This window comes from Babylonia areolata, chromosome 35 (genome assembly GCF_041734735.1).
Source record: "Babylonia areolata isolate BAREFJ2019XMU chromosome 35, ASM4173473v1, whole genome shotgun sequence".
Classification (NCBI taxonomy): Eukaryota; Metazoa; Mollusca; class Gastropoda; order Neogastropoda; family Buccinidae; genus Babylonia; species Babylonia areolata.
Window position 1 is genome coordinate 19198867 of NC_134910.1, and position 132525 is coordinate 19331391.

At 43.0% G+C, this 132525-nt stretch overlaps 4 protein-coding genes across 14 annotated transcripts in view; 2 read left to right on the top strand and 2 right to left on the bottom strand.

Moving 5' to 3' along the window:
* Positions 1-13209: 13209 nt before the first annotated feature.
* On the bottom strand, positions 13210-46086 carry LOC143277838 (uncharacterized). Of its 3 annotated transcripts, none has more exons than XM_076582752.1 (21): positions 46027-46086; positions 42632-42809; positions 41838-42054; positions 40623-40796; positions 39340-39443; positions 38611-38653; positions 37294-37431; positions 36423-36514; positions 34740-34910; positions 34246-34425; positions 32735-32966; positions 31799-32024; positions 30154-30338; positions 29092-29175; positions 28348-28431; positions 26322-26378; positions 24919-24989; positions 21793-23937; positions 20727-20866; positions 18741-18857; positions 13210-17940 (listed from the first exon to the last, which is right to left on the bottom strand). In XM_076582752.1, the coding sequence occupies exons 2-21, from the start codon at positions 42773-42775 to the stop codon at positions 17775-17777; spliced, it is 4770 nt and encodes a 1589-aa protein (XP_076438867.1). In that variant the 5' UTR covers positions 42776-42809; positions 46027-46086; the 3' UTR covers positions 13210-17774. The 3 variants fall into 3 exon arrangements, with proteins under 3 accessions (XP_076438867.1, XP_076438866.1, XP_076438865.1); XM_076582751.1 differs by having other exon boundaries at positions 21793-23934; positions 36423-36526; XM_076582750.1 differs by having other exon boundaries at positions 36423-36526.
* Positions 46087-46345: 259 nt separating this feature from the next.
* On the top strand, positions 46346-105235 carry LOC143277745 (carnitine O-palmitoyltransferase 1, liver isoform-like). Its single transcript, XM_076582648.1, has 17 exons — positions 46346-46596; positions 58027-58184; positions 65526-65648; positions 72526-72641; positions 74154-74341; positions 75654-75758; positions 77129-77260; positions 80523-80577; positions 81581-81710; positions 83035-83174; positions 83596-83801; positions 85411-85561; positions 87764-87835; positions 88994-89154; positions 92454-92610; positions 93006-93122; positions 93842-105235. Exons 1-17 carry the CDS (start codon positions 46451-46453, stop codon positions 94064-94066), a joined length of 2382 nt encoding a protein of 793 aa, XP_076438763.1. The 5' UTR covers positions 46346-46450; the 3' UTR covers positions 94067-105235.
* A 454-nt stretch (positions 105236-105689) lies between these two features.
* On the top strand, positions 105690-118184 carry LOC143277920 (uncharacterized). 5 transcript variants are annotated; one of them, XM_076582890.1, is made up of 8 exons: positions 105690-105877; positions 107900-108088; positions 111560-111676; positions 112596-112647; positions 113410-113445; positions 114773-114933; positions 116700-116940; positions 117813-118182. In XM_076582890.1, exons 2-8 carry the CDS (start codon positions 107909-107911, stop codon positions 118052-118054), a joined length of 1029 nt encoding a protein of 342 aa, XP_076439005.1. In that variant the 5' UTR covers positions 105690-105877; positions 107900-107908; the 3' UTR covers positions 118055-118182. The 5 variants fall into 5 exon arrangements, with proteins under 5 accessions (XP_076439005.1, XP_076439008.1, XP_076439007.1 ...); XM_076582893.1 differs by lacking the exon at positions 105690-105877 and adding an exon at positions 106460-106518; XM_076582892.1 differs by lacking the exon at positions 105690-105877 and adding an exon at positions 106502-106581.
* A 5054-nt stretch (positions 118185-123238) lies between these two features.
* The window catches only part of LOC143278072 (uncharacterized), a 50937-nt gene continuing 41650 nt past the window's right edge, over positions 123239-132525 (bottom strand). For all 5 annotated transcript variants that reach the window (XM_076583103.1, XM_076583100.1, XM_076583102.1 and 2 more), the window contains 5 exons: positions 130672-130731; positions 129463-129823; positions 126354-126484; positions 125342-125370; positions 123239-124540 (listed from right to left, as the gene is read on the bottom strand). In XM_076583103.1, coding sequence (XP_076439218.1) covers positions 125357-125370; positions 126354-126484; positions 129463-129823; positions 130672-130731 — 566 coding nt within the window. In that variant the 3' untranslated portion in view covers positions 123239-124540; positions 125342-125356. The remainder of the gene's footprint in view (positions 124541-125341; positions 125371-126353; positions 126485-129462; positions 129824-130671; positions 130732-132525) is intronic.

The window sequence follows — 132525 nt, forward strand, 5'->3', positions numbered from 1 at the left end:
GCGAACGCACTCGACGCGATCCGCATTTTCTCGGCCCTGCCAGTCGGCAGTGTACGAGTCGATCTCCTCTATCCCTTTACCCATACGCACAGTTGCATCAATGGAATGTGCCACAACCCCTTTGGGGGGAAAAAAAGGCAGCTTGTTTTGGATCCGCACGTTAGACTGGGCCCTATGTGCGATGCGTCCGTGGTGGCGGCCGTGACATCGGATCACACGACCCCCCACGCGGCATGCCTTGACCATCTCGGATCCAGTGGCGACCGAGGCGCGTAGGGATGCCCTCCCCTGGTGTAGGGAGGAAAGTGGACCACTAGGGGACACGCTTGCCCATACACATGCACCCCCCAACTTGTCAGGATCACCCGATCCAAGGGAGGCAACCCCTGCTTCGGCACCCTTGCCGGTGACCGCCGCAGTTATTTCCCTTGCACCGACACTGCTCCTCGCCTTCAGTGCGAGTGCGTGCACAGTCCCACCAAGCTATGCGGTGATGACCCCATCTGTCACACTGCCGAGTGTTGCTGTTTCCCATGCACTAATGGTGTCTCAGCAAGCTACTCAACCAAACAATCAGCAACTCATCGCTAACTTGCTGCAGCAATTATGCACCACTCTGCCTCCCGGTGCCACACCTTGCGCCTGCACCGCCCCTCGCCCACAGAGCAGGTACATGCATGCCCCATTGGAACTTCGGCAGTGCTGGATTCTCCTGCCCCATTGCCTAACCCAGACTAATATCGGCACTTCCACGTTGGAGTACCTCTTAACTCGATCCTGCCTCTCGGCAGTGCTTGGGCCAATCTTGTCTATCCCTTTATCCGTCAACACACAACAACTGAATGTCGGTCCTCTCGCAGGAGCTATTCGCGAGATTGGACCGCCGTTCAGCAACAGGGGGATGCACATCCCACGGCAAGCCGACGGACTTGTCACCCCCTCGTCCACGACGCCCATAACACTGGATTACGGCGCCGTCATGCCACATGCCCCAACCGTCTCGCGTCCGATGGCAACCGATTCAGGTTGGGATGCCCACGGCACTAAGGGACATTATAATTATTCCCCTTGCGGTTGTTGTCACCTGTGTCGGTTATGGTGACATCAAACCACGGACTCTCACACACATCATGACACTCCTCCCTCTACAGCGAGGACACGTCGCACCAGGGGATATGTGCTCTAAAGACACCATCCTTTTCGACGATTTTCGGCGCCAAGGGAGGCAACTCCGCATTTATAACCTAGGCGCTTGAAGCTGTAGTTACTTTCGCCGACACAGCACTTCACTCCTGCCCCCCGTGCTGTCCACCAACGATGTTTTCTTTCGGTTTCTCATTGGGTCCTCATGCCCAGTCATGGACTTTACACATCTTTGCATAGCAACTGCACTTTTTTTGCTGTTTCTCAGGCTGTTGGCCACAGGAAATAAATCACCGTATTTCCCCTTCTATCCTTTTGATTTATTATCACAATCAACAATCACGAAATATATATGTATATACACAAAAAAAATAAAATAAAATATATATATATATATATATATACACACACACACACACACATATGCATATACATCTACGAGATATCTTGCTACATTCATACACATTTCTGCTTTCACTTATAGATGTGTACTTATCCCTCAGTATACACGTGTGTGTGCTTATGGGATAGGTTCAGACGACTTTCATATTAACATGTACAATTATATTTCTATCTCTATTCATTGACATCTATTCATTGAGATTCCCTACATAGCAATATAGGCACACTTGCATTTGCGGCCTTCTGTTCACAATGCCCAGAACTCTCTGCCTCTACGTACTGGCACTTTATTCATATGTGTATGTACATCTCATATATAGGAGCATAGACAGATTCCTTTCCATTGATGATTATGCACACTTACCCATTTACTTGGGTATATCTGTGCTCGCTACACTGATGCTTATACAGCCGCTTATTTCTTGTGTCTCGATCTCTTGTCATTGGCATATTTCTGACATCACTTGAGTTGATGGAAGTTTATAATCCCTTTGCACATATATGTATTCATTTTCATAAATTCATCCCTACCTTGCTTTCAGAGGATGACTGCACTCACAAAAACAAAAAACAAACAAACAAAACAAAAACAAACAAAAACAAACAAAAAAGCCTCATTCACGCCTGAATGTATGCTCCTTCACATTTCAGTAGTGGCTGGTCCTTAGGGACCCACACACACACCCTTCACACCCACAGGGCTAAGAATGCCCTCTCTTGGTGCAAGGACGGACAAGGCAGCCCAACTCATTTGCCTGCAACAATCACCCATAAGGCTGCAGATGCAAAAGGAGGGATGAGGCAGTCCAACTTAGAGGTGCCACTCCGGACATCATCATCTTCTTCGTTCGTGGGCTGCAACTCCCACGTTCACTCGTATGTACACTACATCGTTGGTGGACAGCACGGGGGGCAGGAGTGAGTGTGAAGTGCTGTGTCGGCGAAAGTAACTACAGCTTCAAGTATATGCAGTTGGCCATACTAAAAACGTATGTCAGATCAGTGCTTTGATGTAAATAGCCAGTACAACACATCTTGAGCCACTTACCTCCCTGCCCCGCCCCACTCCATCCCAGACTCAGTGCGCACCACACACAGCCAGAGGCCTGTCATGGATCTGGTCCCCTTTCTCACTAAAGAACCTTCAGCAAAAATTTTCCCCATGGAAACCCTCTTCTATTTGGGAATTCCACCACAGAATGAGACTCAGTGACCTGTGGGCACATGAAATGCACTTCCACAGCCTGATCCAACCCAGCCATTGACTGCCGACAACTTTCTGCAGGTTGCTCCAACATGCCACACTCAGGTAGAGAAGCCACCAAGCCTTCCGTATGCCCCTTCGTGATGGTACCTACCTGGGCAATTACACAACCCTGTCCCAGAGACACCAGGGACATTGTCTTTTGTTGCCAAATGTCTGCCATTCTATGCATAGGCAACATACCAGTGCTGTCATTTTTTTTGGCAACGACAAAAAAGTGGGGGGTGGGGGGGAGTGCCCATCGCCTGTCAGCTCACATGGAGGAGCTCTACAGATCTGGCTGTCATGCCTAAGGCAAGCCCAACACGCCGACCTACCTATGTCTCGTGCCACAGTTTCCTTCAAACACAAAAATCACTTCCATTATCGGCCCACATCCGTTGTGGAATCATCAGATCAAACCACATGCGCACCTCCTTGCATTGACACTCAACCGCGCTCAAATGAGACAACCCTATAAGAGTACGTGTTTCCTTCCCTTCGTTTGATTCGAAGGGCTCTCAGTAAAGTGTGGATTCAACCCACCGACCCGATTTTCTTTGCGCTACATTTATCAGCGCAGCTGTGGTCCACAGACCTCCCCCACAATACAGCTGCAGACCTCTGTCTTCTTTGCCCGTACCAATATCCTTAGGCCACACAGTACACTCTACTTTCGTCGAATTCTACTTGAGGGACACCTATCGTTTTAGGGATGATGGCTCATCGACTTCTACCAGAGAGATGTCGCATGCCTGCGGGATGATGGCGCAAGAGGCATCGCTTCTGTGGTAGTTGCACAACAGGCCATCACAGCACACAGACAGTAGAACAGGCAAGCCCTCCACCTTGTCGCGCTATTCTGCACTAGTTGGGTCACGGTTAAGTATGTGTAATTAAAAAGAAATTTTCTATCTAAAATTACATTTAAATAACATACTTACCGTGACCCAAATTTAAGACCCTCCCGTCCTCCCCGCTTCCTGTTCTCCCTGCTCGCTGCGCTGGTGATGGCATATTGCCATCAAAAGAGGGCGCTAGCCAGCGGGACAAAGGGGAGGTTACCTACTTCCGGGAGGTTATCGGCCATAGTTTCGTTTTCTCCGCATAGGCGGATAGTAGTTTGCACAGGACAGGAATGTCAGACCCCTGCCGGAGTCTGCACTAGTTGGGTCACGGTAAGTATGTTATTTAAACGTAATTTTAGATAGAAAATTTCCGATTATACTCCATGTTTGGCGATACATATACTTAACATGTCAAACTCAAATGCCCGCCTGTCCGTCCCCACATCTTTGCAGTGGTTCTCATGGGGCATTTTTCTCGATGGCCACGGAATGATTCAGCGCTTGTACCTTTTAGAGGCGTTTGATTGGCTGAGAGCGAAATTTGGCCAAGCAGAGCAAACCAATAGACCTAGTTTGCATCAGTTTGACATGATAAGTATATGTATCACCAAAAATGGAGTATAATACAAACTACTCCTATTGACGGATTCTGATTTTGTAGTCACTGTTTTATGTAATATAGCTGTTGAATATTCAAATTCTCTGGACGTTGGTGTATTAAAAATTGGTTTAAGCTGTATTGTCAGGACTTGAAATAACACCAAGTTTTGTCAGACCAGTTCATGGAAGATGTACAGTCTTCACAGATCCCTCTTGGCAGAATCAGGCACTGTGCTTCTGATCCACTGTTCCAGTCTCAGCAATGTGTTGTTGGTGTTGTGTCCTTTGGGAAGGGCACTTTACTCCAATTTTCGTCACTCCACGTAGGCGTGAATGGATGTCTGACTCGGGTCAAGGAAGGTTAGAGCAGAAAAAGGGGAGAACTGGGCCCCCCTTCGTACACCAAGCCACCCCCGAAAACGGAGTATGGCTGCCTGCATGGTGGGGTAAAAACAGTCATGCACATAAAAGCCCACTTGTGCATGTACAAGTGAACATAGGAGCTGCAGCCCAGGAACAAACAAGTAGAAGAAGAATACACCAAGCCATAAACACAGTGGGTGTTCATTCATTGTCCCTATGGCCAAAAATATATATTGGACCTTTGACCCTCTTTTTTTTTCTTTTTTTTTTTTTATATAAAGTCTTCATTAGACTATTTTCTTCATTTCTTCTCATGAAAATGGATTTTTCAACAGAATGTTACCAGAGACAGGTCTCTTGTTGCTGTGGGTTATTTTACCTGCACAAACACTGACTGGAACCCCCCTTTTTCTGTTTTTGTTTTTTGTTGTTGTTTTTTATTAATCAGATTTGGTGTACCATGTAAGAATCAGTCCATATGCTTTGACACCTCCCTGAAACAGACATGAGCAAATCTCTCCTTCAAGTCAGAGCCTTCTTTTTCTTTATAGTTTTTTTTTTTTTTTTTTTTGTATGATTTATTTTCCTGCATAGTTTGCAAAACATAAAAGATGTCTTAAGGTAACTTAGCTTATGTGTGTGAGTGTAATGTATGTTTACCCAGACATTTACACAGTCTGGAAGGGTTCACTTCCACTGAAGTGGTTTGGTCATGTCACACGCTCCTCTGGTCTTGCTAAAACAATCTTACAAGGCACAGTGAGGGGAGGAAGAAGAAGAGGCAGACAAAGGAAGAGATGAGAGGACAACATCCGAGAGTGGACAGGCATGGAGCTGAGAGACACCCTGAGAGCGGCCGAGAGACGCGAGGACTGGAGAAAGGTGGTTGACAAAGCTTCAAAGGCGCCCCAAAGGATTCGGAATCTGAGGGATCGGTGACGGTGACGGAAGGGTTACTAAAGAAAAGTGGCTGCCACATACTTGTATGTAAGGCTGGTTGGTTATCTTTTTTTTTTTTCTTTTTTTTTTTCTTTTTCGTATTGTCCAAAACAAAAACAAAAAATCATGGCTGCCCTACCTAGCATGAATGTGGAATGTGTACAGCAAGTTGTACTGATTTTTATATGACAAGTACAGGACTTTGCCTTTGAGACTGTGTTACTTCATGGCCAATTAAAAAAAAGTATGAAACATTAATGCATTGGTGTGATCTTATTGAATTAAAGTTTTCTTTCCTCTTCCTTTAACAAAAATAATTTGGATGGAAATATTTGACTCCATACACACACGCCGCGCGCGCACTGACACGCCAAAACACACACTAATCCACACTCACATTGAAGCACACACACATATGAACGCGCGCATGCGCTCACACACACACACACACACACACAGGCATCCATATTGTGTGTGTGTGTGACTGAATGAAATAAAGGATGGTGAAGGGTCCAGAGAGGGAAGGTGTAGTGGTGCAGACAGCTGTGCTATCTACGTGGAGGTTGCTCAGCGACGGGGGTTTCCACAATGCCCTTTGATATGTGTCGGTCCCCTCAGCATTGCTGGACTTTGACCCCCAACACCCCTTCCACTCTGGCTCCATCCTTTCTGCCATCCCCAGACCTTGTAAAAGGAGGGGTGGGTTAAGTAGCAAGTTTACGATACAGGAGGTGGTATTGGTGGAGGGGAGAAAGAGAAAGTGAGTGAGAGGGTACGAACGAATAAGAGGGGGGGGGCGGGGGAAGGAGGGGGGGTGAGGAGGATTGTGGAGGTCATGTTTGTGTTGACTTGGCATTAGCTGAAAAGCTCTGGTGACAGTAAATACTAATCAGAACAAAATGGTGCAAAAACAGATGAAATGGAACAGGAAAAAACCCAACAACCCCCCGCCCCCCCCCCCCCCCAAAAAAAACAACAACAACAACAACAAACAAACAAAAAAACCCAGAACTGAAACAACACAAACTAATAAGAGATATGCGACACTTTGGCACTTTGTCATTAGCTTAAGAGTACATGTGACAGGGGGGTAATTTGCCTTTTTTTTCACTGAGTCGTTCGTCTCCAAGGTTTGAACAGCACACAGAAAGCAAAGTACAGATAATAATAAATATTTACGCATGTAACATCGACACACATCATATCAATACAAACACATACTAAATTACATATAAATCATGTAATAAATATTTACGCATGTAACATCAAAACCCATCATATTTCAGTTTCAGTAGCTCAAGAAGGCGTCACTGCGTTCGGACAAAACCATATACGCTACACCACATCTGCCAAGCAGATGCCTGACCAGCAGCGTAACCCAACGCGCTTAGTCAGGCCTTGAGAAAAAAAAAACACACACACAAAAAAAACGGGGGAATAAATAATAGATAAGCTTACATAAATAAATAAATAAATAATTATTATAATATAGAAAAAGGTAGTAGTAATAATAATAATAATAATAAAATGATAATAATAGAAATAAATAAATAAGACAACAATGGTGATAAACAAGCAAATAAATGTAAAACATGAAGACACACATTCACACATACACCCACACATTCATGACAGATATGCACCAAACATGCAGTTTCACAGATATGAAAGCACAGTCAAATACATATAAACGTACATGAGCTCACACACACACACACACACACACACACCACACATTACCTTGTACCTCCTCTACCCCCCTCCTCCACACACTCATTTCTAGTCTACGTATCGCAGTTTCCACGGCACACACACACACACACACACACTCACAGAGATGAACACTTACTTGTACAAGCACACACACATACGCCCATATCTCCCACCCCCTACCCCACACACATATATACAAAGATATATATATATATATATACGTTCCAATATCCTGTTTCTCCCACAGTGTAGGCTTGCATACATTCACATACCTCATCCTCTACCCCCCCTCCCCCCCCGCACCCCCTCCCCCCTCCCCTCACACACACACACACGCACACACACACACACACACACACACAGAGAGAACTCTCTTGACACTTGTGTACACTTACACTCTCACGCATGCACAAATGCACTCAAAAGCACAGACCCACACATACACACAAACACACACATACACACACGCACAGAGGCTGCCACTGATTGGCCGCAAGAGGGATGGGAAAAGATCTCTGATGCCAAGAACGTGGCGTCTAGTGTGTTGCTCAGTCTATTGTATTTGGAAAAGCCCACAGAGACTCTGTTCCGTTTTGAAGAAATTTGCGCAATGTTGGTTTGGAAATGATGCCGATATTTGTTTGATTTGCAAAGCATCGTGCTCTACCTTTCATGTTAGACTTGCGGCCACTCCCTCTCTCTGCTTTTATTTCTTTGAGGCGATCGATGGTGTGATGGCCTTGTACCTGTTCTTTTTGATATTCTTTGACTTTTCTGAGGATTTCCGATTTTCCTAGATGTAGGCCGCTCGTTGGTGTTGCGTTACCAGCAAGTCTGTCAGCTCGCTCATTTCCCTTAACACCTGCATGTCCCGGGCAGTATGACCATGTGAGTTTTTTTAATCTGAAAGTTGCGCATTGCCTTATGCCACTCTGGGCTTCCCATTCCGTTTTCAATTTTCTGTATGCGATTCATTGAGTCGGTTAGAATCATGGCATGTTGGTTTCCGGGCGTATGGATGGACGATAGCCACTGGAGGGCATGTGTCGCAGCTTCAGCTTCCATCGTTAGGCAGCATTCTCTTCCCAAATTGTTTTTCCATTTTGTTTCGCAGTGAATCCCCAACCAGACTGGTCTTTGGTGACTGAGCCATCTGTGTATATGATAATGTCCTCTTCTTTACTGTTTTCTTCTATGAGTAGCTTCACTTCCGCATCAGTTTTGCCCTCTGGCCATTCCCGACAGTGTCTTCCTAGAGTGGGTGAAATGGCTGTGTTGAATAGATGGTTGAGGTTTTCGGGGTTTTTCTCCCATTCTTTTGTTTCTTTCAGGTCTTGTAGTCGGCATACTAGCTCGATTGTGTCTTCTGCTTGCCCCATCCATGATCTTCCTCGTCCTAGACGGCTGCCTTTTGGTTCTTTGACTGCAGTTTTCTAATGCTTTGAAGTAGGTCTTGACCTGTTCTAACTTGTATCTGGCCTGCACTGAAGGAAGGTCAAGCAGGTATCGCATGTTTTCTGTGGGCGTGTCTTTTGTTGTTCCAAGGATCAGCCTCATAGCTTCATTTTGTACTCTTTCTAATTTTAGGAGGTTGCTTTGAGACGGTGTTGTTAGCCCAAGTCCGTAGTCGATCACACTGAGGACGAGTGATTGGTATAGCAGGAAGAGGTGGCGTTGTTCAATACCTTTGGTTGCCATTGCTTTTAAGACTGAAAGGCCCTTTTTGCATTTGAGAACAGTATTTTCTGTATGTTTTCTGAAGGTCAGCATCCTGTCGAAGTGTATTCCTAGGTAGCGTAGGCATTCAGTTTTCTCGATTTGAATCCCATCGAATGACACAGAAGGTGGTGATTTGCTCGCGGTTTTGTTGTTGAGGGTACACAGCAAAGTTTGGGCTTTCGCTGGATTGATGGAAGATCCTGTGTCTTTGCACCACTGAGCAATATTGTTTAGTTGTTTCTGGACGGCTTTAATTCTTTCCTGAGCATCTTTCGAAGTTTTGAAGACCAGGCCATCATCCGCAAGGGTAAGCACCCGAGCTATTCCATTGTTGTTTAAGTCTGCAAGGCCCTTCGTGTAGACATTGTAGAGGACAGGAGAGAGCGGAGACCCTTGTGGCAGTCCCATGGATAGTTTAGAAGGTGCAGACATCCAATCTCCGAGGCGTAGGACGACGGTTCTTTCCTGAAGCACTGCTGCTATCCATCTTGTCAGTGTCAAACTTACTCCATACCTTAGTAGCAGCTCCATGAGGTGCGCAAACTGGACTTTATTGTAGGCATCTTCAAGGTCGATTGCTACTGCCAGTGTTTCTTCTTTTCTTTGAAATCCTTCATACACCTCATATGCAAAAGCAGCTGCATTTTCCCATGTGGACTTGCCTGTTCTGTAACCACCTTGATTTGAAGGGAGAATGTGCCTGTGTTCAAGATCCCTTGCAAGTTTCCTGGCTATCATGCGTTCCATGAGCTTTCCGGCAATGTTTTGCATGGTTAGGATCCGGCAGCCGCTTACCTGACGATGGTCCTTTCCTGGTTTTGGTATGGGTTTTAAGAAGCTGTGTGTCCAGTCCTCCGGCACATGTCCATTGTGGAAACTGTTTTGATATAGATTGAAAAGTTTGCTTCTGTCTTCTTCCGATAGCTCCTTGATGTCTGAGTAACGAACTTTGTCTGGGCCAGGAGCCGATTCTTTCTTGCATTTAGCTATTGCCTCGTTTAGATCATCTATTGTTAAGTCATTATCAGGTCCAGTTTGCATAAGGGTTTGGTTTAACACCTCAACATATTTCTTTTTCTCATCTAAGTTTCTTTGATTGCTCTGTTGTATGAAACGTTTGAGCGGGGCAGATCCTTTTTCTTCGTTTGTCTTAAGCTTGGTTCCGTCAGTGTCTAACATGTCTGGGGTTGTTGTTGTGCACGTTTTCCCTTCCATGCGACAATAAAATTGCCAGAACTCTGTCAATGTTGTGTCACAACTGAGTGCCTCGCAAAACTGTTTCCATTTGTCAAGTTTGGCCTCTTGAGCAATGACGTCAAACTGGTTAGTTTTTTCTTTCATTTTTGTTTCAGTATCTTTGTCTGGAGATGGTTTTGTTTTTTCTTTTTGCCAAAGTTTGACAGCCGCATGTTTTTCTATCCAGGCTCTCTGTGTGCCGGTATTCCACCATGGGGGCTGAATAGTTTGCATCCTGTTCAGTGCCACTCTTTTGTTTCTTCTGCGTCTTAATTTTTCGATGACGGTTGTCTCTTTGGTTTCATACTGAAATGGATCACGCAGTTTCATACAGGGTTTATCTGACAGTTTCTGTAGACTGAAAGCTACCGGGAGGTGGTCGCTGCCTTGGTATGGAAGCGTCTCTGCATTCATTACTGCTCTGAATTTTGGAGATGTTAGAGCGATGTCGATCACACTGTCACTGTCCCCTTGTCTTGTTCCAAGGCGAGTTGGGAATGTGGTTGTTAAAGGGCTAAGAAGAATTTCCCCTATCATTCCTTCAAGTGCGAGTCCTTGTGGGTTGGTGTTCCGCTGGTCCCATAACTTCGATCTTGCATTAAGGTCTCCACAGATAATGACTGAGACTCCAAGTTCGTTCTCTATTTCCTCTAAAAAGGCCCAATCCTCTTTTGTTGTGCAGGTTGATGATCGCGATGCTTTTGTGAACTCCGTCAGCTTTTTCAAGACGCTCCCCTACTAATTCACATGAGTTGCTACACCATTTCTCTAGATTTATGGTGGAAACTTTGTTTTTTAGGTTTTTGTTCAGTATGATTGCTACAGTATGATTGCTACCCCTCTTCCTTCATTCCTTTGAAAGACTGTGAAATTCTCAAAATGTATTGGTCTGTCTGCACTTGTCCTGGTCTCTTGGAGACATAGAATGTCAAAATCATATGCCAATTTCTCAATAGTTGAGATTCTCATTCTTGCGCTGGAACAATTCCAACTGCCGATTCTAAAGAATTTCTTTGACAGCCGCTCTGCTTTTGTCATTCTGCTACCTAAGCACAATCTTTTCCCACGCCTGTTTTGGGGTTTTGGGGATCTGAATTTATGTCTCGTGCTATGCAGCTGATCCCTGAGGTGCACGCGAGACAGGGTTTTTTTTTTGTATCCATTGAAGGGTGTTCTATGTGGTGAGGGAAAATATTCGGTTGCCCCGACAGAGCCTCTTATCAGGGAAGGGCAATGGATGTCCATCTGTGTGGAGTCCGTCATGCTGGTGTCGCCCTAAGGCCAGACTGCATACAGTTAGTGACTGTTTAATCCAACAGCCATTCATCCCATTGGTACTGTATGAAATTGAAAGCCGTGGGATTGGGGATTTTTGTCCGGTTGTCTCCTCTTAATCAGTGGAAGGGTGCATCTGGGTATTGTTGCGTAGCTGATTCTATTTTGCAGAAAAATAAAGGTTCTTCTGAAATATTCTTCTTTGATAACCCCACTGCCAATTCATTGATGAAAAAGGAAAACAGCTGTGGGCTTAGCATACAACCTTGTTTAACCCCTCTTGGACACTGAAAAAAGTCTGAGAAATACCTTTGTCACTAACACATACAAGTACAGAATCGTAGATGCTTTTAACAGCCGTGTAAAACTTCCCATGTACCACACACTTTCTTAGAGTACTCCACAGGATGTTTCTGTTCACAGGATCAAATGCTTTTTTGAAGTCTACAATGCTACGTATAACTTAGTCTAACGTAAAAGATGCTTTTGAACTAAAGCGTACATGGCAAATATATGGTCGACAGTACTATATAACCTGTTCTAAAGCCCACCTGTTTCTGAATGTTTTTTTTCTTCAAATTCTGACCATTTTAAAAAAAATCTTTGATTTAAGATGTGTGTATACACCTTCCGAAATGTACTTGTCAAGGCTACTCTGTAATTGTTCGGGTTGTTTGTGTCTCCCTTTTTATGTATATGCACAATAATGGATTTTGCCCAGTCCAACGGAAATGTTCCACTTTAAAATAATTTGTTAAATTGAGTGACTAGGAATTTCATAACATTACTGTTTGCATTTTTTAGCATTTCGACGATAATATGTAATCTGGGCCTTCACTTTGTGGGTTTTTATACTCGTTACGATTTCCTGTTCTGAAATTGGGTCATTGAATAGAGGTTCTTCTTCCACATCTGCTGAGATGAGAGAGAGAGATCACGGTTGATGCACTGGATGGGAGGGAGGATGGTGAAGGGACATCGCGGAAGTGATGTTGACTGCTAGTGGAAGGGTGGGGGTGGGGGGTGGGGTTGCCCTTGGTGACTGACTGCAGACAGGCCTCAATGGCTGTTATGTAACACTTTCGTCCAGAGAACCTGTCACCACACGAGCAGCGTGAAAACTCTCCACTGTGTTTTTGTGGACCAGTTGTTGTTTTTTCTTTCCTCAAAAGTCGCATTGAAATCTATGTTAGCGTACTGGCGCGCTCAAAGTCAAAATGGTGTACAAATTACGTCAAACTTGTACTGGTAAACAAGTCTCATGTCACCCTGGTACTGAATGTCACCCCAACACAAAATGTCACTCTAATCCAGAATGTTCGTCATCCTGGAACTGTAGTTCAGAAAAGAAAAAATAATTCAATTTCTTTCTTTTTTGAAAAAAAGAGGGCAAAGGGACCAGCAAGGCAAACAAGAAAGGAAGAGATGGCAGAAAATGAAGGACAAGGCCAGGAACAAAGAGAGGAAGAGATGGCAGAAAATGAAGGACAAAGCCAGAAACAAAGAGATTCTCTGAGGTCTGCTAGTACTGTTGTCAATGAACCTGGGTATGACTGTAAAGAGAACTCTGAATGAGCGGCACAGCTGACAGGAGTAACGCCAGATGATGGGGCAACAAAAAACAAACAAATAAATGACGAAAAAATGGACAACAAACAAACCAATAAGGTCAGGTTCCATTCATCTTCAACACAGGCAACAAAGTACAACTGCCCCTGATGTTCATAAGCTTCTTCCAACATTGCAAAATGTTTATTATATTAAAAGTGTACAAAGGCCAGGGGTGTCCAATTCTCCAGTCACAAAATCATACAAGACAGCCCTTCAGTTTTTAAAATGAATCAATCATGGCACAGTTCAGCCGACAAAACTATGACTCAACACATACAACGCTCATGTTTTATTGGATCTCTTCACAAAAAACAACAAAAAGTCAACCACCTCACATATCTATCACTCTCCTCTTTTATTTATTTATTGAGGATTGTATTCACAAACATGCTCTCAGAATTACTCATTGATTCCAGTCTATTCAAACAAAAGTGACAAAAAAAGAAAGAAACTATGTACATGTAAAGCATGCATATATATATATATATATATATATACATGTAAATATGATGCAATGGATGGTAAAACCCATCTAGTACTGTGACAAACAGACGACAGCTCTGTGACCAGTTACATGACCCGACGAATCATAGTGTTGGTTCACAGGATACTCCTGCTGTCTTGGAGAGGGTTGCATAATCCTTCTGCTGTTGGTTTCAACCACTCAAGCTGCCATTCAAGACAACTGTGTCCATGTGTGTGTGGGGAAATCGTTGTACTGGTTCATGACTGTCAGTGTAGACAGATGTACAGTGTAAGTGTTCTCCATGTGTGTGTGTGATGGTGTGGTGTTTGTGTTTAAGAGCATGTGTACTCATATGTGCGTATGCATGTGTACTTGTGTGCACATGTAATGAAAGGACATGTGCATGTGTAAGTATGTGTGCACGCTCATAAAAGCATGTGTGCATGCTTAAGTGTGTGTTTGATTTGATGATCACACATGTGTGTGGGCCCTAGATTACACCTGTCAACTGCATGATCATGTTCATTCTACAAAAACACACAAACATATACATATAAAACGGCTGTAAGAATGTGCACTTTAAAACTTGGACAATATAGATCTACCTTCTGGTTCATTAAAAAAAAGGAAAAAAAAGAAGAAGAAAGAAATCTTTAATGTTTTAATTCTTTTTTTTCCCCAGATCACAGAGTTCAATTTTACAATAAACTGGCTTGGGTTTTATAAGCGGGGCACTTAAACATGATCGTTTGTGTAAATAATCCCTTTTCACAAAAAGACATACATTCATACACACAGATGCAGAGACAGTGGGGAGAAAGACAGGATCTCTTTCACAAAGAAACCTTTAGAGGCAGAGACACATAATGACAAGGTTCAATCACAGAGTTCCCGCAGATGTGACGAAAATTCCTTTCTTTTCTGGAGAACGTTTCCAGACAAGACCGAGAATTTTCCATACACACACCTAACTACCCACTAAGAAGTCTTCAGTAGTTTTCAATCCCACAAATGTCCATTTTCAGCAGTTTTAGGACTTCTATCAGTAGTACTTAACTTGAAACTACTGTGGTCAATGCACTGACACACACGCACTGCATGAGACAGTGAAAAGAGAAGGAGAGAGAATTCATAATCTAACTGCAAGGCCATCAACCTATATGCAAGAGGTCAAGAACAAAAAATCAATTTTGTCAGCAACTGTGAATGGAAGGTTTATTTTGCCAGGAGCTTCATTTTTAACTGAAGGCTCACGATCTGCTTTCTTTTTTGCCTGGGCTGACTTTGGTACAGTTGCTGCACTGATGTGCTGTCGGTTGTCATGAGTCCACCATGTGCAACACTAAAATCACACCTGCAAATCATACAGAGTATATAAACTCTGTGTGTTTCCCGCTCACTTTGAGGACAGTATATGTCTCTAATTACTTAGAAGTTTTGTCCAGACTTCTTCTTCTTGAAAGACAAATGCATTTTCCTGTTTTCACTGTCATTTGTCTTTACTATCAGTCTCATGTATGCACTTTGTTTTCTTGGTTGCCATCTTGAGTGCCAGAAGTGAATGTTTTTGTAACCATGGTTATACACAGAGCAGCTGTGCAAAAGACCATTATTCGTAAATATTTTCCATGAAATGAAAACCGTATTTTTAAATCTGTGACTGTAGTCCTGTAATTATTATTATTTTTTTTTTTAAATCACCAATTTTTATATAAATTATGGAAAAATTGTAATGGTAGGCAGGTCTGCATTCACAGCTAAACTGAAACTAAATTTGTATGCAACACCACTGACAAAAGAGATTGGTGGATATCCTGGTATCCATGTTCAATTTTCAAAATTTGTTTTTTCAACAACAACAACAAAAAAATGCATCAAGCTCTTTGCTGGATGGTACTTGTCAAGAGGTATTAATGAAACTTCCAGACCCTGAAGAGCATAACATATTTCCCCCAGACTTTTTCAGCCCTAGAAATGGTTCTCTCGTTTTTCCAAAACTTTTCCAGACTTCCGTGATTGTACAAACCCTTCTCTAGAACAGAGACACACATAAAAACACATACAGTCACAGAGCATTTAGCATCACTTGTTCCCCCTGTACAACCCAGCTTATATAAAAAAATTCCAGGTAATTTGTGTCATAACCACAATGTTACAACATACATGCCACCACTGATAATAATTAATAATGTCCTCACAATTATTTTGTTTCTTATGCCAACACCGAAAATAATGAGCAATGTTCTCACAATTATTATTATTTTTTATTGTGCCAGCTAGATGACCAAGAAGGCTTAACATAAGCATTCTGTGCAGAACAAAACAAAAACCATACAGACTTCACAAAAAGTTAAGGAAAAAAAAAAAAGAAAAAAAAAAAAGAAAAAAAAAGAAAAAGCATGATTATTTTCACACACACAAAAAAAAAAAAAAAAAAAAAAAGAAAAAGAAAAAAAGAAAAAAAAAAAGAAAGAAAAAACTGAGACATGATCTATATCCTGCAGGCTGTATATGGTATACTCCTGGCCTATCACTGAAAACACAAATGGCTGTTTCAGGCAAATGTGCAGAATGAACAGCTTAAAAATGTGCTTAAAACGTTTCAGCCAAACGTTAGGGCAGGCAGGCCTAATTGCGAACAATCCAGTCGAAGCGGCCAGCTCAACATGTGTATTGTACAGATATCAGGTCATACATCATTGAAAGCTCTTCTGTTTTTGAAGGCTTTCCTTGATTGCTGCACCAGGAAAAGTTCATCTACTCCTTCTTTTCAAAGTTTTTTCAATGGTTGAAAAAGCAGGGGTACTTGAAGGTAAATGCAAATGGGCAAGTCTAATTGTGAGCGGTGGGTCTAGGTACATGTGGACAATTAAACCAGAAGCCGGTCTTGAACACACTGGACACAAGATATCACTGGAACATCGCACCGGACTGTTGTATTGTTCGTTCTCATCACACATGCACACACAAACACAAACACACATTTTTAAAAAGACACACCCCACACACAAACAAACCCTTTTGAAAGCACTCAGAAACTGTGCAGCATCATTCACAAATAGATGCAGTCAAAATATCCTATGGTCCACTAGCAAGCGACACTATTTGGAAGATACCTGTCAAAACTGACATGCTGATCTGTCATTAATGTGATTTCTTAAATTCTCCCAGCACTGGTAATGCACAATGCATTCAATGTATCCAATCCAATCAGCTATTTTAGACTGTGTCAGAATTCAAGTCATACTACTTGCTTCCCTTGATTTTTAGGATTTTGAGAGCACGTTTGTGAACTTGGTCAGCAGTGGCACACAAAGAGAAGAGCGAGCATGGAAATATCCAAAAATAGCTGATGTTTGACTGGTTCTTGGAAATCGATACTTATTAGAGTTTCAGAACGAGGGTGAAACAGACGCTAAATTGAGGAATGTTTGCAGTGAAAACCCTTCAAGTGGAGTGGCATATGAACCGTACCGATTACACACTGTTCGCAATAAGGCATACCTACCCTACCACAGTTCAGTGGCTTATAAAAGGTAGCTGTGTTTTCCCATTGTAAAAAACAGAAGCGCATGTGCAAGAAAGCATCTCTAGTTATGAGCAGTGCTCATTACACTGGCTGCTGTTTTCCGGAAATGAAGCATCGTTTCACCATGCCCCTAAGAAGACAACAGTGGTCCTTAACATTTTATGAACCCTGTATGATCATCCCTAACGACAACAATCAATATACATCACAAGAATGTATCGTCTCTGACCACCCATTTCATCACAAATCAGCCAAAAAACAAATCTCTCCTTTCTCTCTCATTCCTGTGACAGTTACTCAGTGAAGATTGGATCCTCTGTGTCTCTCAATCATATGAACAGTTATTCTCCATGTAAACAGTCACTCCCAGTCACGTTCTAGGAATGGAACCTGTTTTCCCATCCACATCTGCTGCACCAAAAGCTGCTGCTTTCCCATTTATGCCAGTCACACAGGTCTGTTAGGTTGACTGGGCTTCCCATCAAGTCCTGGGTTTGATTCCAAGCATCGGTGCCTGGTGGTCTGAACTGATTTTTCCCCAAACCCTCAGGTCAACACATGTTCAGACCTCAATCCCTTTCTGAGCTTTCACACATGCAAAAGATCAGCCACACAGACCATGAACAAAGATTCCTTTTCCTGTTCACACCATCACAACCTACTGCCTGCCCCTCTGATGCAGGCGAATTAATAGTAACCCCTGTAGTAGTTGCGGTCGTTGTAGCCATGGCGGTTCTGTCCCCCCCGGTTCCCTTGCCGGTTCTGGTTGTAGTAGCGGTCCTGTGAGTTGTATCCCCCCTGCTGGTAACTGCCCTGTTGGTACCGCCCGTGCTGTCCATGCTGGTTGTCATACCTGTACACACACACACACCACGAATGTACTACAGGATACATAACCAGGATCTCTGAAATCAAATGAATATAGGTTCTTGTTGTTTATAGTCCAGCCAACCGCATAGGGCCATATCAGGACTGTCAAACCAGACAAACGCTCAACCGCATCATCACAAAACTGTCACATCTACACAAAAAAACAACAACCATGAAGACAAGGCCACAAAACACAGTTCATGACACTGTATCCCAATCATTTAGTTTCTTAGGGCAAATCAGATGAGGCCATGCTGAGGATGCAAGCCATTCTGTTTAATTTATCATCCCCAGATTACAAAAAATCGTAAAAAAGGAAAAAAACAATACTTCAAAGCCAAACAAAAAATACATAAAAAAGGCCATGTAGGCACATAACACTGCAGAATGGGCAGCTAGTGCCCATCCCAGTGTTTACATCTCACTACCAAATCGCCAGAGAAAAACAGCACAGACAGTGCATCACAGACTGTGGAAAAGAGAAAACAGTGTCAAGGCTTGCTTTAAAAAAGATAGGGGAATGGATTGGGAAGACAGAATTTCCACAAGGTGGGAATGCTATTCATACTGAAACATCCCTAGGATCCCCACGGTGGGCGAAAAAATGTAGGCAATAACTGACAAACGGTATAACTATTACCCGAGAAGTGTTCGCAGAACAGACGTTTGACAGTGTAAAAGTAGGCTGACTCACATGACGGATTCAGAACAACTGAAGCCACTGTGGGCAACCCCTCCCCCCCACTCTCCCCCTCCCACCCCCCAAAGCTAACACCAACTGACCTCTGGTCTCGATGTCTGTCATACTGGTAGTGACGATTATAGCTGTCCCGGTCACGATCACGGTAGTCCCGCCTGTAGTCCCTGTGGTCAGAATAGTCTCTGCTGCGGTCATAGGACCTGCACACACAGACATGGTCACTGTGAACAAGATACACAACAGTTCACACACAGACATGGTCACTGTGAACAAGATACACAACAGTTCACACACAGACATGGTCACTGTGAACAACATACACAACAGTCCACACACAGACATGGTCACTGTGAACAACATACACACCAGTTCACACACAGACATGGTCACTGTGAACAACACACAAAAGTCCACACACAGACATGGTCCCTCACGTGAACAACATACACAAACAGTTCACACACAGACATGGTCACTGTGAAGCAACATACCACAACAGTTCACACACAGACCTGGTCACTGTGAACAACATACACAAACAGTTCACACACAGACATGGTCACTGTGAACAACATACACAACAGTTCACACACAGACATGGTCACTGTGAACAACATACACAACAGTTCACACACAGACATGGTCACTGTGAACAACATACACAACAGTTCACACACAGACATGGTCACTGTGAACAACATACACAACAGTCCACACACAGACATGGTCACTGTGAACAACATACACAACAGTTCACACACAGACATGGTCACTGTGAACAACATACACAACAGTCCACACACAGACATGGTCACTGTGAACAACATTCACAACAGTCACACACAGACATGGTCACTGTGAACAACATACACAACAGTTCACACACAGACATGGTCACTGTGAACAACATTCACAACAGTCCACACACAGACATGGTCACTGTGAACAACATACACAACAGTTCACACACAGACATGGTCACTGTGAACAACATACACAACAGTCACACACAGACATGGTCACTGTGAACAACATACACAACAGTTCACACACAGACATGGTCACTGTGAACAACATACACAACAGTTCACACACAGACATGGTCACTGTGAACAACATACACAACAGTTCACACACAGACATGGTCACTGTGAACAACATACACAACAGTCCACACACAGACATGGTCACTGTGAACAACATACACAACAGTTCACACACAGACATGGTCACTGTGAACAACATTCACAACAGTCCACACACAGACATGGTCACTGTGAACAACATACACAACAGTTCACACACAGACATGGTCACTGTGAACAACATTCACAACAGTTTGTTTACATTAGTGTTGGTTGATTTGACTTACAATTTGAGGGTTCTTGGAACCAACTGCCAAAGAAGAAAATATATCAATAAAGTTTAGAAATTACTGAATTATTTTTTTCTTTTTTAACAGCAAAGTTTAAGTGGACTGGTAAAAAAGTTAATGCTACTGGATCATTCTCAATGATCTTTCCAATGAAGTTGATAATTTCAAGTACTTTCATGAGTATGGCTGCCAAAATTGCAAGGTAAAAAAGGCCAGGCACATAAAATACAACTCACAGATTGAAGTGAATGTGGGAATTGCAGCCCAGGAGCAGGAAAAAAACAATAAAAATACCAAAAAACAAAAATGGTCTGGTGACCCTGCTGAACAGGGAGGGGCAGAGGTGGGGGATCAACATCCTCAACGTCTCTGTTGCTAAAACAGCCTTTACGACCCAGTCACTTTCTAAAATAAGCAGAGCTGGTCAAACCAGTTTAATGACAAGTATGGGTATGTACACATCACTCTTTTCAGAATACTGCTCTAGGAGCTTTACACCCTACACAATACATTCAATATTCTGCAACACAAATTACATCAATATTACACACATCCACACCAGAATTCACCTATATTGGTACACGACATGCACACATACATATATTTGTACAAATATCCAAATTAAACAAAGTATCCCACCCCACCCCTGTGCTGACCCCTGTCCCCAGCACTGCTGTGTCAGGGGAAACCAGACCTGTCTCTGTGGTCGTAGTCCCGGGAGTGTTGCCGATCTCTGTCTGAGGAGGAGTATGGGCGGGGAGGGTGCTGACTGCTGCCTGACCCCCCTCTTCCCTTGTCTGGTGGTGCTGATGGTGCTGGTCTCTTCTCCTCCCTCTGCACACACCAACCTTTCTTGACGTCCCCATCATGAAGTTCACTTTAACCACCCACTGGCAAAAAAACCCTTAGTTTAAGGTCAACTTGTTCAGGTCTTGAGCACTGAAGGGAGACACCAGCAGCATGTCAAGTAAAGAAATGATCTAGGTCTCAGTTTTTTTTTAAAGGAAAAATCCAAGGACGCTTGAAAATTCTGCAATGTGCACGACGGTCTCAGCATCCCTGAATCATGCATGCTCGGATATTGACATCCTTTCACTAATATCTCCCAAAATGTTTTGTATCAACTGATCTGTTTATATTTATAATGAAGCATGCTCTGATGATAACCCTTCCTACCCCAGCACATACACACATAAAAAAAAACCCCAAAAAACCACACACACAAGTTAGTTTTTTTTACAGAAAGAAAACAAAGATCTTTGAAACCAGGAAAAACTGTCATCTTCAGCGATGATTGAATAGATGGTTAGAATATAACTGGTTTGAAGACAGGGCTGTTTGACAAGTGCAACAACTGAAAGGGAGAGAATGGAAGAGTTAGACTGACATAAAAATAAAACAGAACTGACAGTGATAATCTCTACCACCACCTCCATCCTTCTGCTTAAAAATCTCACTCTTCAGATGCCAACAGCCACACATGAAAACAAACCTCACACCAGAACAAACAAAATAAATTAATATATGTATCTAGTTCTCTACTCCAATCCCCTGTTAATTTCATCTTTTCTTTAAAGCTTTTTTTTCTTTGCAAGAATGACAGTAACTAAAATACACAACAAATCTCACATAAATTTTCTCTTCAACTATCACACAAAATAAACCTGGAGCACCACCACCAAATTCTTTCATCAACTTTTACACAAAACAAGATGCAAGCTCTACTTCAACTCAGCTCCTCTCTTCACCACTTCTCTCACCTTGTCCTTGGGAGTGCTGTCCCCTTTTCTCACACTGCCGCTACTGTCACTCTCCTCAGGCTGGCCAGGCCCAGGCTGTGAGGACGGCACTGAAGGTTCGACACCACCAGAACCCCTGGACGGACCGCCACCACTAGGCCACTTGGCGCTGTCCATGGTAGTCACTCCTGCCTTGCCTGTCCCTCGGGTCGGCTGTGTTTCTGCAGTGTCTTCTGGAACTGATTGTGACGATGTGTCCCCTGAAGTCTTGTTGGACTTTTCCTCTGGGGCCAGTTCAGGTTCAGGAGTTTCTTCTGCCTTGGGCTCTTCTGGTTGTGCGTCCGTTTTGGTCACATCGTCTTCTGGCTTCATTTCTTTGCTTGCGTTATCATCGTCGTCTGGTTGAATTTCTTCATTTGTGTTATCACTGTTGTCTGGTTTTATTTCTTTGCTTGTGTTATCACTGTCTTCTTTCTTGGCGTCGTCTTCTTCCGTTTCTGGGTTTCCCTGACTGTCATCCATGTCAAGCACACTTCTGTTTTCTTCTTCTGCAGGAGGCATAGTTTCTTCTCCTGCAGTGCTTTCTGTTTCCTCACTACATGGCTGAATTTCACTTCTTTCTGAGGTTGGTTCTTCTTCACTCTGCTCTCGGACAGCTTCTTCGGGTGCCGTTTCTTGGTCTTGCAGAGTCGGTTCTGACACAGTAGTGTCTTTGTTGTCATCATCGTCTGGTGCTGCTTCATCACATGGTGTTGCTTCCATGCCTTCTTCCAGAGCCGGTTCCTGTTCTTCATCTCCCATGGCTGTGGCGTTGTCCACGCCTTCCCCAGTGTTTAAGAACTCTGCCTCCATTTCCATGGAGGGCTCCACGTGTTGTGAACAAGATGCGTCTTCCTCATCGTCTCGGTCTTCCCCTAGCAGTGCCGCCTCTTCCTCCATGGTCAGGTCTTCGTCTCTGGCACAGTCTGCTTCCTGGGTCATGTCTTGGGAACGTCTGTCCTCCTCCAAGCTTTCCTGAGCGGTCCCAGAGTGCACTGAACCATCCTCCTGAGCTGACATGTCCTGAATTTCTGCTTCACTGGCTTGTGTGTCCATCAGTCCTTCCTCCTCACCATGTCTCTCTGACTGCTGCTCCATGGTGCCATCACCAGAACCCTCAAGGTCATTGTCTGGGAGATCTGTGCTGCATTCTTCTTCTGGGGCTGCTCTGCCAGATGTTTCTGTGTCTGCAGTGTTTGTGAAACCCTCATCGACATCCATGCCTTCTTCCTGGGTGGTGATGTCGCATGGCATGTCCTGAGAGTCGTCTTGCCCTGTGAGGACGTCAGCGGTGCTGGAGGGAACACCAGGGAGTTCTGCTTCTTCCTTCTCCACCCTGTGCCCACCAATATCCTGCTCTGCATTGCTGTCACTTTCCACCTCTGGGAATGAATCATCTTTGGCATGCATGAGAGCCTGGGGTTCTTCCACAGAAGCTGCAGTATCTTCTGCTTTGGACGCTTCGTAGTTTTCTTCTCCATGCTCTTCTTCTGAAGCAGCAATGCATTCTGAACTTCCAACACTTCCTTCCACTGGCTCTTCCACTGCATAAGTCATGTCTTTGGATTGTGAAACTTCAGTGATGTCTTCTACTTGCTCTTCTTCAGGAGCTGCAATGTCTTCAGCTTTTGAAACCTCACTGATTTCTGCAAGGTCTTCCGCAGACGTGATGTCTTCTGTTGAGGCTTCACCGAATTCTGCCTCAGCACCTGCCATGCTGTCGTCCCCACCTGTGACGTCTCCACTTTCTGGACCAGGGCAGCTTTCTGCTTCTGAAGCGTTGGTATCTTCTGTCTCTGAAGCTGCAAGGTCTCCTGTCTCTGGAATGGCGGAGTCATTGCTAGGCAACGGCTGACACACCTCCTTGCCCAACAGGTCCTGTGAGGCATCTGCTGCCAATGCTGTCTCTCCATCTCTCCCTGACCCCTCCTCCAGACATTCTGCTTCCTCCTCCTGAGATGGAGGTACGTTCTGAGCGGTGGAGGAATCGTCCTGGGTTGTATCACTTTCAGCAATGGCGTCGGAAGGCAGTGTGGGGCTGTGTGGTGTGTAGTGGTGGGGAATGGCATCTGTGCTGGTGTCCTCCTTGATGGTCATGGCTTCTGGTGCAGGTGCTGCCCCGTCCTGCTGTTAGTAAAATCATCTCCTTTTATTTCTCTTCTTAACACAACATTTTTTTTTTCAAATAATTTTATTCAAATCTTACATTACAACATATATATACACAGTCATAATGTTTGATAATATAATAAACATAACAACAACAAACAAACGAACAAAAAAAAAAAAAAAAAAAAAAAAAAAAAGAAGAAGAAAGAAATGAAATGAATTTTCAAACATTTTAATCCAGATTTTACCTTATAACAGACAAACACACATTAATGACAAAAAAAAGAATGAACTTGACAGAAAGAAGAAAAGAAAAAACAGGATACCAGCTGGGTCTTTCTATTTCTTTTGTTGTGATGGTAAATGTTTGAGAGGGATGAGTGAATGGCTGTATTCAACTTTTTCTTCAATGATTGACATCAGAATCACTCTCACTACTTTCCTCTTTCACACGCATGAGCTCACACAATCGCACCCTCAGAAAGACGCACACTACAAACTTTTTTCTTTCCTATGTCTGGCCTTAAACTTTCCTCTTCCCAAAACCCAAAACCGCCCTTCCTTCCTTCCCCTGCCTCTTCCTGGTCGACAGTTTTTCCAGCATTCCATTTACATTTATTTATAAAGTTTTTTTTTCCTCTGTGAATTTGAGTTATGCATGCATGTGAATGACCAGTTTGAAAGCACTTTGCCTCTGCACAAGAATCAGCACTATATAAATACTAATCATCATCATCTATTTTTGTTATAACAAACTTCTCTCCCTCTGGTACACATATTAGAATATAACTTGTTTCTCTCCCCCCCATATACACATTACAACATAAGAAATACCCATGCCTTCACACTCACCTCCACACACTCTCCACACTTCTCACACATGCACCACTACTAAGTGCCTACTTTCTTACTTACATCCCCACCCCCTACAACACAACTAGTATCCATATCAAATCAAACTCTCTCTCTCTCTCCCCCTCTCTCTCACACACACATTACCTGCTCAAGGGATGGAGTCTTGACCTTATACTCATCGATGCCCAAGGCGGAATGAGCTTGATCCTCTTTGTCTGCAACAGACAGCTCATGTGTGTAAGGAAACCACTTGTTTCCCAATATTGATCCATGTGTGGTGGTCAAATGGATAGAATGCTCGATTCCAGAGTTCAATCCCTGGCACACCTAGTGGGTTAAGGGTAAAGATTTTTCTGATCTCCTAGGTCAACATATGTGCAGACCTGCTATTGCCTGAACCCCTTTGTGTGTCAAAGATCAAATAAACATGTTAAAGATCCTGTAATCCATGTCAGTGTTTAGTAGGTTATGGAAAGAAGAAACATACCCAGCATGCACATCCCTAAAAATTGAGTATGGCTGTCTACATGCTGTGGAAATATACAAATGGTCATACATGTATAAAAATTCACGTTTGTGGGAGTGTGTGTGTGTGTGTGTGACTGAAACAGATTCTCACATTTTTTCCCTGATCATTTCCTTACTGAAGGTTCTTTATGTAGAAACCTGTAATGAGAAGAGAGAACAAGAGAGAACTAGAGAGAGAGGGGGGAAAGACATAGGACAGAGGTATCAATTCAAATCAAATTATGGTGCTTAGAGCCTCACCGACAGGATAGAGAAAGATATATTGGAGATAGGGACAGAGAAAGAAGTGGGCTGTAGAAAGGGAGAGAGAGAGAGAGAGAGAGAGAGAGAGAGAGAGAGAGAGAGAAGACAGAGGATGAGATGGAGAACAGAAATGGGGAGAGAAAGAGGGAGGATGGAACAGATAAAACAGATAAAGAATAGGAGATACAAATGAAAGAAAGAGTACAAGGATAGTCAGGAAGAGAAAGAGCGACAGCAAGAGATAGGAGAAATGGAGAGACAGAATCAGAGACGTCTGTTCACATGCTCAAATTTGACAACACATGCCTTTTTTCCACTCACAGTCTGCAGCCTCTCACTAAGGTGACATGTATAAGTGTGATCCCTGATTCTGGTGCACCTGGTGGGAAAAGATTGGAGATTTTCAGATCTCCCAGATAACACACGTGCAGACCTGCTACAGCCTGAACCCCCTTTTGTGTATACACATGCAGAAGATCCCAAAATCCATGTCAGCATTTGGTGGGTTATGGAAACAAAAACAAAGCCCAGAAAATGGGGTATGGCTGTCTACGTGCTGGGGCAAAAAAAACCCCAACAAAACAAACCACACCACCAAATAAATAAAAGGAAAACAACAACGACAACAAAAAGCAGTCATAAAAGCCCACTTGTCCACACCACTGAATGTAGGTGTAGCAGCCAATGACTGCAGAAGAAGAAATAAAAGAACACCACCACTTGACCAAGATCTGTCTGGGATGACAGGAGAGGTGTAGTGTAGTGCCAGCACTTACCTGGAATGTTCATACAGTCAGGTGTGGTGGCAGTCACCCCCTCGTCTCCCTCCACACCTGCCATACAGACACTTCACATTAACATGTTAATACTACTCACGGCGCTGTGCATAGCTCGTAGGCCATGCTTGGAACGAGCTGCACTTCATGTTTAATCTTCACCACTCTTCAAACAATCAGGACTTCAAACTTGATGTAATATTACAACACCACTTTTGCTGTAAAACAGCAACAATAAAAATACTAAATGAAAAGACACAATCCAACCAAGTCATATTTTGACATTAACCTGTATTTCACGATTCACAGCAATTTGGGGAAGTACCTGTCAGGACATTTCAATGAGGGGAAAAAAAAAGAAAGAAAGAAAAAAGGCAGGTTGTTGGTATCTTGTATTCAAAACCAACCTACAGAATCTCTCACAACTGTATGTTGAATGCCATAGTATGTACTACATATGTACATTGTGACATCACTGATGACATCATCAAAAGATGGGTAATACTTCTGGAAGGTTTACAATTCACACAATTGATCTGGAGTGTTTTTTCTTGAGAAAGCTTTCTCAGTTTTTGGCTGATTGTTCTGGATACTGATTGATGATCTGAAACACTTCCTTCAATATTTTTTTCCTGGCACTTAAAGGGTTAGAACAGTTCCCTCCCAAACATGGCACATGACAGAAACAGTATTGACAGCAGCACTGACAGCAGTAATGGCAATCTGGGGCATCAAAAGTATGGCTGCTTACAAAAAAAAAGAAAAAAAAGAAAAAAAAGAAAAAAAAAAAGAAAACCTCACCAAGACATTAATTAAAGCTTGCTTTGTGGGGAGAACAGTTCCAGTTAAACAAGTTACCCAGACAGTCTAATATACAACACATTCACCATTTTACACCCACCCCTATCTATTTAAAGTTTTTGATTGCTTGATTTTTGCTGCCCAATCATAATAATAATAATGGATACTTATATAGCACACTATCCAGAAATCTGCTCCAGGTGCTTTACAAAAACGCTTTTGTTAACATAAAACATTATATCTATGTTACATACACACACCAAAATGTGACCACACACACACACACACTGCATACATACATTTTAACATACATGTGTATCTAACAGCTATCCTAACACATACGCACACATAGGCAGGCACAAACTTACATAAACACACGCACACACAATACACATTCATATACATGTATGTAGTTATGTACACATACATATGTATACACACATAGTCAAGCACAGCTAAAGGAAGTGGACCTGCCACAATTGAACTTATTGCTGAGGGAAAAGGTGAGTTTTGAGACGAGATTTAAAAGATGCGAGGGAATCAGAATGACGGAGGTTATCAGGGAGCTTGTTCCACGTCTTTGGCGGTTGAAAAGAAAACGATCTGTGTCCATAGGACTTACTTCTGACTTGAGGTATCCTGAGAAGTCAAGTATCAGAGGAAGAACGGAGCTGGCGAGACAGGGTATAGATATGGAGGAGTTCAGAAAGATACTTTGGGCCAGACCGTTGACTGCAGAAAAGGTCAGAGTGGATCAGAAACAGGCAACCAGTGGAGAGACTGAAGGAGAGGAGAAACATGGTTGAATTTAGAAGCTCCCGGTTAAGTATGTGTAATTAAAAGATATTTGGGAAGGCCGGCCAAAAGAGAGTTGCAGTAATCCAATCTTGAGAGAACCAGAGAGCATACAAGTGTCTTGGTTGCATCGGTTGAGAGATAGTGGCGGATAGAGCTGATTCTATGCAGTTCCAAATAGGCAACTTTACAGATATTCGAAATGTGCTGTTGGAAGGAAAGAGACTGGTCTAGGATTACACCAAGACTGCGAACAGAGGGAGAAAATGAAAAAGGTGTGCTATTGATCAGAACAGAGTCAGGAAAGGAAGGATGTCATCAATACAAACCACCCCTCCTTCCAATCCACTTAATTAAACAACCACTGAAAACAGACGGACAGACAGAAAGGCAAGCAGACAGACAGACAAAAGTTGAACACCCAACATACTGGTGTTGACCACGCTCTGTTTCTTCACCAAACCCAACACGTCTAAAATGGAGGCATCCGGTTTGTGGCGTGGGTCTATTTCATCTGGAAACAAAAAACACATGACCGATAATGCACACCATTTTCTTGATAATTCACAATATCTTGCTGTTGTTGCTATCCCATCTTCAGTGGCATTACCCCCCCCCCCCCCCTCCCTCCGGGCTCAACTTTACTGCCTCAGTCCAGTCCCAGCCCTACACAGGAAGCTATCACTATTGGGGTGTTTCAAGATCCCACACGAAAGGAGACCTTGGAATGAGAGTAGGGAGAATTTGTTCACTATTATTAAAATTATCGAAAGTGGAAAAAAAAAGAGATGAAAAATGCTGTGAGGGCATATCATGTCCACCTCTAGTTCAGTATCTTTCCCAAGGCAATGTTGCTTTGCAATCTGCATCTAATAGAAATATTGGAGTACATTAAATGCACAGTTTACTTGGTTCAAAATCAAACATGCTTGGCTACATGTTAACATGATTCTTACATGTTTAGTCAAGCTTCAACACATGTGATTCATATAATAAAATCTGCCAACAGTTTTGCTTCAAGACTGCATAAACACACATGCTAACATGCACATCCTAAGCCTTCTTTCAGTCCGATTTTGACCACACTGATTAAAGACCTCCCACACCCTTACATGACACACGCCAGTCACCTTGCTCACAAGCAGCTGATACCCACCCTCCCCTGCGGTCTTACCTGGTCCTGGTTTTTCCACCTGTGGTGGTATTTCAGGCTTGTTCAGGTAACCCGTCCGCTTGGAGCAGAACACCAGATGGTTGGCTGTTCCAACACAAACATCATTGCTATGATGTTATCATATGCTGTTCTACAGCCACATCTTTCCAACCTTTCCTTTACACATTTCTACTTTTCTGCTGTTACAGCTTTTCACATCTAATCTTTCCACATATCTGTTCAAACAGGTATTGCCTTGATGTTATCATACACTTCTCTACAGCTGCATATTTCAAATCTAACCTTTACACATACCTGTTCAAACATACACTACTGCTATGACTTATCATATGCTGTTCTACTGTTACGTATTTCAAATCTTTTTTTTTTTTTTTTTTTTACAAATCTGTTCAAATACACAACTCTTTCAACATTGTACACTGTTCTACAGTTATCTATTTCAACTATGATTTTTGCACCTATCTGTTCAAGCACACATGATCACTGAATGTAATCATACACTGTTCTACTGTCACATCTTTCAACACTGATCAAAATGCATGTCTGTTCAGACATACATCATCGCCTTGATGTACTTGACACAGCTCCACTGTCACATTTTCCCAAACAATCTCAAAACATATCTGTTCAAATACATTTTAATCTTTGTTGCCAAACTTGCTAAAGAAGCAACAGAGAGGAAAGGGAAAGAGGACATTTCTAACACAGAGTTATAATGTGCAGTGACGGCCTGGTGACAATGAGTCTGCATTTGAAGCAAGAGAATCTGAGTGCACAGGATCGAATCCCATAGCTGCCAGTATTTTCTCCCCTTCCACTTGACCTTGAGAGGTGGTCTGGATGCCAGACATGTGGAGGAGTTGATAAACTGAGTCACATGTGCAGCATGCATTCAGTGCATGTAAAAAAACCCATGGCAACAAGTGTTGTCTCTGGCAAAATTCTCCAGAAAAACTCACTTTTACACTTGCAAGCAAGTGGGGGCACTGCACTGTAACACCACAACATGAATTTCACACAGAGAAATCTGCGGAGACAAGTACACACAGACAAATGGCTGACCGAGTTTGTTGCCGAACTTGGTGACGAAGCCACAGAGGCAGTAGAGGGGGTGGGTCAGGGACCTCTCCACAGGCACGCTCTGTGACAGAGCTGACACCTGGCCTGAGTGGAAGCCCATCATGTGGGTGGCGTAGGCAAAGCTGCAGCTGGTGGCGAAGCGACACATCGAACACTGGATGTACTTCCTGCACACACACAACATGGCTCATTCTGTTATCATATCAGTATTAAGGAGATTAAGAAACACAATCTGCATTTCCAAAAACTATGTTTTTTCCTGTGGTACACAACCAGCATCAATAAAATAAAAATATATATACATTAACATCATTCACATTAAAAAACTAAACAGAGAAAGCAAAGTATACATACCCAAAAAGGAAATTTTCTATCTAAAAGGAAATTTTCTATCTAAAATTACGTTTAAATAACATACTTACCGTGACCCAACTAGTGCACACTCCGGCAGGGGTCTGACATTCCTGCCTGTGCAAACTACTATCCGCCTATGTGGAGAAAACGAAACTACGGCCGATAACCTCCCGGAAGTAGGTAACCTCCCCTTTGTCCCGCTGGTTAGCACCCCCTTTTGACGGCAATATGCCATCACCAGCGCAGCGAGCAGGGAGAACAGGAAGCGGGGAGGACGGGAGGGTCTTAAATTTGGGTCACGGTAAGTATGTTATTTAAACGTAATTTTAGATAGAAAATTTCCTTTTAATTACACATACTTAACCGTGACCCAACTAGTGCAGAATAGCGCGACAAGGTGGAGGGCTTGCCTATTCTACTGTCTGTGTGCTGTGATGGCCTGTTGTGCAACTACCACAGAAGCGATGCCTCTTGAGCCATCATCCCGCAGGCGTGCGACGTCTCTCTGGTAGAAGTCGATGAGCCATCATCCCTAAAGCGATAGATGTCCCTCAAGTAGAATTCGACGAAAGTAGAGTGTACTGTATCACCTAAGGATATTGGTGCGGGCAAAGAAGACAGAGGTCCGCAGCTGTATTGTGGGAGAGGTCTGTGGACCACAGCTGCGCTGATAAATGTAGGGTAAAGAAAATCAGGTCGGTGGGTTGAATCCACACTTTACTACTGAGAGCACAGGAACAGGAGTCATAATGGCTGCCGGAAAAAGAGGGCGCTAACCAGCGGGACAAAGGGGAGCTAAAATTACGTTTAAGTACCATACTTACTGTGACCCACTAGTGCAGACTCTGGCAGGGGTCTGACATTCCTGTCCTGTGCAAAGTACTATCCGCCTATGCGGAGAAAACGAAAGTAGCTACGGCCGATAACCTCCCGGAAGTAGGTAACCTCCCCTGTGCCGCCCTGGCTAGTGCCCTCTTTTTCTGGCAGCAATACAAAACTAGGACAGCTCCACATCATCAAACACTAAGAAAAGGAGGCAACTTCTGCAAGAACTCTTATTTTTCAGAGACTTTTCCAGACTTCCATGACAGCACAAACCCTGCAGGACACACAACATACGCACACAAGAACAACAAGGTGACAATGACTTGTGGTTGCCAGTACTTATCAGCATCTTGCACTCAAAGCACCAGAAATCATACACATACTCATATAACACGCCCCCCCCACACAAACATACCCACCCAAAAACTAAACAACCCATCCCACTCACTTATAATGGTCACCAGTACTCATCAGCATCTTGCACTCAAAGCAGTAGAGGACTGCAGTGTCTGGGGGCAGGTACAATCCTCGGTGCTCCTGCACTTTAGACACCGCGGGTGCGTTCAGCGACTTGGGCCCCCCGTTTCCACCCCCTCCTCCTTTGCTGGAAACGATGCCTGTCTCCGGCACCTTGATCATCACCTGGTCTCCCGTCATCAGCTTCTGGTTTGCACCTGGATGGACAAGTGAGGGGATTGTGGGTTGTTACACCTGTTTGTTATTCCTGTGTGATTTTCTGGTGTTTTTTTTGTTGATGAGAAGTATGGTTCTGCATAAGATCGATAACAAATGTGGACACACAGTGTCTAAACTGTCTGCACTTTACATTCCTGCTTTCCCCAAAAGGAAATTACATACACTGCCATATCCACAATTCCAGAGCACTTCTCCCATCGCTGTCACATTTTCTGTTGTTATATTTTCACATTATTCTTCCCATGGAACTACTGTCTTGTTTTTTTAGTGATATTTTGTTTATAGGTATTTTTTACACAATTAATTTTGTGACAATGAAAGGATTACAGGTGTGCCTTTCCAATCTGGAGTCAACCTAACACTGCAATTTTTAAATATCATGAATGTTCTGACCTTTCAAATGTCAGCGTAATATCAAAACACACATTTTCCTATGAAAATAGTTGCACACCTAATGCTTCCTCTTCACTCAGTGACTGCAACTCCCACAATCACTCAAAACTTATCTACATGTTTTACTGTTTTTACCCCACCTTAATCCACCAGGTATGGATACTTGAAAAGAACCCAGGACCCTCTTACACTATCATGCCCTTATTCTGATTCTAGTAAATAGGCAAGAACCAAAGGCTTTTAAAACACAAACAAATAAATCCACACACAACACAGCCAACCTATGCACCCTCACCAATGACCCCCTTCTGGTTGGGCTGATGGTGTGTCTTGCGGTGTGTCTTCAAGTCCTGAGCATTGAAGAAGGACAGCTTGCAGACGGAACACTTGCGGTTGGCCGTCTTGGACTGGTGACGCAGCAGGTGATGGTAGTAGACCTGGGTTTGACCCCACCCTTGCGACACGAACTTCACGTGGAACACCCGCAGGCAGTACAGGCACAGCAAACTGTCTGAGCTGTCGTGTCGCTGTGCACAGTCAGTACACAAACAGTGGGGTCACTCAATGTGTTGCTGTGCACAGACAGCACACAATCAGTGGGGCCACTCATCATGTCACTGTGCACAGACAGCACACAATCAGTGGGGTCACTCATCATGTCACTGTGCAGACAGCACACTATCAGTGGGGTCACTCATTTCATCATGTCACTGTGCACAGACAGCACACAAACAGTGGGGTCACTCATCATGTCACTGTGCACAGACAGCACACAATCAGTGGGTAACTCATTTCATCATGTCACTGTGCACAGACAGCACACTATCAGTGGGGTCACTCATTTCATTGTGTTGCTGTGCACAGACAGCACACAATCAGTGGGGTCACTCATTTCATCATGTCACTGTGCACAGACAACACACTACCAGTGGGGTCACTCATTTCATTGTGTTGCTGTGCACAGACAGCACACAATCAGTGGGTAACTCATTTCATCATGTCACTGTGCACAGACAGCACACAATCAGTGGGGTCACTCATTTCATTGTGTTGCTGTGCACAGACAGCACACTATCAGTGGGGTCTCTCATTTCATCATGTCACTATGCACAGACAGCACACAATCAGTGGGGTCACTCATCGTGTCGCTGTGCACAGACAGCACACAAACAGTGGGGTCACTCATTTCATCATGTCATGAAGTCTGAACACTTACATCAAATCCAAATCCCATTAAAGTGAAAGACTGATAGCATATCAAACACACACACACATACAGCCCAGTCCTGGGGGAGGGGGTTCTTAGCAGAAAGATAAGGGGGATATTTTCAAATATACACAAACCATTCATGTACATTTTTCCATCTCTTCGTTTTCATGAGAACAGACAGCTCTCATAGTGGTTGATGTTCCATGCTTATTCATATTTGTCAACAACACACACACACATGACAGACCAGCAGACCATGACACAACATCCCACACACACACATGACAGTCACGAAGACAACATAGAGCAGAGACCTTTAAGAAGTGACTGACAATGTCACTGTGAATGAAAGAGTGGAAGTGACAAATATACACACACACAAACAATAGACCTGTCACATCAACACATTCAATGCACAAACACATATGACAATGTCCAAAACACACACACATCAGAACAACTAGGAAACATACACATGACAGACATCAAGACAAGCACAGAGTGGAGGAGACCTTATTGAAGTCGTCGACAATGTCACTGTACACGACTGAGCATACATGACAAATACATACACACATACATGTCAGAGCAGAAACCTTTTTGAAGTGGTCGACGACGTCACTGTACATGGAGGATCGGAAGTGGCACAGCTGACAGGTGTAGGGCATCTCACAGGCACAGTGGTTCTGACGCATGTGGTTGGTCAGAGCGTAACGCGACTCATGGTCCTTCTCACAGATCCGACACATCAGCACATTCATGTTGCTCAGGTGCACCTGCAATGTACAAGAAAGTTTCCTTCACCAAGAATGCATAGTTTCTACTCACTTGCATATTTCAGTGATTTCACACTAATTTCCACTTCAAAACTGATACTAGAAAGTCTTGGGTTGGACAGCCTGTTAGTTCTCTGCTGCATTAAAGCTGCCTGAGTGTGCTCCACATGAAGTCTGAGTTGCAAAAGGATGTGTATGTGTATTGTATGTGCATTGTGCATGGGTGTGTGTCTGTGCGAAAATAATGCCAGTGAAATACAGATGATGGGACAGCAAAAAAAAACAAAAACAAAATAAAATCACCACCAGTTTACCTTCTCAATATGGGTCTGCATTTCGAAGGGCGTGTCAAACTGTTTGTAGCAGTGCTTGCACTGGGTCAGGTCGCTGAGGTCAAGGTTCTGTTGCTTCTCGCTGTCGATGTGGCCTTGAAGGTGCATCATGGCTTTGACATTGTTGTACAGCATCTTGGTACAGATCCAGCACTGCCAACAAAAAGGACAAAACAAACTGCTAAAGAAATTCTGACAACCTATCAATTCAACCAAAAGTGAAAAACTGTAAAAATACTCAGCTGTAATGACAAAGGGAACAAGAAAGGAAGATGGCTGCCAGTAAAGAGGGCATGTCATATCTTAACTCACTCGGTACGGCCAGTCCTCTCTTCTCCTCTACACAAACCCCTCGGATGTCCAGTGGGTGTCTGAATGACCCAACCTTTAGCTTCCGTCGTCAGAATTGTGGTATTCTTTGTCAACATTCACCTCTTCAGTATAAGAGCCTTCCACTTGCAATATTTTGATGATGGTAATTGGGGTGAAACGCTGTTAACATCGTCTCTTTCGCCGTTCGTATGGAGAGAGTTAAGCAATGATAACAGAGGCAGGTATGACACAGATACCTTTGTTTTCTCCGATTCTAGAACAGGAATAAAGGAATAAAGACACATGCCAGTGTGCACTTGTGGGTTGTGTAACGTATTCCATTAGTGGGTCAGGTAATGTATATGTATTAAAAATCACTGGAGAGAGAAACACAGAAAGAGACAAGCACACAGACAACAGAGAAGGCATGGGATAATAAGACAAAGAGAGGGGAAAGAAGAGCAGAATTCAGAAAAAGGAGAGATCAGTGGAGACAGAATGGTGCAAGGAACAGTGGAGGCTGTTTTTGTGTGTGCATACACATAGAAAATAAATGTGATAGAGAGAGAGAGAGAGAGAGAGAACAGGAAACTGAACAAAGAAACAAACAACATTCAACTTACACATCCTTAATTGTTCTTTTTCTAGGATTTACCACAAAAAAAAAGAAAAAAAAAGCTTACCATACAACAAGAATCAAATGAACACAAACACATGGAAGACCCATTCAACCCCACAACACAGCCTAGCACTGAACAACAAAATTCTCCACTACACATTGCCTGGACACAGAAATCATAAGACAGAAGGTATGGTACACCAACAATAAAATTCTCCACTACACATTACCTGGACACAGAAATCATATGACAGGAGGTACGGTACACCTGCAATAAAATTCTCCACAACACACCACCTGGACACACAGATCATGTGACAGGAGGTACAGTACACCTGCAATAAAATTTTCCACAACATACCACTTGGACACAGAGATCATATGACAGGAGGTAGGGTACACCTGCAATAAAATTCTCCACAACACACCACCTGGACACAGATATAAGACAGGGGGTATGGTACACCAACAATAAAATTCTCCACAACACACCACCTGGACACAGATATAAGACAGGGGGTATGGTACACCAACAATAAAATTCTCCACAACACACCACCTGGACACAGATATAAGACAGGAGGTATGGTACACCAACAATAAAATTCTCCACAACACACCACCTGGACACAGATATAAGACAGGGGGTATGGTACACCAACAATAAAATTCTCCACAACACACCACCTGGACACAGAGATCATATGACAGGAGGTATGGCACACCATACCTACCCTGAAACGGAACTCTGATTTCTCTTCTGTGAAGGTGGGGTCTCCCTCCATCTTGCCATAGTAGTACTCATCCAAGGGCACCCAGTTTCCACCTGAAACATCACCTGTATGAGCTCATCAAGTCATCTGCACCATCACTCTCACACCTGGACAACACATCTGCTGCCTTCACTGGCATATTGGGTCATAATGTCAGATTTTTTTGTATGTTTGTTATGGTCAAGGGGGCTGCTGAACCAAAGTGAGTGACTTAATTCCAAAACAAAGTAAAATAAGTAAAAGGTAGAGGAAAAACCCCACAGTCCCTTCAATCACAAAAATGCCAATACTGAAATCCATATAATAAAGAAATACTCTTACCATGCATTTCAGGTAAATCATATTAAAATGATGGGAAATATGACCATTTAATGTAACATTTTCTTTCTTGATAACTTCTAAATGTGTATCTTGCTATTGAAATCATGGAAAAAAAAGAAAGAAAAGAAAAAGAATAAAATTAGAATACAGTTAAGACGATCTTATATGTACTTCACTGTTATTGACACCATGCCATGGATATTGTCCACAAGGGATATCAAAATGGTGTTAACAGAACAAACAAGTGTGTGTGTGTCTACTATGTGTGAGAGAGAGAGGGTGGAATAGTTTTTTTTAGTTTTTTTAAAATAGTGTCCTGTGTGTGTGTGTGTGTGTGTGTGTGTGTGTGTGTGTGTGTGACAGAGGGTGGGATAGTGATTTTGTTTTTTGATGTTTTGTGTGTGTACGTGTGTGTGTTTGTTGTATGCATGCACACACATGTGGATGTGCATTGTGTGGTGGACGTGCGTGTGTGTATGTTCCCTACAAACTCCGTCATTTTCCCACTCACCACTGCCATTACTGCCGTCCATGACCAAACGACCACGGGACTTCTTGTTTGGGGGTATCGGCATCACCTCCTCAGGCATGTTGAATGCCCGTTTGATGCCCAGACCTGAAGTTCCTGACACAATGGTCACCATGTTCCCTGCACACCCAGCATGCCCCACTTATAAAGCAGGTGGAGTGTTATGTGGAGTGTTGGCCTAAGGGTAACACTCCGGCTAGGAAGCGAGAGAATCTGAATGAATGGGGATGAATCCCACACCTCACCAGAATTTTCTCACCCCCTCCACAAGACCTTGAGGGGTGGTCTTGATGACAGTCAATCGAGTAAGATTTAATACCAAGATCCCATGTGCTTTGCATACTAGAAGAACCAACAGCACCAAAAGAGTTGTCCAAAGTAAAATTCTGTAGAAAAGTGCACTCCTATACATGAATGTGCCTCAATGAAGGCTGACTGAATGACACAGGAAACAAATAATGAGTGCCTGAAGTCAGCTCTACTCTGGCAGTCAGCCTGTTGTATAAATGACTGTAAAACAAATAAGCTTTATACAAGTAAAATAATACATATGCTTTTTTTTATTTTATTTTTTTTATCTGGTTTAACTCTGAATCACAAAACTAATATAATTTACTGTTATTTTCAAAACGCCAACATACACAAGTCAATGCTGTCTCCTAACAGGCACATAAGCCGAGTGGTTTAAACAAAATTAGAGCATTTGATTTTCAATCTAAGGGTCCTGGGTTCGATCCTGGTTTCATCACCTGGAGATTTTTTCCCAATTTCCCAGGTCAACGTGTGTGAAGACCTGCTATGCCTGCATCCCAATCATCAGTATACAATTATGGAGTATCAAATGAAGATCTTAAAATTCATGTCAGTGTTCAGTGAGTAAAGGAAACACACACAAATCCAGCATGCACACCCCAGAAAACAGAAACACTACCTTATGGACAAAAAAAGGGCACATATGCGAAACCCCACTCATACATCTGTGAATGTGGGAATTCAAGCCCATGAATGCAGAAAAAAGAAAAAAACCAACAAAAAAAACCAACCCCCCCCCTCCTCAGCCGTGTGATCCAAGGAATTTGTCTGCCTTTTCTCGTGTCCTAGAATTTGGGATATTATTGGTTTCTATGTTTCAATGATAATGAATGATGATGGGGGTGATAAGATGCTGCTATGGGGGGTTTCATTTAGGTTTGGGCACTACTGGAAAAGGCTGCACTCTCAGAGTACATCACAGAATCAACCGGACTCAGAGACACAAGGAAATACCCTTCTACACTGACCATTCATTCCAGAACTTACCAGTTTGTTGTTTAAGGCCTGCTGGCGTGTAGCTCTGCTGAGTCTGGAGTGGGGGAAACACAGAGAAAGCAGAGATGATTTTCATATTTTCAAGCATGATGGAGTGGAGTTGTGTGTGTGTTATGCATGCGTGTTGGAATGCGAGTCTGTGACATTTATCCGTCTCTGTGTTGTCACCTCTGTGTGAGTGCGTTTATGTTCTGTGTTACATTAGGCTCTGTGTGTGTGTGTGTGTGTGTGTGTGTGTGTGTGTGTGAAAGAGAGAGAGAGATGCTTAGCTGTCTCTGTGTTGGCACTTGTGACTGTGTGTCCGTGCACTTGTGTGATGCTTGGCTGTCTCTGTTCTGACCCGTTTTCCACTTGGTATTCTTTTTCTTTGTTGATTTAATATTAATCAGAGAGATTGATGACACATGATGACCAGTTGGTATTTTTTCTATGGTGTGTGTATTACATTCTTTCTGTCTAATTGGTCGCTATCTACACCAGTTCCAGTTTGTTTTTAAATTTAGGTGGGGACCCCACAACACCCCACTGTAACAAGGATGATAGTTCTATCACACACACACCCATCCACCCATGCACATGCACACAAACCAAACACATACATACACATATATCACACACAGGTTTACCACACAAACACAGCACATGCACACATCACACACACATACCCAACACCCACATGCACACACATACCGCACTCACACACACACCACACCCACATACCACAGCTGGTTGGATTGGGCGGAGGAACCACTGGTTCTGCTGGTGGTTGTTGTTCTTGTTCTGTCCGGGCTGGGAAAACTGGTACATTTCCTGGGGCACTCCCGCTGTAGGCAACGCATCATTCATTCTGTATTCATTTATGATGGGGATGGTGGCCAAATGGTTTGAGCACTAAATTTTAAAAAATTGTTTTACTGAGAAACTATCACATTCATGGAGCACTTGCAAACCCTTCCAGTTTGCAACATAAACAGGAGGGAGGTGATTATACAGCAAGGGAACTAACCAACTAGGTACTTTTGGTTTCATCCATCCTACACTGACAGCCATTTTGCCTAGGGTATGAATAAGAGCCCCTGCTGGGGTCTGCTCTTAAATGCAACCATAATGTATGTGTAATTAAATTTTCAGCCTTCCCAAGCCGTGCTTGAACTGCCAGTCCAGAGGGCAAAGTCTGCTGTCTTTCTCAGCACCTCTTTTTAATCCCATAGCTTCTTTTGCAACTGTGTCTCATCAGGCCAGCTTTGATATGTGATGTCTGGGTAAACTGAGCTGTCCAATCAGCTGCACAGCGATATGGTTGATGTCACAGACTGACAAATGGGAGGATGTGGGTTCAAGCCCCTGCAGAGGTGGGTTTCTACCACCCATGACTGGCTCATACCCAGAGTTGAGTGTGCTATGGGCTCATACAGGAAAACTCGAACCACACAGTCAAGATCACCCACTTCACCAATGCACCTCTGGGAGTGATTGTTTGAGTTTCAGGGTCAATGCTGCAAATGTCTGTATCTCTTGGGCCTGTCCGAGTCACATCAGGATATATCAGATATATATTCAAAGGATGTATAGAGAGCATTTCTGTCACTTATTAACACATAAAAAATGGACATTCACTGCAGTACCAGTATCTCGTTATCTTCAGTGATCATCTAAATAAACTTTTAAAAGTCTCACTTCTGTGGCCTGACCTGCTCTCATTGCGACCTCTCAACTTCCATACCTGAAGTGAATTCCTGTCAAGATCTTTGGTGTCGGCAGATTCATAGTATGGCTGCATATTGGCCAACTACCCAAGATGTGGTTGCTTATGGGGACTCAGAATGAGTGGCATGGGAGTAATGCCTCTGAAACAGTGAAGATGAGGTAGAAAAAAACCGATGAGCAGTCCTGAAATATGTTCTAGGGTTCGGATGTTGTGCTTCACGAATATTCACTGATGCAAACCTGCAAGCTACAAGTCTCAGTCCAAAACCTACACCTGTCCCCAGACTTCCACTCACCTGCATGTGGTGGCAACACCCCCTGTGTGGTGATAGGGTTGATGATTGGGCCGGACATGGGCTTTGGCACTGATGTTTTATCCGAGCGTGGTGGCGCCATCTTCTGACCAATGCGGGGTGGACTCTCTCCGACAATCATGATGTCTGGCGAGGTGGAGCCACTGCCGCGTGAAGCTTAATGAAACACAACAAAAGTTTTACTAGGCAAATGAAGTATGCAATTAACAGGGTATTTTTTCCATCCACCTCTGAAGCAGATCAAACATTGTCAAGTTCAACACTGAAGTAAAATATAAACAGAAATACACAGGCACAAGACAAAGATCAGAGACTAATATTCATGGTTGTGCCAATCATGTGAGATGAAAACCTGTATCAGCAATGACAGTACAGGTCAAAGTTAATGTGAAGAAATCTCCTATCCCTCAAAAAGCTTCTTCTTTTTTAATCAATTCCTAAGCAGTTATGATAGTGAAAAGCAGCTTGCTGTATTTTGAAAACACTGTTTGTGACCAGCCATGTCAATTTTGTGTTGCATGTGATGCAGTGTTGCTTTGTTGTGCTGCTTGTCACTGGCATAGAGAACAGAAATGAGACATGGGTCAAGGGGAAATTGTTGGATGTAAAAAAAAAAGAAAAAAGAAAAGAAAAAGAAAACTTTAAAGTATTCAGCAAAACTTGCAGCATTCTTAAAAATTCAATACTGTCAGTCCTGACTGAATTCAAGAATGTTTGTTATCATCCTCATTCAGCATTACAGGGGAAAACTGGTGACCTCAGTTTCATGTTTACAGTAAGTTCCTGTTACTGTCTTTAGTGTACTGTTGTTGGGTGTGGTGGTGGTTTCCACTCCCAAAACACAGGGACACACACACAGTCAGGTTCCATGACTAAGTGATTACTGTTGTCAGTAAGTTAGCAGAGTAAGCGGTGTCTTGCATAAATGCTGAATAGGAGCAGGCGCTACTGAAGAACACCATAGTGACTTAGAGGCAGTGCATTCTCTCCTCTGGTGTGTAGCCTCCTGGTGACCTGGCACTGATAGTTCCTGTGGGCTGCTGGCTCTTAGACTGCAGCAGATGACCCTGGTTGTGGCTGTGAATGGGGGCACCTAGTATGAGCAGTGTGAGAGTAATGCCACTGAAATGGTGCAGATGGGGATCGGAGGTGGTTGGGTGTTGGGCAGCAACAACAACAAAAATCCTGATGACTTACATGAACTTGGCTGTCTAGCAAAGTTTGCCGCTGCTGCTGCTGCTGCTGCCTCTGCTACCTGTCTCTCGGCTTCAGCTTTGGCTGCAGCTTGCCTCTCAGCTTCCGCTTTGGCTGCAGCTTGTGCAGCTGCAGCTGCTCTGGCAGCCTCTGCCTTGGCCTCTTCAATCTTTTTCTGGGCCTTTTTAAACTCTTCCTTGGCCTTCCTGGCCGCTTCAATCTGTCATCATGTACAGGTTTCTATACTGCACTGCTTGTTTAGCATTACTGATCATCAGCATAATCACTCAGTGACAGATGAAATTCAAAGGGATTTTTCTAAGGAAAAAAAAAAAAAAAAAAAATCACAGAAAATCCTGACCACCTGTCCTTCAATACAGAAAATCTGATGCCTTATGGCCTTTATGCTGATGCTTATTGTTCTGGGCTTGTTGTGAGAAAAATTACTGCATCAAGGGTCCTCCTATCAGGCTGAATAAAATTTACCATCCTCACAACCATCCACACAAATCAACACCACATGCATACACATGCAATTAATATTTTATTTATCCTCCTACCTGGGTATATGAAATTCGTATCTACCATCACAATCATCCTCACAAACTGACAAACTATTCCCATTCCTGGCTGAGTGAACTCATTCCTACCTGGCAAAGAGAAATCATGTCCACCATCACAATCACCCCCACACACTGACATTCTACCCCTTACTTGGCTTAGTAAAATTGATACATCAAGACAACCATCCACATATATACCATATCTACACACACGTACACTCCATGATACCATACCTGGCTGGGTGAAAGCACATCATCAACGCATTCCATCATCAACTCCACTCCTGTGTTGTACAGCATGGGGTTAATCACAGCACCCCCACTGCGACGTCGCAGCCCGTATGAGGTTCCTGACCCTCCTCCCCGTGGCCGCCCCATCTCTGCTGATGGCTACCACACTTGCTGTGTCAGACTGAAACAGCACACAACTCTCCTCAGGTGACAAGACTACATCTGGGTTTAAGGCTCCATAGCCTTTGTAAGGCCACTGAAGTAGTGAATTCATATTCATTATGTCAAGGGCTCGGCACAGGAAGGCGAGGTCCAATCCTCCTGCTATTTTAATCTTCCCTTTCATACCTGGGCGGAGTGAGGAATATAGGAGTAAAGTGCTTTTCAAAAGGACATGACTCCAGATCAATAGGAGACCTCAGGCCTGCAACAAGCAACACATCACTGGTGAACACTGGATCAATGCCGAACCAGTTCTGTGACAGTGCCTCCAAGACTAAACTATTTAAAAAAAAAATTTTTTAATTAAAAAAAAGAAAAAGAAAAAAAATCACTAATATTTTTTGTGGAATTACTATTACCAGACCTATTCACCACAAACAGTGGTTGATACTAATTACTATCTGCTGCAGTGAATCCAAAACTTAACCTGAATGCATTAATTTTAAGACACTGGATCAATGCCAAACCAATTATGCCACAATTCCTCCAAGATTAAACTAACTAGAGAGAGAGAGAGAGAGAGAGAGAGAAGTCACGATGTTTTTGTGGAATTATAATTATCTGGCCCATTCACCACAAGTAGAAGTTAATACTACTTATTATCTGCTGCAGTGAATCCAAATCTTAACCTGAATGCATTTAAGATATAACACATTTTTAACCACAGACATGGGTCTGTCATGCCACTGTCTGTAACTAGAGCAACTGTTACTCTATGACTACTGTACTTGTACAAATAGTAATCAAAGATATTCAGTAAGAAGACCGAGAAACAGAATGGAGAGGTGAGACAGAGAGAGTGAGAGTGAGTGGGAGTTTCTCTATTTGTGTTACTCTTGTATTAGCCTGCATTATTTGTATGCTCAAACAGTTTCATTTAATTTTCTTACAGAATACTGACTGTATACAACACATATACATACACAAATTTATATGAAACATTGAAAAAGAAAAAAGAACTCTCAATTTATATCAAATGAATTCTAATAATAATTCATACCGCGCCCATCCACATTAACTGCTCCTGGCACTTTACAAAAGATCAATTTTATGTATTTGAACACACAAACACTCACAGTGCTCCACTGCATGCATGTACATGAGCCAAGATATACAGCTGATTCTGGATAAGTCAACCCCTGGCAACCAATAATCTACTAACGCAATGGTCCATACCTCAGAGAATAATGTATAATATATAAAATTATATATATTGTATTGTATTGTATTGTATTGCTCTTTTTGTCACAACAGATTTCTCTGTGTGAAATTCAGGATGCTCTCCCCAGGGAGAGCGCGTCACTGCACTACAGTGCCACCCATTTTTTGTATTTATTCCTGCAAGCAGTTTAAAAAAAATTGTTTTTCCTATCAAAGTGGGGTTTTCTGGGGGTTTTTTTTTCAACAGAATTTTGCCAGGAACAACCCTTTTGTTGCCGTGGGTTCTTTTACGTGCGCTAAGTGCATACTGCACACGGGACCTCAGTCTATCGTCTCATCCGAATGACTAGAGTCCGGACCACCACTCAAGATCTAGTGGAGGGAGAGAAAATATCGGCGGCTGAGCCATGATTCGAACCAGCGCGCTCAGATTCTCTTGCTTCCTAGGCGGATGCGTTACCTCTAGGCCATCACTCCACATTTCATATACATACATACATATACATACATATAATGATATACATACCAAGACAACAACACAAATTACAGATATGAATAATCACACACACACACACGCACAAAATCTGCCTTACACATGCACATGTACACACACACTAATGCGCGCACACACACACAGTAAACATCCACCCACATGATTTCAGTAGAAGAAATAAATTGGGGTGAGTGTATAGCCACAAGTGCAAGCAAAACTAAGCTGTAAAGTCACCCACAAAAACAAAATAACAATGGTGTTGCTTTTGTTATTGTAGGACTTAGTCTGACAGTACTTTATTACATCTGCAAGTAAAAGAAAAATACCTGTCAAATGTTTTGCTGTATGTAAGATTCAAAGGTTATCATTGCTTATAGTGGAAACAGAATAAAAACGATCAACAGGCGCAACAGCTGAGTGGTTTAAGCGTTGGACTTTCAATCTGAGGGTACCGGGTTCTAATCACGGTAATGGCGCCTGGTGGGTAAAGGGTGGAGATATTTCCGATCTCCCAGGTCAACATGTGCAGACCTGGTAGTGCCTGAACCCCCTTCGTGTGTATACGCACGCAGAAGATCAAATACGCACGTGAAAGATCCTGTAACCCATGTCAGTGTTTGGTGGTTTATAGAGACATGAAAATACCCAGCATGCATGAACCACAACAGAGTCATCGGCAAGTCGATGTTGGTCGTGTAACGGAAAGAAGAAGAAGAAGATATAAATTATGATTTACTTAACTGTCATTTGTAATTTGTAAGAATTATATCAAATCCGATTGCAGAGTCGAATGTGGTATTCACATCTGGTGAGCGCATATTCTACATACCTCATCCAGTTTTAATGGGTGGCTTGCTCTAAAAACAACAACAAATCATTACTCGACTTCCTGCAAAAATGTTCTTTCACTTCAGTACAAATACGAAAGTCTCTCTCAGTCTCGATGAAATACGCTTCGCATCAAACATCGTGACATCAATAAGGAGAAGTTCAGAAGGGTGATCATGGACTTCATAATTCTGAACACATAAACAGGTTGTTCAAGCATGAATATCGGAATAAACAAATCTATATTTGGAGCCCAAAGATCTGTCCAGAAATCGAAAGAACGGATCCAAGTTTGCCGAAACCCATCATGGCGGCGTCCATGTTCGGTAACTCCAAGAGAACGTTCCCGCTAGATGAATTCGTTCATTTTATTTTGATACCGTGTGCATCAAGGATAGCTGCCACGAAATTAAAAGCAACATACCTTTGTACAAAAATCAATGCCTTGTGGATTTTAATACACACCTAAATGAAATCACTCTAAATATATCTTAATTAAAAGCCGCGTGCTTAAAAATAGTAAATAAAAACAATCGAAGAATCCAACATGGCCGAAAGATCGGTGGTACGAAACAGTAAAATAACGATTAAAGCCATCCTATGGGCAAAATGAATTAATTTTGCTATGCATAATGTGGCTTATCTGCTTATTCATCGAAATTCGTTAAAATTTTGCAAATAAAACCCGACTTACTGTGATTTCTTTCAAAGAATCTGCGGGCCCAAGAAAGAACCGCAACCACGAACCACGCTTGATGATAGTCACGTGATTAAGAATCGGGGGAAACTATTTTGTACCGTGAAAATTAGCATGATTCATTTTATATCTTAGTTGTGGTAGATTGCTTTATTTGACTTCTTTTCATCGTTGACAGCAAGCAATAAGATTTTGTGTGCAACAAAATTTTGAGTGTCTATTAGAGACGTTATGGTTTAGAGATAATTAATCTGAGGGCATTTTGTTGTGGAGAGTAAAACGTTGCTCTGCGCGCAAGACGCTTGAGGCCGACGATTGCAGAACAGAAGGGACGTGGTTGGAGTCGCAGACAGACGACAGACTATGCACTAACTGTATTGGTGATCAGCGAAAGTCTCGTTGATAAAAAGGTGCTGCAGCCATGGCGGAAGCACGGAATATGGTCGCAATGGAAACTGACGAGGGTCACACAAAGCAGTATCAATATGAATCTGATCTGGGAAGTCTTTGGCATGAAACCTACATTCTGTGGATGCGAACAGCAAAGCGCCGTTATTATCGTATCAGGTGAGTCCCTTGGTGTTATAAGTAGATCTCTACAATAAAATGCTGTTTATTCATGTAAACCCTGGCCCCTCATCATCCACCCTTCCTTTCTGACAAACAGATCAGACAACTGCTGAATACAATAAATGCTGATGTATTGCTCGATAGTTGTTGAACTTGGAATCGATGAAAGGCAAATGTAGTTTTCACGCTGAGGCCTGTTGTTTTAGAATTATTATTTCATGTTGTCAAAACATAACACTTTTCTTTTGATTTAAAAAAAAAATTCGTTTAATGATTTTAGTATGAACTCAATATGATCAAAGATATTCCCGTACCCAATTCCTCAGTGATAAAAAAACAACAACAACAGGGAGAGCTGAACAATACAAGGTCTTCAGAGAAGAAGCCAGTCAAGTGTTTCAGCCCTTAGCTCAAGTGTGAACTGAATATGAGCAGAGATACCCAACTCCTTACAATTTATACAAAGTTATTCAAAAAAATGTTAAAAAACAACATTTTTCTATTGCGTTTTGTAAAGGACCTACATTGAATGATTTGAATACAATAAGAATGATTGTCAAGACTGTGTTTATAAAATGCAATTTATCAAAAATAACTATTCCACTTAGGGGAATCTATTCAAGTATTCATGTATGCAGAGCTTCAGACTGGCTGGGGAAACAAAAACCATCTATAGGCTACATGATCCCCAGCAAGTGAAAGTGAGGGTCCAAAATACAAAGGTCATGGGTCAGTCAAACTGCATGCATTTTTTATGTTTCCACTGAGCAACAGGAAAGAACTGCATGCTCAGCAGGCCTACACACAGAGAAACAGAGGAAGATGACATTGGAAGTATCTGAAGATAAAATTTGTCGGTGACTCAGGTGCACTGCCAGTCTGAAGCCCTGTATTTTATTATTCATTTTCAGCTTAGTTCAGAGATAGTGGAGACTCGTGATTGTAATGTTGGTCACGTCTACCAGGAACATTATTACACGCATACACACACTCACATGTGCGTGTGCACTCACACACACGCACACACACACATACACACACACACACACACACACACACACACAGTGCAGTCTCACACACACTAAACATATGCATGTATGTATATCATGTGCACAATCACACATACAAATTCACAGTCTCATTCTCACAAATATAAACACAAGCACAACACTCATCACACACTTTAGTGATGACACACATATTTAAACATGCATTCTATACATGCACAATCACACATATATATAATCCACACACACACACACACACACACACACACATATGCTAACACTGTAATAGGTCTGGAGAATTGGTCTGATACAATATCGGTCGGTCAGAGTATGTATGATGACAACAGTGGATCTTTCACTGTCTCAGTCTGTCACTCTTTTGACCTCCTTCATTCTTTCTACCTCCTCAGCTATTTTTCTTTTCCTCTGATCAGTTGCACCCTGACTGAATTTGCTTACTGTCCATTTACCACTCACTACAGACACCAGGCTCCAGACAGCATGTGACTTCACAGAGCCAGATATATATAATGAACTGATTTTAAAAAAGGTTAATAAAACATTGAAATTCATTATTTTATAATTTGATAACTTCAACATGGGTTTATGATTTGAAGTTTAAATTTTTTTTTTTTAAACAAACTTTTATTCATGACTGAGAACTGAATTTAAAACAAAGACCAAAAAAAAAAAAAAAAAAAAAAAAGGACAACATATGGCCCTTCTTTCATGCAGTATAAATGATCAGAATGATGCAAGACACCAATCACCTCTAAACAGAACATCAGAAATAGAAGCAGTTCTTTCCTTATAACAGACTAAGGGAGGGAGGTAGTAATCGAAGGTGTGTAATGTGTATCAGTGATGGAATGGCAAGGGTGAGCCTATTTTTGGTTTTCTTGTAAAATATTTCAATGAAGTGAGAATGACTGATATAATTATGGTTCACTCACATTGCAGTAGAATAAAGGTTAAAGGCCTCATACTGTCAAAGCCTTTTATGACATCAGGGCAGTGAATTCATGTTCATTGTGTCTAGACTCTAGGGTTAAGCATAGGATAGTGGGGTCCAATCCTCTCCTCCTGCTGTTATAACCTTCCCCAACTAAAGTCAGGTACCGTACCTTTTTCTACCGTGCAAACAAAAAAATCCAAAAAACAAACAAAAATCAGGAAGGAGATGGGGAGGGGGGGGGGTGTTGGGAGGGGGAGGGGGTACTAGGGGGCACAGACTACGTTGGATGTTTTGTATTGTACACAGTACACAACACACACACATGCATGCATACATGCACAAACACACAGAGAATCACTCACTTACAGATAGTATAAACTGATTGAGAGGGACGGAGAGAGAGAGAGAGAGAAACTGAAGGGCATAAGTCTGGATTAAACAAACAGACATTGCAGTTTGCTGCCTGTGCTCTTTCCTTAATGCCTATCTGCCTCCATAACTCAAGTCTGTCTCCATGGTAACCAAGGATAGCAACTCTTATCAATATTTCTTTTTCCAAGTCAGAAACGAGCATCACTTTTGGCTGCATTGATCAATATTGCTTGCTTTTGGCTGCAGTATTCAATGTCACTTGTTTTCAGCTGCATTAATCAATTACTGAACTGCATAGTCAGAGAATCCATAGATGATTGTTGTAATTGTTCTGCCATTTTGCCATTCAGTGGCGCTGCACCCCACTCCACCCCTTTCTTTCCCCAAAGCCACACCCAGGTTTGTCTTCTAAACAGTCCAAAAGCAGGCAGTCCACAAGAAGGGCATGCCAGTGTTAGGATGTAAGGAGGCCACACATCAGATAAAACGCTGCACCACTGCTGAGTCAGTTTAGTGAACAATCTTTGGAATTCATTTTAAGGATACCCCTGAAAAATTGTTCTCGCTCTTGCAAGAAACATCTGACTGCTTCCTGGACATTAAAAACTGGATGACTCTAAATAAGTTACAATTAATGCAGACAAAACCAAAGCAATGGTCATACTACATAGGAACTAAACAAAAACTCTCTTCCATCACACCTGACAAAATCAAACTTGGCAGTACATCCATCCCTCTTTCCAGCTCAGTCAGGAACCTTGGCGTTGTCTTTGACAACACACTGTCCATGCAAAAATTTATCAGTCAGACATGTCAGTCCTGCTACCATCAATTGCGACACATCAGTTCCATTCGGAAATATCTGTCCACCGACGCAACATCAAGACTTGTCGTTTCTCTCATTTTCTCTTGCATTGACTTCTGTAACTCTCTTTTTTTGTCTGGTTTGCTTGCTTGCATTGACTTCTGTAACTCTCTTTTTTTGTCTGGTTTGCTTGCTTCATCCATTCAGTTTCTTCAGTGCATACAAAACTGTGCTGCCTGTCTCATCCTTTAGAAAGAAAAGATCTGAGCACATCACTCCTCTTTTGCAACATCTCCATTGGCTCCCTGTTTCACACAGAATAAAGTATAAGATCAGCACTCAATGTTATAAATGTATTCACAAATCTGTCCCTCCCTGTCTTTGTGGCTGCCTTCGCCTCTACACTCCATCTCACTCTCTACAATCAGCTTCGGATCTACTCTGTTTACGCATACCCAGATTCAAATACTCCACTGTTGGAGGCCATTCTTTCTTTGTCTCTGGACCTTGCATTTGGGATGAACTTACTCTTTCGCTTGGTCAGGTCTCCACACTCAGCTCTTTCAAGTTTGGCTTTAAAACCCACCTCTTCCCAAGGTAGCCTCCCTCTCCTGCCTCTTCCTTGTCTTCAGTTTCTTCAGTTTTAGAGTTATGCATGTGTGTGTATGACTGATGTGAAAGCACTTTGATTTGTCTCTGCACAAGATTCAGTGCACAAACAAAAACAAAAACAGTTTGAATTGGCATAAAAGTTGAATTGGACGGAGTGAACAGTACTCATGAATAAGACAACACAGAAGAAGCAAAAAGAATACATATAATATATATATATATATTATATATATATATCATTATATGTGTACTACATCAGCCAGAAGAGATAAACCAGTGGTAATCAAAAGGGCACACAGTGCATATTATTGTTACATCTGCACCCCTTTGATCTTTATGCTGGCACCCTTGCCTACAGCTTATCTGTCACTCCTCCTCATGCCGGGGCCACTATTCACAGTCTATTGGCAGTGGAGTTCTATTATTATGCACAGCTACTTGCGGCAGCAGGGTTCAAAATACTCACCCATCTTTTTGTCCAGGACAACTAGGTGGAAATGCTCTCTCCACTTGTCCATTGGGCAACTTGTTTCTGACTGTCAATGAAAGGTGAATGAGCAGTCAGCTTCAGTACAGACTTCCTATCTCCCCCTTTTCACTTCAACACTTTCAGCCTCAAACCCCAGCCAGGTTTTCGGTTTCCTGTAATTTTTTTAATACTTTTTGTAATGAATGATGTCCTGATTTGTCATTACACTACTGGTGCAGTGGTTGTTACTTTTACTTATTAACTGTCTCATTACTTAGGGAGGGCAAGTGGAAATTTGGGAGACAAGTAGATTTATTATTTTTATGTACTTGTCCCCAGGACATCTAAAAGTTATCTCATGATATCTGGGAATTTCTAGCCTAGAACAAGCAACCTATCTACTATTGTAGGAAACTACAGATCATTCTTGCCTTTTTTATTTTTTAATTTTTTAAAGGAACCTCAGCAAGAAGTGGAATGGTGGCCTGGAGGTAATGCACCTGGCTAGGAAGTGTCTATATATCTATGGGTGTAAGTCTCATATGGACCAGGATTTTTACCCACCCCTTCATTAAGTTTTGGGTGGTGATCTGGGTACTAATCTCTCAGATGAGAGGATAAACTGAGGTCCCATGTGCAGTATGCATTTCATGTTCAAAAGAACCTATCACAACAAAAGTTTTATATATATATATATATATAATACTGATAAAATTCTGTAGAAAAATCCACTTTGCCAGTTAAATAAATTATACACTTTTAGACAGAAAAAAGAACAAGAAAAGAGATGGCATCGCACTGTCGCATGCTCTCCCTGAGAAATAATAATAATAATAATATATTGTACTCATATGGCGCAAACTCCCCATATAATGGACTCTAAGCGCCTCGCATGAGACAATACATATTTAATAATGCATTATACCACATGAGCACATGAGGACATAGAAGTAGAAAAACAAAAATCTATACTCCAATACAATATTACAGATTACAGATACAAATAATCGCAGGAAAAAGAAATCTGTGACAAAAATTAATTAGTACAATACAAAGCAACACAAGATATCCAACACAAACATTTCACAGCCAGCTCCATGAAGACCTTGTTCTGAGAAGTTCCTCCGGGTGCTGTTTTCAGTTCCTCAACTTCCTGAAGGAAGTGAATGTTTTAACTCAATTTAGATTTTACCATGACTGAAGAACTCCAAGACATGATAGGTTTGGTCTTTTTAATGTCATTTTAATAGACCTTTTACTGGTTTTAGCACTGTTTGGTTTATCTTTAGCTGGGTTAGAGGGATTCCAAGTCCTGAAAAATTGAAATAGCCCTGTTGTGGTCAGCTAGACTGTTGTATAAGTAACAGGATTTAATATGAAGATATATTTTGTAACAGCTTACCCAAGTTTTCTTCTTTTCCATATATTTATGTAATATAAATGAATGTATTTTTGGTGTGTGTGTATATATTAAATTTTTAATACATTTATTGTATTCATGCAGATTTAGCAAAGTCCACGGGGCCTGTTTAGCCATGTCAGATTCTTGTTCCAGGGTCTGGGGTTTGATTCTCACTTAAAATACCCAGGTTTGAAGAGAGTTAACATTTATGCAGACTTTAATCCCCTCTAAGTCCTTTGGTTGATATTTTAAACTGAGGTCTTTCGAGTGAATGCATGCATAAAAAAAAAATCTTTTTCACAGAAGAAGCTGGTGGGATGTATGACACTAAAACAAAACGTGCACATTGGTGTCATATTTAGACATCATCCCTGAAGATGAAATGTGGCTGCCAAAATGGTGGGATTAAAAACAGTTGCTTTTTTATCTTGTGCAAAAATGTGACCAATGGTGGATCTGAGATTTCAGGCTGAGGAAGAAGGAGAAAGAGAGATAAGTTTAAATGCACATTAATTTCCGTTTTCTTGGGGCAGGGTGGCTGGTTTAGACAGATTTTGGGAAGACCAGTTCCAAGGGGGTTGAGGCTGCTGGTTTACTTTTGATAACTTCATTGAATTCCAAAATACAGACTGTATAGTGTATACATACTGCTGCTGTCGGAATCAGTATCATTATCACTGTCAGCCACAGAAACATTTATTGCTGTTGGTCCTGTGTATGTTAGAAATCCTGATCATAGATTCAGGAAAGGCACACACTAAGACATTGCAAGTTGGTGCTGACAAAGTCTAACATGACAAAAAGTATGATATATAATTTTGAAAAATAAAATGCATAAAAAGAAAATCTTGGTATGCATGTAAAACTGCAAAACATCTTATTTGTACTTAGTTATATTGTAGCTGTCCCCCCCTCTTTTCTCTTATTTGAATTTCCCTGACCATAATTTTTTTTGTACTCCTGGAAGGAAAAAAAACAGACAAAAAACTGAATGACACATTAAGGACAAAGCAGCAAGGCAAGACTTGACATAGTAAAGATCTTTGTCCCTCCGTCCCTGCTCATTGCCACACATTCAACTTTTATTTCTTCCCATGTGACTGTTTGAAGGTCAGAGAGAGAGAGAGAGAGAGAGAGTTGGACTTTCAGTGAATAATCAACCCAGACCCTGTGACATGTCTTTGTTTTCCACAAAGGAGGTGAAGAAATGTGAAAAGTCTTTGTTGTATATATATATATATATATATATATATATATATATATATATATATAAGGTTAGGGGTGTGGGTTTAAAAGTCCCTCATTGATAGCCAATATAAACCCCTGAAGATACAATGGTATCTCTTCATTAGTCTTGTGAATTGTGTTTTTATAGTTTTAATTATTGTGCTTTTATGACTGTTTATGATTCTTTTATATGTTGCCATAGCATTTTGTTTGTTTATTCAATTCATTTAATACTGGATATGTAAAGCGTTTTGAACTTGTATTAAAGTGCTGTATAAAATTAAAAGAAATTATTATAATCATTATTGACACAAACTGTTTGGAGTTTGGACCCTGTCACAGTGTATTATTGAGTCAGTCTTGGTGAATTTACACCCCACAGAAATATGTTGAAAAACCTTTTTTCCTCATGTTTTGTGTTTCTTTTCATTGCATTTAGTGAGCTCTGTCTTGTTTCTGACTGTAATTATGCAATTTTAAATGATGTCTTAAATTATGACGAATTTGTGTGGCTTGAGCATGTCTGCACAGTTACTTCAACTTGTTCAAGGTAAATTTATTCTGCATGCATGCAAGCTTAAAAGTACACTTATTTATGCATGCTTGCATATGTGTGTGTGTGTGTGTGTGTGTGTGTGTGTGTGTGTGTGTGTGTGTTATTAGTTTACACACACAAACATGTGCACGTGTGCACACACATGCACACAAACACACACATCCACACACACACACACACACACACACACACACACACACACACACACACACACACACACACACACACACACACATACACAGAGTCACCCTGGCTGACCTATTGTACAGTCCTGAAGTTCTATATAATTGGTATGCAACCTTGAGTAACAGCTGAGGAAGAGCATGCAGGTAGATATAAAGAAACATGTTTTAGACTTGATACTGGATAATTTTCTTTCGTTACTAAAATAATTTGTTTTGACACATAACAATAGGGCTTTTTGCCTTCTTTGAAAGTGGCTTTTTACAAGACCAGAGCAGATCAGATCCCAAACCCTTGCACACACACTCTCGCAATCTTTCACACACATACGCACGCACACACACACACACGTCTACACACTCTCTCTCTCTCTCTCTCTCTCTCTCTCTCTTTTGCATAACACTCTCTCGATCTTTCACACACACTCTCTCACTGTTGCACACACACACACACATTCTCTCTTTTTCTTTCTCACAATTTCTCTTGCACTATATTTCTCTCTCACATGCTAGCTCTCTCTCTCTCTCTCTCTCTCTCTCTCTCTCTCTCACACACACACATAAACACACACACACAAGTCTCATTCCCCCTCCTCCCTTCCAGTTCCACTCACACAAAATGACATCTTCTCCCCCACACCCTCTCCATTTTACTGTCCTTTCTCCACACTTCCAAAGTCCAGTGCGTGCTGGTTACTGTTTGTTTATCTCCCATCATCACGCAGCAGCTCATCAGTTATCAGCAAATCACATGCCATCACGTTGCCCTCTGAAACCTGTCACCACACTTACGCTTGACCTTGACCTCTGATGTCATTGCTTTTGTTCCAAATTGTGTCATCACTTCACCAACTGGCTATTTTTGTATCCTGGATTCTGGGACCAATTTTAACATCAGTGTTTACACAAGTGCACTTTTTTTTTTTTTTAAGGGATATTATGTGGGTTTTTTTGTTGTTGTTTTTTTAATCCTAAATCTGGGGACTTGTTTTAATTTCAATTTTTTTCGTGTATGTTTTGGAGTGACATTGCCTTGTTAGTATCCTAGATTCAGGGACATGTAGACATCTGTCTTTAAGCTTTATGCATATTTTGAAGCAAAATTACCTGTGGTAGGTAATTTCCAGTTTTTTGTTTGTTTGTTGTTGTTTTTTTGTTTTTTGCTGCCCCATCATCTGCACCGTTTCAGTGGCATTACTCCCACGCCGCTCATTTAGATTCCCCCATACACGGCCACACCCAGGTTCGTCCTTTGCAGTTCCAGCGTCGGCAGTCCACAGGGAACCATCCATGTTAGATCGCCAGGAGGCCACACACCAGAAGAGACCCTGCACTGCTGCTGAGTCACTTCGGTGGTGTTCAGTGGTGTCTTTTCTGTTTTAACATACTTAGGACACCACCTACTAAGCCCCCTACTAACGACAATAATGGCTTATTTGCGGAGCCAGACTGAGTGAGCGTCCCTCCCAGAGTGGAGACCGCCACCACATCCCTCAAACAATAGCCCCCCATGAATCTGCCGACACTGACGACATTGACAGGACTCACCCCAAGCACGGAAGTGGAGGGGTATCAAAACTGAGGTCACCATGAGAGCAGGGCATGAAAGGCCACAGACTTTGAGACTATTTTGTTTATATTGATGACGATGAAGGAGGAGGAGGAGGATGACGATGATGATGACGATGTTGCTATGGAGGTCCATTTTGGTTTGGGACTGCGTGACAAGGCTGTACTCTACGCTTCCTGTCATAATGATATCCCAGTGTTAACCAGGCCCGAGAGATACAGACACTTGCAGTGTTGGTCAGGTAATTAGAGTAACACACCCAAAGACGCATCCTTGAAGTGGATGACACTCGACTGTGTGGTCCCAGTCTCCCCATTTAAGCCCACAGCACACTCAACTCTGGGTAGGAGCCGGCCACGGGCCGAAAAACCCACCTCCACTGGGATTCGAACCCGCGTCCTCCCAGCCGTCAGTCCGCGACGCTAACCACTTCGCCACGGCGGCTAGTTAATTTCCAGTTTTAGTTTCCTAAATTTCAGGGACCTATTTTATTACCCCCTTGGTGACAATGTCATCACTTTGCACTCAGGCCATGTTCCGATAATCAGACATGTGGATTAATAGAATATAGTATCACTATAATGAACTATTACAAACGTGAATGTCTCTGATGGGTGCTATCGTACCCTAGAAGTGAATATAGGTGGTCTTCAAAAGGTACAAGTCAGACAGGTCAAATTATGTCTGCTCAGACCAGATAAACAGAGAGAGAGAGAGAGAGAGAGATAGATCAAGCAGGTTTAGACTTGAGTGTGATAAGTTGGGTATCAGTTGAACTTGGGAGAGAAAGGTTAGGGGAATATCATTATCAGAAGCAGGATGAGTTGGGAAGGGTAAAAACTCCACACACACACACAAGACACACACACAAGACACACACACACACACACACACACACACACACACACACACACACACACACACACACACACACATATACATTCACACACACACATGCATACATGTGTTCACACACACACACAGGAAAATCTCCAGAACTTGAGGTTTGGAAGATCATAACTGTATTATGACGCACATGCTTTGCTGTTGTGTGATGAATAAATTATGTATTCTCTCTGACATCACATGCCTTGTTAATTCTTTTTTGTGTGTGTACACATGCTTGTATGAGTGTGGCATCAGTTGCATGCAAGCCACGGGCCTTGTTTACACTTATGATCTAATTGCTTGAATTGTCAGCTCATAAACCATTCTAAGACATTGCCAACATGGCACATTCATGTGAAACTGACATTGCCAACATGGTACATATATACATGTGAAACTGATTCCTGTTGAAAATTAGGTTTAAAGGTTAAAAGTTCCTTAGCCTCTGACACTTCCAGCCATGGGGGCAGTAAATTCATAAATCCTATCCACTGTTGAGAGATTTGGCATTGGAAGGTGGGTGCCCAATCCTCCTCTCGCACCACTTTAACCTTCTGTGACCCAAGTCAGGCACTCATTAACACCTGGGTGGAGTGAGTAAGTAAAGTGCCTTTCCCCAGGACACAACCCCACGGTGAAATGAGGCCTCAGACTCTAACACTGGATCAGAAGCCCCACACCCAACCTGATTCAGCCACAACATCAAGATATAATGTAAAATTTCCAAAATACTAGAACACAAAACAACAACACCTGATGAGACGATGAAACAAGGTCTGTTGAGGTCTCTTGTGCAGCGTACCCTTGTCCTTAGCAAAATTATGTAGAAAAATCAACTCTGACAGTAAAATAAATTCACTGGCTGTTAGGAAAAAGAGAAGGAAAAAAGGGTGTTGATGCTCTGTGGCGACACCCTCACCCCAGGGAGAACAGACAGGATTTCACACAGAAATCTGTCATGACAAAAAATATTATGATACAGTGTTGTGCAATTTGTGCATTACCAGAAGCCATATTACAAGTAATTTCAAGTATAATGATATTTATAGAACTCCATACTTTGCAAAGTCATGTTGCAAAACATTAGTCTATGGCTATGGGAGTCAGTCCCTGAATCCAGGGTGGAGACATTTACTTACAAAATAAAGGTGGCTGTATGACCTGTGTGTATTCTGCTACTTGCAGTCTTCCCTGACATCCCTAAACAGTTTGTCACATGCACCCATTTTTCAGGTCCTATTGCTGGCAGTCTTCCTCGGCAGCCTCAGGCAGAGTCCCTCCATTCCTTGCAACATGATCTCACCTGGTCCATTGTCTAATTTTAGCACTACATGGTACATTGTCTTTGTGGTTGTATGATACCTGTGTGTGTTGTGTTGCAGGAACCTTATCCGTAACGGGGTATGGCCGACATCGCTGTGGAACCTGAGTGTGGCGGTGGTGGGGCTGACAGTGGTGCAGCTATACCAACTGCCCCTGATGGGGTGGCTGGTGGCCACCCTGACCTGGGTCACTGACCACCTGCTGCCTCTGCCCCAAGGTGACGCTCTGCAGGACTGGAGAGGGGGTGGGGGGGAGGTGCCTCCAAGTGTTATAAAAGTATAAAGTTAAAGGTCCCAAAGCCTTTTCTGGCTACAGGAGCAGTGAATTCATATCCACTGTGTTTAGGGTTCAGCATAGCAAGGCTAGACCCAGTTCCCTTCTGCTGTTTCAACCTTCCCTGACCGAAGTCAGGTGTCCATTCACACCAGGATGGAGTGAGCAAAATCAGAGTAAAGTGTCTTTCCCAGGACACAACACCATCCTGAGATGGGTCCTCAAACCCTGATCACAGGTGAAAACAGGTGTGTGTTGTATGAAATTCATGGTTCCCACAAAGTCATAGAAGTCAGGAAGAAATGTTTGAAAAATATAAAGACCTTTCCCAGGTGTGGAAAAGTCATGGAAATAAATGTTGTATCCTGTTGCGTCTGGAAAAGTCTTTATTTTTCACACCTGCCACCAAACTTACAGTTTAGAAGACAATTTGCTTTTTGAAAAAAATAAACCTAAAGGTAAACTTTTTTTTTTCAGCAACAATATTGAAACACTGTATTCTCCCTTGCCCACTCTTTCTCTCAGAACCTCTCACTCTGGTAATTCTGTTGTGTAGGTGTTTGTGCATACTTGTTGGTGCACAAATAATATGTGACGTTTGGTCTTGCTAACTTCCTTTTGCAAGAAGGATAAGTCCGCCAGTGTTACTCAAGATGCAATTAGTGTTCCAATGTGTGCAAGTGTGTACTTGCAAAAACTGTAGAGCAAAGATCTTGTTATTCGAACCCTATTTTCAAAACTTTTTTTGTTTTGTTTTTTGTTTGTCATAGTAGAAATGTAAGCATTGTGAAGTGTGTAGTGAACCAGACACACAACCAACAGATATGGAGGAATGTGGTGGACAATTCTGTATGGCGCCCAATTGACTCTTCACAGACTGAAAAGAAGAAAAAAAGTGTCTGGTAGAATGGAGCTTCCTTTTTGACTCACTTGTGTAAACAAAGTGAGTCTATGTTTTAACCTGGTGTTCGGTTGTCTGTGTGTGTGTGTGCGTGTGTGTATGTCCGTGTGTCTGTGTGTCCGTGGTAAACTTTAACATTGACATTTTCTCTGCAAATACTTTCTCATTTGACATCAAATTGGGCATAAAAATAGAAAAAATTCAGTTTTTTCCAGTCATCTTGTTTAAAACAATATTGCACCTCTGGGATGGGCACAAAAAAAATAAAAAAGAAGCCTAATTATATGCAAACTGCATTTACTGTTATATTTATATTTTTTGTATTCTCTAAACTTGGCACTTTGACCTCTTATTCTGACACAACAACAAGAGGAGTCATTATTATCATTTTTTGTTCAAACAGGAACTCCTTTTGCTAGGCATGGAATTTTTATTTATTTTGCAAACGTTTTGGTGCAGATAGTAAAAAAGGGAAATTACTCTGTAATTAATGCTAGGGGAATTAATTTATCACAAGTGAGTCTTGAAGGCCTTGCCTCTCTTGTTTTAAAAATCTTTTTGTGTAAGAGTAACTCAGATAAGTTTCATATTACGAGTAATAGATAATATTCTTTCTGTAACATTCATAGCAGGAGTGGTTGACGGTTATGTCTCATATTAGACAGTGTTACAGATAATCACCTCATTCCTGTCAGAAAAGGTCATTCTATATCTGTGCTAATGATATCTAAGTGGATCCTTGGATGTGCTGACCATCTTGTTATATTGCAGTCAAGTTGACGTTTATCAAGAGAATGCTGCATGGTCACGTGACATGAAGTGCTATCTTCATTCAAAACCTGCTGAGTGACAACAAACACAGCAAGAATGATTTAGCCTTTTGCCAGTGTTGAAGTTTTTTGATTTCTGTAAAAACACTTCTCAGGGCTTCTGGTCAGTTAAAAATTTCAGGGACTATTTTATCATGGTACTTGGGGGTCCCAGAATGAAAAACTTCCATTTAAGATTTTCACTGTTGGAATGTTTGTTCCAGATATTTTCAGAATGTCTTAGGAACCCAGTTGCTGAATTTGCAGTGCATCCTTTACGTTTTTATGTGTCATCAGAAGTCTTTTTGTCCATTATGATGCGGTTGGCATGCTTGGATACAGGAAGCATGCACACAGACATATGCACATGCACACCTTCGCAAGCAATCACACATACACATGCACATTCACACACACACATATGCACACACTTACATGCACATACGCAGGCATTCATGCACATGCACACAGGCATTTGCACACACACATACACATGTGTGCACATGTGCATGCATGCACACACAGGTACTCACACATATGGACACATATGCATGCACACACGCACACATGCATATATGCACGCACACATACACATCCATGCATTCACCCATGCACCACATACACTGATGGTGGTGGTGTGTCCATCGACATCGATGATGACCATCGTTGTCATCCAGCTGGGGGATGGGGGGAGGGTGGTGGTGGGGTGGGGGGGAGGATGCTCATGAATCTATCTGTGAATGCGCAGATGGCTGAATAGTCCAATCTGCGCATGAAATGTTCGCTGACAGTTGGGGCAGACAAAGACAGGCATATCATTGTCAGGGAGCTTGTTTGCCCGTGACTTTCTGGCCTGCCTCTTCTGAACAGCTGCAGCAGTCCTGTTGGCCTCGCACAACTTGGCGCCTTTGTGCACAGCAGCACGCAATTTGTCACGGTCCACTGCAGATTCCTCCCAGGAGTCAGGGTTGATATCAAACGCTTTAAGAGAGACTTTCAGAGTATCTCTGAAGCGCTTCTTCTGACCTCCGTGTGATCTCTTCCCTTGTTGCAGCTCGCCATGGAAGAGCCTTTTGGGCAGCTGATGGTCTGGCATGCGCGCCACGTGTCCAGCCCAGCGAAGCTGGCACTGCATCAGGATGGTGAAGATGCTGGGAAAGGTGGCTTTTGCGAGCACCTCTATGTCTGGGGTCCTGTCTTGCCACTTGATGTTCAGTAGCTTCCTGAGGCATGTAGTGTGGAAGTGGTTCAGCTTCTTGGCATGTCGTTGGTACACTGTCCAAGTTTCGCAGGCATACAGTAGTGTGGGGAGAACTACTGCTCTGTAGACCTTTAGCTTGGTCTCAAGACTAATGCCTCTTCTGTTCCAGACATTTGCACTGAGTCTGCCAAAAGTTGCGCTTGCTCTTGCAATCCTGACGTTCACTTCATCGTCGATGGTCGCATTTCGTGACAGTGTGCTGCCAAGGTATGTGAACCGCTCCACCGCACTGAGTCTCTGACCGTTGACTGTGATGTTGGGCTCAACGTAGGGTTTCCCTGGGGCTGGCTGATGGAGAACTTCAGTTTTCCTCGTGCTGATGGTAAGGCCGAAGTTCCTGCTGGCAGTGGCAAACTTGTCGATGCTGAGTTGCATGTCAGCTTCAGATCCAGCGTTGAGGGCACAATCATCAGCAAACAAAAAGTCTCTGATGATGTCTGTCATAACCTTCGTTTTTGCTTGAAGCCTTCTGAGATTAAACAACTTGCCATCTGTTCGGTACTTTAGGCCAATTCCAACATCGCCATCTCTGAAGGCATCAGTAAGCATTGCAGAGAACATGAGGCTGAACAGCGTCGGAGCCAGGACGCAGCCTTGCTTGACACCATTTGTGACAGCAAAAGGAGCAGATGTTTTGCCATTGTCCTGGACTCGAGCCTGCATGCCTTCATGGAATTGGCTGACCAAGGAAATAAATTTCCGAGGGCATCCGTACTTGGCCATGATCTTCCACAGTCCCTCTCTACTCACGGTGTCGAAGGCCTTAGTGAGGTCGACATAGGTGGAGAACAGATCAGCATTTTGCTCCTGACATTTCTCTTGCAGCTGCCTTGCAGCAAACACCATGTCGGTGGTTCCGCGCTCTTTCTGGAATCCACATTGGCTCTCAGGCAAATGACCTTGGTCAAGGTGTGCTGTGAGGCGGTTTAGTAGGATCCTGGCAAGTATCTTGCCTGTGATGGAGAGCAAGGAAATGCCCCGATGGTTATCACAGGCTTGCCAGTTCCCCTTTCGCTTGTACAAGTGAATGATAGATGCATCTTTGAAATCCTGGGGGATCGTCTCTTCTTTCCACATGAGTGAGTACAGCTGATGGAGCTTCTCAGTCAGCACAGTGCCTCCATCCTTGTAGACCTCTGCTGGTATAGAGTCTGAGCCAGGTGCTTTGCCACTGGATAGCAGACGGACTGCTTTCTGGGTCTCAAGAAGTGTTGGCGGATGTCCAGTGCTTCGTTGATGGGGACTTGTGGGAGACGGTCTATGGCTTCATCATTTATGGAGGAAGGGCGATTTAAGACACTGTTGAAGTGCTCAGCCCAGCGTTCAAGAATTTTCTCCTTCTCGGTGATCAAGGTATTCCCATCTGCACTGAGGAGGGGGGATGATCCTGAGGATGTGGGACCGTAGACTTCTTTTAAGGCATCATAGAACCTCTTCATATCGTGCGTGTCAGCATATCCCTGGATCTCATCAGCTTTGTCACTCAGCCACTTATCCTGCATCTGGCGTAAGTTTTGCTGAACAGTCCTGCGGATGGCATCATACGCATCCTTTTTTGATGTGGACTTTGGGTTGCTCAGGTGGGCTTGATGCAGACGGCGTTTCTCATCCAGAAGCTGCTTGATTTCATCACAGTTTTCATCAAACCAGTCTTTGTGCTTTCTGGTCATGGGTCCCAGGGTCTCTGAAGCTGTACTATAGATCAGCTCACGCAGGGTCCTTCAGTCAGACTCCACATTCTGGTTGTCCAGAGAGGCAGATTCCAGATGATCTTCCAGCAGCTCCACAAAGGACTGTTTGATGGTGATGTTATTCAGCTTAGTGATGTTGAGCCGTTTTGGAGCCTTCTGGCCTTGGGGGCGTCTCTTGGGCTGGATTCGAATATTCAGCTTCGAGACTACAAGGCGATGGTCTGTCCAACACTCGGCGCCGCACATGGTCTTTGTTACACGTACATCTTGCCTATCCCTTTTCCTGACGATGACGTAATCGATGAGATGCCAATGCTTTGAGCAAGGGTGCATCCATGATGTCCTGTTACGGGTAGGGAGGCAGAAAACTGTGTTGGTTATCAGCAGTTCGTGCTCTGCACAGGTCTGAAGCAAAAGCAATCCATTTGGGTTGCAGTGGCCCACACCATGCTTTCCAATCACTCCACCCCAGGAGATGTAGTCAGAGCCAACTCTAGCATTGAAGTCCCCAAGAATGATGAGCTTGTCTGCTTTAGGGATAGCAGCAATGACAGAGTGAAGGCCCTCGTAGAACTTCACCTTCACTTCATCCGGGTTGGTCATGGTTGGGGCGTAGGCACTGACAATGGTGAGGTGCTTCTGGCCAGATGCCAGTGGGAGTTTCATGGTCATAAGCCTATCGTTGACTCCGTTTGGGATTCCAGCTAGCTTGCTGACAAGTGCTGTTTTTACTGCAAAACCAACGCCAGCCTCACGTCGCTCTTCGCTTCCTCGTCCACTCCAGAAGAAGGTGTAACCAGATCCCCGTTCACAGAGCTCGCCTTCGCCTGCAAGCCGAGTCTCACTCAAGGCTGCGATGTCAGTGTTGTATCTGGCGAGTTCGGATGCAACTAGTGCCGTTCTCCTTTGAGGTCTGTCCGTGTTATCTCTGTCCAGGAGAGTCCTTATGTTCCAAGCACCAATGGTGAGAGGAACGATCCTTGTTTTTTTCTTTTCTTTCTTTTTGTTTCGACCGCTGATGTAGGGTCCCCGCCAGCCGCGGTATGCTGGCCAGGGTGATATGGAGCAGGCAATTTTTAGGGCACCTTTTCTAGCCCCTTCCTCATGCCAGGGAGGTGAGCAGTGCATTCCTAAAGAGGGCTGCTCAGACGCTCAGACGGCTGCCAGTGTACCCACACCTGTCGTTTCGTCGCTCGCCTGTCGCCACAGGACTTGGGGGTGATGAAGGATGAAAGGTCATTTTGGATGACTGATGACTTGCGCGATGAGTTTGTTTAAAGTGAAGAGGAGTTGCGCAACGTCGACCTCACTCTCTCGTCCGGGTCCACCAATTTCCAGTGGCAAGACGAAGTCGAGATGACTGGAGGATGAGCACGGATGCAGTGGATGACCAAGATATCCTTTCGGTGTCTCATCTTGCTCTCTGCACTCCACAGTGCGTTGCTGTAGCCGCCTTCCTCTCCGTTGAACCGATAGGTTTCTTCCGCAGATTCTGCCGGATCTAGACTTCGCATGCATGGGTAGACACACCCCGGGGGCCAACTGAGTGTGGCATGCACACAGCACAGTGGAGCTAGATGGCCGTCGGTGGCTCTCCTGAGCCGACGCCCTTTTATGGATCTCCATAAGGGTGTCTAGCCACCCGCCTCACCAGTCCCGGAAGGGAGCAGTGGGAGTGCCGGTTTAGTCGCTGGCAACCCGACCCTGAGCAGGTTGTACTGGACTACAGGTTACCAGTAGCAGATCTAATGACCTGACCTGACATACACTGATACAGACACATGCACACATGCATTTTAGATTTTTTATGATTTATTATTCGATTAATGTTTTGGGTATATTTGCGTTGATTGTGTACTTGTGTTTGATGGGGAAACGTTTATAAATGTGGTTGGGGTGAAGTAATCGTGCACATACATGTGTGTTTACATTTCTTTGTGTGAATGAGAAATGCAGAACTTCATGTATTTTGTTTGTATTAGTGTTTTTTCTTTCTTTTAGATTTACTTTATGTTGTTGTTGTTTTTGTTTGTTTGTTGTTGGTTTTTTTTTTTTGCTTCTTATTTTTTGTTCAGATGGCTTGGTGTAAAAAAACAGTTGCTGCTCATTCAGTGTTCCATCGTGAAATAAAATTTTGACTTTAACACACACACACACACACACACACACACACACACACACACGTGCACACAAGCATTCACATACACACACACATATGCACACAGGAATTCACACACACATGCATGCCAATACACACGCACAACTCCCTTTCTCACTCACACAGACACACACACTCACACACACACATGCACACGCACACGCGCGCGCGCGTACACACACACACACACACACACACACACACACTGCTTCTTCAGTTCTCTTTTTGTGTGTTTTCTGTTTCCTGCTGTGTTTTTTTGACTCAACCATTGTCATGTTCATGTGTGTGATGACTGTCGGCTCATGCTGAGAGACTGTGTGGTATGAGTGACAAGCCTTTGAAAGCACAACTATGAGGAGGAATCTTGTGAACAGTTGTTCTGCATGGCACACCAGTGACTCTTCACAGATTTAATGGAGAAAAAGATAGAACTGAATGTGACTGGATGGTGCTTGTTTGTTGCAGGCACCCCACAGTTTGTGAAAGTGGTTGTCACTTCATTTGTCACTGGTCTCATCTTCTTTATCATCCTCCTGTACTTCCGACGCTACCTTTTGAGGGTTCTTCTGGCGTACCGGGGATGGATGTGTGAGTATCATATCTCATGATATGTCATTTTCTGTCTTTCCGGGTTTGTGGGCTAAACTCCCAAGTTCACTTGTAATTTTATTTATTTCTGCACTTGTGGACTGTATATCCTTATACCTGTACTCACATCTTCAAGTGGGCTTGTTGATATTGGCAGTCATACTCAGATTTTATGGGTATGATATGTAATCAGTGTGTTTTAACTTTTGTTTTATGTTTGTAAAACACCATTCTTACAAATAGTATTGTCACAAGCATCATGTTTAATCATTTTTCTTTATATGGGGATAGTTATACCATTTGTTCTGATTGATATACTTATTGTTGATATAATAATATTCTTTTTTTGAGCGCATGTATAATTGTTGATATGGTGTGTCAGTTCACTTATGTTTCTTTTATCATTATATGGAGATACTGTTGTCAACTCAGTACTAGTTGCTATCTATAGTGCATGACACTTCTCTGAACTTGCACTTGTTTTCTTTGCTTACAAGCCTCTGTGGATATAAGTCTTTGATTTGTGTCCACCAAGAAATGTAATTTGAAAAAAAAAAAGAATGTTGTATCTTGAACATCAATCTTATTTTTAAGTTTTCTTGTGGGGAAAAAAAGCACCAAAAAAGCTGTTTATCAGGTCATATGTTTGGTTCGTTCTGTTTCTGTAGTCTGTGTCTTTTGTTTTTCCTGCTTTGCTTGCTGTCCTGTCCACCACCCCCCATCTATCTCACTGTCTATCCTTTCATATCTTCTCTCCCATCTATCCCCCCCCCATCCCTACCACCCCTTACCCCTATCTAAGTCTGCCTTGCCTAGAAAAGCCACCACATCAGAGGCAGAAGGAGTTTAAACAGGAAACCTGTTGTGGGCAAATGAAGGTTAAAAAAACCCCTGAACCATTGCTTTTGATACAATACCAGTGGTAGATTTACATCACTGCATGTGTGGTTGATAAAGAAATCCTTGGTTACGAATAGGTGGTGTGGTGTCTTTGTAATATTCATTTATTTACTGACAAACATACATGCACAGACATGCATCCCACATTTCATGCATTTTTATGCACACTCCTTGACATACACACACTCTTGTACACACACACACACACATACACACACACACACACACACACACACACACACATGCACACACATCACCACCATGACTCCCCACCAGAACCACTCCTTTTCTTTGAACCTGGTGCTGTGGTTGGTCACATCAACCCTTTTGAAGGTCAAGGTTAGAGATCAAAGGTCATGGTTACAGCTGTGTGTGATTAAAACAAATACCCCTGTTGCAAAAAAACAGCTATGGTGCTCTCCCATTTCCCAACACCTCCCCATTTCTCTCTCTCTCTTTTCCGACTCAGTAAATATTGTGCTGGAATAAATGGGTGTCACAATGTGAGCCTTGAACTACAGTTGAAGGCTTTGCCTGCTTTTTTTTTAAAGAATTATTTTAAAAATCTTTTCATGAAAATTGAGCATGTCACTCCTCTTTGGCAGTTTCTCCATTACTTCCCATGTTTCACACAGAAGAAAGAACAAAATTGGCATTCTGTCATAAATGCACAAACAAATCTGCCCTTTCCTTTCTGTGTGACTGCCTTAACCTCTACACTGCATCTCTCTCTTTCTCTCTCTCTCTCTCTCTCTCTCTCTCTCTCTCTCTCTCTCAATGATCAGTATCCAGACCCACTTTGTTACCTTGTTTCAAGATTCAAAAACTGTGCAGTCGGTGACCACTTTTTCTCTGTCTCTGGACCTCACACATGGAATGAGGTCTCCTCTTTCACTTTGTCATATCTCTACACTCTGCTCTTTCAAGCCAGGCCTTAAAACAAACATCTTTCCACAGTAGATCCCCCAACCTCCCCACCCTGCGCCCCAACTCTCCCTCCCCACCCTCCTGTCTCTCTGGTCTACTGTTCCAGTCTCTCTCTCTGTGGTCTGCTGTTCCATTCTCTCTCTGTGGTCTGCTGTTCCTGTCTCTCTCTCTGTGGTCTGCTGTTCCAGTCTCTCTCTCTGTGGTCTGCTGTTCCATTCTCTCTCTGTGGTCTGCTGTTCCATTCTCTCTCTTTGGTCTACTGTTCCAGTCTCTCTCTGTGGTCTGCTGTTCCAGTCTCTCTCTTTGGTCTGCTGTTCCATTCTCTCTCTCTGTGGTCTGCTGTTCCATTCTCTCTCTGTGGTCTGCTGTTCCATTCTCTCTTTGTGGTCTGCTGTTCCAGTCTCTCTCACTGTGGTCTGCTGTTCCATTCTCTCTCTGTGGTCTGCTGTTCCATTCTCTCTCTGTGGTCTGCTGTTCCAGTCTCTCTCACTGTGGTCTGCTGTTCCAGTCTCTCTCACTGTGGTCTACTGTTCCAGTCTCTCTCTGTGGTCTGCTGTTCCAGTCTCTCTCTGTGGTCTGCTGTTCCAGTCTCTCTCTCTTTGGTCTACTGTTCCAGTCTCTCTCTGTGGTCTGCTGTTCCAGTCTCTCTCTGTGGTCTGCTGTTCCAGTGTCTCTCTCTGTGGTCTGCTGTTCCAGTCTCTCTCTGTGGTCTGCTGTTCCATTCTCTCTTTGTGGTCTGCTGTTCCAGTCTCTCTCACTGTGGTCTACTGTTCCAGTCTCTCTCTGTGGTCTGCTGTTCCAGTCTCTCTCTGTGGTCTGCTGTTCCAGTGTCTCTCTCTGTGGTCTGCTGTTCCAGTGTCTCTCTCTGTGGTCTGCTGTTCCAGTCTCTCTCTGTGGTCTGCTGTTCCATTCTCTCTTTGTGGTCTGCTGTTCCAGTCTCTCTCACTGTGGTCTACTGTTCCAGTCTCTCTCTGTGGTCTGCTGTTCCAGTCTCTCTCTGTGGTCTGCTGTTCCAGTCTCTCTCTCTGTGGTCTGCTGTTCCAGTGTCTCTCTCTCTGCTGTTCCAGTCTCTCTCTCTGTGATCTGCTGTTCCAGTCTCTCTCTCTGGTCTACTGTTCCAGTCTCTCTCTCTGGTCTACTGTTCCATTCTCTCTCTCTGTGGTCTACTGTTCCAGTCTCTCTCTGTGGTCTACTGTTCCAGTCTCTCTCTCTCTGGTCTGCTGTTCCAGTCTCTCTCTGTGGTCTGCTGTTCCAGTCTCTCTCTCTCTCTGTGGTCTGCTGTTCCAGTCTCTCTCTCTCTGTGGTCTGCTGTTCCAGTCTCTCTCTCTGGTCTACTGTTCCATTCTCTCTCTGTGGTCTACTGTTCCAGTCTCTCTCTCTGTGGTCTACTGTTCCAGTCTCTCTCTCTGTGGTCTGCTGTTCCAGTCTCTCTCTCTGTGATCTGCTGTTCCAGTCTCTCTCTCTGTGGTCTGTTGTTCCAGTCTCTCTCTCTCTCTGGTCTACTGTTCCAGTCTCTCTCTCTGTGATCTGCTGTTCTAGTCTCTCTCTCTCTCTGTGGTCTGTTGTTCCAGTCTCTCTCTCTCTCTGGTCTACTGTTCCAGTCTCTCTCTCTGGTCTACTGTTCCATTCTCTCTCTGTGGTCTACTGTTCCTGTCTCTCTCTCTCTCTGTGGTCTACTGTTCCAGTCTCTCTCTCTGGTCTGCTGTTCCAGTCTCTCTCTGTGGTCTACTGTTCCTGTCTCTCTCTCTGTGGTCTACTGTTCCAGTCTCTCTCTCTGGTCTGCTGTTCCAGTCTCTCTCTGTGGTCTACTGTTCCAGTCTCTCTCTCTGGTCTACTGTTCCAGTCTCTCTCTCTCTGTGGTCTGCTGTTCCAGTCTCTCTCTCTCTGGTCTACCGTTCCAGTCTCTCTCTCTCTGTGGTCTACTGTTCCAGTCTCTCTCTCTCTGTGGTCTGCTGTTCCATTCTCTCTCTCTGTGGTCTACTGTTCCAGTCTCTCTCTCTCTGTGGTCTACTGTTCCAGTCTCTCTCTCTGGTCTACTGTTCCAGTCTCTCTCTCTGTGGTCTGCTGTTCCAGTCTCTCTCACTGTGGTCTGCTGTTCCAGTCTCTCTCTGTGGGCTACTGTTCCAGTCTCTCTCTCTGGTCTACTGTTCCAGTCTCTCTCTCTGTGATCTGCTGTTCCAGTCTCTCTCTCTCTCTGGTCTACTGTTGCAGTCTCTCTCTCTGTGGTCTACTGTTCCAGTCTCTCTCTGTGGTCTGCTGTTCCAGTCTCTCTTTCTGGTCTACTGTTCCAGTCTCTCTCTCTGTGGTCTGCTGTTCCAGTCTCTCTCTGTGTGGTCTGCTGTTCCAGTCTCTCTCTCTGTGGTCTACTGTTCCAGTCTCTCTCTGTGTGGTCTGCTGTTCCAGTCTCTCTCTCTGTGGTCTATTGTTCCAGTCTCTCTCTCTCTCTCTGGTCTGCTGTTCCAGTCTCTCTCTCTGTGGTCTACTGTTCCAGTTTCTCTCTCTCTCTCTCTCTCTCTCTCTCTCTCTGGTCTACTGTTGCAGTCTCTCTCTCTGTGGTCTACTGTTCCAGTCTCTCTCTGTGGTCTGCTGTTCCAGTCTCTCTTTCTGGTCTACTGTTCCAGTCTCTCTCTCTGTGGTCTACTGTTCCAGTCTCTCTCTGTGTGGTCTGCTGTTCCAGTCTCTCTCTCTGTGGTCTATTGTTCCAGTCTCTCTCTCTCTCTCTCTGGTCTGCTGTTCCAGTCTCTCTCTCTGTGGTCTATTGTTCCAGTCTCTCTCTCTCTCTCTCTCTCTGGTCTGCTGTTCCAGTCTCTCTCTCTGTGGTCTACTGTTCCAGTTTCTCTCTCTCTCTCTCTCTCTCTCTCTCTCTCTCTCTCTCTGGTCTACTGTTGCAGTCTCTCTCTCTGTGGTCTACTGTTCCAGTCTCTCTCTGTGGTCTGCTGTTCCAGTCTCTCTTTCTGGTCTACTGTTCCAGTCTCTCTCTCTGTGGTCTACTGTTCCAGTCTCTCTCTGTGTGGTCTGCTGTTCCAGTCTCTCTCTCTCTGGTCTATTGTTCCAGTCTCTCTCTCTCTCTCTCTGGTCTGCTGTTCCAGTCTCTCTCTCTGTGGTCTATTGTTCCAGTCTCTCTCTCTCTCTCTCTCTCTGGTCTGCTGTTCCAGTCTCTCTCTGTGGTCTGCTGTTCCATTCTCTCTCTGTGGTCTGCTGTTCCATTCTCTCTTTGTGGTCTGCTGTTCCAGTCTCTCTCACTGTGGTCTACTGTTCCAGTCTCTCTCTCTCTCTGGTCTGCTGTTCCAGTCTCTCTCTGTGGTCTGCTGTTCCAGTCTCTCTCTCTGTGGTCTGCTGTTCCAGTGTCTCTCTCTCTGCTGTTCCAGTCTCTCTCTCTGTGATCTGCTGTTCCAGTCTCTCTCTGGTCTACTGTTCCATTCTCTCTCTCTGTGATCTGCTGTTCCAGTCTCTCTCTCTGTGGTCTACTGTTCCAGTCTCTCTCTCTGGTCTACTGTTCCATTCTCTCTCTCTGTGGTCTACTGTTCCAGTCTCTCTCTGTGGTCTGCTGTTCCAGTCTCTCTCTGTGGTCTGCTGTTCCAGTCTCTCTCTCTGTGGTCTGCTGTTCCAGTCTCTCTCTCTGTGGTCTATTGTTCCACTCTCTCTCTCTCTCTCTCTGGTCTGCTGTTCCAGTCTCTCTCTCTGTGGTCTACTGTTCCAGTCTCTCTCTCTCTCTCTCTCTCTCTCTCTCTGTGGTCTGCTGTTCCAGTCTCTCTCTGTGTGGTCTATTGTTCCTCTCTCTCTCTCTCTCTCTCTCTGGTCTGCTGTTCCAGTCTCTCTCTCTGTGGTCTGCTGTTCCAGTCTCTCTCTCTCTCTGTGGTCTGCTGTTCCAGTCTCTCTCTGTGGTCTGCTGTTCCAGTCTCTCTCTCTCTGGTCTACTGTTCCAGTCTCTCTCTCTGGTCTACTGTTGCAGTCTCTCTCTCTGTGGTCTGCTGTTCCAGTCTCTCTCTCTGTGGTCTGCTGTTCCAGTCTCTCTCTCTCTGTGGTCTGCTGTTCCAGTCTCTCTCTCTGTGATCTGCTGTTCCAGTCTCTCTCTCTGTGGTCTGCTGTTCCAGTCTCTCTCTCTCTGTGGTCTACTGTTCCAGTCTCTCTCTCTGGTCTACTGTTGCAGTCTCTCTCTCTGTGGTCTGCTGTTCCAGTCTCTCTCTCTGTGGTCTGCTGTTCCAGTCTCTCTCTCTCTGTGGTCTGCTGTTCCAGTCTCTCTCTCTGTGGTCTGCTGTTCCAGTCTCTCTCTCTGTGGTCTACTGTTCCAGTCTCTCTCTCTGTGGTCTACTGTTCCAGTCTCTCTCTCTGTGGTCTACTGTTCCAGTCTCTCTCTCTGTGGTCTACTGTTCCAGTCTCTCTCTGTGGTCTACTGTTCCAGTCTCTCTGTGGTCTGCTGTTTCTTTCATTTTCTGTTTTCTTGAGTTTGTTAAGTTTTGTCATTTATCCCTGTCATTCAGATATATTTATGGATATTTATGAAAGCATTTCAGTTTGTCTCTTCTCAAGAATCAGCCTCTTTTATTATTATTACTGTTATTATTGATTATTAGTCTTATTCTTATGAGGGTGTGATAATTAGATAATGATAATATTGACTGGACATTTATCAGCGCTTTCCTCATTGCACAAAGTACTTTATAATCCACACACAAGCGTATACAAAACACACTCAGTCCTCGACTCACAGTCACCCACAATAAACATATGTGCACATACAAACTTGTACATACAATACATACATACATACATACATTATATACATGCATCCATCCATCCATCCATCCATTTTATGCACACACAATACAGCGTTACAAATATACCTACACAGCAACACCTCTTACAATGAAAATAGTAATAATGATGATGAAAATAATAATAATCATTATTAGAATACAGACTGATGTTCTGTGTTTGGGCTGTAGTGTCATTATTATCATTATTACCATCATCATCACTATAGTTATTATCACCATTGTCATGATCATGATGACGATAATTATGATGGTCATGCACACGATGGTTACAGACGAGCCCCCCAGGAAGCAGTCAGGACTGACGTTGATGTGGGGGGCCATGGTGAGGGTGGTGACGGGCAGTCACCCCACACTGTACAGCTATCAGCGCAGCCTGCCTCGCCTCTCTGTGAGTGTCTGGGTGTATTGGGGGAGGGGGGTGTAGTTGGAGGGGTGGGGGTGGAGGGTGGTGATGGGCAGTCACCCCACACTGTACAGCTCTCAGCGCAGCCTGTCCTGCCTCTCTGTGGAGGGGGTGGGTGGGTGAGTGTGTGGGGGGATGAGGAGGACGGGCAGTCACCCCACACCCTACAGCTATCAGCGTTGCCTGCCCTGCCTCTCTGTGAGTGTCTGTCTGTGTGTGGGGGGGAGGGATGGGGGGCAGGGTGTGATGCCGGGCAGTCACCCCTCACTGTACAGCTATCTGCACAGCCTGCCCTGCCTCTCTGTGAGTGTCTGTCTGTGGTGTGGGGGAGGGATGGGGGGGGGGGGAGGGTGTGATGCCAGGCAGTCACCCCTCACTGTACAGCTGTCTGCACAGCCTGCCCTGCCTCTCTGTGAGTGTCTGTCTGTGGTGTGGGGGAGGGATGGGGGGGGGGGAGGGTGTGATGCCAGGCAGTCACCCCTCACTGTACAGCTGTCTGCACAGCCTGCCCTGCCTCTCTGTGAGTGTCTGTCTGTGGTGTGGGGGAGGGATGGGGGGGGGGGAGGGTGTGATGCCAGGCAGTCACCCCTCACTGTACAGCTGTCTGCACACAGCCTGCCCTGCCTCTCTGTGAGTGTCTGTCTGTGGTGTGGGGGAGGGATGGGGGGGGGGGTGATGCCAGGCAGTCACCCCTCACTGTACAGTTATCTGCACAGCCTGCCCTGCCTCTCTGTGAGTGTCTGTCTGTGGTGTGGGGGAGGGATGGGGGGGGGGGTGATGCCAGGCAGTCACCCCTCACTGTACAGTTATCTGCACAGCCTGCCCTGCCTCTCTGTGAGTGTCTGTCTGTGGTGGGTTGTACCGTGCTGTGTTATGCTTTTTGTCGTGCTCTTCTGAATTCCTTGAGCTGGCTTCCCATTCACTTTTGGATTTTGTACAAACTCTCTTCAGTCAGCTTCTCATCTCTCATTCATCATCATCTGTACAACCCATCTTGAAATCTCTTCTCTACTACAGATAATTGGATTCTTTGTGTTCCTTCTGACAAAACAAAAACCTGTGGTCAACATACTCTTTCCTTTCAGGGTCCTTCCATCTGGAAGCCTTCCATTGAACGGTAGACACTCCACTACCACAGCCCCTTTGAAGTCTGTGTGGAGAACTATTTAAGCAGTACTGGTGTCTTTATCCACCAGAGTTCAAAATTAGCATCCTATCCATGCTCTGTTTGTGTGTGTGTGTGTGTGTGAGAGAGAGAGAGAGAGAGCAAGTTGAACGAGTTGTGTCATGATGTCTGATTAAAGTTTGTGTAAATTGATTCATTTTATTATTTCATCATCTATAGTTAATTTGTTTTGTACATGTAAAGCACTTCAGTTTTGTTTAACAAAATGTGATTAAACTTATGTCATCAGTCATAATTATTATTATTAACATTATTATTATTGAATTATTATTATTGCACCAACAACCCTCTCCCCTCTCTGTGTGTTACAGGTCCCACCACTGAAGCAGACAGTCCAAAAACTGATGGCCTCCTTGGAGCCCCTGTACATGGACCAACCCGAGGAGTTTGCCACACTCCAGCAGGAGGCTGAGGAGTTCCAGGCCACTGTGGGCCCCACTCTGCAGAAGGCCCTCATCATCAAGTCCTGGCTGTCCCCAAACTATGTGTCTGACTGGTGGTACGTCACACAGTCACTGATACAGATGGTTCATTCATAAGGCCATTGCTCCATTGAAGGGCTAAACAAACATCGTCTGTTGTGTCACATTTGTTTGAATAAACATGAAAGAAAACAAACCCACATGATATAGCTACTACAGCACAACACATTATGAGGTTAAACTTGAATGCCTTGTGCAGGACAGTGGCCAAATTCCGTTTGGAAGACATCAGTAAACTCAAAGGTACAAACTTGTAGGTAATATTTAGCTGCAGTATATTTTTCTCTAATCTGTTTGAGAGCTTAGCAACTCAGAACAAAATGTACTTTGTCTTCTTTCTCTTTTTGTATGATGGGCAAATTAGATCATTATCTTCAGATTCCTGTAATTTGTGTTTGTATTTCTTTTTGTCACAACACATTTCTCAGTGTGAAATTTGGGCTGCTCTCCCCAGGGAGAGTGCGTCGCTACACTACAGCGCCACCCATTTTTTAATATTTTTTCCTGCATGCAGTTTTATTTGTTTTTCCTTTTGAAGTGGATTTTTCTACAGAATTTTTCCAGGAACAACCCTTTTAATGCTGTGGGTTCTTTTATGTGCGCTAAGTGCTTGCTGCACGTGGGACCTCAGTTTATTGTCTCATCCGAATGACTAGCGTCCAGACCACCACTCAAGGTCTAGTGGAGGTGGAGAAAATATCTGCGGTTGAGCCGTGATTTGAACCAGCGTGCTAAGATTCTCTAGCTTCCTAGGCGGACACATTACCTCTAGGCCATCACTCCACATTTTGCTCCTATTTTGTAATGATAAGTAACCAAACCTGGCATCCCAGCCTACATCTTGTCATGATTTTTGAATGTTTGTCCATATGCAACATAAAATCCAGTTTCATATCATGCAGCCCTCAGAAAGTTCTGTACATACAAAAATCTTGAAAGATTGGTATGATGGGTCACAGAAAGAGACTGAGAGAGAGAGAGAGAATGTGTCATTCTTGTGATCAAGTCAGACTGAGAGAGAGAGAGAATGTGTCATTCTTGTGATCAAGTCAGACTGAGAGAGAGAGAGAATATGTCATTCTTGTGATCAAGTCAGACTGAGAGAGAGAGAATATGTGTCATTCTTGTGATCAAGTCAGAATGCTGCCATACTGTTTTGCTGGGTGTTTAATGTGATGTATTTCATTGCAAGTATGGAGGTGAAATTGTGAGGAAGTAACCCAAATTTCACTCACAGAAATCTGATGTGGCAAAGAGAAATACAATGCAATGCATTTCAGTACAGTGAATTACAGTGCAACACAGTACAGTTCCATGGTGCTGTTTCAGGGAGAAGTATGTGTACCTGATGGGTCGCAGTCCCCTGCCCATCAACAGCAACTACTACATCATGGACCAATGCAACTGGTCCCCCACCTACTCCCAGTCCTCCAGGTAAAGCTTGCAGGGGGCAGGGGGGGTGGAAGGGGAGGGGGGGTGGGATCAGAGTACTGGTCATTGATTTTCTGTTGGTTCACTGGGAGGTGATTTAGACAGGGTTTATAGGGTGGGATGGGGGTATTAAGATTTTTTTTTTTTTCAAAATGTGTGAATGTGTGTGTGTTTTGTGCTGTGTGTCAAAGAGAGAGAGAGAGAGTGAGTGTGTTTGAGTTTATCTGAATTTACTTGTATTTATGAGTGTGTGTGTGTGTGTGTATTTATGACAAAATCTGGGCATCCTAACTAATCCATAGCGTTGGGTGTGCATTTTGATTTTTTTAAAATTACATTTAATTACACATACTTAACCGTGACCCAACTAGTGCAGACTCCGACAGGGGTCTGACACATTACATTATTTTTGCTATACTGATATCTATTTGTAATAACTACCGTAAAGTTTGGTCTGTTGAGCGCACTGGTATATAAGCTGCACCCACTAAATTTTGGAAAAAATTGAACTTTATACATACATAAGCCGCACCGGTTTATAAGCCGCACTTATTTCCGGTACCGGAACACATACTGATACTACAGAAAAGCTGTCGATACTGTAGGTTATGAAATAAACACAAGCGGGAACTACACAAAGAAAAGCAAGCGAAAATACTGCTAGTGCCATAAAAAAATAATAAATAAACACAACAAAAATAAGATCCATAATTTAGGGATAGTCACATTTATTCAACGTCATCCTGCTCACTGAATCCACTAAAATCTTCGTCTTCAGTGTCCAAGTTGAAGAGAACCAGCACAGCTTCCTCCGCCATCTTGTCACTGACTTCAGCCTCGCTTTCACTTCATGAACATGAAGGTGTAGGTTGCTGCTGGTTCGTCACTTGCACTGTCGTCTGCTAGGTCGATCGCCTTCAATTTAAAGGCTGCATCATAGGCATTACGTCGCGTTTTCGGCATGATGAGGGTGTACGCTTGAGCAGAGTAGAACTGAATGCTGATCTGAAGGCTTTAATGTGTGTGGATTTCATTTATAAAATGTGAACAGTTAGCACACTATCTTGAAGTTCATCCAAAAATTCATGGACAGAAATCATGATTTTGGTGAGTTGAAGGGCAGCTAAGAATAGACGAGAACGTGACACTCCTGGGATTGTTAAAATCCTCAAACAAGCCGCATCATTGTATAAGCCGCAGAGGTTGAAGCTGGGGTAAAAAGTCGCGGCTTATAGACCTAACTTTACAGTATCTAATATCTGTCTATTCAAAATTCAAGCAAAAAAATACTTTATTAATCCACATGGAAATTATAAGATCTATCAATCTGTCTGTCAATCTGTCTATATATCTATTTCTTACTCATGTTTCAGAGGAGCCACCATGTTGCACCAGCTGCTAACATGCAAGCAGCAGATTGAGCGACAGTCATTTGAGCCACTGGTTATACGTAACACCATCCCCATCTGCATGGCCCAGTATGAACGTATCTTCTCCACCACACGGTGAGTTTAAAACCATCCTATCTGTATGGCCCAGTATGAACGTATCTTCTCCACCACACGGTGAGTTTAAAACCATCCTATCTGTATGGCCCAGTATGAACATATGTTTTCCACCACACGGTGAGTGTAACACCATCCTACTTGTATGGCCCAGTATGAACATATCTTCTCCACCACACGGTGAGTGTACCATCCCATCTGCATGGCCCAGTATGAACATATCTTCTCCACCACACGGTGAGTGTACCATCCCATCTGCATGGCCCAGTATGAACATATCTTCTCCACCACACGGTGAGTGTACCATCCCATCTGCATGGCCCAGTATGAACATATCTTCTCCACCACACGGTGAGTGTACCATCCCATCTGCATGGCCCAGTATGAACATATCTTCTCCACCACACGGTGAGTGTACCATCCCATCTGTATGGCCCAGTATGAATATATCTTCTCCACCACACGGTGAGTGTAACACCATCCTTTCTGCATGGCTCAGTATGAACGTATTTTCTCCACCACACGGTGAGTGTAACACCATCCTATCTGCATGGCCCAGTATGAATGTATTTTCTCCACCACACGGTGAGTGTAACACCATCCTATCTGCATGGCCCAGTATGAATGTATTTTCTCCACCACACGGTGAGTGTAACACCATCCTATCTGCATGGCCCAGTATGAATGTATTTTCTCCACCACACGGTGAGTGTAACACCATCCATCTGTATGGCCCAGTATGAATGTATTTTCTCCACCACACGGTGAGTGTAACACCATCCTATCTGCATGGCCCAGTATGAATGTATTTTCTCCACCACACGGTGAGTGTAACACCATCCTATCTGCATGGCCCAGTATGAATGTATTTTCTCCACCACACGGTGAGTGTAACACCATCCTATCTGCATGGCCCAGTATGAACGTATTTTCTCTATCACACGGTGAGTGTAACACCATCCCATCTGTATGGCCCAGTATGAATGTATTTTCTCTATCACACGGTGAGTGTAACACCATCCTATCTGTATGGCCCAGTATGAATGTATTTTCTCCACCACACGGTGAGTGTAACACCATCCTATCTGCATGGCCCAGTATGAATGTATTTTCTCTATCACACGGTGAGTGTAACACCATCCTATCTGCATGGCCCAGTATGAATGTATTTTCTCCACCACACGGTGAGTGTAACACCATCCCATCTGTATGGCCCAGTATGAATGTATTTTCTCCACCACACGGTGAGTGTAACACCATCCTATCTGTATGGCCCAGTATGAATGTATTTTCTCTATCACACGGTGAGTGTAACACCATCCTATCTGCATGGCCCAGTATGAATGTATTTTCTCCACCACACGGTGAGTGTAACACCATCCCATCTGTATGGCCCAGTATGAATGTATTTTCTCCACCACACGGTGAGTGTAACACCATCCTATCTGCATGGCCCAGTATGAATGTATTTTCTCTATCACACGGTGAGTGTAACACCATCCTATCTGCATGGCCCAGTATGAATGTATTTTCTCCACCACACGGTGAGTGTAACACCATCCCATCTGTATGGCCCAGTATGAATGTATTTTCTCCACCACACGGTGAGTGTAACACCATCCCATCTGTATGGCCCAGTATGAATGTATTTTCTCCACCACACGGTGAGTGTAACACCATCCCATCTGTATGGCCCAGTATGAATGTATTTTCTCCACCACACGGTGAGTGTAACACCATCCCATCTGTATGGCCCAGTATGAATGTATTTTCTCCACCACACGGTGAGTGTAACACCATCCCATCTGTATGGCCCAGTATGAATGTATTTTCTCCACCACACGGTGAGTGTAACACCATCCCATCTGTATGGCCCAGTATGAATGTATTTTCTCCACCACACGGTGAGTGTAACACCATCCCATCTGTATGGCCCAGTATGAATGTATTTTCTCCACCACACGGTGAGTGTAACACCATCCCATCTGTATGGCCCAGTATGAATGTATTTTCTCCACCACACGGTGAGTGTAACACCATCCCATCTGTATGGCCCAGTATGAATGTATTTTCTCCACCACACGGTGAGTGTAACACCATCCCATCTGTATGGCCCAGTATGAATGTATTTTCTCCACCACACGGTGAGTGTAACACCATCCCATCTGTATGGCCCAGTATGAATGTATTTTCTCCACCACACGGTGAGTGTAACACCATCCCATCTGTATGGCCCAGTATGAATGTATTTTCTCCACCACACGGTGAGTGTAACACCATCCCATCTGTATGGCCCAGTATGAATGTATTTTCTCCACCACACGGTGAGTGTAACACCATCCCATCTGTATGGCCCAGTATGAATGTATTTTCTCCACCACACGGTGAGTGTAACACCATCCCATCTGTATGGCCCAGTATGAATGTATTTTCTCCACCACACGGTGAGTGTAACACCATCCCATCTGTATGGCCCAGTATGAATGTATTTTCTCCACCACACGGTGAGTGTAACACCATCCCATCTGTATGGCCCAGTATGAATGTATTTTCTCTATCACACGGTGAGTGTAACACCATCCCATCTGTATGGCCCAGTATGAATGTATTTTCTCCACCACACGGTGAGTGTAACACCATCCCATCTGTATGGCCCAGTATGAATGTATTTTCTCCACCACACGGTGAGTGTAACACCATCCCATCTGTATGGCCCAGTATGAATGTATTTTCTCCACCACACGGTGAGTGTAACACCATCCCATCTGTATGGCCCAGTATGAATGTATTTTCTCCACCACACGGTGAGGGCTGTTTTGTTTTTTCAATTGTTTGTTTGTTTTAGTTTGTATAGGGTCTTTAATGTTATTGTGGAGTGGGTGAAGGGGAGAGGGAGGGTGTGGGCATGTTTGTGTGGGAGGTGGGTGGGTGTGTGTGTTTGTTTATGAGGTGTGGGTGAAGGGTGTAATGTGGGTGAGTGAGTGTGTTGAGAAATATCAGTGTGATAGAAACAGTAGTTCAGTTATAGCCCTTTCAAACATCTCAAAGTACTCACCAATAACATGTTAATCGGACCCAGCCACACAAGAACACACACACACACACACACACACACACACACACACGCACATGAAGATATAGATGTGTATTTAATTTTAAAGAATAGAAAGTATGTAATGGAGATCCTCAGAAATGTAGAAACTGCTCAAAAAGAAATCTATCTAGATTCTGTTTTTTTTTTTTTTTTGTTCTTCTTATGCAGAGTTCCTGGTGAAGAAATGGACACACTAGTGCATTACGACATGCTGGAAACAAAGGTTGGTATTACAGTTTATGAGTTTTGGTCCAAAGTCAAACTGATGTGAAAATTGTTCTGACGTATTCAATTTCAGCAAGCTATGATGCTAAGAAACAAAAATATTCCTACACTTTCCAGTGTGTTGTCTGGGGGAGCCTTGGGGATGACTCAGTGAAGGGTAGGCCTTGGTTTTAGATGCTGACCAGTGGCACAAGGAGACCACAGCAGCCTTAGAACAGAAACTGACTGGTGGGTTTTCCCGCTTTATGCAGCTGATATTTCCTGTGCCAGAAAAATGTCGATCAGAAGAAAGGGTGGCGCTATTGTCTCTCCAGTTAAGCACTTGAAATAGTAAATAAAACACATCATGCACAGTTAGTGAAAGGTGTGCTTCCTTTTCTTTCCATTACATGACCAACATCAGTTTCCTGATGAATCTGTAGTGGTTGATGCGTACTGAGTATTTTTGTGTGTCCATAACTCATTGACATGATCTTTAACGTGTGTGTTTGATCTTTGCTTGTGCATACACACAAACAGCGTTCAGGCACTAACAGGTCTACAGGTATGTTGTCCTGGGACATTGGAAAAATCTCCACTCTTCTCTCACCAGGTGTGCCAAAACTGGGGATCGAACTCAGAAAACTCTAGTGAGAATTCAATGCTCTAACCATTTGGCCAGCACACCCATGTGCTTTCCATTGATACCAAATACATGATTGTTAGTTGCTGTCAAGCCACTTTCCATTGATACCAAATATATGCTTGTTAGTTGCTGGCAAGCCACTTTCCATTGATACCAAATACATGATTGTTAGTTGCTGTCAAGGTACTTTCTGTTGATACCAAATACATGATTGTTAGTTACTGGCAAGGTAACGTAAATTTTCTTATCAAAAGTGGTAAAGTGTATGTGTTGGCAGTGTCTGTTTGCCCAGTGCAAGCATGCATGATGCGAAAAGCAGCCTATGCACACTGCCCCTTGTATGGATAGTATCAAAAGAGACTGTGTACTGTTGCAGCACGTGGTGGTGTACTGTAACGGGGTGATGTACACACTGGAGGTATACGACTCACACAGACGACTGCTGCCACCACAGACCCTGCAGAAACAGCTCCAGTGGATCATTGATGATGCCCAGAACTACCAAGGTACACCACTGGAGGGAGAGTCTTCTTCTTTGTTTGGTTTTATATTCTGTTGTCTTGTTTTCTTTGTGTTCTGTTGTGTAGTATTGCGTTCTGTTGCATTGTGTTGTGTTCTGTTGCATTTTGTTGTGTTATATTGTGTTGTGTTGTGTCCTATTGCGTTCTGTTGCATTGTGTTGTGTTATATTGTGTTGTATTGTGTTCTGTTGCATTGTGTTGTGTTATATTGTGTTGTATTGTGTTCTGTTGCATTGTGTTGTGTTGTATTGTGTTCTGTTGCATTCTGTTGCATTGTGTTGTGTTGTATTGTGTTCTGTTGCATTCTGTTGCATTGTGTTGTGTTATATTGTGTTGTATTGTGTTCTGTTGCATTCTGTTGTGTTGTATTGTGTTCTGTTGCATTGTGTTGTGTTATATTGTGTTGTATTGTGTCCTATTGCGTTCTGTTGCATTGTGTTGTGTTATATTGTGTTGTATTGTGTTCTGTTGCATTCTGTTGTGTTATATTGTGTTCTGTTGCATTCTGTTGCATTGTGTTGTGTTATATTGTGTTGTACTGTGTTCTGTTGCATTCTGTTGTGTTATATTGTGTTCTGTTGCATTGTGTTGTGTTATATTGTGTTGTATTGTGTTCTGTTGCATTCTGTTGCATTGTGTTGTGTTATATTGTGTTGTATTGTGTTCTGTTGCATTGTGTTGTGTTATATTGTGTTGTACTGTGTTCTGTTGCATTGTGTTGTGTTATATTGTGTTGTATTGTGTCCTATTGCGTTCTGTTGCATTGTATTGTGTTGTATTGCATTCTGTTGTGTTGTATTGCATTCTGTTGCATTGTATTGTGTATGTTGCATTGTATTGTGTTGTTGTGTTGTGTTGTGCTGTATTGTGTTCTGTTATGATGTGACAAATTATGATAAAAGAATGTTAAAAAATTGATTAAAGATTCCATAGCCATTTATGGTCATCAGGGCAGTGAATTCATATCCACTGTGTCCGAGGCTCAGGTTAGGAAGGTGGGGCCCCAACCTCTCCTTCCACTCTTTTAACCCTCCCTAACTGAAGTCATGTAACCATTCACACCTGGGTGGAGCAAGGAAAACTAGGGTAAAGGGGCTTTCCCAAGGACACACTGCCTTGAAGAAACGGGGATTTGAACCTTGATCACTGGTGAACACTGGGTCAGAAGTCCACTGCCTGACCAGATCTGCCACGGTGCCTCAACTTTGTATGTATGCAAAAAAAAAAAAAAGAAAAAGAAAAAGAGTTATATATCTGAAAATATACATGTATAGATATATATTTTTATATGCACATGTGTGTGTGACAGGGGAGTACACTCAGGGTCAGAGGTCCATCCCAGCCCTCACCACACTGGACAGGACGGCCTGGTGGAGGATTCGCAAGGACCACTTTGCCACCGGCGTCAACCGTGACTCGCTCCATGCTGTGGAGTCCGCCATTCTCTTTGTGAGGGTTGTTCTTGATAATATTCATAACAATGACAACAATGATAATGATAATGTTGATATAAAAAAGTATATGTATAGTTTGAGAGACAAATAGTGAATAATAAGTGCAAGCACCAGCGTCTTCATTTTCCATCATGCATCATCCATTGAGCCTTTAAGGCTTATGGTGGTTTTATTATTATTATTGTCATTATTATGATTATTATCACTATTGTTATAATGGTCATGATTATTGTTTTTAGTAGTTGTAGTTGTAGAAGTTATTATTTGTTATCTGTATTGTTGTTCTTATTGTTATCATCATTTGTTATAGTACTGTCTACTGAAAGGTTAACTTGAACTCCATCGATTTCAGAATGTCGTGGTTTACTGTCATCATTATCATCATCATCATCATAATACTCTCTGTCTGCCCAAAGGTGAACCTGGACACTCACTCCTTTGACTTCAAAGACGTGTCAGGCCGGGCGTCCTACCTGTTGCACGGTGACGGTCACAGCGTGTGGTTTGACAAGTCCTGCTGCATCTTCATCTTCAAGGACGGCAAGATGGGCATGAACTGCGAACACTCCTTCGCTGACGCCCCTGTCGTCGCCCACACCATGGAGTACAACATGGTGAACGAGTCAGTGGGCTTTTCTCAAGGCTGCTTACCTTTTCCAGTCTGTGTGTTTGTGTGTGTGTGAGTGGGGTGTTGGGGTGTAGGGGACGTGTGTGGAGGGAGGACGGAGTGGAGGTGGGAAGAGGAGCGTGTGTGTTGGGGTGGGGGTATTATATGCGAGTATGTTGGGGGTGGGGCAGGGGGTAGTGTCTGTGTGTGTGTGTATGTGCGTGACCTGATTGATCTGTGTTGAAGTCTCCATTTGTTGGTGTTTGTGTACTTTTATATGTGTGTGGTGTATGTGAGTGTGTGGTGTGTGTGATTTTGTAGTTTTTGGTGTATGTGTGTTTAATGTGTTTCTTACTGTATGTGCGTGTGTTTGCGTATTAAGGTGTTACAGTGTTTTGTGTGTGTGTGTGTTTGTGTGAGACAGAGTGAGTGAGTGTGTGTATTGTATTGTTTTGTATTGCATTGTATTTTTTATCAAAAAATGATTTCTCTGTGTGAAATTTGGGTTGTTTTCCCACGTGAGAGCATTTTTCCACAGTGCAGCACCACCTTCTTTTCCTAGGTCCTTTTCATTTCAGTCTGCAGGTGTATTTGTTTGCTGTCAAACAAAGTGAATTTTTCTGTTGAATTTTGCCATGAAGGAAATCATGACATTAGCAGTTTTGCATATAGCTTTGACCTAAGAGATTGGCAAAAGATCAAACTTATCTTCACTCTTTACCTGCCAGGCAGTTTGGCAGGGATTCACAAACACATGTTCTTCACATGTGGAGCATATGTGGAGTGGTGGCCTGGTGTAAGGTGTCCACCTTGTGAGTGAGAGAATGTGAGGGTCTGGGATCAAGTCCCACACTCGCCAGAATTTTCTTCCCCTCCTCTAGTAATATAGTGGTCATCTGAATGCTAGTCCTTTGGATGAGAAGATAAACTGAGGTCCCTTGTGCATTATCAGTATCAGTATCAGTAGCTCAAGGAGGCGTCACTGCGTTGGGTCAAATCCATATACGCTACACCACATCTGCCAATCAGATGCCTGACCAGCAGCATAACCCAACGCATTTAGTCAGGCCTTGAGAAATAAAAAGAAAAAAAAGAGAAAAAATTAAAGAAAATAAATAAATTAAAAATAATAGATAAATAAATAATTTATGTGCAGCATGAATTTAGTGCATATAAAAGAATTCATGGCAACAATAGGGTTGTCCCTGGAAAAATTCAATTGAAAAATGTGCTCTGAAAGTGAATCAAAAACACTTGCCTCCTGTAAAAAAAAAAAGAAGAAAAAAAAGGTAGCACTGTACTGTAATGACATGCTCTTCCAGGGGAGAGCAACCTGAACTTCACTCAGAGAAATCTGCTGTGACAAAAAGCATTACATTAAAATACAATTCAATACAATACAGTACAGTACAGTACAGTACAGTAGCAATACAATGCAATACAATGCAATGCAATGCAAAGCATATTAAAGTCCCAAGGTTGTAACAACTCATCTGTTGCACCATTCATGTCTTTTTAATGTCTGAAAAAATAGAATGATTGGGGTTGTTGTGCAAGTCTCTTTATGAAATAATAAAGTTTGTTTTTTTTGTATTTTTTCATATATGTGGGGGTTGTTGTTCAGGGTGTTGCAAGGGCTGCATGATGAGCAAGGGAGACCACTGCCATTGAACACCCCCTGCTCCACCCAGTGCCGCAACCCAACCCGTCTGATCTGGGAGGTGGACAGTGTGCTGGAGAATCACATCTCTCACGCCCTCACCCTGCACCAACAGGTACCAGGGGTTTTCTTCACACACCACAGCTCTGTCTTCTTTTGAATCTTGTTTTGTTGTTGATCGCATCTTCACCTCGTCTCTGTAAAGAGTCTGTGGAGCACCTCTCAGAAGAATTGTTCACCAAATTTCTTCTGGTCAAGTCCCAGAGTCTGTGGCCTTTCATGCTCTGCTGTCTAGGTGACCTTAGTTTCAATACGTCTACACTTCTGTGCTTGGGATGAGTCCTGTAAATGTCTTCAGTGTAGGCAGATTCATGGGGGTCTGTTGCTGGAGGGATGTGGTGGCGGTGTCCACTCTGGGAGGGATGCTCACCCAGTCTCTCTCCACGACTAAGTCATTATTGTCGTTAGTAGGGGGATTTAGTAGTTGGTGTCCTAAGTATGTTAAATCAGAACAGGCACCACTGAACACCACCGAAGTGAATCAGCAGCAGTGCAGGGTTTTCTCTGGTGTGTGGCCTCCTGGCGACCTAACATCAATGGCTCCCTGCAGACTGCCAATGTTGGGCCGTGACGGACAAACCCGGGTGTGGCTGTGTATGGGGGCCTCGGAATGAGCAGTGTGGGAGTGATGCCACTGAAATGGTGCAGATGACAGGACAGGGGAAAAAAAGAAGAAAAAAATGTTGTGGTCTGTTAGTGGTGTGTCAAAGCCAAGGTCTATACAGGTGATTTTCTTGTCCGTTCTGCAATGTTGTCAGTCTATCATTTTTTCTGGATTCCCCTCTGTCTCCCTCCCTCAACAGTTCCTTGGAGGACTGTTTTAGCAACGCCACTGGATCTTGTTACATGGCTATACCAGTGTAGCTTTCTTACTGATATCAGCAGATCTTTACTTGGTGGTGTCTTATAGTATCTTACACTACTTAACTGACATCAGCAGATCTTTACTTGGTGGTGTCTTATAGTATCTTACACTCCTTAACTGACATCAGCAGATCTTTACATGGTGGTGTCTTATAGTATCTTACACTCCTTAACTGACATCAGCAGATCTTTACATGGTGGTGTCTTATAGTATCTTACACTCCTTAACTGACATCAGCAGATCTTTACATGGTGGTGTCTTATAGTATCTTACACTCCTTAACTGACATCAGCAGATCTTTACATGGTGGTGTCATTTTGTTTCTTACACTATTTAACTGACATCAGCAGATCTATATAAGGTGGTGTTGTGTCGTATCTTACACTACTTAACTGACATCAGCAGATCTTTACAAGGTGGTGTCGTGCAGTATCTTACACTACGTAACTGACTTCAGCAGATCTTTACATGGTGGTGTTTTATCATACCTTACACTCCTTTACTGACATCAGCAGATCTTTACAAGGTGGTGTCTTGTCATATCTTACACTACTTAACTGACATCAGCAAATCTTTACAAGGTGGTGTTATATCGTATCTTACACTCTTTAACTGACATCAGCAGATCTTTACAAGGTGGTGTTGTATCATATCTTACACTCCTTTAATGACATCAGCAGATCTTTACAAGGTGGTGTTATATCATATCTTACACTCTTTAACTGACATCAGCAGATCTTTACAAGGTGATGTTGTATCATATCTTACACTCTTTAACTGACATCATCAGATCTTTACAAGGTGGTGTTATATCATATCTTACACTCTTTAACTGACATCATCAGATCTTTACAAGGTGATGTTGTATCATATCTTACACTCTTTAACTGACATCATCAGATCTTTACAAGGTGGTGTTATATCATATCTTACACTCTTTAACTGACATCAGCAGATCTTTACAAGGTGGTGTTGTATCGTATCTAATACTCTTTAACTGACATCAACAGATCTTTACAAGGTGGTGTTGTATCGTATCTTACACTCTTTAACTGACATCAGCAGATCTTTACAAGGTGGTGTTGTATCGTATCTAATACTCTTTAACTGACATCAGCAGATCTTTACAAGGTGGTGTTGTATCGTATCTTACACTCTTTAACTGACATCAGCAGATCTTTACAAGGTGGTGTTGTATCGTATCTAACACTCTTTTAACTGTATACAAGAAGTACTTGTACTTCAGACTTGCACCACATTGATTTTATTTCACCAAGGTTTAGCAGTTGTAAGGTTAATGTTTGCTTATGGTATGGTGACACTGACTTAACAGGATGTTGTGACCCCAACATTATGGTGACATCAGTGACCTTTGACTGTGTGTGTGTGCAGAACATTGATGACCTTGATTTGCAAGTTCATGACCACGACAACTTTGGCAAGGGCTTTATAAAAACCTGCAAGGTAAGGGAAAATGGTGTGTTCCCTGTGCAACAGATAACAGCCCTGGACAGTGGATGTTGTTCCACTGCCCCCCATGGCTGTAAGTGGCTATGGGACAGTCAGCCTTTTGCCTTTGGCTTGGAATCAGGGTGGGGCGTAAGATCAGTGATATGGTTTCGATGAGTGACAGAGTATGAATGTGAGATGTTTATTATATTTATTTACTGTTTTTTTAATCCTTCATTCATGGGTTGTAACTCCCATGTTTGCTGTGAGTGAGCTTTTACCTATATGGCTGTTTTGAATCACATCATTTTTTAGGCAGCATACACCATTTTCAGGGGTGTACATGCTTGGTAAGTTCATGTTTCCATAACCATCCAACCACTGATTTGGGATTTATAACATACTCATTTGATGCTGTGTGGTGCATACACATGAAGGGGTTCAGGGACTGGCAGGTCTGCGCATCTGCTGACCTGGCAACATCTCTTCCCTTTACTCACTAGACATAGTCAAGATCTGAACCCAGGACCCTCCAGTGGAAAGTCCGATGCACTGACCACTCAGTTATCTTGCCTGTCTGATCCATGTTGTTATTGGGGCAGAATGGGGACAGGTCATTACAGTTCACTACCATTTATAATCAGAATAATGTGATAGATACATAAACACAACAACACAAACATAGGCAAATCACAAACTTTTTTTTTTTTAAATCTAAGTGAATAGGAACAGGAATGCAAAGCTACAAACTCACAGGCATTTGATATTGCACCGTTAACAAATTCAATCTAAAAACAAAATTTTCAGTCAACACAAACCACCATTTTTGTGACCATCATTAACCATTGCCATGAAAAATTATGTTTAAGTGCGGTGAGCTTTCCACCGTTATTAGATCCACTTTTCATTGAAATTAGAAATTAAAGTTAAGATCATAATTAACTGACCAAGCCCCTGAAAACAGAATCTGGCTGCCTATATAGGGAGCGGGGGTAGGGGTGGGGGGTGGACACAAACATAAAAGTCCGGTATAGATAATAAGTGAAAATGGAATTTGTACCCCATGAACACCAAAGAATAATAAAAAGAATCAGGCTGTCCATATGAAGACAGAAGATGAAGAATTAGTCAATCTCCGTGCTTTCTCTCAAACCATACTGCACTGTTGTGCAGGTCAGTCCAGATGCCTTCATCCAGATGGCACTTCAGGCAACCTATCTGAAGAACGCCGGCAAACTGGCCTTGACCTACGAAGCAGCGATGACCCGTCTGTATTTACAAGGACGCACTGAGACAGTGAGATCACTGACAACCAAGGCTTCAGCTTTTGCACGGTGAGTAAGTGTATGTGAGTGTGTGTGTTTGTGTGAATGTGTGTATATGTATGTGTGTGTGTTTGTGTTTGTTTGAGTGTGTGGGTGTGTGTGGGTGTGGGTGTGTGTGTGTGTGTGTGTGTGTAGCATGCTCGGCATGGTAATTGGGATGTCACAATTGGTTTTAGTGGTGAGCTACACACTGATGCCAACAGTCCTGACCTCTGTCAGACTACAGGCATGAAAGCACTCAGATATTTCTCTGTTTAATGAAATAAGACAAGTATCTCCACACTGTTTTGTTCAGATAGACAAATATATCCACACTGTCCTGTCTTTAGAATCAGATCCATAGTTTCGGACAGGTGCTACTTTAGTCACAGCAGATCTCTGTGTGAAATTTGGGCTGCTCTCCTTGGGGAGATTGCTTTGCCACAGTGCAGTGACACCTTTAAAAAAAAATTTTTTTTGTCTGCAAGTGTATTTGTTTTACAGTCAAAGTGGATTTTTCTGCAAAATTTTGCCAGGGACAACTGGTAAGTTCTTTTATGTACACTAAGTCTAAGCTGCACACAGAACCTTACTTTGTTCTTTTATGTACACTAAGTCTAAGCTGCACACAGAACCTTACTTTGTTCTTTTATGTACACTAAGTCTAAGCTGCACACAGAACCTTACTTTGTTCTTTTATGTACACTAAGTCTAAGCTGCACACAGAACCTTGCTTTGTTCTTTTATGTACACTAAGTCTAAGCTGCACACAGAACCTTACTTTGTTCTTTTATGTACACTAAGTCTAAGCTGCACACAGAACCTTGCTTTGTTCTTTTATGTACACTAAGTCTAAGCTGCACACAGAACCTTACTTTGTTCTTTTATGTACACTAAGTCTAAGCTGCACACAGAACCTTACTTTGTTCTTTTATGTACACTAAGTCTAAGCTGCACACAGAACCTTACTTTGTTCTTTTATGTACACTAAGTCTAAGCTGCACACAGAACCTTACTTTGTTCTTTTATGTACACTAAGTCTAAGCTGCACACAGAACCTTACTTTGTTCTTTTATGTACACTAAGTCTAAGCTGCACACAGAACCTTACTTTGTTCTTTTATGTACACTAAGTCTAAGCTGCACACAGAACCTTGCTTTGTTCTTTTATGTACACTAAGTCTAAGCTGCACACAGAACCTTGCTTTGTTCTTTTATGTACACTAAGTCTAAGCTGCACACAGAACCTTACTTTGTTCTTTTATGTACACTAAGTCTAAGCTGCACACAGAACCTTACTTTGTTCTTTTATGTACACTAAGTCTAAGCTGCACACAGAACCTTACTTTGTTCTTTTATGTACACTAAGTCTAAGCTGCACACAGAACCTTACTTTGTTCTTTTATGTACACTAAGTCTAAGCTGCACACAGAACCTTACTTTGTTCTTTTATGTACACTAAGTCTAAGCTGCACACAGAACCTTACTTTGTTCTTTTATGTACACTAAGTCTAAGCTGCACACAGAACCTTACTTTGTTCTTTTATGTACACTAAGTCTAAGCTGCACACAGAACCTTACTTTGTTCTTTTATGTACACTAAGTCTAAGCTGCACACAGAACCTTACTTTGTTCTTTTATGTACACTAAGTCTAAGCTGCACACAGAACCTTACTTTGTTCTTTTATGTACACTAAGTCTAAGCTGCACACAGAACCTTACTTTGTTCTTTTATGTACACTAAGTCTAAGCTGCACACAGAACCTTACTTTGTTCTTTTATGTACACTAAGTCTAAGCTGCACACAGAACCTTACTTTGTTCTTTTATGTACACTAAGTCTAAGCTGCACACAGAACCTTACTTTGTTCTTTTATGTACACTAAGTCTAAGCTGCACACAGAACCTTACTTTGTTCTTTTATGTACACTAAGTCTAAGCTGCACACAGAACCTTACTTTGTTCTTTTATGTACACTAAGTCTAAGCTGCACACAGAACCTTACTTTGTTCTTTTATGTACACTAAGTCTAAGCTGCACACAGAACCTTACTTTGTTCTTTTATGTACACTAAGTCTAAGCTGCACACAGAACCTTGCTTTGTTCTTTTATGTACACTAAGTCTAAGCTGCACACAGAACCTTACTTTGTTCTTTTATGTACACTAAGTCTAAGCTGCACACAGAACCTTCCTTTGTTCTTTTATGTACACTAAGTCTAAGCTGCACACAGAACCTTACTTTGTTCTTTTATGTACACTAAGTCTAAGCTGCACACAGAACCTTGCTTTGTTCTTTTATGTACACTAAGTCTAAGCTGCACACAGAACCTTACTTTGTTCTTTTATGTACACTAAGTCTAAGCTGCACACAGAACCTTACTTTGTTCTTTTATGTACACTAAGTCTAAGCTGCACACAGAACCTTACTTTGTTCTTTTATGTACACTAAGTCTAAGCTGCACACAGAACCTTCCTTTGTTCTTTTATGTACACTAAGTCTAAGCTGCACACAGAACCTTACTTTGTTCTTTTATGTACACTAAGTCTAAGCTGCACACAGAACCTTACTTTGTTCTTTTATGTACACTAAGTCTAAGCTGCACACAGAACCTTACTTTGTTCTTTTATGTACACTAAGTCTAAGCTGCACACAGAACCTTACTTTGTTCTTTTATGTACACTAAGTCTAAGCTGCACACAGAACCTTACTTTGTCGTCTTATCAAAAAACACAGCAGCCAGACCAGCACCCAAGATCTAGTGGAGTTGGGAGTAAAAAAAATCCAGGTCTGTATATATGGAACTGGAACCTGTGGACACTCATTTCCTAGTGGGGCATGTTACCGCTGGGCCACCGCTCCATTCCACACGGACTCTTGTGTTGTTAGACGCATGAGGCAGTCAAAATGCTCCATTCTCCATGGTCCTCAACCAGTCTGCTGGTGTCTGTCGCCATGAGGTTTCTCTCCACTGTTCATAAGCAGATCACCTTGGGCTGTCCCTCTTTCTATGGCCTGTAGGTGTCCAGTTCATGACTTGGTGAGTGATTCTTGTTGAAGGGAGCCTCAGTACATGTCCCAGCCAGTAAAGAAGCTGTTTGCCGATGATTGCTGGCGTGACAGGCCAGTGGGATCCCTCTGTCTTCACTATCTGAAATAAAATCATACCATTTAATGCCAAGGATCTTGTGTAGACCTTTGGTCTCAAAGGCATTCAATTTTTTCTTCTGTGTGTTCTTACGTTGCCAAGATTCACAGTGGTAGAGGGGGGTGGATAGAACCTTTGAGATGAAGAAAAGCACAAAGAAACAGTGTTCCTTTCTGGGTGACAGAGCGTTTGTTAACAACACGGTGAGCAACGCGGACAAGCGACGCCTGCTGAGGGAGGCCTGTGACCATCACCAGGTCATGTACAAGGATGCCATGAATGGAAAGGCCATTGACAGACATCTGTTCGCTCTCTATGTCGCCAGTCGTGGCATGGGATATGTAAGTGGGCCTGCTTGTTGTAGCGGTGTGTGTGTGTGTGTGTGTGTGTGTGTGTGTGTGTGTTCTCTAGTTTAAGGTCTTTTCACTGTAACTGATATAGACCAGGCATGGGTCGAAAAAAAGCAAGTATGAGGGGGCACTTTTTTGTATGCATCATGAACAGAATCATATTACTTGTATGAAACCTGTAAACAAAGGATTATAGATGCAACAACTTGAGGCAAGATCAAAAATGAGTTTAAGATGTATATGTTTAATGTGGTATGTACTTTGAATCATCGTTGTATGAATTGTGTCAGTGGAGGTTCTGTTAGTTGTATAATTTGCACATTGACAGTGTGTGTGTGAATTTGTTTGTGTGACTCACTATGTGTGTTTATGTGTTGACACTGCAGGACTGTGAGTTTCTGAAGAAGGTCCTGAGCATCCCGTGGACTCTGTCCACCAGTCAGCAACCTCAGCAACAGATCGCAACTGCCCCCAACTGTAATGAGCCACAGTACTACGACATGGTGCGTCCACTCTGTCTGTCTGTACATCTGTCTGTCTGTCCATCTGTAACAGCGACAGATTGCTGCCACCCTCAGCTGTGATCCATGTTGGGAAAGGGGTTGGGGGAATTGTGTAAGAGTGAAGGAAGGATATTGTACTGTCACCATCACAGTAAATCTTGTTATAACAGCATAATATGTACAGTAAAAACATGAATATTTGACAAAGAAATATGTGAGTAAAAGTCTTTTTGTAAAACTAAACTTGATTTCAAATAATACCATATGGGGATCAGTGCGGGTGGGTAAGAATGGAAAACCACACGCACACACGCACTTAAGTCAACAATGAAAGTAATGTCTGATTGTTAGTACTGAAAACTGCGAGAACCAGTTGTACAATGACATGATGAATTGTTTTTCTGCTCTATCTTGGCTTTTCTGTTTCTATAACAATAACTGAAATTGAGCATCAGTACCAGCTCACTGAAATCGAGCATCAGTACCAATACATGATGTGTTGTTTATGTCTATCCATTAACTGCATCTGTCCGGCATCTTCTTCCTTTTTTATTCTTTTTTTTCTTTATTTTATTTAAAGCACATGTGGTGTAGCATACATTGAATTGTCCACATGCTTTGACATCTCCTTCAAACAGACACTGCATGTCTGCTTGTCTGTTTCTGCCTTATTCTGTTCCTTGTATCACTCATGAAGGAGTTGTCTTCCCTGTTTTCAGCTGTCACCAGGGGGAGGGTTTGGACCCGTGTCGAACGACGGCTACGGTGTGTCCTACATGATCCCCGGTGAGCGGCGCATCTTTTTCCACGTGTCCTCCAAGCGGTCACACCCCGGCACTGACTCCAAGCGCTTCATGGCCCAGCTGTTTGAGACCATGCAGGACCTGAAGACCCTGTTTGAGGAGGAGGGCAAGGAGGGTCAGGGGGAGGAGAAGGGCAAGTGAGGGAAGGAAGGAGACCTGGGAGAAGACTTGGTACTGTGGCTCCTCACAGTTGTGAGGGAAAGGAGGGTTAGTGAGGGGAGGGGTCGGTGGGTGTGTAGGGGTTAACGACTCTTGCTTCAGGGTGGGTACAACTTTTGACTTTTTGTTTTTAGCTTGGTTTTCTTTGATTGTTTTTTGGGAGTGTTGAGGGGATTAAACGGTGTTTATGTCATAGTGTGTAGTTGTTTCTTTTACTTTATTTGTATTTTTTTCTGTTTTCTTTCTCACTTGCGTAAACAGTGTGAGTCTGTGTAATAACGTGGTGTTCAATTTTGTGTGTATTTGTGTGTGTATGTTCGTGTGTCCATGGTAAATTTAACACTGTCATTTTCTCTGGAAATACTCTGTCTGCCAATAAAAAATATGGATTGAAAATAGTAGGAAAAAATCTTCACAGTCATACCAATAGTAGATTTTAAGTCTTCTGGATTAAGCTGTATTTCTGGAGCATGAATGGTTTATTTTGTTGAGGATCTGGATTCAGAAAATGGTTGGGTTTGAAGATGGCATGACCTCATTTTTTTCTAGTTCACAATTAAAAGAAAAAAAAAAAACAAATTCTGGACAGAACACATACTGTGACACTAACTAAATCATCGACGCATTTACTGCATATGTATAATTTAAAGTGGACACTGAATTAACTAGAAATTGAATGGACCGTATCATAGTTTATGCATGTAACAAAACCTGCCAAACTTGAATCTCCGCAGATCTAGAGAAAAACGGCCACATGTTGCTGTGTGCTTGAGGCAAAGGCAACGCCTCCTTTATCACAGACTTTAAAAAATTTCTTTAATGCCTAATATACACCAAAATAACATGATTTAAATGGTAGTATTGCCTTAAATGCCATAATTTATTTATCGCGCTAAAAAAATATGTTTAAATGTTAGTTTTTGAACATCATTGGTAGATGTGCAGTAGCGCTGTGGGAAAGTCTTCTTTCTCTTGACCCAACATACTTGGATAAAATCTGCTTTTATGCCTCGTTTTTCTTTTTTTTTATCGGAAGCTTTACAGTAAACTACAGAACACATTTTAATGATTTTCTTTTTTCAATTGATTTTCTTTTAAAGTGTGTATTATAAGTGAGTCTTGAAGGCCTTACTTCTCTTGTTTTCAGTTTGTAAAATTTGGGCTTGCTGTCTTTTGGGGTGGGAGACTTTGCTGGTTTTGTTTCCTGATATTTCTAGGATTTTATTTTATTTATTTTTTAGAAAGTGATTTCGTCAGTTTTTCACTGCTCTGTTCAATTCAAGTGGGGAAGAACATCAAAGCAGAAGCCTTTTTTCTTTCTTTTTAGGTTGTTTTGTTTTGGTTTGTGTATGGGGTCCGCATTGTTTTGTTTGCCCTATAATAATGATACAGATTGACACTCTCACCTTCCTAGAAGGAGCTCCTGGCATTATAATAGACATTATACATTCATATTTATTTATACATGTAGTAGAGTATGACACACTATACACAAAAAAGCACACATTCATGCAAAGAAATGTACGCACATGCACAACTAGATAACTATACTTATTGTTGAATGTGCCAAGTATAATCACTCTCATTTTCACATGGAATTGTTGCTTTAACTCTTAAAGTGTATGCTGCACACTGGACTTGTTGATTTCTTTGGTTTTTGCTATTTTATTATATTCTTACAAGTTTTGATGATTTTTGGTTTCGTGGCCTTGAGTTTTTTTAGTTACAGTATGGTAACCATTGAGATTGATTAACCCCTTGGGTATACTTGTTGGTTAAACAGTGTCGCCTCACTGAGATTACAGGTCAGTGTGTCAGTCACCAATCTCTGTTTGGCTTCTGAATCCCCTTGGAGTTACATTGCCTTTGTTTGGCAAACAGTGACGTCACTGAACACAAAGTAGGACAGTTCAGCTGAAACTGATTCCACACTGATGTGGCAGGTCATCAAGGTCCAACTGTGAAGGGGTTAATGTGGGACTGGTGGTTGTTCAAAGTTGCATGAAGCATATACTGCATGCAGGGACTTTATTTCTCAGGATATTTTTGGGTTTTTTGTTAATTAGGGTTCCTACAGTGTACAGGTCACACCATTTTGTCTGTCAACTGAGTGTAGGTGATTTTGATTGAGCATATTTTGTTTTGGATTCTTCTGTCTCATGCACACAAAGTTTACCGCTGTCTTTAATTGATATGGTGTTTATGTGTTGGCGTATATGAGTGTGTGTGTGTGTATATTTGTGCCTGTGCATGTGTGGGTGTAAGGTATGCTTTTTTTTTTTTTTTTTTTTTTTTTTTTTTTTAGTGTATCCTATATTTAGGTTTCAGATTTATTGTAGTTACAGACATACTAAACAAAAAGAGAAAGAAACAAACAAAACTTATGGACGTAAAATTAGCTAATAATGAGAATCACAGTAATGGATAGTATGTTGCACATCTAACAAGAGTATTGTCGAAAAAAAAAGATACAACAACAAAAATTATAGAATGGAAATTTACCTTATAAAGGGAGTCACAGAACTGAAAAGAATGTGTATTTTACATTGAACAAGAGATTTGTAAAAAAACAAAAGAAATGTTATAATATATATATATATATATATATATGTATAAAAAGAGTGGAAAATTACCACAAAATTGAAAAGTGTTGTACTTATTACCAGGAAGCTGTTTGTGGTTTTTTTGGGGTTTTTTTAAGCTCACTAGATTTTTATTTTAAAATGGGGTGTATTTTAACCGCCTGTAAAAAAGAAAAAGAAAATGAATGATATTTATTCATGATGTTTTTATCTCTTTATGTTTGCATTGATGACAATTTTTCAGCAGTGTTCGTTTTTCTTTGTGATATATGTGCATGTGTTGAGATTTTAAAGCCAGTTTTTGTGTTGTGCACCAGCTGTTTTCTCTCTGTCTGTGGAGAAGTTTGAATCAAGGGCTGAATGTAATAACGTTGACCTGAAACATTCAATTGTGCGACAGCAATCATAATAGAAACCCTCCCCACCCCTAAAACAAGAAAGAAAGAAGCCAGTGAAGGCTATTGTTTGTTTCTTTATTTCATTACATTTTATTTAAATATTTTCTACAAAACTAGGGTAGGCTGTCAAGGCCTGACCAGTGCATTGGGTTTAGGCTTAGATCAGACATGTGGTTCCTTTCAAAAAATATTTTAAGCAGATGTGGTGTAGCAGATCTGTTAAATGGATCAGTCTCTATGCTTTGACGCCTCTTTGAAACTGAATATTCTAACTTCTTAGTGCTGTTCCGTTTCTTTGTTTTTTATGTTTTTTGTTTTTTATGGTTCATTGGTGTTTTCGTACTGAGAAAACCAGTTGTAAATTTATCTCCATGGGTTTTTTTGTAAATTTATCTCCATGGGGTTTTTTTGGGGGGGTGGAGGCTGTGTGTGTGTGTGTGTTTGTGTGTGTATGCACATGTGTGCATGATTTTAGATACTGTTGGGGTTTTCTTAATGAAATGACAAAAGTCATAAATTTAGCATTACAGCTTATTTCTGAATGTGTTCAGTCAATAGTACTACATACTTTCTGAATGTGTTCAGTCAATATTTGTAGTGTATACTTTAGTTTGGCCTTTTTTCTTTCATTTTTTACCCATACTGCAGACAAAAAGTTTACCTGGTGATAATTACTATCAGAGTGTTGATCTGATTCTGCAGGTATACATTATGTATATCCAGTTAGTTTTTCATGAGGTTTGTTTCTTGTTGGACTAGAACAGTGGAAGTATGTACTCACATTTTGCCTGGTTGATAATGTCAGACACTATCAGTTTGACCGTGCAATGCAGTTTTGATATTGGCATGCTTACTTAAAGAGGTACCGTGGCGGAATGGGTCAGGGGTTGGACTTCTGATACAATGCTCACCAGTGATCAGGGTTCGAGGCCCTGCTTTGGCCTGGTGTTGTGTCCCTGGAAAAGGTACTTTAATCCTGTTTTTCTCACTCCACCCAGGTGTGATTGGGTACCTGACTTGGGCAGGGGAAGGTTAATAAAACTGCAGGAGAGGAGTGGGCCCCAACTTACTGTGCCAAGCCTAAGACTCGGTGGATTTGAACTCACTGCCCCAGTGGTCGTTAAAGGCCATGGAACCTTTAATATATCCTAACTTGACTTCATTCTAGTCCTACCTTGGCAGCAGCTGATAAATCAACACCACACCAGTATTCATATATACATATCAAACATGCCATCACTTCCAAAGTAGCTATATCTGTTACAATTGATTACCATTCCAGATGTTACAGCTGCATATTGCGTGTTACTGGGAAAAAAAAGGGGGTTTGAGGGGGGGTTCACCTTTTATAATGGGAAGACAAAAAACCTGACAGCGGATCAGAAGTTGTAACTCAAACTGTGTGAGCATGTGCTGAAGTCCATAACCAGCTACAAAAGTGCCAACGATAAGAGAAAGTAAGTAGAATGCTCAATTGAACTGATAGCTAGCTGTCTGATGAAGAAATTGGAGAGTGAACCTTGTGAAGAAAACAAAATCAAGGCTGCCAGACTTTTGAGGAAAGAATGCCATGGACAGTAGATAGGTTCACACCAAAGACAGAAAGGAGTTGTTTGTGAAGGATCATGAAAACATGTACATGCCTGCACAGCATGACGTTTCTAAGATACACACAGTCGCTGAAAAATTATTAGAAATCTCATGTGTGACTTCCTATTCTTTGTGACAACAGAAAAAAAAGTAACAGCTTGTCAGTCTGATGCACGAGTTACAGCTTTTGTTACCATCACATTTTTTTTATCAGTTGTTTCTTATTATTATTCAGACAGAATCAGTCATCAGGCTGTCAGGAATCGGGCTGTGTGTGCTTTATCAGTACATTCTGCATTTTATTTTCATAATCTGGTCAAAGTTTCTTTTTTTTTTCAATATTTGAAATGTTTTCTTCTACTCTGACATGCCTTAGTATCAAAAACTTTTTGTTTGTTTGTTTGTTTTTAAAACCAGTCAGATGTAAATGTCTTCAGAATAAAATTATTTTGATTTGTTTGTTACTTACAATTTACTTGTCTGACGAATCAGTTGTTAACATTGTTTTGTCCGTTATAATACAAGACTGTTGTTGCTTGTAGTGTTTTGGAAGTGGGACCAACATTTTAAACAGGATTTGAAGGACGGTTGTCGGGTTGTTGTTTTTTTACTGGGTGAAGAGCTTTTTGCTTGAACCAGAGCACTTGAAGTTTATGTTTGTACATAGTTTATGTTTTGGTTTTTGGCTGTGTCTGTCTGAGAGTCTTGTGAGATAGGTGGATGACTGGTGGCCCAGTGGTAACATGGCCCACTAGGATGCAAGTTTCCACTGGTTCAAGTCCCACATATGGACCAGGATTTTCACTCCCCTTCCACTAGATCTTGAGTGGTGATCTGGGTGCTAGTCTTCTGAATGAGACAGTAAATCAACATTCTATGATCTGCTGATTAGCACATGTAAAAGAACCCATGGCAACAAAAGGGTTGTCCCTGAAAAGAAAATGTAGAAAAGTCCACATATTGTAAAACAGATACTTTCACAGACAGGAAGAAAAGGTGGCACTTAGCTACAGCGATCCACTCTCCCAGAGGAGAACAGTCCAAATTTCACAGTCTGTTGTGACAAAAAGCAATACAATACAATGCAATACAGTAATAGATTATGGGATGGATAGAAAAGATTTTGTTTTAATGACTTCATTTTAAAGCTGTTTCCAGCAGAATCAGTGTGACATGGTTTTTGGATGTTTATGTCTGTGTGTCATGGATAATTGCATAGTTTGTTTCTGTATTTTGGAAGGTGATAAACAAATGAAAGTCCCATATTTCACTGAGATTTTTGGTGTGGTATTATTGAGAGAGATTAAGTTTAGTGCACTACTTTGTGTGTGTGTATGTAGAGGTATATTTGTATATTTTTACTTATTTTATCATCCATGTACTAAAAAGGAACATTTTTGTTTTCTCAATCTTTTTTGTGTTGGGGGGTGAGGGGTGTGTGTGTGTGCAAAAGAGATAGGGCATATCATAGTTGGTTTTGGCATTCAGTTATTGATGATGATTTTGTTGATAGGTTTATCCCTGTGGGAATTACAGGAGAGAGTGATGTTGGGGATGGAGAATGGAGTGGGGGTCATATTCCTAAGCATGTCTTTTGCTTGTCATTTGTTTAGTTTGTGTTGCAGGAGTTTTAGTTTCAAAACTCAACAGACAAAAAAATGTATTTTTAACTGTATGTGTACTTGTCATACAAATATGGTTTTTTTTTTTTAGTTGGTGTGTTCATGTCACAGAAAATGAATTGTTCTTTAAAGTATGATATTATTTTTGAATAAAGGATTTCATGTTCGTATATTATGGAAGTATTATTTCTTTTCTTTTTTTCCAGTGACAAGTTTGTCTCATGTAGAATTCTAAAGAGAATTTCAGTGTGTGTCATTCTGAAATGTTATATTTTATTTTAGAGTTTTACCAAAACATGACACACTTTTTTTATTTTATAGATAGTTCTGCAGTCTTAGAAATGCGAATTCATCATTCACGTCTGTCAGTTTGCAATTGACTGTCATAAAAATGTGAAGTTGTGTAAAGTTCTGCATATATTTTTGAGTTTTATACCAAGATTTTATTTTTTTAAGTCTTAACATTTTACATGTCAGTGAACTTGCAGGATTTTCTTAAAGATGTTTTGGTGTGTGTGCTTTGACAAATGGACAGAGTATTTCAGTTTTGTTTTTATTGCTGTTGTAATCACTCTCAAGCAGTGAAACAAATGAAACTTGTGTTTCTTCATGAACCGTTCATATTCTGGTTATTTATTAAACCAGATATGAAATTAAAAAGGAAAGTAGTGTGTTTCTAATTTTGCTAACAGGTTGTCTCATACGGTCATTTTCTTTTTCTTCTCTTCCATTTGTTGGCTGCAAGTCCTGTGTCCACTCATATATACATCAGCTTTTACACCCATGTGAACAGCCATACTCCCTTTTTTAGGGGTGTTCATGCTGGGTATGTTCTTGTTTTCATAACCCAATCCATGCTGACTTGGATCATAATGTGGGAAATGTTCTAGTTTTCATAACCCAATCCATACTGACATGGATCATAATATGGGATATGTTCTAGTTTTCATAACCCAATCCATGCTGACATGGATCATAATGTGGGAAATGTTCTTGTTTTCATAATCCAATCCATGCTGACATGGATCATAATATGGGATATGTTCTAGTTTTCATAACCCAATCCATGCTGACATGGATCATAATGTGGGATATGTTCTAGTTTTCATAACCCAGTCCATGCTGACATGGATCATAATATGGGATATGTTCTAGTTTTCATAACCCAATCCATGCTGACATGGATCATAATATGGGATATGTTCTAGTTTTCATAACCCAGTCCATGCTGACATGGATCATAATGTGGGAAATGTCCTTTTTTTCATAATCCAATCCATGCTGACATGGATCATAATATGGGATATGTTCTAGTTTTCATAACCCAGTCCATGCTGACATGGATCATAATATGGGATATGTTCTAGTTTTCATAACCCAGTCCATGCTGACATGGATCATAATATGGGATATGTTCTAGTTTTCATAACCCAATCCATGCTGACATGGATCATAATGTGGGAAATGTTCTTGTTTTCATAATCCAGTCTATGCTGACATGGATCATAATATGGGATATGTTCTTGTTTTCATAATCCAGTCTATGCTGACATGGATCATTCTTTGGTCTCGATCTTCAGTATGCTTATGCACACGAATGGGGATTCAGGCACTAGCAGGTGTGCATACCTGTTGACCTGACAGATGGGGAAGGGGGTGGGGTGGAGGAATCTCCACTCTTAGCCCACCAGGCACTATGACCGGGGATTCAGACCCAGGACCATGAGACTGAAAGTCTGCTGTTTTAACCACTTGGCTGTTGCATTGTTTTCTTTCTTTTTCTCGTTTTCCTTTTGACAGGGTGGGGAAGGAGAGTCAGTTAATTCCTAAGAGATGTATTGTCATGTGTGTGGTAGTGTTTGCATATGTGTTGTTGTTTGTTACCCAGTAGAACTTCTTGTCAGAAGCATGAACTGTTTCTTTTAGTTTTGTTAGATTTGGAGGTGGGGGCGGTTGCACTCACTCGTTTTTGTGTTTCGTCTGGCTCGTGCATGGATGTTGGGTTGATGTGTTTCCTTTTTTTTTGTTGTTGTGAATATTGAGATAAAATGTTGTTGTTGTTTTATTGTTTTCTGAGACAAGGTGTGTGAAGTGTGGGTCTGGTGGATCCATGTTGCTCATCGTGTGCTGTGATTTGTGACTGTGCTCAAAGGACAAGGGGAGGGTGAGTGTCAGGGTTAAGGTCATTTACACCTTGAACTGGCTCCTTTTACAAGCGTCGGGACTTAACAGTGTGTGTCACAGTGTGTGTTTGTGTATGCATGTGCTGTGTTTCTGTGTATTTGTGCATGTGTTTGTGTGTGTGCGTAGTGAAGGATTGTGTTGTGTCTGTGTGTTTTCATGTGTTTGTGTATGTGTGTTTTTATGTCATTGTGTGCGTTTTCATGTATTTGAGTCTGTGTGTAAAGGATTGTGTGTGGAGGTGATGGATTGTGTATGTGTGTCTATGTGTGAAGGATTGTGTGTTTATGTATGTGTTTTGTGTTTATTTGTTTTTACGTACATGTGTGTGAAAGATTGTGTGCATGTTTGTGGGAAGGTTTGTGTGGGAAGGAATGAGAATGTGGTTAGGATTATTTGTGCATGTGTGTGTGTGTGTCTACATGAACGATGATAGTACTGCATTAAAGAGTGTATTTGCTTGTGTGAAAGTAAAAGTGCTAGAGGGAGAAAGAAAAATGCTTTTGTAAAATTAATAGTAACTTGCTCCCCTTAATTTCAAAAATGGAGACAAAGAAAAATCAAAAGAATTCAACATTTCCTATATCCCAATTTGCCAGTTTGCTTTGATGTGTTATTGTAAAGCATTTATCTAAATCATGTCTGTATCTAAATCACCATGAAGTAAATATACAATAAACCAGTTTGGAGAATAAATTGCTTGGAATAGACCCACTTCAACATGGACCAAGTCTTTCTCATTTACATATCCCTGACATGCCAAAATTGGTGAATATTTCAAACAAATCAAATGGATTGGAGAGTCCTGCTCAGATATCAGGTGGACTTTTTCATGCAGGTGAGAACATATTTTTGCATTTTGCCATTTTTAGTGAGAAAGTGTTTTTCATTTTGTATGTCATGCAAGGATGTGTTTTTGAATTTTGTCACACACACACGCACACACACTCACACACACATGCACACACACTCACACACACATGCACACACACGCACTCTCTCTCTTTCTCTTACAAGCAGAACTGAAATTCCAGACATCAGCAGCCAGATGTCCTGTGACCTTGCCGGCAGGCTTACTCTTACTTTTTGGTTAGTGTGGCTCCTGCCTGACGACAGCTCTAAACTCAGAACATGAAGCATATATGTACTGGATGGTCCACCTAAATCCCATTGACTGCCAGCGCAAATTTCAAATTCTGAATTAGGCCAATGCAGAATCATTTTCTGCAACTCGCTATACTGAGAGTTTTTGTAGTTAATTTTGTAGTCAATTTTTTATTAGATGTTAGGGCAACAACAAATATCTACCTGTGCAAATTTATAGCTGTGTTTGTGGTCTGCTGGTATTTTTATGTCTGTGATGAAAAATTGATGTGGAACTGTCATTTGCCCAAGAGAACCCAGAAAGGAAAAGCTGAAGACATGTCTCTTTTAATATAGGGCATTTTGTGGGTCGTTAACAGCTGTTACCATGCAATTAAGAAAGAGTTTCATTATTTTGTGTGTCGTGAAGGGACATGCTCTTGCATTGCATTTTGTCATTCATGTTAAGGAGTTTGTCATGCTAGTGAGAAATTATTTATGCATTTTTTTTCCTCATGGCTGTTAAACCGAGTTACGGAACACCAAGAAGAATGAAAGACCGTGTGGGCAGCCAGTGTGATGGTCAGCTCAGTCATTTTGTGTGTGTATGTTTCTTCATGATTTACCATGTGTGTATGTTTCTGTATGTTTCTTCATGATTTACCCTGTGTGTATGTTTCTTCATGATTTACCATGTATGTATGTTTCTGTACGTTTCTTCATGATTTACCATGTGTGTGTTTCTTCATGATTTACCATGTGTGTACGTTTCTTTATGAGGTAATCATGTATGTTTCTTCATGATTTACCATGTGTGTACGTTTCTTCATGATTTACCATGTGTGTATGTATGTTTCTTCATGAGGTAATCATGTATGTGTGTATGTTTCTTCATGAGGTAACCATGTGTGTATGTTTCTTTATGAGGTAACCATGTGTTTATGTTTCTTTTGATGTAACCATGTAAAAGAGGTGTTAGGCTGAAATGTGTTGTCGTTGTTGAGCTGGTTTATTTTTGTATCTTGTTGTTGTTCTTTGCCTGTAGCTGTGAGTTTTTTGTGCAGAATTCCAATCGTGAAAATTGTCTTGAGGTCCGTCAGTCTCACAGATGAAAAGCGTTGTTCGTGCAAACACACTCTTATTTTTGTATTGTTTTGGGGAGGGAGTTTCCATGAAAGTGAATGTATATAAATTTTAATAATTATAATTCTTTGGAAAGTGAATTAAATGAATGATCATCTCTAATTTAATATTATCTTCACAAGGTCAACACATGTCATATGAAAGATTCATTCATTCATGAAAAGGAATTTTTGTGCAGGATGTTACCTATGAAGAATTCACATGTGTAACTTGGGAAGAAATTACACAGAATGAGTTGCTGCGTAACAGTTACTGTCCAGTGTTTAAGCCATGACCGTGAATGTATATACATCAAAGCATGAATCTATGAATGTTTGATAACATAGCCATACAGATATTTCAAAGAAACAGTTTCTTTGCATCCTTTATTGTAAGAAACACATGGAAGATACAGTGTCTGTGTTTTGTGATATGATCTAAGAAGCTGGTCCCTGTACAGACCATCATGGTGTGGATGTTGGAGTGAGAACACCTGTCATTCACATTTCCCCGTTCTGACCCAGCAGACCAGTGTTGCTCATTCCTGAAATAAAAGTGCTTGGTGTATCCTGTCTTCAAGGCTGTTGTCTGTTGTTTGGAATGAACAGATCTGTGAACAGACACAAGAGAGTGTGCTGGTGCATTGCACATGAGCACTCAGATGCATATACCACACACACATGCACACACACATACTTGGACATAGCACACACACGTACACACATACTTGAACAACATTCATGCACAAACATGAATACACACAACCAGGCATGCACATGCATTCACACAACCAGGCATGCACAAAAATCGTACATTAAAGAATGTATCTGCAGCAAACTGTACGGTATACCTGTCTTACAGTGGAAAGCCAAACGTTTTTTTGATAAAAAAAAAAGAGTGCTTGAGAAAAGAGGCATATGCTCTACTTATCATGTAAAGGAGCACACGCATTCGCAGCCACATGTGTACATTCACATGCGTCTTTTTCTATCTGTCTGCCTATATCTCTCAGTGTGTTGCTACCATTTCACTTGTGTTATCAAAGTGGTACTCTGGAGAGTTTGTGTTGTTTTGTCTTTCTTTTTTAAAATTATTTTTTAATGGACGAGGTTAACTGCAGAAGGCTTCTGCTCTGTTTTCCCCCAAAAGATAAAGACCAGATGTTTCAATGCTCTATCGTGTTCTGCTGACTGTGTTCCTCTCAGCACGTCTCCAGTAAGTTTTGTGTCTGTCCGCCTGCCATATTATTAGTCTGTCTCTGTCTTCATCATCATAGTCTGTCTCTGTCATCATCAGCAGCATTTTCTTCTCCGCTATCGTTTTCATAATCATCAACTTCTTCTCCCTGCTCATCTCTCGTTTTTCATTCCTTCAGCTAATAAACTAATAAGTTTGTAATTTGCACCAAAATATCCTATGAGAAATCTTGTGAAAGTGACAGAAACCTGATCCTAAGAAAAGATGGAATCTTTATCAACTGTCCTATCGTCTTCTGCTTCCATCACTGTTATGATAAAGCTGTTGCTGCTAGTCTTACTGCCCCTGTTAAAACAACAACAATCATATGAACAGCAACAAATGCTACCACTCCTGCTTATGTTGCTGCTGTATCGAGATTATTCGGTTTCAGTTCAAAGGAGGTGTCCTGGCGTACAAACTGATCCACATTTTGACATACGATGCACCACATCTGCTTTAATCAAATTTTGAAAATAGTATAATAAAAAATAAAAAGAAAGGGGGCGGGGCACACATTACACGTCACAAGGATCAACCCAGTTTCGCCCACCGATGATCAGTAAACGTGGTGATTTTTCTCAAGGCTTCAACCCTTAGTGCTTGAATGTGGACCACATGTAAGTCTTATTGCATGGATCCGCAGTGGCACAGTTATTCGTCGGCTGATTAACGGACCAGTTGTAAGTCTTATTGCATGGATCACAGTGGCACAGTTAGTCGTCGGCTGATTAATTAACGGACCAGTTGTAAGTCTTATTGCATGGATCACAGTGGCACAGTTAGTCGTCGGCTGATTAATTAACACCGATTACTCTCATCCAGAGTTTCATATCTTGAAAATTCGACTGAAACCTAGCGTGGATGCGGAAGAGATAAGATAAGGCAGGAAACAACTTTATTGTCTGTGAACACACAGAAAATTCTCTTTTGGCTCAAGTACATGTAACATTAAACATATAAAGTGCAGTCACTTGACAACACGTAGGCTTAACTGAAGGCAGACCGTCAGCACTTCGCCAGAGACAGCGAACAGAACTCGCCCTCTGTGGACATCACTTGGCCATTTTACATTTATATGATATAGCGAAACAAAAAGTTAAAAGAATTAGATCTGCAACAACTAACTGCTGCTCTTGTACCAGCCGCTGGGGCGAAGCGGTTCGCGTCGCGGACTTCCGGCTGGGAGGACGCGGGTTCAATTCCCGGCGGAAGTGGGGTTTTTTTTCGGTCCGTGGCCGGCTCCTACCAAGAGTTGCCAAGTGTTCTATGGGCTTAAATGGAGAGACTGGGACCACACTGTCGCGTGTCATCCCCTTCACGGATGAGTCTTTCGGTGTGTTGCTTACATTTCCTTTTTTTCTTTTTTCTTTTGCTGCCTCATCATCTGCACCGTTTCAGTGGCATTACTCCCACGCCGCTCATTTAGATTCCCCCATACACGGCCACACCCGGGTTCGTCCGTCCCAAATTATGTGACCTTTCACGCTCTTTTCTCATGGCCTGGTGATCTCAGTTTCGATACCCATCCACTCGAGGTGAACTGTCGTTGGAGGGACGTGGTGGCTGTCTCCATTCTATGGGGGACGTTCGCTAGGTCTTGCTCTGTGATTACGCTATTATTGTCGTTAGTAGGGGGGCTTATCAGGCAGTGTCCTAAGTACTTTAAATTAGAACAGGCACCACTGAATACCAACTAAGTGACTCAGCAGCAGTGCAGGGTCTCCTCTGGTGTGTGGTTTCCTGGCACTGCCAGTTCCCTGTGGACTGCCGATGCTGTGACTGCGACAGACGAACCCGGGCATGGTTGTGTATGGGGGACTTGAAATGAGTGGCTTGGGAGTGATATCACTAAACCAATGCAGATGATGGGGCAGCAAAAAACAAACAAACAAAAAAAGAAAAAAAGAAAAGAAAAAAAAAAGATGCTGTCGCTGCTTATCACTGTCATCATCATCGTCATCATCATCAGCAGTCATTGCGGAACTTTGATGCCCACAGCTCAGAGAAATGGCGTCCCGGACACTGCAGTGTGTGTGGCTGATGGCTGTGGTGCAGTTATCGGCCCTGATCGCCGTCACAGTCTGGCAGAGCTTGTCCCAAAGGGAGCTCACTCACAGCCATTTCCGTCTCCAGGGGTTGCTCTTGGACGTTGCTCAACGTCTGCCATCATCTAAAGTCTTTCACAAGGTGATGAATGTACACACACACATACACACACACACACACACACACACAGACACACACACACACACACACATATACACACACAAACATGCATATATATATTGCATAGACAAAGGAGTGGGGTTAATGAGAGGATAAAATTGCTCCAGTAAACCATCTCCTGTCGTTGCTCCAATATTCCATGTCCTGTCATTGCTACAATATACCTTGGCCTGTCATTGCTACAATAAACCATGCCCCATCATTGCTTCAATATACCTTGGCCTGTCATCGTTACAGTGAACAATATCATGTCATTGTTCCAATAAACCATGTCCTGTCATTGCTCCAATAAACCATGTCCTGTCATTGCTCCAATATACCTTGGCCTGTCATTGCTCCAATAAACCATGTCCTGTCGTTGCTCCAATAAACGATATCCCATCATTGCTGCAATAAACCATGTACTGTCATTGCTGTAATAAACCATGTACTGTCATTGCTCCAATAAACCATGGCCTGTCATTGCTCCAGTCAGCCTCGGCCTGTCATGGCTTCAATAATCCATGTCGGCCATTGCTCCAATCAACCATATCCTATAATTGCTCCAGCAAACGATGTCCTGTCATTGCTCCAATAAACCATGTCCAGTCGTTGCTGTAATAAACCATGTCCTGTCATTGCTCCAATAAACCATGTCCAGTCGTTGCCGTAATAAACCATGTCCTGTCATTGCTTCAATATATCTTGACCTGTCATTGTTACAATAATCGCAGGCAAGATACTTGCCAGGATCCTATTAAACCGCCTCACAGCACACCTTGACCAAGGTCATTTGCCTGAGAGCCAATGTGGATTCCGGAAAGAGCGCGGAACCACCGACATGGTGTTTGCTGCAAGGCAGCTGCAAGAGAAATGTCAGGAGCAAAATGCTGATCTGTTCTCCACCTATGTCGACCTCACTAAGGCCTTCGACAACGTGAGTAGAGAGGGACTGTGGAAGATCATGGCCAAGTACGGATGCCCTCGGAAATTTATTTCCTTGGTCAGCCAATTCCATGAAGGCATGCAGGCTCGAGTCCAGGACAAAGGCGAAACATCTGCTCCTTTTGCTGTCACAAATGGTGTCAAGCAAGGCTGCGTCCTGGCTCCAACGCTGTTCAGCCTCATGTTCTCTGCAATGCTTACTGATGCCTTCAGAGATGGCGATGTTGGAATCGGCCTAAAGTACCGAACAGATGGCAAGTTGTTTAACCTCAGAAGGCTTCAAGCAAAAACGGTCATGACAGACATCATCAGAGACTTTTTGTTTGCTGATGATCGTGCCCTCAACGCTGGATCTGAAGCTGACATGCAACTCAGCGTCGACAAGTTTGCCACTGCCAGCAGGAACTTCGGCCTTACCATCAGCACGAGGAAAACTGAAGTTCTCCATCAGCCAGCCCCAGGGAAACCCTACGTTGAGCCCAACATCACAGTCAACGGTCAGAGACTCAGTACGGTGGAGCGGTTCACATACCTTGGCAGCACACTGTCACGAAATGCGACCATCGACGATGAAGTGAACGTCAGGATTGCAAGAGCAAGCTCAACTTTTGGTAGACTCAATGCAAATGTCTGGAACAGAAGAGGCATTAGTCTTGAGACCAAGCTAAAGGTCTACAGAGCAGTAGTTCTCCCCACACTACTGTACGCCTGCGAAACTTGGACAGTGTACCAACGACATGCCAAGAAGCTGAACCACTTCCACACAACATGCCTCAGGAAGCTACTGAACATCAAGTGGCAAGACAAGACCCCAGACACAGAGGTGCTCGCAAAAGCCACCCTTCCCAGCATCTTCACCATCCTGATGCAGTCCCAGCTTCGCTGGGCTGGACACGTGGTGCGCATGCCAGACCATCGGCTGCCCAAAAGGCTCTATGGCGAGCTGCAACAAGGGAAGAGATCACACGGAGGTCAGAAGAAGCGCTTCAGAGATACTCTGAAAGTCTCTCTGAAAGCGTTTGATATCAACCCTGACTCCTGGGAGGAATCTGCAGTGGACCGTGACAAATGGCACACTGCTGTGCACAAAGGTACCAAGTTGTGCGAGGCCAACAGGACTGCTGCAGCTGTTCAGAAGAGGCAGGCCAGAAAGTCACGGGCAGACAAGCTCCCTGACAATGGTATGCCTGTCTTTGTCTGCCCCAACTGTCAGCGAACATTTCGTGCGCAGATTGGACTATTCAGCCATCTGCGCATTCACAGATAGATTCATGAGCATCCTCCCCCCCACCCCACCACCACCCTCCCCCCATCACCCAGCTGGATGACAACGATGGTCATCATCGATCTCGATGGACACACCACCATATCTTGGCCTGTCATTGTTACAATAAACAATATCCTGTCATTGGTCCAATGAATCATGGCATGTCATTCCTCCAATAAACTATGTCCCGTTATTGCTCCAATAAAACTTGGCCTATCATTGCTCTAATAAACATTGGCCTGTCACTGCTCTAATAAAACATATCCAGTCAATGCTCCAATAATCCTTGGCCTGTTATTTCTCCAATAAACCATGTCCAATCTATAAACCATAGCCTGTCGTTGCTCTAATAAACCATGGCCTGTCGTTGCTCCAATAAACCTTTGGCCTGCACAAGCTCCAATAAACCTTGACTTGCTCCAGTAAACATTACTAATAGATAAACCTGGCCTGTCAAGGTTGTAATTAACTTGACAGTTGTGATGCTTGCTAGATTTTCCGTCTGCGAATGACACTTTAGGGCACGTCTTGATCGAAAAGCTTCGGCTGTTTAGCAACGGGAAAATGGCTGAGAGACTTCGATCAATGTAATCCTTCTTGTGTCTTCGTCTTCTTCTTATGTATTCATGTTCATGTCCTTCGTTCGCTCAAAGGTACGAGTGGTCTTTTTACCTGTGTGACCGATTTTACCCCGCCATTTAGGCAGCCATACTTCGTTTTCGGGGGTACTGTATATTCTTGAGAATGGGAAGTGGAGTGGTGGCTTAGTGGTAAGGCATCCGGCCGCTTGGAATGTGAGAGAATCAGAGCGTGTTGGATGGAACCCACACTCTCCAGATTTTCTTCACCCTCTGCTAGACCTTGAGTGGTGGTCTAGATGCAAGTCATTCGGATGAGACAGTAAACCGAGGTCTCGTGTGTAGCATGCACTTAGTGCACGTAAAAGAACCCAGGGCAACAAACAGGTTTTCCTTGGCAAAATGCTACAGAAAAAACCCACTTTGAAAGTAAAGCTGATACACTTGCAGGCTGACAAAAAATGGTGTCTCTGCACTGAAGTGACGCCTTCTCCCTGGGGAGAGGTCCGAATTTCACACAGATGAACTTTGTGTGACAAGTAGTCCAATCCAATAAGTTCAATACAATTTAGAAGGCAACGTGAGTTAGCTGGTTGTCATTTTCTAGAGCTCGTTCGTTCATTCATTGTTTTACTGCTTAATGAAATTTATTCCTTGTTACAGATCCTGAACAGGGACACAGCAGATGACGACATTCAGATCGATGACGACACACCAAACACGCGATTTAGACGTCACTCTATTTATGACGCCATCCTGACAGACCTCTTGAAGGCACAGGTAACAAACAATGAAACTGGTAAATAGACAAGCAAACAAAGAAACAAACAAGCAAGCAAACAACGAAATAAATAAACAAACAAATAAATATGTGAATAAATGAATAGAAAACAAATTAACAAGTGTTTGCCTGATTTTAGTCGCCAGTGCATGAGTTCAAAAGATCAAGATCCCTACAGAGTTTTGTTATTTTGTTGTTGTTTTTTTATGTTTTCTTTTCTTTCTTTTCAATAAACTAACAATGTTTTGCTCTGTGTCCAAAATGCCATACGTAATGGTAACACCCCCCTCCCCCCAAAAAAGGTCATTAGAGTTTGGTATATATAGAGAAAAAAGATTACACACACACACACACACACTGACACACACACACACACACACACACACACACACACACACACACTGACACACACTGACACACACGACACACACACACACACACACACACACACACACACACACTCACACACACACACACACACACACACACACACACACACACACACACACACAAGAACAAGACGATGTATTATAAGAAGGGACAGTGAAGATGACGAAGAGAAGAGGAGAAACGGAAGAAGAGGATAAATTCAAACTAAATTCGCCAGTAAAACAACAAACAATAAAACATATACAAATCTCACTCTACAGACCGGACAATGATAAGAGGATTAGGTTGATTAAAAGTTATTTCGCCAATGAAGCAATCAACAATATAACAGTGCGGAAATCTCACCCAATAAACCCGATGATTATAAGAGGATAGATTCATACTTATTTCGCCAATAAAACAGTACAGAAATCTCACTCAACAGACGTGACTCATGGGATTAATCCAAACTTGTATAGCCAGTAAAGCAACATACAATAAAAAGATGCAGGTGTCTCACTCAGCAGACCTGCTAATGCCTGTTTTCAGGAGCGCGTCATTGCCAGTCATTGTTTAAACGAAAGCAAGATCTGTCAGCAAGGTAATATGATGTGCATAGGTGTGTGTGTGTGTGTGTGTGTGTGTGTGTGTGTGTGTGTGTGTGTGTGTGTGTGTTGTGTGTGTGTGTGTGTGTGAGGGGAGGAGTGGGACGGTGAGGTGGGGAGGGCGGGGGATGGGTGGGGGTGGGATGGTACATGCGTGTGTGTGTGCGCCCCTCTGCCCGTCAGTGTGTGTGTTTGTGTGTGTGTGTGTGTGTGTGTGTGTGTGTGCCTGTCTGTGTGTGTGCGTGCGTGCGTGCGTGTGTATGTTGTATGTGTAGACATGAGCGTACGGGCGTGAGTGTTTCATAGTGCGTATGTGCGTGCGTGTGTGTGTGTATTTGTATTTGTATTTGTATTTCTTTTTATCACAACAGATTTCTCTGTGTGAAATTCGGGCTGCTCTCCCCAGGGAGAACGCGTCGCTATACTACAGCGCCACCCATTTTTTTGTATTTTTTCCTGCGTGCAGTTTTATTTGTTTTTCCTATCGTGTGTGTGTGTATGTGTGTCTGTGTGCGTGCGTGCGTGCGTGCGTGCGTGCGTGCGTGTGTATGTTGTATGTGTAGACATGAGCGTACGGGCGTGAGTGTTTCATAGTACGTATATGCGTGTGTGTGTGTGTGTGTGTGTGTATGTGTGTGTGTGTGTGTGTGTGTGCGTGAGAGAGAGAGAGAGAGAGAGAGAGAGAGAGAGAGAGTGTGTGTGTGTGTGTGTCTTTGCATGAACTTAGGTAGGTTTTATGTTGTTTTCTACGAGTACAGGTGCCAAAGGCGAAAAGGGTGCACCTGGGTTGACAGGTAGGCTACAGCATATGTTTTATGTTGTCTGATTTGTATGTGTTGGGTGTTTTCGCACTTGAATCATTAACCCATGGATAGCGGGTGTGGACGTTTATACACATTTCCTCAGCATTTCGTGTTGTCATGTGATAATGCAGGTAACTGACGATAAACAGCTTGAGAATTAAGAGGAAAACAACAGTATTTGATATAAAAGGTTTGGTGGTGGTGGTAGTGTGTGTGTGTGTGTGTGTGTGTGTGTGTGTGTGTGTGTGTGTATGTGGTGTGTGTGTGTGTGTGTGTGTGTGTGTGTATGTGGTGTGTGTGTGTGTGTGTGTGTGTGCGTGCGTGCGTGCGTGCGTGTGTGTGTGTGTGTGTTTACATGTGCATGCGTGTGTTTTGCTCGCTGTGTGTGTGTGTGTGTGTGTGTGTGTGTGTGTGTGTTTAGTGAGAGAGAGAGGGAGAGAGAGAGAGAGCGAACACTGTATGACAAACGAACCAGCCGCCGTGGCGAAGTGGTTAGCGTCGCGGACTGACGGCTGGGAGGACGCGGGTTCGAATCCCAGCGGAGCTGGGTTTTTCGGCCCGTGGCCGGCTCCTACCCAGAGTTGAGTGTGCTGTGGGCTTAAATGGGGAGACTGGCACCACACAGTCGAGTGTCATCCACTTCAAGGATGCGTCTTTGGGTGTTTTGCTCTAATTACCTGACCAACACTGCAAGTGTCTGTATCTCTCGGGCCTGGTTAACGCCGGGATATCATTATGACAGGAAGCGTAGAGTACAGCCTTGTCACGCAGTCCCAAACCAAAATGGACCTCCATAGCAACATCGTCATCGTCATCCTCATCCTCCTTCATCATCATCAATATTAACAAAACAGTCTCAAAGCCTGTGGCCTTTCATGCCCTGCTCACATGGTGACCTCAGTTTCGATACCCCTCCACTTCCATGCTTGGGGTGAGTCCTGTCAATGTCGTCAGTGTCGGCAGATTCACGGGTGGCTGTTGTTTGAGGGACGTGGTGGCGGTCTCCACTCTGGGAGGGACGCTGACTCAGTCTGGCTCCGCGACTAAGCCATTATTGTCGTTAGTAGGGGGCTTAGTAGGTGGTGTCCTAAGTACGTTAAATCAGAACAGGCACCACTGAACACCGAAGTGACTCGGCAGCAGTGCAGGGTCTCCTCTGGTGTGTGGCCTCCTGGCGACCTAACATCGATGGTTCCCTGCGGACTGCCGACGCTGGAACTGTGACGGACGAACCCGTCAAATACGGGTCAAAACCACACCAAGCATGATTGCTAACAGAACGGGTCAAAATAATCACACCAAGCACAATGTATGGCAGGCGACGCGGGTCAAAAGGGAGCAGTGGGACAGACAGGTCCGGAGGGAGACCATGGACACACAGGCCAGAAGGGAGACCCTGGGGAGACTGGACCCCGGGGACCACAAGGTCCTGTGGGAACTCGGGGAGTGACAGGCACCACTGGGCCAAAAGGAGACATGGTATTTGGATAGGTTTGGTTTTGTTGTTTATTTGGTTGTGTGTGTGTGTGTGTGTGTGTGTGTGTGTGTGTGTGTGTGCAATGGTTTATCACTGGTACAGATTGTAGATTCAACACACTGTGTGTGTGTGTGTGTGTGTGTGTGTGTGCGAGCGCGCGCGCACGCGCGTGTATGTGTGTGTGTTTGTGCAGTGTGTTTTTGAGTAAGTGTGTGTGCGTTCTTGCACGCGCGCGGCTCTGTGTGTGTGTGTGTGTGTGTGTGTGTGTGTGTGTGTGTGATATTATGTAATGTAATACGCGTAGTCTCTGAATATGTTATATATTATTGTGCGCTAAATCATTATTTTTTTCTTTCTTTTGTGAGTTATTGCGCGCGCGCGTGTGTTTGATGTTTATTGTAAAGCGCTTTTTGAGCTCTCTTTAAGGGAGGAAAGCGCTCAACAAATGTCCATTATTATTGTTATTATTTGGATCCCTGTCCATGAATCAATGGATTTTAACATACTGAAGATCAGTGTTTCTCGTGTTCTGTATGGATTCTCAACAACATAAATTCAGACGAATCTTACTATTGTACTGCATCACTGACTATGTGCCTACGTGCATATACACGCGTATGTTCGAGCACATGCACTTAACTAATGATATGTACACGCGCGCTCGTGCATACGCATCTATTGAGCACAAACACTCTGACTGAACAGTCATGTTTTGAAAGTAATTGTGCTGTTTAATGCTGCATGTGCTCCAGTAAAAATACACGTTTTTGTGAGTTTACAGACAAGGAAAATTGTATCTTACCTTGCCTTACCTTACCTTCCCTTACCTTGCCTTACCCCACCTTCCCTTACCTTACCTTACCTCACCTTACCTTGCCTCACATTACCTTACCTACCTCACCTTTCCTCACCTTACCTCACCTTACCTTACCTCACCTTACCTCACCTCACCTTACCTCACCTTACCTTACCTTACCTTCCCTTACCTCACCTCACCTTACCTTCCCTTATCTCACTTTACCTCACCTTTCCTCACCCTACCTTACCTTCCCTTACCTCACCTTACTATACCTCACCTCACCTTTCCTCACCTTACCTTACCTTACCTTACCTCCCCTTACCTCACCTCACCTTTCCTCACCTTACCTTACCTTACCTTACCTCACCTTTCCTCACCTTACCTCACCTTACCTTACCTCACCTTTCCTAACCTTACCGTACCTCACCTTCCCTTACCTCACCTCACCTTACCTTACCTTACCTCACCTCACCTTACCTCACCTTCCCTTACCTCACTTTATCTCACCTTTCCTCACCTTACCTCACCTTACCTTACCTTACCTCACCTCACCTTACCTTACCTCACCTTACCTTACCTCACCTCACCTTACCTTACCTCACCTCACCTTACCTTACCTCACCTCACCTTTCCTCACCTCACCTTTCCTCAAATTTCCTCACCTTACCTCACCTCACCTCACCTTACCTTACCTCACCTCACCTTACCTCACCTCACCTCACCTCACCTTTCCTCACCTCACCTTTCCTCAAATTTCCTCACCTTTCCTCACCTTACCTCACCTCACCTCACCATACCTCACCTTACCTTACCTCACCTCACCTCACCTTACCTCACCTCACCTTACCTCACCTTCCCTTACCTCACTTTACCTCACCTCACCTTACCTCACCTCAACTTTCCTCACCTCACCTTACCTCACCTCACCTCACCTCACCTTCCCTCACCTGACCTTACCACACCTGACAGGGACCGAAAGGCCCCAAAGGCGCCACAGGCCCGCCCGGTCAGCCCGGACCAGCAGGACCACCGGGCCGGAGAGGGGAGTCAGGGGCCCGGGGACCGAGGGGACCGGTGGGAGCCAAGGGGGAGCCAGGAGCGGTGGGAGCCAAGGGCGAGGGGGGGACCTGGGGTCACAGGGGGAAACAGGGGGAGCCGGGACCCAGAGGGGACCCTGGGCAGACACTGGGCCCTGGCTGCGAGTGTTTGAGTGAGTGGTTCTCTTCTTCCTCTTCTGCTTCTTCTTTTTCTGCTGCTGCTCCTGCTGCTGTGTTCATGGGCTGTGGTTCCCACGTTCTCTGTTCAGGGTGTTTAGTGGAGTTTCTGTATCCCACCAAACGCTCACACACACACACACACACACACACACACACACACACACACACACACACTAACATGCACGCAAACATACACACTCTTTCTCTCTCTCTGTCTTAATCAAACACATGTAAACGCACACTAACACCTATCTTCTCATCCACCTACCCACCTCCACCCTCACATTACACACCAGTGCGTACGTGTCATCATTGGAAATGAAACATTCATCCCCTACCTCTCTTCTTTTTGTCTCTCTCTCTCTCACTCATCCCCCCCCCCCTCTCTCTCTCTCTTTCTCCCCCTCTCCCCCTCAACACTCACCCTCTCTTTTTCACATGTCCAATCCCAATCCCACAATCAGACGTCGCTCTCTCTGTCTCTGGACCTTACACGTGGAACGAACGAGCTCCCTCTTTCACTTCGTGGAAATCTCTGCACTCAGTTCTTTCCAAGTCTAGCCTGAAAACCTTCTGCTTTCCTAAATACCCATCTCCTGCCCCTGTGCTCTTTCAGGTCTACGGTTTATATAGGTTTCTGTTTACAGTGCATTTGTACTTTTTGTATTTCATTCTCATGAATCAGAGTTGTGCACAGGTGTGCAAGCATTTTGATTTGTCTGCACACAAAATTTAGTGCTTTACGATAACAAGAACTACTACTACTCCTGCTACTACTGCTGCTGCTGCTGCAACTACTACTTCTACTGCTCATATCATTATCATTATTATCATTATTGTTATTATCATTATCATTATTTACCAGAAAAACCACAGATCATCACTTTCCCAGCCAACCCCACAGTGGAGATTTCGGAGCCTCTGCAGATGCGGTGTGAGGCGGAAGGCAACCCGCGTCCCACAGTCACGTGGGGCAGTCACCATGGCAACGTGGTGAGCATCGATCACATGGCTGTGTCCGACCTTGGCCTTTACACGTGCACCGCCACCAATCCCCTCGGCAGTGACTCTCGGAATATCACCTTGGAGGTATCGGCTGACGGCTAGCAGCTTACATTCTGGCAGGTTCTTCTTTGTGTTCTTGATTTGTTTCAGTCGTTTGCACAAATGAATGATTGCACAAATGAATTTCTATGTGGATTAACAAAGCGTTTTTGATTAGAATTTATTTTTCTGCGTATCTTTCAGTTCATTATTTGTAAAATAGTAAGAACGTTACTACAGTATGACCGTCATGGAAGTGGGGATGGCAGTTCGCTATCTGTCCACACACCTGAAGACAAAAACAACGTGTTTTTATTTCAATGGGTAAGTTTGATTCAGAAACTGGATAATGTCCAGTTTTAGCAACCTAAATTCCTAGAGCTATATGCACGGTATATTTCTAATGTATTGCAATGCAGGCATGAAGTATAACTATAAATAACAATGATTTGACCTTTGTCATCCACGCTGAGTAGGTTCTTCTTCTTCCTCGTTCGCCTCCCATTAGATGAGCAGCCCGGTGTCCTCGATGAAGGCTGCCGTCCGTCGCAGCTCCTCCAGGGTGCCGTACAGTTTGGTTTCCACTGCTGTCGGTGTTGGCCAGTACTTCCTCCTCTGAGTAGGTGAATTGTGGAGAAATTGTCTGTAAAACCACCGTCATAACCCCATACTAACCTGACAACGACATGCACGCTTTCCTGTACAGCCGCCAAAATGGCAATTGCAGGAAAGCGTGTGGTGTCGTCATCAGGTTAGTGGGGGGTTATGACTATGTTTTTTGTTGTTGTTGTTTTTAAGCAATTTACACAATTTACCTACTCAGAGTGGATGACAAAAGTCAAAATGATTGTTATTTATTTCATAATTCATGCCTGCATTGCAAAAGACACAAAATATTCCGTGCATTTAGCTCCAGGAATTTAGGTTGCTAAGATTGGATATTACCCAGAAACTGATTCCCGAAAAGGCTGTTCAAACTGCGCGCCGTTCACAGCCTTGTGTATTGTGTATAGCACACACCTGCCCAGCTGGTCGTCCCAACATGGCGGCCACACGGAGCGCGGTCGACAGTACTTTACCACTCCCTCTATTTACAGGGCAGTGGCTTTGACCCCACCTTTTACAGCCCCAACATCCCCACTCCAGGGTGAGGAACCTGCCTTCCAAGTACAACGATCGCAACGACCACCGCGTCAGGAAGAGAACGTCGCACCCACTGTCATAAAAATACATGCCTTCTTTGAGCCCATTTGCTAACTGGAGCCAGCGGAAGTGTTCAATCAGCCATTTTGCTTCTCGTGTCAGTATACCGCGAAGCGGTGACTTCATATGTGTAGCCGAGCGCTCAGCTGACTTTGCGGCAAGCTTTCACTTGTTCGCGGCGTTAGTTAAGCTAACATTCCTGTGTGTGTCTCCACTGCAAGTTTGCGCTACGTGTCACTGCACTGTTTTCATGTAATAACTTTGGTTGATAAACCATTGGCAGATTTCAATCAAGACACAACATTTGGCATGTCATGGGGACAAGCATTACACGATTTCATCGAAGTTACACGGTTACGGTTCAGAAACTACCACCAGTTAGCAGACGACTTGTCAACGGACTGACGGCTGGATACGAGAAACAATATGGCGTCCAGACGGCTTCAGCTTTCCTGGCCAATGAGCTGTCCATGTATTTTTAGACCAGTGGGTCGCACCATGTTGAAGAGGCTGATATCCTTTTTTTTTCTTCTTCTTTTCTTTTCAGTTCTTGTTCGTCAGATGATTACCCCGGTCTGTCTGTTATCCTGCCTGTCATTCTGTCAGATGGATACCCCGGTCTGTTATCCTGCCTGTCGTTCTGTCAGATGGATACCCCGGTCTGTCTGTTATCCTGCCTGTCGTTCTGTCAGATGGATACCCAGGTCTGTCTGTTATCCTGCCTGTCGTTCTGTCAGATGGATACCCAGGTCTGTCTGTTATCCTGCCTGTCGTTCTGTCAGATGGATACCCCGGTCTGTCTGTTATCCTGCCTGTCATTCTGTCAGATGGATACCCCGGTCTGTCTGTTATCCTGCCTGTCATTCTGTCAGATGGATACCCAGGTCTGTTATCCTGCCTGTCGTTCTGTCAGATGGATACCCAGGTCTGTTATCCTGCCTGTCATTCTGTCAGATGGATACCCAGGTCTGTCTGTTATCCTGCCTGTCATTCTGTCAGATGGATACCCCGGTCTGTCTGTTATCCTGCCTGTCGTTCTGTCAGATGGATACCCAGGTCTGTTATCCTGCCTGTCATTCTGTCAGATGGATACCCCGGTCTGTCTGTTATCCTACCTGTCATTCTGTCAGATGGATACCCAGGTCTGTTATCCTGCCTGTCATTCTGTCAGATGGATACCCCGGTCTGTCTGTTATCCTGCCTGTCATTCTGTCAGATGGATACCCCGGTCTGTCTGTTATCCTGCCTGTCGTTCTGTCAGATGGATACCCAGGTCTGTTATCCTGCCTGTCATTCTGTCAGATGGATACCCCGGTCTGTCTGTTATCCTACCTGTCATTCTGTCAGATGGATACCCAGGTCTGTTATCCTGCCTGTCATTCTGTCAGATGGATACCCCGGTCTGTCTGTTATCCTGCCTGTCATTCTGTCAGATGGATACCCCGGTCTGTCTGTTATCCTGTCTGTCATTCTGTCAGATGGATACCCAGGTCTGTTATCCTGCCTGTCGTTCTGTGAGATGGATACCCCGGTCTGTTATCCTGCCTGTCATTCTGTCAGATGGATACCCAGGTCTGTTATCCTGCCTGTCGTTCTGTCAGATGGATACCCAGGTCTGTTATCCTGCCTGTCATTCTGTCAGATGGATACCCAGGTCTGTCTGTTATCCTGCCTGTCATTCTGTCAGATGGATACCCAGGTCTGTTATCCTGCCTGTCGTTCTGTCAGATGGATACCCAGGTCTGTTATCCTGCCTGTCATTCTGTCAGATGGATACCCAGGTCTGTCTGTTATCCTGCCTGTCGTTCTGTCAGATGGATACCCAGGTCTGTTATCCTGCCTGTCATTCTGTCAGATGGATACCCAGGTCTGTCTGTTATCCTGCCTGTCATTCTGTCAGATGGATACCCCGGTCTGTCTGTTATCCTGCCTGTCGTTCTGTCAGATGGATACCCCGGTCTGTCTGTTATCCTGCCTGTCGTTCTGTCAGATGGATACCCCGGTCTGTCTGTTATCCTGCCTGTCGTTCTGTCAGATGGATACCCAGGTCTGTCTGTTATCCTGCCTGTCATTCTGTCAGATGGATACCCCGGTCTGTTATCCTGCCTGTCATTCTGTCAGATGGATACCCAGGTCTGTTATCCTGCCTGTCATTCTGTCAGATGGATACCCAGGTCTGTCTGTTATCCTGCCTGTCGTTCTGTCAGATGGATACCCAGGTCTGTTATCCTGCCTGTCATTCTGTCAGATGGATACCCAGGTCTGTCTGTTATCCTGCCTGTCATTCTGTCAGATGGATACCCAGGTCTGTTATCCTGCCTGTCGTTCTGTCAGATGGATACCCAGGTCTGTTATCCTGCCTGTCATTCTGTCAGATGGATACCCAGGTCTGTCTGTTATCCTGCCTGTCATTCTGTCAGATGGATACCCAGGTCTTTTATCCTGCCTGTCGTTCTGTCAGATGGATACCCAGGTCTGTTATCCTGCCTGTCATTCTGTCAGATGGATACCCAGTCTGTCTGTTATCTGCTGTCGTCTGTCTCATTCTGTCAGATGGATACCCAGGTCTGTTATCCTGTCTGTCATTCTGTCAGATGGATACCCAGGTCTGTCTGTTATCCTGTCTGTCATTCTGTCAGATGGATACCCCGGTGTCTGTTATCCTGCCTGTCGTTCTGTGCAGATGGATACCCAGGTCTGTTATCCTGCCTGTCATTCTGTCAGATGGATACCCAGTCTGTCTGTTATCCTGCGTCTGTCATTCTGTCAGATGGATACCCAGGTCTGTCTGTTATCCTGCCTGTCATTCTGTCAGATGGATACCCCGGTCTGTTATCCTGTCTGTCATTCTGTCAGATGGATACCCCGGTCTGTTATCCTGTCCTGTCATTCTGTCAGATGGATACCCCGGTCTGTCTGTTATCCTGCCTGTCATTCTGTCAGATGGATACCCAGGTCTGTCTGTTATCCTGCCTGTCATTCTGTCAGATGGATACCCCGGTCTGTTATCCTGTCCTGTCATTCTGTCAGATGGATACCCCGGTCTGTCTGTTATCCTGTCTGTCATTCTGTCAGATGGATACCCCGGTGACTGTTATCCTGCCTGTCGTTCTGTGAGATGGATACCCCGGTCTGTTATCCTGTCTGTCATTCTGTCAGATGGATACCCCAGTCTGTCTGTTACTCTGCCTGTCGTTCTGTCTGTCATTCTGTCAGATGGATACCCCGGTCTGTTATCCTGTCTGTCATTCTGTCAGATGGATACCCCGGTCTGTCTGTTATCCTGTCTGTCATTCTGTCAGATGGATACCCCGGTGACTGTTATCCTGCCTGTCGTTCTGTGAGATGGATACCCCGGTCTGTTATCCTGTCTGTCATTCTGTCAGATGGATACCCCAGTCTGTCTGTTACTCTGCCTGTCGTTCTGTCTGTCATTCTGTCAGATGGATACCCCGGTCTGTTATCCTGCCTGTCATTCTGTCAGATGGATACCCCGGTCTGTTATCCTGTCTGTCATTCTGTCAGATGGATACCCCGGTCTGTTATCCTGTCTGTCATTCTGTCAGATGGATACCCCGGTCTGTCTGTTATCCTGTCTGTCATTCTGTCAGATGGATACCCAGGTCTGTCTGTTATCCTGCCTGTCGTTCTGTGAGATGGATACCCCGGTCTGTTATCCTGTCTGTCATTCTGTCAGATGGATACCCCGGTCTGTCTGTTATCCTGTCTGTCATTCTGTCAGATGGATACCCCGGTCTGTCTGTTATCCTGCCTGTCGTTCTGTGAGATGGATACCCCGGTCTGTTATCCTGTCTGTCATTCTGTCAGATGGATACCCCGGTCTGTCTGTTACTCTGCCTGTCGTTCTGTCACATACAAGAACAGCCCTTATGTGCACACACAGACACACATATTTGCACTCACACATACGCAAGCACGCACACTCGCTCATATTCGCATATATGTATACACACACACGCACACGCACGCACACACACACACACACACACACACACACACAGAGAAACACACCAAAAAGACAAATTAATGTTTGATTGTGATTTTATTTTGGACTGCTCCCCTCATTGCGTGCAGTGGTAATCTGGTAAATTCACAATCTTCTGTCAACACTGATTTACAACCCACTGTCAACACTGATTGACAATCTTCTGTCAACACTGATTGACAACCCACTGTCAACACTGATTTACAGTCTTCTGTCAACACTGATTTACAACCCACTGTCAACACTGATTTACAATCTTCTGTCAACACCGATTTATAATCTTCTGTCAACACTGATTGACAATCCTATGTCAACACTGATTGACAATCTTCTGTGTGAACATTGATTGACAATCTTCTGTCAACACCGATTTACAACCCACTGTCAACATTGATTGACAATCCTCTGTCAACACTGATTGACAATCCACTGTTAACACTGATTGACAATCTTCTGTCAACACTGATTTAGAACCCTCTGTCAACACTGATTTACAACCCACTGTCAACAATGATTTACAATCTACTGTCAACTGAGGTTTACAATTTACAGTCAACTTTGTTTTATAATCAACTGTAAAAACCAATTTACAATCCATTGTTAACACGTGATTCACAACACACTATCCTGTAAATTTACCACCCACCGTCTAGTTTACAATCCAGTGTCAACTATGATTTACAAGCCACTATCAACACTGATTTGTAATCCACTGTCAAATAAGATTTACAACCCATCGGATAACATTTTCTATCCACTGTTAACTGGGACTGAGAATCCTTTTTTTTTCTTTTTCTTTTTTTTAACAAGATTTACACTTCACCATCGGCTGAGATTTGAAATCCACTGTTAACAAAGATTACAATCCATTCATCACCACAGTACACAGCGAGGCCAGGAGAAAATAATAACACCAAAAATACCACGAAAAATAAAACAAAACAAAACAAAACAAACATCTCCACCATCAACCCGCACCCCCCTCCTCCCCCCTAAAAAAAAAAAAAAAAAAAAAAAAAAAAATCACACCAACAGAACCCAGTGATGAAGATGATAATGATTATTATTGTTACCCCCTCAAAAAGGAAGCTGCGAACATAATTATAGATCAGAGACAAAATAAAGCATTCTTCACACGTTTTTCCACAAATAATTTATGTCCACAATGATCGATGACATAATATGCCACGATTGATGAGCGGCCATTCTGCTGACAAACTGTGGTGGAGAGATCAGCTTCCGGTGAAGAATTTGTCATCTCCCCTTTTACCCATGGTCTAATGACGACAGCAATTTTTGTGTTCTCAAGTGACGTGTGATGGTGACAGCAGTATGATGTCCTAGTGGAGACAAAAGTGAAAAACTATTTTATGGACTGTGTTATGTTGTATTGAAGTGTGACAAAAGGTGCAGTTTAAAAAAAAAATTTTTTTAATAGTTTTTTTCTTTTATCAGTAGTAGTTGTAATTGTATTCGTAGCAATAGTAGTAGTGGTGGCGGTAGTTGTACTGGTTGTAGTAGTAGTTGTGGTAAAAGTATAGAATTACAGTGTGTGTGTGTGTGTGTGTGTGTGTGTGTGTGTGTGTGTGTGTGTGTGTGTGTGTGTGTGTGCGCGCGCGCGCGCGCGCGCGCGTTTGTGCATATATACGTATTTTACTTCTCCCTCTCTCTCTCTCTCTCTCTCACACACACACACACACACACACACACACACACCAACAACACACACGTACTCTCATAACTAAAAATACATGTGGAGATGGAGTGAGACATATAGAGAAGAAAAGACGGACGCAATAGCCGAGTGGTTGAAGCGTTGGACTTTCAATCCAGGTTGAGGGTCCCGGGTTCGAATCTCAATAACGGCGCCTGGTGGGTAAAGAGTGGGGATTTTTCCGATCATATGCGCAGACATGCTAGTACCCGAACCCCCTTCGTGTGTATACTCAAGCAGAAGATCAAACACACACACAAGAACACACCCAGCATGCACACCCCCGAAAACAGAGTATGGCTGCCGACAAGGCAGGGTAAAAATGGTCATACACGTAAAAGCCCACTCGTGTCCATATGAGTGAACGTGGGAGTTGCAGCCCACGAACGAAGAAGAAGAAGATAAAGAAGGAGAAGAAAAAACGTACCATCTCATTATCCATTTAACCCGCGAGAGCTGCAATAAGAAAGGAAAACATTTTTTATGGGGGTGTTCACGGATCACTACGCTACTTTTAAACAAACATTTTCATTTAAAGAAGGAGGTGATATGATAAACATTTAAATTAGATCTGTTGTGACAAAGCGATGAACAAAGTCGAAAGGAAAGAGAGAGCAAGAGAGAGAGAAACAGACAGACAGACAGACATACAGAGAGAGAGAGAGAGAGCAAGAGACAGCAAGAGACAGAGACATACAGAGAGAGAGACAGAGAAAGAAAGACAGAGACATACAGAGAGAGAGAGGAGAGAGAGAAGATATTTACCAAAGTCGACAAAGTTAGAGACAAAAAGAAAAAAGAAAAAAAAGTGAATAATTCCATGAAGCTGAGAGAATGAAAAATGTGTGCGTGTCTGCGCGAGATAGAGAGATGGAGTCAGACGGGCAGACAGATGGACAGACAGATGGACAGACAGATAGAAAGGAGATAAAGAGATTGACAAAGTCGACGAGAGAGAGAGAGACAGAGACAGGGACAGAGAGACAAAGAGAGAGTGTGAAAGGCGTGTTACTGCTATTGCAACTACTGCTATTGTTACTGCTGCTCCTGGCATTCCTCATGCTGCTGCTACTTACACTTCTACTATTTCTACTGCTGCTGCTACTATAACCACCACCACTATATTCGACACACTATCAATTCCTCCCTCCACACACACACACACACACCACACCACACACCCTACACACACACACACAAACACACACACACACCACACCACACCACACACCCCTACACACAGACACACACACACACCACATCACACCCCCTACACACACACACACACACACACACACACACGCACGCACACACACACGCACACCACCACCGCCACACCCCCTACACACACACACACACACCACACCACACCACACCACACCACACCACACACCCTACACACACACACACACACACACACACACACACACTCAACTCACAGAGCAAGCTGCCAAACCCCCCGCCAGCCCCAGCAGTGCCCGTGGAAGGCCCCATGACAGAGTTGAGCAGGGCATCCATGCCCCCGGTGCCCCCTGGCTTGGTCGATGTGCCCGTGCCCAGACCAAGCAGACTGGAACCGCGAAGACAGACACAGAGACAAACGGATACTAGTCGTGTATTGGCCATTGCTCCTCATGATGGGAGTGCGGGTAAACAATCAGTAAACATAATTATTATCAAATCAAAATCATTCAGCAGTCTGCCATAAGTCTTTCAAAAACAGCAACAGATCGAAACTTGAATGTTTTGTACAAATAAATCCAGGAGACAAAGTCAAAATAAAAAAAATGTTTTAATTGTCAGGCCTCTGGCCCATGATAACAGGATTAATTAATCAATTAAGTTTCTAGAACAGAGAGAGAGAGAGGGGGGGGGGGATTTATTCATTTAGGACACGGGTCATTAAGAACAAGGGATGATAATAAAATGTCAGATGTCATTATGTCAATTAATTAAGTTTCTAGGACAGAGAGAGAGAGAGAGAGAGGGGGGGGGGGGGTATTCATTTAGGGATGATAATAAAATGTCAGATGTCATTATGTCATTGTAGCTGTCAGTGTCTATACCATTGCCTTCACAACTTGATAACGAAATCACGGATTGAGGACAATACTGTTTCTTTTAACTGAACGTTCTATATGAATACAACATGACATTGCGTGTAACACCATTATAAGAAGATGCTATAACAAAAAATCAATATGTGAACAAACATGGCAGTTCATGATGTTTCTTTGAAATAAGTCTTACACGAAAACCATTCCACACAGGGCATTTCAAACAAAACAAAATAACCTTTATCTTCATTTCACTCCTTGCAAAAATGTTTCGATTCCTCTCAATGATCAACATTTTAATGGTTGTACCTGTGCATTTTGATTCGTGGAGACAGAGAGCGAGACAGGAACTTTAACTAACACTTCTGACATTTTATTGTCATTAGCTGAAAGGGTCTGTTGATAAGGCCAATAAGCTGGACAAGGCTCACTTCTCATCATTATTACTACATGTGTACGAGGGCTCGACGCTCGGATTTTGTCAAAGACTGACATAAGCTTACAGTTGGGCCAACAGCAAAGTAAGAGCTGTACGATTCAAGGTTTCTTTGCTGCAATGGGAATTATTCACAGTTTAGTCTTTTTTTGAGGACTAAGACTCTCAAACTAGGAGGCAAGACTGTACTGGTTTTTAGCGCTGCAGCCTTGGGGCAAGTTGGCCTTTGGGAAGCACCCCAACGCCGACTGTTCAAAAGCCGTCTTGGCCGAGAGAGTGGATATGTAACTTGGGCAAGACATTCTCTACAATATCAAATTCTAGCCTTGATATTGGAGACAGCAGTTGCCTCCTCTGATGGTGATAGTCAGCCAGGACTGACCGTCATACAAGTGCACCCCAACACACTCTGCTCGTCCAGCAGTACCAAAATCTGACCTCTTTATACCACACCCTGACAGTGCATTAAAGAATGTGTGTCCCCATAGCATTAGTTCTCTAATATTCCATGTAATAGTACTATTTTATAGTATTCACCTGATAACATTACATTCTGATATTTACGTCGTAATATTTATTCCCTCACAATATTTACCTTGTAACGTGAGCGCTTCTTAATATGTACCTCATAATATCAATGCCTCATATAACCTCATAACATTTATCTTATTGCCTAACAATCTCAACCCCATATCTGCCTCGTATGAATACCTAATAAAACCAATGCCTCCTTCTAATACCCAATGAAACATGCGCTCTAAAATGTAACTCATATTAGTACCTCATGATAATATCTACATCACAATATCAGCGCCTGATGATATTACTTGATCGTATCTATATGTCCCATACCAGTGCCTCATAACGTTACCTTGTTATATTTACCTCAACATATCTCGTTCATAATATTCACCTCATAACATATTCATCAAAACATTTACCTCGTGCTGTTCACCTCAAAATGATTACCTGATAGCGTTTACCTAAAAATAATTACTTCGTGATATCAACCTAAAAAGGTTTGCAACAAAATATTTACTCATGATATTCGCTAAAAGTATTTACCCAATGGTAGCCACTTAAAGATATTTTCCTACTGATATTCACTTCAAAGTATTTATTTTACGATATTCACTGAATAATATTCATCCCTCAAAACATCACCCTTTAAAACAGTTAATCCATGATATTCACCTCAAAATGATGAAAATTTTCACCCCAAAATATCAAAATATTCATTTCCCAATGATTTACCTTATCATATTCACATTAAAAACAACACACCCAGATATTCAACTCTAAAGGTCCATCCCAAGATATTCACCCCCAACACATTCACCCCATAATATTCACCTAAAGATTCACAAACACATAGTCCACCTTCAAACACACACATATTCACTCCCTAAAATATCCACCCCAAAATTATTCGCCTCGTAATATTCTCTCCGCAAAATATTCACCTCATTCAACTCACAAATGTTCACCCACAAAATACTCACCTCATGATATTCACCTCAAACATATAAATCTCGAAAACATATTCACCCCAAAAATACTCAGAGGCACACACACACACACACACACACACACACACACACACACACGACATTCACCCCGCCCCCAGGCATGGTCACCCCCCAAATATTTACACGCACTGAAAATATTCACCACCCAAAATATATACACCACATACTATTCACAGCAACATGTCCAAACCCCAATGGTATTCACCTCATAACATTATATTTACCCCTGAAAACATACCCCTCCACTCCATTCCCCCACCCTAAGAAAATACAGAAATATTCACCTCAACGTATCCCCACCACCCTAAAACCTACCCCTCCACCCTATGAAATATTCACCTCAACATACTGCCGGCACGCTAAAACAGCCACCCCCATCCTAAAAAATATTCACCTCATCATATTACCGGCACCCTCAAACATCACTCCCACCCCTGAAAAATATTCATCTCATCATATTGCTGGCACCCTCAAAAATGCCCCCCACCCCTCCTCCCCACCAACCCCCACCATAAAAAATATTCACCTCATTATATTGCCGCCACCAGCAGACGTCGCTGGGGCAGGCGCAGCAGCGCCCCCTCCCGTCAGCGCTCCCAACATGGAAGACAACCCCGCTCCGCCGCCAGAGGGCATGGCCATGGATCCCATGGAGCTCATGGGATTGGATCCCATCATGCTAGCCAAGGGATTACTACCAGCCATCATGCTGGCCATGGGATTGGATCCCATCATGGCGGCCATAGGATTAGATCCCATCATGCCGGCCATGGGATTAGATCCCATCATGCTGGCCATGGGATTGGATCCCATCATGGCGGCCATAGGATTAGATCCCATCATGCTGGCCATGGGGTTCCCGCCTCCACCTCCGCCTTTGGTGGCCTCTGTGAGGGGTTTATGGAACAGGTTGAAGTGTTAGATAAGTGTGTGGTACTGTGGTTAGTATTGAATGGTTTGAAGCTGAAGTGATAGACGTGTGTGTGTGTGTGTGTGTGTGTCATTGTGGTTAGTAATGAATGGTTTGAAGCTGAAGTTTCAGAAGAGTGTATGGTATTGTGGTTTGTTGTATCATTGAACAGTTTCAACCTGAAGTGTTAAAGGGTTGTGTGGTATGGTAACTGACAGTTCGTTAGTTTATTGAATTGTATCATGCTGAAGTATCAGGAGAGTGTGTGGTATTGTATGATGAAAGGTCTGTTGGTTTGAATAGTTGACGCTGAAGTATTCAGTGGAAATGTTTCCTTGTTGTTTGAGGAATGTGAGAGACCCAGACAGACAGACAGACAGACAGAGACTGCCAACACACATGATCACAATAAAAAGGAATGGAGATGATTACGATGATCTTATTTCGACAACTTATGACGACGATGGTCATGAAAAGGACAACGATGGTGATGATGATAACGAGTGTCGACCCAACACGTTCTTAGTGACAGCCACATGGATGATGATGATGTCGACGATAATGATGACGACGATGACAATGATGACGATGACCATGATAACGACAATAACGACTGCTATTACCACCACTATTATGATGATGACGATGACGATGATGGGGATGATGATGACAACGACAACGACGGCGACTGCAACAATAAGGATGATGATGATGATAATGACGACGACAACGATGATGATGACGACAACGGAGATGCTGTTGACCACGTTAATGAAGACGTTAAAAACTGACGAGGACAGCGATGACGATGAAAAGTATACTCACTGGTCAGCTGCTGGATGAGCATGATGGGCAGCAGCATCTCCATCCCTTCAGGGATGTCCCCTGTCACAGACAACACGTAGGGAATGTACCCTGTCACTTTGTATTGTATTGTATTGTATAACTCTTTTTGTCTCAGCTGATTTCTCTGTGTGAAATTGGGGCTGCTTTCCCCAAGGAGAGCGTGGCGTCCCTACACTGACAGCGCCACCCATTTTTTTGCATTTTTTTTTCCTGCCTGCATTTTATTTGCTTTCCTATAGAAGTGGATTTTTCTACAGAATTTTGCCATGGACAACCCTTTTGTTGCCGTGGGTTTTTTTACGTACGCTAAATGCATGCTGGACACGGGACCACGGGTTATCGTCTCATCCGAATGACTAGCGTCCAGACCACAACTCAAGGTCTAGTGGAGGGGGAGAAAATACTGACGACTGCTGGTGTGATTCGAACCAGTGCATTCAGATTCTCTCGCTTCCTAAGCGGACGGTTACCTCTTGGCCATCACTCCACTCACAGACAACAAGAAAGGGATATCCCCTGTCACAGACAACAAGAAAGGGATATCCCCTGTCACAGACAAACAAGAAAGGGATATCCCCTTTCACAGACAACATGAAAGGGATGTATCCTGTCACAGACAAACAAGAAAGGGATATCCCCTGTCACAGACAGCATGAAAGGGATATCCCCTGTCACAGACAGCATGAAAGGGATATCCCCTTTCACAGACAAGAAAGGAATGTATCCTGTCACAGACAACAAGAAAGGGATGTATCCTGTCACAGACAATAAGAAAGGGATATCCCCTGTCACAGACAAACAAGAAAGGGATATCCCCTGTCACAGACAACAAGAAAGGGATATCCCCTGTCACAGACAACAAGAAAGGGATATCCCCTGTCACAGACAACAAGAAAGGGATGTATCCTGTCACAGACAAACAAGAAAGGGATATCCCCTGTCACAGACAACAAGAAAGGGATATCCCCTTTCACAGACAACAAGAAAGGGATATCCCCTGTCACAGAAAACAAGAAAGGGATATCCCCTGTCACAGACAACATGAAAGGGATATCCCCTTTCACAGACAACATGAAATGGATACCCCCTGTCACAGAAAACAAGAAAGGGATATCCCCTGTCACAGAAAACAAGAAAGGGATATCCCCTGTCACAGAAAACATGAAATGGATATCCCGTCACAGAAAACAAGAAAGGGATATCCCCTGTCACAGAAAACATGAAATGGATATCCCCTTTCACAGACAACAAGAAAGGGATATCCCCTTTCACAGACAACAAGAAAGGGATATCCCCTGTCACAGAAAACAAGAAAGGGATATCCCCTGTCACAGAAAACAAGAAAGGGATATCCTCTTTCACAGACAAAAAGAGGAAAGAAAGGCTGAAGGCCTCACAGCCTTTACCGACAATGTAAGACAATGTAATCGGTTGTTGTTTTTTTCTTATTATTAAAAAAAAAAAAAAAAAAAAAAGATATTCAGTCGTGTCCGACTATGACCATTAGACCTGCAGAGGAGACAACTGCTGTCCAAACTATATGGGCAAGAATTTGATTATAGTGAGAGAGTTGTCTTGCCCAAGTTACATCCCTGCATTTTCGGCCAAGACGATTTCAGGACAGTCGGTGTTGGGGTGGTTCTCAAAGGCCAACTAGACCCTAAGGCTTTATAATTGTAATTATATACTACTACTACTACTACTACTACTAACAACAACAACAACAACAATAAGAATGATAATAGTAATCATCATCATCATCATCATAATCATGATCATAATAGGCTAATGGTAACAACAGTAGGTCAAAAGGGCGCTTTTGAACACCCCAAA

What these genes read in the sequence shown, in the direction of transcription:
- LOC143277838 (XM_076582750.1), bottom strand. Translation starts at nt 42,775, where the DNA reads ATGGGGCGGCCACGGGGAGGAGGGTCAGGAACCTCATACGGGCTGCGA. An exon ending in GCCCAATCCAACCAGCTGTG is followed by an intron (nt 38,654 to 39,339) that starts GTATGTGGGTGT and finishes CCCCCACTCCAG; the next exon opens with ACTCAGCAGAGCTACACGCC. An exon ending in CAACCAGAAGGGGGTCATTG is followed by an intron (nt 32,025 to 32,734) that starts GTGAGGGTGCAT and finishes TTGTCCATCCAG; the next exon opens with GTGCAAACCAGAAGCTGATG.
- LOC143277745 (XM_076582648.1), top strand. Translation starts at nt 46,451, where the DNA reads ATGGCGGAAGCACGGAATATGGTCGCAATGGAAACTGACGAGGGTCAC. An exon ending in CGCCGTTATTATCGTATCAG is followed by an intron (nt 46,597 to 58,026) that starts GTGAGTCCCTTG and finishes GTTGTGTTGCAG; the next exon opens with GAACCTTATCCGTAACGGGG. An exon ending in TGGAGTCCGCCATTCTCTTT is followed by an intron (nt 83,175 to 83,595) that starts GTGAGGGTTGTT and finishes GTCTGCCCAAAG; the next exon opens with GTGAACCTGGACACTCACTC.
- LOC143277920 (XM_076582888.1), top strand. Translation starts at nt 107,178, where the DNA reads ATGGAGAGACTGGGACCACACTGTCGCGTGTCATCCCCTTCACGGATG. An exon ending in CATCTAAAGTCTTTCACAAG is followed by an intron (nt 108,089 to 111,559) that starts GTGATGAATGTA and finishes TCCTTGTTACAG; the next exon opens with ATCCTGAACAGGGACACAGC. An exon ending in AAGCAAGATCTGTCAGCAAG is followed by an intron (nt 112,648 to 113,409) that starts GTAATATGATGT and finishes CTACGAGTACAG; the next exon opens with GTGCCAAAGGCGAAAAGGGT.